Source organism: Cebidichthys violaceus, unplaced genomic scaffold (genome assembly GCF_023349555.1).
Source record: "Cebidichthys violaceus isolate CVI_PGR_0920_01 unplaced genomic scaffold, fCebVio1.0.p SCAF_15, whole genome shotgun sequence".
In the NCBI taxonomy this organism is placed as follows: Eukaryota; Metazoa; Chordata; class Actinopteri; order Perciformes; family Stichaeidae; genus Cebidichthys; species Cebidichthys violaceus.
The window spans coordinates 13,135,950-13,280,128 of NW_027176318.1; the positions used below are offsets into that span (position 1 = coordinate 13,135,950).

Genomic DNA, 144,179 nt, shown 5'->3' on the forward strand with positions numbered 1-144,179 from the left:
CAAAAGCAGTGGTACAACAGAAATATAATATGAATAAGATTCAATGTGAATAAAACAACAGCAAGGCCCAGACTGCATAATCCAGTAGTCCCAGAAGCTGCTCAGGGTTGAATGAGGTAAAAAAAAAATCTGCATAGAGTTGTTAAATCAATTAGTCAGAGCCTGGTCTAATAATTGCAATACAACCAGATAATTTCCATCTCAAAGAGCTCTCTCGGCCCTTTCTCCATATTCCTCTTTTGCTCGGTCATACCTGCAGGTATTTGAAAGGGGCTGACTCTCAAAGGGAGAGGGAGAGAGCGTGAGAGGACGAGGCAGACATGTCATTGGTGGTGGAACATCAGGGCCAGTCTGTTAGGGCTGTCTCTCTCCGTCACAGTCTCAGCCACTTCTCTGTTATCTGTACTGAACACATGTCCACCCGTGCTATTACACACTGACTGCTAATGGAGCATAAGACTGAGGTGGACCTCCCATTCACTGCTGGCTCCACCACTGCCTCCATCGAATGCCATTCTTGGCTACACAGAGACAGAGAGAGAGACAGAGAGAGACACAAACATGCATGCAAACAAGTTCTGGAAAGGCGCACATTTTCTATGAATTAGAAATGCACTCCAGGTATTTTTTTCTTTTCAAATCTATGAGAAAGCGCCCTTATTTTACCGGTGGAAGAAAAAAAAAAAGATTATTTCCACGGAGACAGACCATGGGCCGCATTGCTGGAGGCAAAATAGCTGTAATAGAAATGGTAATGTCCTCCCTCTATCTGATCACGTTCAGTCTGAGATGCATTCTCTGAGTGGCAATTTGAGTTATAGGGCTTTCCTATTTCCTTCCTCTCTGTCTTTCTGGATGATTTTAATAACAGTGGAATGCTAAGAGAGAGGACTGTTTAGAGCCTGACAGAAAAGCAACTCAATGAATTTCATGTCACTTTTTGATCTTTTAAACCTTGCTCGGATATTTATGCACACACACACATACATTCCCACATTACCAACAGAGGACTATCACTCTACCCCAACCATATGTGGACGTCTGTTTCTGGTCATATTGAAAAACCAAAGCTAGAATAGAAAATGTATTTATTTTTTAAAGAAATTGCCTTGAGTGATGCCCACGTATCAAGGAGGGGACTTCCATGATACTGCGGTGGAACTTGCTGTAGCCATTCTTTCACCTGGTTTGTTTACCAGAAATATTGAATCTTTCTTTAACTTGAATGTTATCAATACCTAAACATTTCTCTGTGGTATAAATACTACACAAATGACCATGGCCACTTTATTTGAAAAAAAAAAAAATGTACTTTCGTCTTTTTGACTATAATTTATTGTTTAATTTAATTAAGATTGATTATAATAGTGCACGGTTTTAATTTTCTCTACAGGGAAATCATATGTCTTCTGTGTTACTGTTGGTCATTTTTATGACCTGTGTGGAATGGTGACTGACACACACACACACACACACACACACACACACACACACACACACACAGACACACCGGAGAGCACATTTATTTCCTCTAATCCTTTTCATGGTTTTGTGGGGCTGGAGTCTGTCCCAGTATGTACTGGGCAGAAGTCAGGGAAATGCCCTAGACAGGTTGTGAAGAGGGCTAACAGAGATAAACAGACACATTCTTATGGGCAAGTCTTTCTCTGCTGCGCCCTCTGTTAATTTTTGTTCGTACGTATTAATTCAAACCAACAGATTACTGTAACGTGGGGAGAAGGTGGCTGACTCCACATAACCTTCTTTTCACAACTGTATATCATGTGGAAGAAAACCAGTGTTTTAACAAGTCACACCACTTCATTCCTGTCGTTCGCTCTGAAAGCGATGCAATAGACAAGGAACGTCTAAATTGTTAAGTTAACAAGAAACGTAAATATGGCGGCATCTTACTGTTGGCTATATTGTATTGTTTTTCCAGTAAGTATCACAATATATAAAGTGCGTTTTATGTATACAAAGTACAAATGTAGGAAGATAGCAAGTACTCACTCTTCTTATAAGTGGTTTCTTTGAGAGCCTAAATGAAAGCATAAAAACGTGCTTTCTTTGTTATGAATGGATATTGTGGAGAAAACAAATCAAAAACAATACATTGCCAGATGTATGTTTTGCAGATATAATCAGGATATTTTGCTACTTTACAGATATGTTAGTTTGAAATGCTACCTCTTCAGCCCTATCAGCACTGGACTAATATCTGGGGACTTCTAGTCAATTGTAATAAACATTACATTACATTACATTACAGTCATTTAGCGGATGCTTTTATCCAAAGCGACTTACAATAAGTGCATCAACATTGGTAATCAAAAGAACTACTAGTCACCAGAAGTCATAAGTACATTTCCTTTTCCAAACAAGCATCTAAGAGCATGAAGCAGAGCATAACTCAGAGCCAAAGTACAGTGCAAACGCGGAGTTCTGTGATTTTATTGCTGTGCAAATCTGCCATGTCCGTAATTAGTCAAGTAAAAATTCCACAGTAAATTACCATATTTTGTTCAACACAGTGGTCATATTTCGTCTAAATACCTATTCAGATGCCCTCAGACTTTTCACCACACCCAACTAGTTGGCCGACGAGTTCATTGAAAACACCTTTCTCCTCTAACCAGCTGTCTTCTCGATTGGATGTTTGTCTGAAAGCCTGTTTATGTCTCTAGAGTCCAAAGAAAACAGTCAATTCCTTCAGGTGATTTAGTGTGAGGGAAATGACTAGAATTTACTTCTTTTTTTTAATTGGATCTTACAGGGAATTGATTCTCTCCACCACAAAGGAGCCAAAGCGTGTTGCCTTCTACTCATCCTCAATCTCTAGATTGACATTCTCTTTAAGTTCTTGCTGATAATGGTCCCGCTCACTTTTTTACATTATGTATCTTTTATTTCATCTGAAGAGCCTTACAGTTTTTGCCAATGGCTGCTCCTCTTTTTTTCTATATGATTAAATGGGACGTCACCCAAGGACCAAACCCTCCTTGTTTTTGTAAAGCGGTTGCATTCTGGTTATTTTCTTGTCTGTAATCGACTGCAGTCTGCTAATCACGGCGAAATAAAAAGGATTTGAGGAAAAAACATCTCAGAAGATAATGGGGCATCACATTAATCACACAGTTTCAGTATTACTCTCTGTTACAGAGGCTGGCTGCACTAACCAAAAGGCAGTACAGAAAAAGAAGACTTAGTGGATGACAGTGACCAATGAGCACCATTGCACCCTCGGGCTGAACCCTGAGGCCATTTAATCTGGTCTTCCCTACTTTTTTATCAACCCAAAGTGTATAGGCTCAGCATTCACTTTGAGATCTACTAAAGCAGATCAAAAAGCCCACGTCTTACACAAACCCTAACTTATATACTACAATAGTTGTTGGAAAAAGTGGGCGAGAGATGATTGTTAAAAGAAGACAAAGAATGCTAAATGCATTAACATGTTCGGTTAAAGCTCCCATTACCTGTTTTCACTCTGTCAAATGTGCGCTTCTCTACAAATTAAAATGCATGAACTGTCTGCGCTGATCAAACTTGACTACCGGAACACAAGCATGTTGTATTACACTGAAAAGTGGTTGTCTGAGGACATTACAGGAAGTTAAGATTCATTTTCATTCATACGTTCTGATCAAGACAATAGAAAAACAGGAAAATCGATTGGGAGCAGGCTCTGCGTTGGCCGTAAACGACAAACGGCAACCGTCATTGGAGACAGACTTGCCACAGCATAATGAAATGACGCCTGTCTCTTCCCATTCGTACTCTCTACCTGCGAGTGTACACAATTGACTGATTCTTGCGTATGACCCTGGCCCTGACAAAGCGCTCACAGATGAACACATTGCAGACACCCACAATAACGCCGTCATTCTGCTCGGGGATTTCAACACCTGTGGCTTCACTACATTACTCCCACAAGTGGAGCAGTACGTCACATCTCTCAGACTTTTGTAAGTATATCTGGCCTTATATGCTCTATGCATGCAGGCTTTCAACACTATAGAGTCTTCTTTCCCTACTTGCTTCATCCAGGACCCGATCAAATACTCTACCTTGTGCCAACACTACCGTGGATATTCTCTGTCACAGCTACTAGACGTAACCAAAGCGCCCCTAAAGCACTCTCAAGTTTTTAAATGACAGACCCCAACGTGTCAGAGTGAACGGTTTCAAATCCAGCAACACTGTTTTACAATACCGATGTCCAACAGGGCTATGTTTTGTCATACGTCCTTATCTGCATATACACAAGTCAAATCCCCTTCAATAGCAATGGACTGTAGCCTTTTAAACATGCTGGTGACATTGCCTTGGTGGCCCACTGGACCGACGTGCACTTCCCGTTCACATCCGGGCAGTATTTGGACACCGTGGTCCTCTGGTTCCAGTAGAGCTCTCAAAAAAGGGTCGAGTTGAAGGGAGCGCGGGGCACCTGGCGCCCCATTCCTTCTCTATGGACCTCTGGGGGGGGGGGGGGAGGGCAGCAACATGCGGACAGGGTCTACAAAAAGGCCCAATGTTTATCCTGAAGGGGCTCAAAGGTTTTAATGCCAGACAGGACATTTGAACAGCAGTATAGTGTTCACTCATCGCATCAGTCCTCACATACAAAATTGCATCCTGTGTACAACTTCCTCACAGGGAAAAACCAGAAAAAACTAGAATCATCAAGCATGCAACTAAAATAACTGGCACCCCTCAAACCTAACTCTCAGACCTTGACAGTCATGTCGTATAAAGAAAGGCCGACTTCATCACAAAGGACCCTTTTCACACCCCCTCCACCACTCTTTTCAGCTACTCCCATCAGGAAGCTGCTTCAGAGCACTCCTGGTCAAAAAGAGAAGTAAAAAAAAAAACCTCTTTCATTCCACTGCAATATGCATTTTAAACAAGACCACATAGACTGCCACTCCTTTTTAATACAGCTTTGTTTTGCACATCTGCTCTTATATATTTATGGAATGGTTTGTTTTTTAATGTAATTTTATGCGAGTCTTTTATGGCTGTATGTTTTTATGTAGTTTGAGTCCCAAACCTAAGACAATTTCCTATCACTATGTGATAGACAATTACGTTTTTTGGATTGAATTGAGTTAGGTGCTCACTGCTGAATTGAATGCTAGCAGGGTGCAGGCTGTTTAAAAGCAAAAGGTCAGGGAGAGTTTGAGAAGGAGGGATGATTGCATTCCTAACAGCTTGAAATTTTATCAGAGAAAAATGCAAAAAACAAATGTATTAACTGACGGCTCAATAGAAAGAAGGGGAGGGTTTTGTAGTGTGGATGATAATATAGAAGAGGCAACTGCAGTCATGTTTATGTTAAGCTATAAGATCCGCAAATGAATTAACTTCCAAGTTAAAATCTCTCATGAGATTCTTTGAAGATGAACAGAGAGTTTTGCAGTCTCTCGTGAATCGTGAAGCCATGGGCCGAGTCGGCATCTCTGGCTTTTTTAGTCTAAAAGGAACAATATTGTCTGAAATATTCAGTCATTCGGACTTAGAAGAATTTCAAATAGCCAAGGTGTTCAATTAGGAGCAGAGCTGGAGGCCAGAAGAGGCCAGGGCTTGGCAAAATGTACCTGCTGAGGATGAATTGGAAAAAAAGAAGGGGCGAGTGACTTGTGGATTAAAGCACATGGTACTGGAAAATTAGATATTAAACTTAAGTTCATGTTCAGAAAGCCCAACTTCTCGGCAAAGCACGTTATCCAGTAAACAACCAGAAGATAAACCCTAGTCCAGAATGCACCTAGCTTCAGTTGCAGCCCGCACTATATTAAAATAATCTATCACTCTTTAAAACTCTAAAGCTAGGGGATTCTCAGGGTAGCATACATGTTTACAAAATGACAGAGTAAGAGTTGCAAGGGTAGAGACCACCACTATGAATACTTTCAGCTGCTGTGGCCTCTAATCAGTAGACTCTGCCACAGGAATGTGGGAAGAATTCAAGGAATTGGGGGTCAAAGAAGGCCTTACCCTTTTGAACAATGAATGCGCTGACAAAAATCCATAGTGAGGCTGTTATTTCTCAATACCACAACAACATTACTTTATCTTCAGGCTAAACAACACAGCTCATACAATATGTATATTGATGTATACTACAACGTTTTGGGAGAGGGATTTGAGCTCCAGGTTGCTTTTTACTATGCTGGTGTTAAGGCTGCAGCAGAACAAAGCACAACTGTTGGTTTTCCATAGATGACCCTGAAGAATGTTGAATTTTATAAATTATATTCAGGTCCCACAAGAAGGTCATACAATATATTAATACTCTAGTGCCAGACCTCTGAAACCTTCATTCACATCTAAGGTTTTTTTCATCAGTTTAAATATATCTGGCGTTCTGCTCATTGACTGCTTATTACCCAGTTGGAAAATGAACTAAACTAGTCTCATAAGCATGCAGATGTTATCTTCCTGTGCCAGGATTGGAATATAGGAACAGAAAAATGGCCATGAAAGTGAGGAGAAACGGGGGTTCTGCTGGGATGCAGCTATACAGGTGGAACTGAACTAAATGCACAGAAATAAAAACTCCTAAAATTGGTGAATTTCTTCCAAAAGATCTGACAGACAATAAACTTGCAGTAATCAGTAAGTTTGCGTTCTATAGCTAACCCGGACGCTTGAGTTGTTATTGGCTAATCAATCACCTTCTTCTAATCGTCACAGCATAAAACATGTAAATGAATCATTGTGACATATTAGTAGAAAAAATAAGACCCGATGTCATTAGAGAAGGGTAAGGATATGCAACATAAGGTTAACAAAATAACTGCAAAGGGTGTTCTGTTCTTTTCTGTTACCTGTCACTATAAATGCAACTTCATGGGAACAATTTTACCATGAACCAGTGACTCAGAAAAAATCCTCCAGAGACAGTAGAAGAATAATTACCACTTCTATTCCTGGGTGAACGGTAAAGAGGTTGTTCAGGAATCCTCAAGTGGCCCGCCGGCGCTGAGAGCCAACATGCTCCAGCTTTAAATGTGATAAGGCAGCAATTGATTTGCATGATCCACTTATGAAACGCACTATGTTCTGAAGCTCAAGTCACTTTGGAACTGAAATGAATGAATTTCTTTTTTTACGGCGGAGAAATCAATCAACCCTTAAAAGAATATGATGTTTCATTAAATCAGATACCCGTCATGGTAACAAGTACTTTATGACATGTATCTGAAGACTACACACAACCCTAACCCTGTATATAAGAGCCATACATTTAAGATTGTTTTTTTTTGCTATCGTCTTCCAGAGGCTTGGTTCCAATAATAGAAAATCACACTGATTAGGAGGATGGATATTAGTTCCGAGGCAGTCTTTGTGGTGATTGTCCCAGACAGTTGTCCTGTTGGAATACATTAATTAGATCAAAGTTTCATCACTGGCAATGGGAACAGCGCATGCATCAGCCGCAGATTTGCTTTCTCCTTGGGGAAGGAAAGTGGCCATTAGTCAAGAATATGATTTGATCACTTCTGTCAATGGCAGCGTTGTGAACAAGCCCATTGCATCACTGAGGGGGGCATTAGCCACGATCACATTCCCTTTCTAGGGAGCTTTTGAGTTTACTTTGTAGCCCAAGAATAGCTGCTCTTGAAGCGATGCCTTATTGCCTGATGTTTTTCATCTGTTACTTTCTGTTCTTTGCATCTCAGTGTAATGCTGTATGAAAACTGACTTAAAAGGCCCTGCAGGACATGAGCACAGGCTTGTATTCCATTTAGGCCTTCACCGTAAAAGCAACCTTGTAAGATTTTCAGTGTAATTCAGCCAGCAGTCTAAATAAATGGTGGATTGAGAAACCTCTAATCTGTGTGTCCTCTGTTTGGTTTGTTGTTCTGACACCCTGTATGTTTTTTTTTATTTTTCCAGGTTGGACGCTTCATTCTGGTTTCTAAAGCCTGTCTGGAAATGAAAACTCGGAGTGCAGCACAGAGTGAGCTGTTGAAAAATTCAGAGCCCTTTCAGAGGCGGATGGTTTGAAAAGTCGGTGTCATTTTAAAAATGCATCGTTGTTGGTCAAAGAAGTTGTGGATGAATGGAATACTTGCCGTATGTGCATCTTTGGTCTTTGACCTCTTCCAGCATAAGCATCAGTTTTATCTGCAGTTTACTGCCTGCTGTTCTGTCGCCTGGTGCTCTATAATGAAAAACAGTTGTTTTTTGTTGCAGGCAAACATTATTTTACCAATTTTTTTTTTCTTGGTCTGACGGGATGCCAATACCATTAGCTATTGATGCTATATAAGGTTTACAGTGAGGATTAGTCAAGATTTTTGTATCTTTGCATGGTCATCAAATTATAAAAGAGCCAATAATGTATGCGACCATTGTCTTGAAAAATGATTGAATAGTTTCCTGTGAGTATCAGTATTTTTTGCTAGAAATGTCCATAGTTTAAAGTTAAACTTAGTTACACTTATTCACATTCTTGTCGAAAACTAGATGAGTTGTGTTGATGAATTTGAACATTAATAAGCTAGAGACGGCGGTCTGTACGCTTACCTTAAACACTGGGAACCGAGGGGAAAAGCTAGTCTGGCTCTGTTAAAAGGGAACAAAATCCACCTACCAGCACTTCACTAATTAACATATAATATATTGTTGGTTAAAGGTCCTCTATACGGAACTCAGAGCACGTCTACTGCCTCTCAACATGGCGGCAGCTGAGTCGGCAGCTAGCAGCTAACAGTGCATACGGCACAAACGGTGCAAACAACGGCAACAGTGCTGACGGAGCGAACGGTGTTTACCTCGAGGGTGGCCGCTACGCTTCCGTGACGATGCCGTCGGTTCGGGATGGCGTGCTCAGCGGTAACCGCCATGTGAGCGCAGGGAAGAGCGGCGGCGTTAGCTTGCAAGTGGAGCACAACAGAGAGACCGGCCCGGCTACATAAACAAACGCACACAGAAGCGACTTCATTCTCTGCTCAGGTAGACTTTACTCCGCTAAATCGTTGTTTGTTGCTGTATTAATGCTCTGAATCCTGTAAAGAATCTTTAAAAAACTAAAGGAAAAACCAGCTAGCTCTTTCCCCATGCTTCCAGTCTTAACGCTAAGCTAACGGCCTCCTGGCTGTAGCTTCATATTTATCAGATATACCGTATATATGACAGTGGTATTGATTTTGTCATCTAACTCAGGAAAGAAAGTGAAAACTAATTATTATGAAAAATGTCAAATTTCTTTTCAAGGTACTTTTCAATCACATCCATAAGAAAAGAAATGAGAAGTCATGTCGTGTCTATCGTGTAAGAAAAATGACCCCGGTTTCCCCTGTGGTGTAGCACAGAGACCACGAATTCACTCGTGAATTCCCTGCATGTGTGCAAGCTGCCGTCATTCACATGTCACGTCGCTGCTCAGGATGCAGAGGTTGACCTTCTCATCAGGACAGGGTTGCACAATGAAGGACGAGAAATTGGCGTGCCATTAACACGGCCCGGGCTGTACTGGCTCCATATCAATGGAGGCGATATGATTTTATGATAGAGCCCCAGATGATTTACTGTTGCCATTAATGTGCTTTCGGTGATATTGCAGAGCTCATAGGAATTTAAGAGCAGCATATATTCCAAATGAATTGTCTATCAAAAAAAATCACTTGACCCTGTGAGGGTTTGAACTGTGATAAAGACGGGGCCGGTGTGAGTAGGTGATGAGAGGCATCCATCAAAGCATCCATAAAGCTCTGCTATAGAGAGGACATTTGTTAGATAATGCATACTGTACCTTGTTGGACTGAAACAACGTCTCTATCATTAATTATTTGGGTATTATTTCAAACATAATACAATTGATATATTTCTTTCTCGCTCTTTCTCTCATACGTAGAACTGTGACAGCAACAGAAAATCAATGTTGTAAAAGGCTGTAATAACTAATGATGTATGCCATTAAATATGGGAATACAGATGAACTATTTGCACCTTATGCCACTAAACTTGATTGCCTAATCCTCATACTCACTGCAGCTTTGTAGCCCCAAAAGTTTATGAAGTGCGGTGCGATGCAGTCTGATCTCGGTGAACTCGTGGCAGTTGGCCATCAAAGCGTTGCGCCATACTCTTCTCCCTCTTTCATCTCTCACCTGTCTCTCCTGCAGCCCAGTCAGAGATTATCACCACATGCAAGGAGCACCGCAACATAAACCAGCACAGCAGGAAAATGGAGGTTGAGCACAGGAGTGGATGCTGATAATCTACTGCTACCTGATACATTTATATTACCGTTGCAGATGCATTAACGGGAAATGATATTAAGAGTCAAGACAGCTTCTCTGGTCCTGAGGAGTCTCCTTCCTCCTCCTCTCCTCCTATCTGTGGCACGGCATGCAACCAGCCTCCCGCTGCAGGACCTGCACACATTGAGAAAAGGAGATTCGGGGCGGTCGGGATCCGGTGTTTTCTGCCCCAACGAGAACATGACTAAGAATAATAGCGCTCAGTGATGCGCTGCAGCTGTCTGCACTGTTGTGCACAACAACATTGATTAGATTACTTCCCTGACTAATGGCTACTTCCCCTCCCTTAGAGGAGAAAGTGAATCTCTATCTGATAGTCACTCTTCCATTCAACCCTGGCTCTTTCCACCACTTCTTTATCTACAGTGCGTCCACCTCAGCCGGCTCAGAAATGCAGGAATCATTCAAACTTTATTGGATAGCTTCATTTTTTTTTGATCACAAAATCAGCAAAATATGGGAAACAAATAGAAACTGTCCGTGTACCTGAAGATGTACAGGAGTAACCCTCCACGTTATCTATAGCGCTGAAAACTAGGTGTTGAAATTGTGTTATACTGCCTTCCCATAATGGTTTTAAATGCTCACATGAGCTCAGTATTCCCTGCAGAGTCTCGATCTCCTTGCACTCTAACCTTTATTCTTCATTCTCGAGTTTCTCTTTACCACGCCGTGACCCTAGGCATAATCCCACGAGCAGCTTCCAACAACTCCAGCCTTACTCAAATACCACAACTACTTAAAAATAACAGCATGTACGGCGCACACAAACCTTGAAAACATGAAGTAACAAACGGAATGGGAATAGATGAGATAAAAGAGGTTGAAGATTGAATTCTAATGCTTAACTCCAATTAAAACGATGATTGAGGACGGATGGAAATCTAAAATCTATCCTTGAATTCAACAGCACTAAGAGTCTACAGCCATGCTAGCAGATCTGTGTATTTTGGCACAGTGGTGCCTTGAATTAGATGCTAGCATCAACATGTTCAGATACAAGGATAACATGGACTTTGCTCATGGACTGGATGCATTGAAATTCAAAGTGGTCCAGTTACTAAAATTGAACTGGACCACTTTGAATTTCAATGCATCCAGTAGGTGTCAAGGTTTTTCACTAAATGTCAAATTCATGGTGACCTCATTTGATCAAAGTCAGTGGGACCCATCCTCTGGGGGCCATAGGCAGTCCAACGTTGCATAGCAATACATAGAAATAGAAATATCTCAGTCTGGATCAAACTGGTGTACCGACTGCCCGTTTGTCACCGTCATCCCAAAAGCCGAGCCACCAGCTAGTTCACAAAAAAAAATAAAAATCTTTGAATCCATGTAATTTGTGGGAGTCAACAACATTTGGTAATTTCAAGGGGTTGTGAATCCTTATTTTTACACGCATAAAGCATACGTGTTCACATTCAGGACATTTGGCCCCCTGGCAGGAATTTGTTTCACCCCCTTGACAGATTACTTCCTATTTGTCTATTCTGTTCTGTAATCCCAGTCGTCGCTCTCTCTCTCTCTCTCTCTCTCTCTCTCTCTCTCTCTCTCTCGGCTCACATGGACAAATAAGCATTACAGCGTGCATCGCAACAGATGGATGCTTCTCCGCAAAGTGACGCGGTTTTAATCAGGAAACAGGTTGACGTGATCAATGAGGTGTGATGGCAGGATGTTTTCCAAAATCTGGGAATCATTGATCAAAATTTGATCAGTTGTTGCCAATCCGCTGATAGGTTTACGGTCTGGTTTGGATTTGAAACACTCGCCCCAGCAATCATTGCTCGTTATGGTCGTCTAGGGTTCTAATTTTCACCCCATTATGAATGAGCTGGTTGTTTGATGAGAGGCATCTGTCTCTGTTCCAATGTATTATCACCAGCAGCCGGTCGGTAGAGTGGACAGACAGTGCCGGTTTGGCAGGAGATACACAGGAAAATCGCCCTTCGAAAAAGGAACCCATATACATGTATGGGAGTCTATCTGACCACCATCTGCCATAGCCTAGAATAGCTGGTTGTGTGTGTGTGTGTGTGTGTGTGTGTGTGTGTGTGTGTGTGTGTACATTTCTGTGTAAATGTTTGGTGTCTCCATCTGATGTTTGCTCAGTTAATCAATAGCGGCGATGCTGTACTCAGATGACATATAGTCCAGGCATCCCTATCGCCTCATCCTAATCAGATTAGCACAGAATACCGTCTATGTACACAGCAGCCTCCTGGCCAGGATTTGGAGCTCTGAGATGCTGCCAGCCGCACCACAGAAGAAGAAGCAAGAAAGAACACTCTCTGAAAATTGCAAGTCCTATTGGCAGCTTTGTCAAAAATAACAACAGATTTTGGTGATAAGAAAGCAATTACACTGCCTTTTTATACATTCAATTCAAGTCTCCAGCATACAGGTGCATGATATCTCGCAGGAATGTAATCTTGACTCAAGAAAAGCATAAATGAGCAGCAGAGATTATATTCGAACTAGCCAACAGCTGAATGCAAACATTAGCTTCAATCATGAAAACTATTTCTTGGATGATTTCTATCGGCGAGAGCCAATTCCGCACAAGGTAGTAGCATCAGCATGGAGCATTATTTCCAATGGGTAAGAGAAAACACTTGCGCTCCCCTACATTTGGAATTGTTTCACATTTCTATTCCTGCTTCCTCATCCATGTAATACCATTCTCTCATAATCAGTTGGGGATTTAATTTCACAGAAAGGATCCAAAACAAATGGATCCGACAGCCGTTTTGCCATTCACCATATTCATGCATCTCCTTCTTATTGAAAATCAGTCTGCGAGGCCTCCCTGCTCTCCGTAAATCCATTTAATTTACTGAACTAGTTCCTCAGTGCTCCCCCCCCCCCCCCCCCCCCTACCTTGTATTCCTGACAGTTAGTCTCTGCAACCAAGCGTTCCTTCTGAGAGGAAACAATATCGAATCAATCAAAGTTCGGCTGGCCTCAGCCTCTTCACCTCGCTGTGATTTTAGCCGTCGTCGTTTCTCTGATTGGCTGGGATCTCCTCAAACGCCCGTGGAGTGGAGACGGATCCCGTTGACAGGGAGGCGAGGTTTAAAACCGGCTAGTGTTGAATCAAATGCAAAAGGTGGGGAGTCGCACACAATCACCAAGTCATTACAATGCCGGTCATCGCTCGAAGAAGTGGAAACATAGTCTGTTTTTCTTTTGTCAAGGGCTCTCAGAAATCCCATTGACCCTCGCCTCTGTGTGTGAGATGATTTTTATGTCTTTAGACTAGCGTATGGACTTACTGTTGCACTGCAAGTTAATCGCTATGCAGGTGATTTACAGCCACAGTATGAATGCATGTACTATTGAAATGTAATAAACTGGACTCATAATTAAAAAAAATGTATGTGGAATCGTATAAAATGTATGTATCTGAAAAGACTTTCCTCGTATTCACCTCTGCCACCAAATGAAAATAAAAGAGGCGCTGAATTACATGACTGAGCTTCGTTTTCTCAGAAAGTTAATTTATCTGCAGATAACTGCCCCATTCTCACTTCTAATCACACATCAAGAGTTGGCAATGACTTTTCTCGCTCTTTCACATTAATTACGGATTCTCTGGTAATTTTCATTAATTACTGAAATGCCTGCAGTTAATCATAATTATTCTCTTTGGGTATCTGGGTTATTTTCTGCATTCAAAGGTCGAGGAACTTGTGCATGTTGATAAGAAATCGTCACAGGGATGGCTCCAACACTGAGCTTGCATAGAAAACAGCTTTTGAAGAAGAAAAAAGGAGAACCCGTTGGTAATACCCATACTAATAGATGACTATTAATTTGACCTCTGCATTAATGTCTGTCTGAAGAAGTGTGTGTGTGTGTGTGTGTGTGTGTGTGTGTGTGAGCTGATTCATAAGAGTGTATGCTTAAAGCATTTTGCACAAATTAAATGTGTTTCCACAGATTTATGCTTTTTTTTAAATACTGTAACTTCTATACCTTGAGGTTTTCTGGGCTCTTACTTATCAAGTGTCTTAGCATCAGGAATCGCTGACTAAAAGCACGCATGCTGCAGTTTGCAGTATTAAACAATAAAAATGCAGAAAAAACGAAATGTTTTCTTTATAAAGAGATAATATTTAAACCTTTTTATTAAGGTGGTCTAGTTGAAATCGAGATTTCTTCTTCTTCTTCGAGAGCTGAGCACAAGAGACACCAATATGCAGACGACCACACGACCAGCAACCAAGTATCAAATACACTTAATAAAAACAATTACAAGAAATTACCATCAGATGTTCAGGCTACAAAATCCCCAAGGTGGAATACAAGAATCTAGCTTGAGGGCAGTTTAAAGTTCCATTTTCTACAATGAGTATAGCGCCTGAAACCAGGGCTGCCATTGGTAACTAAGCTGTCTGGGTTATTATGCAAATAATTATGCCAATTAATAAATAAATAGCTTGAATCTCATAATGATGTTTGTCCCTATACACGATCAATACAATTTTAAACAGCTTTAGATCGTTGACTCAGCTGCATGACCCCAGTCAGCTCGATCCAATCCAATTATTATAATGCCTTTAAAAAGGGCCCCGCATACATAATGTGCAAACCTGCGACATAATCATAATGGGGAATACCCCGTAACAATATAAAGATTTAAAACAATGAATTGATTAATTAACAAACAAACACACAATAATAGTGATAGCACCATGAATTGTGCATCTCAAGTTCCAATCATAAAAGAATTGCACTAAAGATTTTACAGGCAAACGATCCTTCTTGTGCACAGATCTTGCCTAAAATGACTATTTTGTGGTTACGCTCGTTAATGTGATGATTTAATATGATGAGGAACGCTTCTGTTATTAGCCCTACTGAAGAGACTAATAACCTTAACTGCATGTGGCTATTAGCGCTGATCTTTGTAAATTGGACTGTTTTCCCAATGAGGGTCTTTTGCAGGAAAAGATTGTATATTAGGTAGTTTAAATATGTGCAAATACCACAGGAGTACCCTGGCGCTAGTTGCTCGGCAGCGTCGTTGATCGCTGCCAAACTGTCAGTTATGAAAAACCAAAATCGTCACCATCAGCAGACACAGCAGTTATTCTCTAAGTAAAGAAAAATAGATGTTTCATCCTTAGACCTTTTAAGGAGGAACAGGAAGCCAGTTAGGACCGATAAACAAAGCCCTGTTTTTCTTCTGATGTAAATCACACTGACCTTCTATAGGAACATGGGTAAAAAAAAAAAATACAACGAATTCAAATACAGGTGTAAATATTGTGTTTCAGGACTCTAGTTTTCAGATGCGAACATTTGCATAAAGAACAAAAATGGCTCCCGTCAATAAGCAGCAATCATACAATGGCACACTCTGGCATCTCACACCCTATTGTTCTCCTGCACTAATCTGGGGCTCGGTCTACGGCAGCGGATTAATTCCACTTTTCTTCTAATTAGCATATTTGATTATGCAAAGGAATTCTCTTGACTTTGCCCGGCTTCCTGAGAGCCTTTATTAATTTCCACTGACGAGGAATACTCCGATCTCAATTAAATGATAAATGGTTAAGTGCTGCCTATGGAAATCACAGACCGTCTTGTTTAGATGCAAGTTGTTGTTTTTTTGTTTTTTTTCCCAATAATGAATGGCTCTGAATTAGTATGAAAGGGCACATCCACCACGGTCGAGGATTTGGCACTCTCCAATGCATGGTGATTGCTGCTTTACATAAATCATGTAGTCCTTCAAACTAAGTTGAGACGGAACAATATTCTCCTCTAAATGATTTCCCCTGTAAACAAACTTTTGCGCGCAATTTGTGGATCTGCACCCCGAGCATTTGTTTGTGTGTCAGTCTAATTCAGGGCTGATTAGAGCCTTTTAAAAAGCCTAATGTCTCTGTACTTCTGCATCTTATGTCGTGAAGTCTTCTTTTCATGGTTCACATGGCGGAGGAGTTGATGTAAGGTGAGGAAGCAGTGAAATTAACTTTGTTTTTGATAAATTAAAGTAAACATGAGCTCAAAAATCCGCGTAATGAAATCAATCTGTTTAAGATCCTCCTGCGGTCTCTTGAGGCCGTTGATGTGTTTTAATGTTCACTCGGAGGTTAATGGCGTCCAGAGAACCTGAGGCAGATTGAAGGAGAAGATACGTCTCTGCTTGGATGTTGGGAAATTTTTTTTAAAAAAAATCCATTAAAGACAGAATTTTCTCTGACTTAAAAATAGCTGGCTTTTTGGTGGAAGAGAGAGCGGGTACCACCGCGAGAATGCCCTCAAAAAATGCCCTCAATTGAAAGAAATACCGAAATACTAACTGCTCTTAAAACGGCTAAATTCTTGGTTAGAGAATGGATACGCATCAGTGAGCTTCACTGTTATAAGCTGCAACACTGCTCAAAGCTCTCCAATCTCTATCTTTTTTTTTCACATTTAGGATTGAAATAATAAAAAGACTATAATCATGTCATCTACAGTGTGGCGGAGACCAGCGCAACATGGATTTAGTCTTTTATAAAACAACACGATTTCAATTGCATCTGTTTGTGTGGTTCAGCCAGAGGTTTCAGTAATCCCCCGGTAGGCCGGAGACTCTGATCTTCCATTACGCATTGTATTGAACAGCCTGTGGGGAGGAAATACAGTCGCTCGTTCTTTCCCCCCTCTGACAGCCCTTTGTGCTTTGAACACGTCTTTGTGGTTTATTGGGAAAAGAGCACAATGCAGAACTGTCTCACGTTGTGTAAGAAATGTTCTCCGTTGTTTCATTCATCAGAAGCTTGTAATCTCTTATTCAAAGACCGGCGAGTTACAAATGAGAGGACAGCTGTAGGCAATAGCAAAAGAAAACACAAGATGCAAAGATACGAGCCTGCAGGTGAACAGCAGCTATAGTCTTCAGAGGTGGAGGATGCGATTCTGGAGAAAAACTGTGGATATTTGAACTCAACACCCAAACAAATACAGTCAGTCTGTGTGGTTAAACTCCTCCTTCAGGACTTTAACCACGGAGCCGTTATGTAGCTGCAATGATCGCAACTGAGAAAAAACCACCTCGCCACCAGAGACGTTACATATTGTTCTGGACTAATGTATTAGTTTGTTAAAATGATGATTATTGTAATGTGCAGTACACATTTAAAATGACATATAGACATGCTGTCTCAGCTATTGCTGTGGAGAACCGCCACTAGGACAATGCTTAAGCTTACAGATTCAATGTAGCTTATTTTTTTACTTTTAAACTAAATGAAACTTCCATTTAAACGTCAGGGTTATTGGTTGTTCCCTAGTTCTGGAGCGTTCAGTCTTATCACATGATCTTCATCGAATGTGAACTTTAAGTTGCGTACGGCTCCAAATGTGAGAAGGTTGATTTAAAACTTGTAATTCTTAAGAATTCAGTCCCGGTTAACAACTGTGTTTACCGTGATCAACAGCAAGCAGCGGGCAAATACCCTACTATCAGAAATACAATAGAAGCTGGTGTGTCTGTTTACAGCACAGCCAAACTAACACCTGTGTTCTGGTCAGTTTAACTCTTTTAAGAATGATGTCCACGCAGCTTCTACTGCCAACTTCCAGAAGCACCTGTGCTCCAAACTGAACCCCAAAAACTCTCCAGTTTGGCTAAAGCAAGAGAACACAAACACACACAATTACACCCTTTTTGTATCGGTCCACTATTTAAATGCCTAACCATATATTCTGTTCCTGTTGCTAAGCCGTACCATAAAAAAAAAATCACATTTACTAAGTGTTTTAAGTTCAACATATCAACAACATACACAGTAGGAACACAAGTATCTAGACATGTTGAAACAGTACAGTAGCTCAGCCCTGCAACAACTTTGAAATCACATCCCGTGAAATCCTAAAACGGTCTCAGAGAGGCTTGTTCAGCATCATGTAGAACGGGTTTGCATAATTGATTAGCTTACCCTTACATTTCACCTTGGCTTTGTGAGTCTAAAGAACAATCTCATTATGACTCCCTACCTGAGGGCCTGTTTTGCTAATAGATGTCAACCGTTATCTATTGGGCTCTATTAGTGCTTCGCCTCAGCAACAATACAGTCACAATATCAATAGAATGAATTTTGTATAACATTAAAGGAATAATCAATATGTTCAGTACTTGCATTTTATTATCGGTATTACATTAAAAGTAGGGAATACGATGAGAGGAACTTGGCCGATTGAGCAAAGCTAAATCGAGCAAAGCTTTGAAATGTGAAATGTTGAATACAAAGACAAAACCAGAAATGAGTTTGGGGACATGAGACCACCCAGCACGGAAACAAACATTCAATTGTACAGCATATAGATAATAAGCATTCCTCAATAACATAACTGTCTTCAGTGAAGCTTCACTCAACTATGAAATTAAGACTAATCAGTCTAATGAAGGACTTTGTTTCCTAATTTAGATTATATACCACAGTGTCCTTTCTTGTCTTTAAGCTTTAGCCTTCATTCATCAACATCAACCGTAGCTTCAGAAAACCAGGTTTAATTTAATTGAACGAACAGTTAATTATCCATCTGTTGTTATTTGTCCAGTTAGCATCATGTGCACATGCTAGCTTGTGTGCTAATCCAGCCTGCCGTACTGTATGAAGGACAAGACAGTCATCATTTAGCGTGCATCAACAACGCCAGTCTTGCTTTTGCGTGTAGTCTGTAAACCGATACGCATCCCGCAGCAAGTGATGTAGTATAAAAAGAGACTATGGTGAGAATGCATGGGAGTTGATGGGTCAAACAAACACAGGACTTTCAACCAGGAGGCCAGTGTTCGTGTCCCAAAGCGTTATTTTGAAGTTACGTTGGGGATGTTTGTCAGTTTGTCACGTGTTTACGGTACGTATGTTATGTTGCATTGTTTGTGTTTAACTTAGTTTACAGAATATTTTAAGCCCAACAATGATGTTTTTCCGTAACCTCACATTTTGTTGCCGGAACCTAATCGTGGCTGTTTTACGGTTAGATGTGGCGTAAAATGTCTAAAGCAGGGGTCACTAATAGGCAGACCCATTGATATCACTTCACACCTGAATGAACTGAATTTAAAGCTGCAGGGCAATTCAGTGACATTAATTTTTCTGAAATGAATTACTTCATTTTAACCTGAGGTGAAATGATTTTGTAACCATTTCCTCCAAAATCCCATTTGAAATTAGACATTTTGAAGGGCTTTAATTTTGAAATGCTACATCAGAATGTCCTGGTTCTCTCTGAGTGACACCTTGGGGTGTTCTGCTATTAACCTGAGGTGAAATGATTTTGTAACTATGCACCATCTCCTCTAAAATCCCATCTGAAATTAGACATTTTGAAGGGCTTTCATTTTGAAATGCTACATCAGAATGTCCTGGTTCAGCACCTTGAGGTGGTCTGCTATTAAGATGCTCATTTTTCAAGAGCTTTCAGTTATGTCAGTTATTCTTTAATCCAGCCCTTATTTTACTTGTAATGAGAAGAACATGTATTTATGTATTTCTATGTATTATTTATAATCCATCCACTTAAATTTGAAAACTGAGAATAATAATTGATGTGTACTTTCTTTATTTGATTTGACAGTTGTTGGCTACACAGAGACGTTGTTACTACTGCTTCTTGAATATATATATCACTATATAGCGCAAGTTAGATACATTTGTAGATACATTTGTAATGTTCCAGACCTTTGCCCGAGGAGATTTTCTCAATTTGGACCTTTTGGAATGTTAATTGAATACTCCTGGTCTAAAGCCTAAAATGTCTTATGATGACGGGAAATGTCCCTAAAATTCCGTGCTATTTATACGCCTTCCCGTGAAATCAGTTTGGCTAATAAGATGACATGTCATATTAGATTTGTTGTTAGAAATAAAATACACAAAAAGTTGTACAGTATACTTTTTACAGGAGCCCTGTGGCTAAAGCAGCCAGCGCACTTTCACACTGAAATGGTGGACAGGCATTTATATTTGCCTCTTAACTCTGACTACTGGGGGACAATTCCTAACTCCTGCTTTTTCAGCCAAGTTCATTTTTCATTTTCAGCAACACAGAGGCATCAGAGGTAGCAAATCAGAGGTGACGAATACTTATGCAGAGGTCTTTAATATATCAAAATCAAACACACACTCGCCACAGTTGCAGGCAGACATAGGAATGAGAAACATACAGGTCTTGAATACCAAATCATTCTGCGTGCATTTCATAAATGGCCTTGAAAATCCTGAGGACAAGTTGACAATTTCAGGTGATTATTTTTATTTTTTTTCTCCCACTGCTGACAAATAATGTCACTAGCCATTACATAATCTCACCTTGTGCGGTGTGTTCAGTCGTAGCTAGCAGCTTCTTTACTGTTGTGGGCACTCAGAGAAGAGCAAAGAAGGAGAGGAGGCAGCGATCATGTCCATCAATATATATATATATATATATATATACACACACATTTTTTACCATATTTTCTCATCTAAACGTATTTATATGACTGAAGTGAATTATTCACACTTTTCATCAAAGTAGCGTGTGTTTTTGTCATATTTATTTATGTCCAGATATCTTTAAATGTGGTTTGAAATCTTTATGTCTCTATCATTAAATATTCATGACTAAATTAGTTCTCTTGTGAAATAAAAAAAAAAAAACTTCTAGAACTTTGGCTGAAAATCTTATATTCATGCAGGACCCCGTTTCTCATAATATGAAGCTGGCCTTTAAGAACGTTAGCATTCTGAGTATCAAGTCTGGGGAAATTTGAGAAGCAACCATGCACAAAGACATATGCTACAAGTAAAGAGATTTTTGAGTAACACATTAAAAAACAGTTAACTGATATAGTCTTTGGCCACACGCAATTTAGTCCCAACAGTCACAGTTGGACCAATTTCATGCTCCCGTGATCGAACAAAGTACTTAAATGGCTCAGCATCTGTGGGAAAAGTCCAGTGATATGTCCAACATCAGAAATCCAAAGCAATCCTGTGTCTCCTTCCACACATATGCTCCTAATGTGCGATGCAGAAGAGAGAGACAATGTGGCAGAAGAACGGGAACGCTGCATGCAAACAAATGAACTGTCATGTTCTTAATTAATCCGGAGGGCTCAGTGCAGCACAATCAGCCAGTCTCAGTCCCACGATGCTCCTGTGGTCGTGCAGCGGCCAGGAGAGTCCCGCTACTTTGTGGCGTAAAGGTCATCGTGCCTCAGCCTGTGTGTGGGGGGGGGCCGGTGGCAGTCTCACGGAAATGGGAATGCCCCCGTGTGATGTGACAATTAATCCGACTGCTGTTAACAAGGTAAGGACATCAGATGTTTGTGCGTCTGTTGAGCGGGGACCTTTCTTCTCCTTCGGCTTCCTCCCTTTATTTATTTTGTGTTTCAGTTGAAATGGCGCCATTACACTGTTTACCTCCCTTTTTCAAAGCCAATTATTTTGTTCATCAGAATGTAACGATGTGAGCTCCTTGTCACCGACGGAGCACAATTAATTCAATGCAGAGGCGAAACGTTTTTTTGCTCAAGACTCCTCTTTCTCTAAACTTAATTGGAAGAGTAAACGCTTTGTAAGATGAGGCGCGCTGTCAGGAAAAAAAAGTTGCGCGCGTCCGCACGCGTCATGGCTCGCCGGCTATTTGACTGTCTGAGTGTGTCTGAACCTTTTGACTTGTGAATTCATACTTTTGTTTACCTCTTGACAAGACATCAAAATGAGCATTACTTGGATGGTAGGGAAAACAGCATGAGTGAATACAGAACGCCTTGTAATTGGGTCTTATTTCACAGCCAGACGACTCAGCGGAGAGCAGCCTCGGTTTGCATGAGAATTACAACAACTGTTGACTGTTGTTTTGACGAGAACGACTTTGACTATTCAACTCCACTACATAAATAGCGAGCGAGCAAATGAGCAAACAAACAAACAATCGAATGCGGTCCACAGGGGCACAGGTAGGAGAAAAAAAAGGATCCGGGCCTCTCAAAAGGAATATTAATCTGGGATGTCTGTGGTCCATCATTTACATCTGGTGGTGGAACTGTGACAATTCATTAAATGTAAAGATAAATAAACGGAGACATTCTTCAGCCTGACTCTTATTCACATAATTGTCAGAATTGTGCGTGATCTGACTAATAGGGAATAATCATTTTTGCACTTTCCACGTCAATTGTACAGATTAGAGAGACGGATGAGAGAAAGTGAGAGGGCAATAGAATAATCACTTCCATCAGTTTATCCTGTGCTCATTAAGAGTCCACCAGATATTTAAGCAGCGCGGTCCTGAAACCTTGTCAGACTCCCAATGAACAGTTATGAAAAGAACAAGAACAAAAGCAAAGGATCAAAATCAATGTCGTCTTTATTCCACACATTGTTCTTCCCTGTCAAAACCCGGCGCCTGCGTTTCCCATCTCCACTGGTGACCGTCCGGAAGGAGATGCTAGTAGCGGTTAGCGTAGCCTCCAGCCGCTGGCCTCGAGCAGGAACGAGGAAGTCTGGTGGACTCCCATCTTTTAACTCCACGCCATCAGAATTCATGCCGCTCCCTCTGGAGCCACTAAAGGCTCCTTAAAACCTTTTTTTTTTTTTTTTTTATCAGATATGCAATCATACTTACAAAGACACTAAACAGACTTTGATGTGTAAAATTGATGAGAAACACTTAAAAACAGAGCAGTTTAGAAGATGACATATGTTTAAAAAAAAAATAAATAAAAGAAAATGTCATTACAATTATGTCCCCTCTTGCAAATATCAAGCCAAAGATTCCTAACTAAGCAAAGTCAAAGTCATTCATCCACAGTGGGAACATTGAACGTAGGACGGAATCAGAGACGAAGTGTGACTTTCTGAATGTCAGGTTCGTTTTTACATAAATATATGATATATGTATGTATAGTACACATCTCAAACTGAAAATACATCCCCTGAGATTTGACTAATCAGCATGATATAACATTACCACCGCCAAGTTACACATAGAAGGCTTTACTCTATTTACCTGACTTGAGGAAAAGATCGTGGATTAATGGAGTTAAGAGCTTATGTTTCCCATCTCCGAATGCTGATGCATCTATCTCAGTTTGTGACTTTGGTGACGCTCTCTCCTCCACTTTCATTTGTGCATCAGAAAGGCAGTTTATCTCATTTACACCGTGCACTGGCTCCAACGTCTACTTTATAACTGCGTAGATCCATTTTCCACGTGTAAGTGAAGCTTCAGATGCACAGAGCTGCAGCACAACCACAGTGTCGTGTTATAATGAGACTGTATAAGTCTGGATCTCGCTTAAGGTTGGACAGAGGATCAGAGATAGTGGAACATGCTGACACGGGAAGAATCATTTAGCTCTCACGTTTCACTCTGATGGAGTACACAAAGCCCTCCGTAGTATCCGCATACTAATGACAATCCCAGACAACAATCCAAAGCGTGTGTTCGCTCTGAAAGGGGAGAAAAAGTCGACCGGTAGTTCATTAGCTGAGGAATTGCGATCGACGTACCGCTTCACAATAAAAGCCACCCGTTGTTTCACCAGCCGAACGCTTTGATTGTGAAGCAGCCGCAGTAGGAAACGTTCGGTTTGCGTTATCGGTAATTAAGTGCAGCTCTGAAAGAGTGTAAAGAGAGTGAACAGTAACTAGTGAGGCTGATGACAATGAGATGAATTAAAAACAGTTGGTGCTGGATTACGTGCACAGGTTGTTTCCTGTGACTGCGCTGTGTGTGTGTGTGTGTGTGTGTGTGTGTGTGTGTGTGTGAGAGAGGGCAATTTGAATCCTGATTGGGAATGGCGGGCACCGTCATTGACAATGAAGACTATAGAGAGGTAATACGTGTATAAATAGAATGGCAGAAAATATGGAAACCACAAGAAAACGTTTAAAATGTTTGATTTTGGTATGATTTTGTATTTAAGGATTACAGATTTTAAAGGGTGAGTTTTTAGGATTCGGCGTCTTCCAGCGATGTTATAACAGATTGAAAGCAACAAAAAGTCCTGTGGGCTGACGCAGACACACACTGTGTGAAGAGGAGTCTATATGTAGATATAAATAGAATATTAACGATTGTTGTTCTAGATTAAACACTACAGAAAACATACTTATTCATATTTTATTCCATTTCTGCCGATAGATCCCCCTAAAAGCTACACACTGGCCCTTTAAGACAAATGAAACCAACCATTTATCTCCAAATTAACTTTAAACCCAAAGTGTTAGATGCTACCACAGGCTATTGTTTTATTTGTGCTTTTTTTTCAGACCTCTCAGGGTCAACCGTGAAGGTTTTCTGCAGGACGACCGGTGTCCATGTCAGTACGTCTGCCTTCTGTCCCGACAGGCTGCTGCGGGTCAGTCAGCTCGGACAGAGAGCAGCCGTTGACATCAGGGACGAAAGACAGGAATGAAAATGAAGATGCCACACAAAGACGCGGGAAATCCATTCAATTGAGCCTTTCAACATTGAGCCATCCAACATGTTGCTACCTGACCCAGCCCACTCAAGCACATGTCCAAACCTTTCAAATGTGCACGATTAAATAAAAGACTTCCCTGCAATGATTTTTACTAAACCTGTATTTTTTTTTTCCAGTAATGATATTAGCAAACACAGGCATTGCAACAAAAAAAAAAGGCGTTCAAGTATATTTTCATTTTGAACTATTTGATATAATCCTTCCACCTCCAGCTTTAGATTTGTAAATGTAACCCATTTATTGTAATGAGCATTAAATCCCCTTACAGTTATGTGTGCAGTGCACACTCCATTTATTTTTGATTAAAATATCCCACACCATTTCTGCAGGCTCCTTGACAAAATGGTAATTAAAGAATACAAATCCTCTCATTGCTTTAATAAAGGAAAATTAATTCAGTCCACAGTTTTTTTTTTTCTTTGTATTGTCACCGGATCCTGTGCACTACCGCCACACACTGAAGTGGGCTTTCAATCCTACTATACATTATATAGAAAGCTCCTCCAATTCAACACAAAATAGCACACTGATAACAGCAGTGATTATATCCCCTTCACAGTGGGGGTATCATGTATCACTGAGAGGGATCCTTGGTCCTTCATGTATCACCTCAGCATCACAAGACACAGAACTGAACATCGCTGCTCTCTGAAGTTTCTTTCTTTTCTGCATTGCTGCATGTTGCACTTGATTCCAGTGGATAAAAAAAAAAAAAAAAAATGTACTGACAAATATTGATTAATGCGCCTCGAGAGGAAACATTTTTTGGATGTGTGGAAAAACCCAAAGGCCCGCATGTTGTGAGCTCTGCCTCTGATTGGCTCTTTATGGCCAAAGGCAATGAGTGGTGATTGCAACAGTGCTACACTAACGGGAATACAAGGCAATGAATTATGATTCTGCTAAGCTGCCGTATATAATTTGTTTAAACTATTCGGGGGTTAGCACAGAAGTAGAAGAAATAAAAGTGTGTTTTGGGGCTGCTGATGCACACAACGAGCCCCAGCATGTCAGAAGGTTGATATGATTGATATCTCTTATTTCAGATATTCATAAAGGCAATGCCTTTTAACCTTGGGAGCCTCTTCCTGACGCACCAGGATGGCTGATAAAAAAAGCACAGACCTGTACTGCAGCCCGACCTGACAGCATCTCTCCCGTGTTTACGGTCACACATGTATAAATCATGTGGGCTGGGAACATGAATTCTTTATTCACCTGTATATCTCCCACGGCATCCGTTAAAGAAAGGTTGATTCTTCTCTCTCTTTTTTTTTTTTGTCAGCCAAACGACTGTTTGTCAATAACGATTGTCATGCGTTAGTCATAGTTTATTATAGAGTGTGGGATTGGATTAGGAGGAATTAAGCTGGCTGTGGTCTCATTGCATTTTGGTTGTAACCTCTGCTCTGCCAATGTGTTGGCGCCGATCTCGATCTCTTTAGCCGCTATCCAAGTCTTGTTAAGTTAGACCTCTGCAGCTTTCCGAATCCCCTCGCTGACAGTGAGTTAGGTCATAAACACCCCCAGGCTTTCGATAATTATGGCCCGACACGTCCCGCACGGCAACACGCTGACCGTCAACTTCAGTTTATAGGCAAGGAGACCAATGAGCGATGACACTGTTGACTTATAACCCTAAATGAGATCAGGAAAAAAAACAACAACAACAACAACCTGTACAGTATGTTGCCAAAGCGACTCAACAGGCTCTGGTGATATAAATGAAAGAAGAGGTAAACACAAAAAGTTCTTGGACACCCAATGCATTCTTTAGAGCCAGGGAAGCATTTCACGACGTGCCTCCCGAAGGCTTGGATGTGATCTGAAAAGTAAATTAAATTAGACAGTGCTTAAGGTGGAAACAGAGCACCGACCACGGTTATGATGAATGAATGGTGACAGTTGTCTCCAGCACCGTGTGTTGCGTGGAACGTATACTGAATTCTGTCTGACAACTGCAGTCAGACGCTAATGCATCAATAACACATTATTACTCTCCTGTCTGGCACCATCAGCAATAACCTACATTTTCCAGGTATATTTATCTGACGCATGAGAAAAAAGAGAGTTGGTTTTTTTTTGTGTTTTTTTGTTGTTGCAGGAATCAAGAATCAAAACGCCATTTAAACCCTTCCATTGAGAGTCACCTGGTTGGGTTCTGTGCCATACATACATGCATAAATGCTCTGACTCTCTATGTTTCAGGCTTGAAGGATCACTGAGTTAAGGCGAGAGCCGCTCAGATTCAGCACCACGGACAGAGCTGGACAACTTTGAGGGGATTACCCTGTCGTTCTTTAGTTCTATATAATGCTACCCATGCTTTACCGTTTCAGCACCACGGACAGGTCTAATACTGTTAGTCCTGAATGCACTAGGTTCTCCTAATGTAAGCACCATGGACATGGCAGGCTGATTTCAAACCACTGTGATACTGATAAATGCACTACACTCCCTCAGTGGGTTGATGTTAAGAATACGATTCTATTGTTTGTGTGTTCTGGATCAGGCACCAAACCCCCCTATGTTTGAACCATGGATATTTGATATACAGTTGCAATGTCCGGATGTCTAATAAAACGTGTGGTATGTGCGCTATACAGCTCACTCGCAGTGTATCATAATGCAGCGTCAAAGTAATGTACAGCCAGTGTTCACAGACCTTGAGGCCGCTAGCATTATGCATAATGCAGACCGGAAAAAAAAAATAAAAATCTACATTTAATCAACTGTCAGATGATACAAATGACCTGAGTAGCTTCCAAACTCTTTTATTTTGCCATTGAACACATTATGAAGTCCTCTGCATAGCGTTCTCTATGCAGTGAATAGTGAATACATTTCAGGCACCGACTGCTGTTTGTGCTAATGGAGGTGTTGTTAGGAATATGTCTGTGTCAGAATACAGTCACTATTCACTAATCAATCTCAATCCATAGGGTGCTCACCACTTTGCAGAAGTGAGGATTAAACATACCCGACATAGCAGACATAGTGATGTACGCTATTGCTGGTATTCCATTCCATTTATTAACTCAACTTACGCTAAGAGAGAGCAAAGTGATTTTCCCAGAGATGTGATAGTTATTGAGGTGATTTCTGGATTGTTTTACAAAACAGTTTCACCACCGCAACAACAAAAAAAAGTCCAGCCACGAGCCTCTCCTCCATGTTCTTGACGCGATGCATCAAGTGAAGCTAGTGTTCACCAACCGCCCGATTTATAAATCAAACGGTTCTAAATTTGCATTCTGACTTTTTGAGTATACTTGATTCATATTAATCTGAAAAACCTGATTGGAATATGTTAGGAGTATGTAATATGTAATTGGAACTCTATTGATTCTGTTTCTAAAATGAACTACACCCCCCCTGCTTTGGCACCATGGACAGAGTCAATGATATTACTAGTGTAATACTTTGTGTTTGCTTGTACTCAATGCATTACCTTCAGTTTCAGACACATCTCCATAATGTCCTTAGTATGATACTTGTGTTTGCTTGAATTCAGCACCATGGACAGGGGCTGGGCTGATTCTAATTACGTCGCTTCTTCGTCATATTCGCCCTGCGCTTACTACCATGAGCTGCGCTGTTTTAGCAGTATTGCTACGACACCGATGCGTGTTTTTTTGTCCTGAATGTGCTGCACACGTTCACTTGTAATAACGCGCATCGCCTGTCCCTGCATTCCCCCCCCCCCCCCCCCCCCCCCCCCGTCGGAGAGCAGAGACATGCGGCGCGTAACAGCCCGAGCTTCTACACTGGATGGAGCGAAAGCATGTCCGGATCTTCGCCGCGGCGCTGACACCGAGTGAGCTCTGCATCTTTAAAACAGAAAAAAAAAAAAAAAAAAAAAAAGAAGAAGAAGAAGGGAGGAAAAAAAAAAAAAAAAGCCAAAGAAAAACACACAACCAGCTCAGTCATAACTGTGGGATGATAAGGACTACCTCTTTTTACTTTTGGAGAGAGCCAAGCCGTTAGGAGAGCATTCAGCATCAGCTGTTCAACACTGGTCTCTCATTGCTGGAAGTCGGGGCTGAATGAGTCACATGACAGAACTGGAGGCAGAGATCTAGAGAAAAGGCACAGCATTACGGCTTGCACCGCCATACTGTATTTTGAGCCATATCACATTTTTATTGCAACATTTTACTCCCGCTCGGTGAGTACATTTTCAATGGCTTTTTTGTAAGCATTTTTTGTCTTTTTAATTGCCCCCTTTTTTTTGTTTTTCCTCCTTTTGCTGGTGTTTGAATTTGAGCATTGACATGGTGGTTTTGAGCGTTTTTCGCGTCCAGGCTTCAAGTTTTTAGCATGCAGTTATTCTGATCGAGAGTGCCAAGAGGGTAATCGGTGCGGTGTCGGTCTTGAGAAAAGCCTTTACTTGCTTGCAGTTTTGTTTCGAGGGTCGAAACCAAGCAGCTTTTGTCGGTATTGAGATTTTTCAAACAATCTATTGGTGGTTTTGAAACATTTTTATTTTTTTGTTTCTGTCGACTTTTGCTGTTGCTATGCTTTGGTTTGCATTTTGCAGTGTTGTTTGTTGCCTACGAGTTTTGTGATTTTGATGTGTCGGTGAATCTCACCGATCCAACCCTTTGCTTTTACTTTTCTTTATAAAAAAAGGAGTCATTTTTAAAGCCCGATGGCGTTTTAACGTGATACTTTTCTTGCAGCTGAGCTCTCAGGTTTGTTGTTTTTGTGTTTCTTTCTTTTTTTCGATTTCATTATACTTTTGCTGGTGGCAGTGTCAAGTATTTTTTTGGATGTTATCGTTTTTTGACTAGATGATTCTGGGTGGACGAGGGGAGTTTTGATTCTTGGGGGAGTTCAATGCGTTTTTGTTTTCTGTACCAGCGAGGATGAACAGACATTCCCCCTCTGCAGGTATATATAATATGAGTGGATAAGTGACACGTTTCTGTATTTACAATAAAGAATAAGGTGACAGACATATGCACCTGTGGCTGACGTGTTATTTTGTAAGGCTGGCCAAGTAGCTCATTAGAGAAGGCATTCTTTATCAATGTTATCTGAAGGTTACCTGATCTGTCCGTAATGCTTCTTAAAAAAAAAAAAAAAAAAAAAAAAAAAAAAAAAAAACGTGATGCAATCAACAATTCAAGAACAAGGATTGGAAATCACACACGCAGGTCGTTTGACCACAACGTGTGCTTTGTGTTGAGTTCAACAATCTTCAAGCCGTCGCAGCTGAGGAGTGAATGTAAGTAGAGACATGCAGGTCCCTGGGAAGGATGCACTGTAACCACTGTAACAGCCTACCACCGACAAAGTGTCTCAACTCCATCCATATGGAGACTTGGAGGGGCAGAAATAACAATTCCCCTTTGCTGCAGCGGCCTTTAATTAAACTGCTATGGGCTGTGCGACCACAAACAATAAGGATAACCACAGTTTACATTGCAGGATGTCAACGTACAACGCTACTCTTAAGTGCCCTCCTTATTGCTGGGCAAACTCAAATCGGCTTTTGTAGGCCTAGATTGATAAATAACTGCTGGATTTGTCAAATCTGATTTTGCAGGAAATGAATAGGGCCACTGACGGGACTAAAAGAGGACTTAGGGTGAATTAATCCTCCAAGAAGCAGGTTTAATTTCAGATTATTGCTGCGCTGCTGGAAACACAAACATGAGTAAACAGTTGTCGTGCCATGGGTTGCATTGTGTTTCTGTGTTCTGAGGGCTGCTGTGTGTGTGTTCTTATTTTATCAGTTTGGTCTTTGAGGAGATCACAGTCATAAAGCGCTGCTCCACAAACCTCATCTGACTTCTTCTGGACTATCCCAGGACTTGTCCAAATCTCTGTTATTTTAAGCGTCGGCTTCAGTGCTGACATCTCGTGAATTTGCTTCGTTCTGATCCATATGTGTTCTCTTTAACAGACCACAGGTTTCGTCAGTGCAATATTGTAGGTCTATAAAATATATGAGCGTGGGCCATTAAGTCTGGGTAAAGACCGTTAAGTCCCAGAGTCATTAAACAAGCTGACATTTCAGATCAGAATCAGTACAGTTTAATGTGGGGAAATGATGAATATTGAATGCACAACTAGGTGGGTAAACTTTTAATAAGGCAAAGTGAGCGGAGCAATTAAGAGAATACATTTCATCATGTATTGAAAAGCTGTTATCACGTATTGATTTTCCTGTCACCTGTCCCAATCTGTGCAGCTCATAAAGCGGAGGAAGATAAAGAGCCAGTGGGAGGTTTTAATGGTTTTTAGGTTGCGAGACAATTCAGAAACAGTATGCATAGTGCGGGTCACTGCAGTCAGTGTTTGCTTGTATCATAGAGCTGTCATTAAACAGGCTCAAGGTGTGGATTTATCAGCGTTGGCTTCTGAGAGGAGGAAGGGGGGGGGGGAACAAATCAATCCAATAGTTTGAATCTGCTGCAGTGATTCAGTGCAGGCATTCATTTGCCCCACCAAAAAAAAAAAAAAGCTCTTCAAATCTTAAAACCGATTCAGTCGTCGATAATTAAACACATTCAAGTCTTAGACTACAGTAACTGAAGGAATGACTTTTATTATCCTCAGAATACAGCCTCTCATTGCGTCTGAGTACTATTGTCAACACACTTTCCTCTTGTTTATCTCTGCAGAAGGAAGCACAAACATCTGCTGAACACATTTTTCGTATCTGTCTAAATAGCAGCATTTTATTCAAATCCATTCAAACATTTCACATGTTGCCTTTTTTTTTTTTTTTTTTTTAAAAAGCTTGAACTGTTGCATCACGACCCGTCGACATTTCTTCACGTCCCTATTTGAGAGGTGTTTCTGCCACTCCGCCACAGTGTGAGCTCCCGGACGCGTCTCCTGCAAAGCATTATGATAGCTGCTATTACGTCCTGCGGTGTTGTGTCTCCCCTCCAGGCAGGTTTCCTTGTTATCTAGGCCAAGCCAGACCTGCACAGGAGACTTACAGAGACATAAGATAGCTCGTGAATGGATACATTTCCGCCGCCATGAATAAAACATCACGCAAGAGCAAATTGTAAACACTAAGCATGTCCTTAACTATCGGATCGCATGAGCGTCTGCGTGTTTGTTGGTCTGGATGTCGGTGAAACGACGGCATAAGTTTCAGCGTGACAGAATTGGACAAATGGAGACGTCGTTTATATGCTGTGCAATGCATCGTTCGTGGTGTAACTATTACGGGATGTTGGATCGAGAAGCACATTATAATCCGCATAGACAAATGTTATAACAGAAGATGCATCTGGGCTCATATTTGCAACAAGCTTTGCCTCAGCCAGTGTGTACTTAACAATCAACATGTGGACTATAGGGGCTGAAGAATACGTAGAAAAGTATTCAACTTTGAAGGGTACATTTTCACCAACGCCCAATCAGTGCTGATGGTAAATGTAGTCCACGAGAGAAATAATTTCCCCAGTGCGTCCTTGATTGACGGTATGCATTTTTGCGTGAGCAGCCAGTTGGCTTCGTCTGAAAAGTGAACAAATTCTTCAAGTTCCTCTCTTTCACCGAACTAAAAACGGGCTCCATTGTCTTGTTAACTTATTGTAAAAACACACTTCGTTCAAGCTGGACAGAAGCTAAATATGACTCACCAAAATCATCTCGGTTAGTCTTTTCACTGTTCCAACAATCATTCAACTCTGTTCTGGGATAAATCCTTAATTCATTCTCCAAAGTCTACACTGTAAAAATCCTCGTCCATAACATAGTTTTGGGATGCCAGAGCATTGCTAAACAGCTGCTGAAGCTGAAGCAGCACTCTGTAGTTCTTCCTTTCCTCCAACGACGTCAGAGTACGTCACTGGAGGCATTTTCCATACTGTATTCCGAACTCAGATGTGAATTTCCCCCTTTAAGATATTTTTACAGATAATCTGTGAGATGTTTGGAGGGGAGTCTGAAAGCAGTTATGTAAGAAGCAGCAGTGAAGCTGTAGTGGGTTTATTGGCCTTCTTGTTTCATATGGACACAAAGGTAGTTCAAAGTTTCATTATGAATGCTCTTTTATGGCCGAACATCAATCGAATGACTGGTAGCTGCAAACTCACTCTTCATTCTTCATTTCACTGTTCTGACTTGACAGTGAAGGTCTCATTCAGCTTCAGTGAACACACAGATTTCTCAATCCATTTCTCATATTTAACTCATAAGTAGGAGAGTTGTTTTGGTATCAGACGGGAGGAGGAAGAGTTTCTTCAATCAAAAACAAAAGAAAATGAGAAGAAACAAAGAAACAATGCTATTTTCTGGGGGCATTTCAAACATTTAAATCATTCTAGAATAGAATTTCTTTCACTAATAATAGTACAACATGAAAATGAATAATCAAATAATCAAATTGCTGCATTATTACAGCTACATAACTCGCATTAAGCCTCCTTGATGCTGAGGCCGACTGCTAAATTTTTTTTTTTTGAAAATTTCACGAGAAAGTCAAATCACATTTATTCACGGAGCAGATTCAAATACAACAAACGTTGACCAACGTGCTCTACAAAGAGCAAAAAAATGAAATGAAACACAGGAATGATCAAATAAAAACAAAGACATGAATAAGAGAAAGGAGGTAAATTAATAAAAGCATTCCTAAAAGCTTCTTGGAGAAAAGAGATGGGTCCGTAGGCGGGGTTTAGAAGTATGTAATCGGTAGTGGCTCCTTATTAATTACAAAGATTCAATGTTACATTTTCAGTTTTTCTTTTACTAAAAACATTCAGAGGAGACAGAAGGGTCAAAAATCGGTGGCGAAAGAAATAACAAAAGAGTCACTACTTCTGCAAAAATTCCTCAAATTAGCGATTCACCATTTCTATCAACTCTGAGCTTCTTTCACTCTACGCATATCTACATGACCTGGAGAGTCAGACCAAAGCCGTCATGTACGTCATGTTTCACTCGCTCCTCTCACCGCTCACCTCTGGCGTGACTCACTCTCCGGAAACAAGCGCTAAGTACTCTACTGTCCTTTTCTGAGCTGTTAATTTGATAAGTGGGGGGATCTTACACTCATATTGTGGCTAATTAAACCCACATCTGAAGAAAAGGGTCAGGCTGAATGACTTTCCAGTGTCTATTATGGGAGCCGTTTTGAGTTATGGTGCGTCTCTTAAATGAACCTTCTGCACCGACACGATGAGAGCCGATTGTAAAGTTTGGTTTTAGTTTTGGTCCATATATTCGGCCCCGAGTGCGTCATTCTTGATAAGACGTGAAAGAAGACGACGTCAGAAGACGGACTAACTCCTTCGACCTTTGATTAGAATTTAGAAAACACAAGTGAGAGTTGGTGTGTGTGTGTGTGTGTGTGTGTGTGTGTGTGTGTGTGTGTGTGAGAAACGAGTAATTGACAGCAGTTTAAATGCAGTTTAAAAATGGCTGATTAAGCAGCAATCACGTCCATTTTTCCTCATCAAGAGCTCAGAGGAATTACTTTTCTCTAATTTTAGGCTTCCTTCAGTCTGATAAGGAGTATAACCTAAACTCACACAGATGCATGGATCTCTTCAGTAAAGGAAGCAGTGTTAATGCTGTTTTACTAGTGTGCAGATATCGATCCACCCAACCTGTTTCAGGCCTTCTTATCATATTCAATATGATTTCCTAATCACACTGTTCATCATTCAGCGGCAGCATCACATGGGATCAAAACATCCAGAATTAGTTTTCAGATTACATATAGATTCAGCGTTGCTGCCCCTGGTACAGATTTTTGTATTGTTTTTCTTCTTAGACAGGAATAAATCTAAATTCACATCATGACTTTTCCTGCAGCAGCATCTTCTCGCTCTTATTAAACCGTGATTTTAGAAAGTGGTGAGTCTCGCTGTTTGTACACAGGTTTGTTTCATCACACCCTGCTTTTTTTTTTTGGCATATTAATGTGTGTTCCTCACATTCCGTCAGTGGAGCATCATCATTAAAGTTTAACCCTCAGGCAGGAAGATGAGCGCACTGAAGATGACTCGCCAATTTTCTGCTCGTGTTTGTCTTTTCTGAAAATAATAGAAAGTCTCAGCTCGGATATATATAGAAATATGGAAATGTGGCTGAAATGTTCTTGCAGAACGCAACGATGATGCTTCGCGGAGCATCACGAATATAAAACATACACAAACTCACACATATATACATGCAAATTGTCAGATGAGCAACGGGGGGAACAAATAGAAGCAAATCAACCTTCAAAAGCATGATTGAATAGTACTACTTGTTTTCTTTTCAGTGCTTTATTTGAATCCCTGTGAAAAGAAAACATCCCCGTAGTTGCCTGATGCCTGTTAGCATCAGAGTGGTTTACTAAGATGTGTTTAAGGTCTCCAGGACATAACGAGAACTTAAAATATCTTCTTCAAAACTCCTAATAACGTGTTCCCTCCTTATAATTGCTCCCCACCAGGGTAAAAAAAACAAAACCTTACTGAAACAAAAAAAAAAAGCACCAAAAATGGAACATAGCAAAGCAAACAATAGTAAAAGAGCACCATCAAACAAAGGGCGCCATTAAAATGCTAAGAGCAGCATTCAAAAGACAATTAAGTACATCAAAAGAACACAGAGCAGGTCTTACAGGTCAGTTTATAGAGTTTAAAACTCTTATTGCACTTGGATTAAAAGACTTAATTAATTTAACACTGACATGCAGAGGCGAGTAGCACAGGCAATTTAGAAATGACCCGGGCATGAATATAATAAGTGTAGAAACATCATGCATGGGGAACATTTAATTAGGGGAATCATTTTTGTTTGCTGCTAGATAAATAGTGGAGTGTAGCATCTTTGTGTGAATCATTTAATGGCTTTAAAGAGGAGCAGGCGGTAAACCTCCGGGTCAGAAGAGTGAAAACAAAACCTGCATTCCTTCTAATGTCCAGCAGGTTTAAGACACTCTCTTGATTTATTCCCTCAGTAAACATTGTAAACATGAGTTTATGGTCTCAATTTCTAGTTTCAAGTCTTCTTCAACACAGCATGATGTTCATTTAGTACATTATGCTCCAGTTAGCGTCAAACAGACCATAAAGCAGGGGATGCTTTAGGGCGGGGCTACACAGTGATTGACAGGTCGCTATCTGAGAGTTGTCCGTGTTTTCAGTTTTATAACTTTAACTCTTTTACATTGTGCTTTCAGTTCATGAAAGTAATTTGAAACATGTTGGTTGCCCTTAAAATGTCTTATTCAGCGTTCGGTTGTATTTAGCTTCACCCTCTCATGTCACTTCTGGTTGCAAAAAAACAAGATGGCGACGGCCAAAATGCAGAGCTCGAGGCCTCGAAACAGCAGTCCACAAACCAACGGGTGACGTCGCGGGGACGACGTCCACTCCTTGTATACGGTCAATGGTGAGGAGACAAAGAAAAACAGACGGCAATGAGATCAAGACTCCTCATGTGTCTAAGTGGATGCGTGCTGTTTGCTGAGTCATGGACAGAAGAGTAAACAAACAAACCTGAAATACAAAGAGGCCGAGGAGAGGCGTGAGGCCTTCCAGAGCAGGTGGCAGATCCCTCCAGATGCTGCAGAGAAGCAGCGAAGCAGATAATGTCCCGCATAGATTACCTCAGGGACCCCGATTACAGTGGAGCGTCCTCATCTGGGTCAGCCCCAGGCTGGTTCTGCGGGGATCAGCTGTTCTCGCCGTCCCCCTGCTGGTCTCAGCTGTCTCTCACCTGCTTGTGACCGGTTGCGTCGCAACCACAACCACAGTCTCAACAGACGCGATGTACTGTGCTGTACCTCGCGTGTATTGACGGCTTTGTTTGCCAGCTTATTGACGGTGTGGATATCGTGTTGACTACGTCTGCATAAAGAGACTTTTCATGAGCGAGGATGGACTACTGAACAGAGCAACAGGCCCCCCTGACCCCTTAGACCCCCCCTGACCCCTTAGACCCCCCTGACCCCTAAGACCCCTGGACCAGAGCCCTGTTTGAAGTGACTGTTAACGTTTCGTGTTGGAAAGTCAATCAAAAGAGATGTGAAAGAACAGCAAAGACATTCAAAATGACTTCAAAGAGACACAGGCTGATTACAAAAAGACACAAAACCACCAGAAATAAACACAAATTAATCACAGAGACTTAAGAAGACTGTATAAAATACACACTGACTACAAAGAGACGCAAAACAACCACAAAGAGACACTAAATGATCACAAAGGGACACAAGACAACTACAAAGAGACACAAGGCGATGGTATAAAGACACAAACTGAATACAGACGCAAAATGAACATAAACAGATGCAGAACAACCACAAACACATGCAAAACGAGTGTAAAGACACTAAATGACCATAAAGAGACAAAACTGCCAAAAAGACACACAAACTGATGGCAAAGAAATGCAAAAAGACACAAAATAACGACATTAAGACACAAATCCAAGCTGTTTGTAATGCATGTTTCTCTGGCTCTGTAGCATTTGTATTGCGTCTCTTTTGTTTTTCGCTCCTATGGAGGAGGGGTGGGAGGTCTTTTTCATGTCTGCTGGCCAGAGGCCCATTGCTCATTATCTGAACGTGCCATAAGGCAGTTTGAAACAGGAGTCAGAGGTTTAAAAAGGTTGAAGTTTAAACGCGTTAATAGAGTCACATCACGTCTGCACACAAACGAAGGTTCAGCAGCCTGGACAGTCTGCGGTCGCTTTACACAAAATGCTGCCGAAGGCTTGAGAAAAGTAAGATATGTGATGTTGATTTCCTGTGTCTGCACACAGAGGGCCCTGTTTGTTACTACCGATGTTAAAGAGACAGTTTGGATTTCAATGCTAAGTTTCAATTAGTCTTTTTCTGGAAGGAGGGCCGCACCTGACGCCAAACATTTACATACTTACAAGTGAGGAGGGAGACGCTTCTCTTTAATGCAGCGCGGTGTTTTTAAGGTGATTTAAGCCGGTAATCAAGTGTTTTTACACTAAACTAAAAGGAAATTACAGAGACTTTGAAACATATTCAGATCCTATCCCCCTTCACACAGTTTATTGTGTTATATATTTAATATAAAATGCATTAAATACATATTTTTTGCCAAACAATTCCACACAGAATAATCAATCATGAGAAAAACACCGTTTTAGACTTTTTTTATTTAAATATTTGTAATAATTGCAAAACTATGACTTCTCTCATTTGCATAGGCGTACAGACTCGTTGCCATAGTGAACGCAGGTGCACCCTGTTTGTAATAACTTCATCATTGTAAAATACTCTGACGATATAGATATTAATAGAGATATATCATTTGCAGCATTGAATCTACATCATACAGAAGATGTTGACAAAGAAACAGACCCGTAAGATAACTGTGAATTGTGCAAAAAGAGCTGCAAATTAGGAAAATACATCTTTTATGTTGTGTACACAGTAACAGGGAGAAAGTCTATATATTTAGAAATATCCACAGTAGATATTTCAAACAGATGTTCCCAGAAAACAGAGGAGAAAAAAACAGAAGAAAGATATTTCAACAGAGAGGCATCTTGACTCACATACTCATGAGGATCATGACCTCAATTTTCAGTGTCTGCCACTAGGAAAACACAGGTGCACTCAAGGAGAGACGGCTAGCTAGCTTGCTAGCTATTGAGTTTGTGTACCCCTGAGAGCAAAAAACATGTCCGCCGAGCAAACCTTTTATGTTTCTCTCAACAAACGGATCACTCAGGGGTAGCGAGGGACTGCTGGTGATGGAGAGAATGTATTCCACTCCACATTCAAACTCTGATTGAGCCTGACAGGGAAGCCTTAACTGACCACGGCATATGGACGGACTTGGGGTTTAAATGCGTTCTGCATTTGTGGAGCTGCTTTGTCCTGCAGACGTTGTACTGACTAGGAGAAGGTACGACTCCAGTGTCCTCAGCTCCTGGTTCATCCGTTTGGGACGCAGAAGTGAACCCAACCCTCATGTGATGATCCCGATTGTGTGTTTCGTGTGCGCGCACACGTCCCTGCAAATTCTGCATCCCAAACAGGATCGCACGCTGGCCGGATTGAGATTAAAAATGGCAAATGTCTGTCTGATTACACTCTAAAGGGCCACAAAGGCCCTCTGAGCTAAATCTGAGCTTAAAAAAAAAAAAAAAAAAGCACAAAACATCTGTCTTGCTAAAATGTAGCCCTACTCACCCGTGTGTTTGTGTGTAAAAATAGAACTCCCATCATTTAATTCCCCACTTAGCCTCAAAAAGCAATCTTCTCCTGAAACATTAATAGCCTGTTGACATCTTGCAGTGAGCCACAGTCAATCAGGTGTAGTGTGTAAATAAGGCTTCATTCTTCATATTGATTTTTCCTCCAGGTTTTGACATCAGAGGAAATCATGGAGCTCGTTTCCGAGTGTTCTCGCAGATACCGGCGGCTATTACAGCCGTTACTTCTGTTTCCATCTACTTTCTCTGATAAACATCATGAGCCTGAACTCAACACTGTGCAGAGACATGGTTTGTATTTTTTTTTTTTTCCTCATTTAATGGGGAAAAAGAAACATTCCATTTATTACACAGCACCCGAATCATTCAAGTAGCCTGGTCCGGCTATATCAGAGGACATCGATTTTACTTACTCATGAATTCCCCTGCCTCTTAATAGTAGTGTGTTTCTCCAAATTATGTTTTTTACTGCCCAGTTAGTGTTCACGCTACATTGCAGCTTCCAGACATGTGAATTTACAGAGTAGCACATTATTTTAAATAAACACTCAAGAGTTTTCAGCTTCTCAACCTTTGTGACAGCTTTCCTATCGCTCATCTCACAACATCAGAGTTATTTCTTGTGACCAATTTGGCGGATCTAAATCCAGAGGTTTGAAACAACTCCATTAATAAACACAGACAAGAAAAGTTCCCCTTTATTAAGTATTCATCCGGAGGGAAAACGCACGATGCTTTAATTAACTCTAATGTAATAGTTTTATGTTTTTTGTAAATTGTGTCTTGTTGTATAGTTGCTAATAAATGCACAGTCATTTTTAGAAGTCAAGGATGCTTAAATACGTAGCTAGAGTCAGCAGCTGGTTAGCTTAGCTTAGCACAAAGACTGGAAACAGCTCGCCTCTTTCCAAAGGTCAAAAAAGAAAGAAAAAATCCAATTATCACAACCCGTTCTTACTCTCAACTCATCAAATACTGACGGTTGGTCGGCGTCTGGTACCGCTGCACCCGGGTTTCAACTAACTCCAATGTAAACCCACCTGTGTCATTATTAAACAGGACTTTCATCCAGGAGACTGCTGTTCATGTCCCGGACAAATCTAAAAGCAAGCATTGACATTTTGTCAGGTGAGTCTTTAGTGTTGTTAGTCACTCCGTAGTGAGTCGTCGGTCAGTCAAGTGAACATAAACTATGCTGTTTCACGAAAACTAACTTAGTGGTTTAGTTGCCTAAACCTAACATCCTGTGAAGATGAAAGTTTACTTTTAAAAGACACTGTGTATGTAACGAGAGGAATCTGACTCGTCCTAAACTAGAGGGGAACCTCTAACTCAAACCTCTTAGTTTGAACCAAGTTATCTGACGAGTTGGGAGGGAGAATGTGAGAATCTAAAGCTCATTAATTAAAACACGGGAGGTCTAATTGTTTCCTCGGACGAAATCTGATTTGGGTTTTTTTTGGAGGTTATGTGCAGGACTTGGCAGATGCAGTGACTTTATGCTAAGCTAACTGGCTGCTGGATAAAGCCGTATCTTTAATAACTTGATATGAGAGCGGTATCAAACTTGTTCCCTGTGAAACAAGTGAAACTGCACTGCAGCAGACATCCACTTGAGCTGTACAATGCTAGTTGCAAAACCAAAACACCTGCCAGCTCAGATTTTTCACGACAACAGTCCAGATTTGTGACCAGATAAACAAAACAGAAGAGAGATTTGTTCTTTATATTATTTCTTCTTTTTTTTTTAAGCCATGGGAGAACCAACTGCAAGGAAAATCCATTTCTGTCAGTTTCTGACGAGTCAGTGGTTGACAGTGAATATATTTGTCAGGGGAAGACGTAAAGCTGTTGCGAGCCACAGGAGCTCCACATCTCTGTAATGCAGGTAGAGCCGCAGTGTGTGTTTGCCCTGCAACCTTCGTACGACATGAATGAGCCAAGACATCTGCTGAAGTCGCCTCTTATTTCGCTATTCTCTAAAAGACACCTGTCAGCGACATCAGCAGGGAGCACAAACATAATTAAGTAATCAAGTCGACACATTACATATGTAAATGGCATTAATTGCAGACATGGGTTTGAAATATTCATTCAAATTAGTCACATCATTTAAGCAGGGATCTCTTCCCAGCGAGTGTAATCATTGAACTAATTAGGTCAGTCAATGCAAGTTGAAACAATTTGAGAAGCAATTTCAGTTTCCAATTAATTCTTGATAAGGGAATGAAAGTGATATAGGATGTAAATGTGTGAAGCAACAGTCAGACGATCAACACGGACCGACGGAAACGTACCGAAGGGCCGAGAGAGAAATTTCAACTTGAACCTCGGCAGTTATTATTTTTCAAGATGTTGGGGTCAGAATGCGTGTTTGTGCCAAGGTGATGGTCTGTATGGATTTTGGAAGTATCTCAGTGACACTGTTCAGTGCTGTATAGTGTCAGGTCAAAGACAAGTACTCTTTCACATTCCTGACACAAAACAAACCACTCAGGAGAACTCAAAACCACCAAGTCCAAGTGTTCAGAAACATGCAAAACAAACTCTGCTCTGCTAACACTTGATACTGGATCAGTTTGATAAACACTTTTGGCTAAATCTGAAGTGAGAAGGTGAAATTATGATTTTGTAATCCAAAGAAAAACATACATTACACTGTCAAACAAACAGTAGGCACAACGCTTTGGGTTTGTGAAAGCTAAATTCATATTTTTTGATAATTAATATCCTCTGTATCACCAACCGGATTTCAAAATAGCATACGGACAGCATGCACTGAGGATGTAAACAAATATGAAAACATGATTTGTACATGAGCAGATAATGCACAGGTGTGAAAATCGGCCAGATGTCTTTTGTCGTATAGAGTGACGTTGCAGTCAAATTGAAACACATCTGGATATTTGTTGTCCATCAAGGATAAATGTCCATCAATATGTTTAGAAGGTATAGAAGGAAAGGTGCTCCTCAAAACGTCACAACTTGGCTCATAGTCACTAGAATGAGACCATTTATTTTGCTCAGTATTAAAAGTAATCCAGCTGATTTTTGACTGCACTGTATTGGTGCTTTTAATCAAAACTATATAGCTTTTTATGATGATGATGATGATGATGAATTGGCTATAGGCTAAAAACCAGTACACAACTCCTCCAATATAGCAGAAATGCATCCTGTTCTGTTTTTACTATTCATTTCCAATTAACATTATCATGAACAGTTAAACATCTTTTTTTCAGATTCAGTTTGGACTAATCTTTTAGGATACAAACGCAAATCATATTTTAATATTTGATTAATTGAGGTAAATGATTAAAAATATTGTTAGTTTGTATATTTTGTTGGCAGATGAATGTATACATATGAGGAGTGTGAATGTCAGTATGAAACAATTTAACACAGAAAATGATGTAATGCAGACAACGTCCAAGTCCAGGCCCCTCACACTGAGGCTATACGTCTTAATACAGTTATGCTTTTGTGATATATCGTCACATTTTGCCCTAGTGAGACCGCGTTATGAAACATTCCCTCAGTGCTCTTTTGCTCTTGGTTCCGTCATCTTTTCCCACACATTACCTCCATTCTCACTTCCCACCGTCCCACAGCGCTGCCCATCTCTCCATCCCCAGAGATCCCACCAGAGGCCCACAGAATGGCAGGTGCTTCGTCCATTCATTCAGTAATTACATTCCACTGACAGATCTTTGCAGGCTGATTATTTATCTGTCTCTCTCTCTCTCTCTCTCTCTCTCTCTCTCTCTCTCTCTCTCTCTCTCTCTCTCTCTCTCTATTTATCTGTTGGCCAGCCACTTCCTCCGTGTTAGCTCTGATTCGGGCACATTCACAGATAAGACTCACATCCAGTAGCACCGTCCTGGCTGCGTTAAACAAAGAAGAGAGATGAAAGGGATTGACCTGCCAGCTTTAAGTTCATTTTAGCTTCAATTCATGCAGTGAAAAAAAATAATAATTGCTTTATCATAACTGAAATCCAAAGTGTTTAACTGCATTCGACACAATGAATTTATTAGAGCCATACAATATGAGAAGATGGAAACAGTAACATATGGAGGATACTTGTTGGCGAGCTGAAGCAATTAATCAATTCATGTAGCCCGTAAAATCACAATACAGCATGTTTACTGTGAAAACAAAAAGTTAGTTCCTACAGAAATGGGAACAAATGCCTTGAGGCTTTATTTCTCGCCTTTGTTTTGTGTTTAAATCACAGCATCGCCAGCTGGTATTGCAGATGGGCAAAGCAGCAATTTAACTCAATTCAATGCAAGCACAGAAGAAACTGCCGTGTCTTTTGTCGCTGCCCGTTTCGCTCACTCTCTGGCTTCAGCTGTCTCATCTATTTCCCTCTCTTCTCTGTGGAGAAGCCGGTCTCGTCGGCCACTCTTTGATTTTGACACACAGATTTGCCGACATCGGCCTTCAAGTGAGATTGTTAGCCTCCGGTGGCGAAGAGGAGAACGGTGAGGTTGCTACAGGAGGTGTTGGAGAATTCAGAAATGGCTCGAGATGCTATTAAAGCAAAGTGTAGCGACAGGAGTTAAAGGCAGGTAGGGAGGGATTGTTGAGATCGATGCTGCTCACAGTAATAGTCAGAGAACACATGGGGTAGGAAGCGAGAGTCTTTTGTGCTTCAAAAATATTTTTAGACTCTTTTATGTATATTCTAGCGTTGTGTTTGTCTGTATACCGTACGGTTGCAGAAAAAAAAGATGTAGACGGATACGTTTTTGTAAAAATGAGGATTATTAGTAGGATTATCTTTTTTTTTTTTTTTAAATAAAGCACAATTTATTTTCACTGGTGAAAATTGCCATTATTTAGTATGTAAAGCAGAAAAAGGAAACAACCACAAAGCAGCCAGGGCGGTGTGTGTACTTTCCACTTTACCAAGATTATTGTTTTTTCCTGAGATGCATCCCAGCGTGAAAAGACACGTTTTTTTTAGGAAACGAGCGAACCGCTTCAAATGTCTGGTCCAGGAGAGGCAGGTGAATCTGCATGTAGGTTACGTTTATTTAATTCCTGTGGGTGCTGCTGCTGCTCAGAGTTAAACTACAGTAGGCTAACACAAACGTGCCAAATGATTTGGGTCCTTCGAAGACGCTTTACAAATAATATAATGGCAAAACTTCAGCATTTTTCTTTTCTCTATTTCTCTATTTACATATGTAGTTATCCAAAAGTAACGGGGAGTAACTAAATTACATTACCTTAATATTGTGATACTTGTAACAGGTTACTATATATATATATATATATATATGTGTGTGTGTGTGTGTTGCCATATGTGTTGCCATAGTTTTATTGCTTTCCTTCTGCTGCTATTTCTTGACATCTAATGAGTTCTGGCTCACACGTGTCCCTGTCCAGCCACTTAGACTAAAGTGCATGAGTGGGAGGTAGGGGAGGTCACTTTGATAATACTTGTACTGACAAAAGCCTGTTAGTGCAGCAGCAACAAAAAAAGCTTCAAACACAACGACACTGACTGAGTTGTTTTAATCAATTTCAATTCAGAGGCACAACAGGACATCTCCACGCTGGCAGCTGATGGAAAGCTGTTGCGTGTGCTTGGAAAAAGGAGCAGCAAGTGTGACCCTGAGGACTGCATTAGTGCAGGCTGCAGTACAGTATAGTGCCTCTTAAAGTGTCTTCTTCAGAGTTCAATCTAAAAGGAAACTTGATTGAAATCTATATGTGATAAATGTGTGCCTGGTCCTGTAAAAGCTGCTGAGATACGTCATACGTCCAGATGAATGTCACACTTCAAGTAGCTGAAGTAAACTGTTATCATTACTGCACTGCAACTTGGTCCACTCCTATAGCTTTACAATAAAGGATGTATTGGCAAATACATTGTTCTTGCTGAGTTAGGTGAGAAGATGCCACTCTCATGTTACTCAATGTGAAGCTGATGTAGCGCTGCATGGTTAGCATCGCACTGGTTCCCTTGACAAAAAGACAATTGGGATTCTTTTATTGGAATTTGGATTATTGCAGAAAATAAACTCTGTTGCAAACTAACTTTCATGATACTAACACATTTTATTCAGCAAGATAATCTTTAAAAAGCCAACATCAGGCTATAAATGAACCACACCATGGTTGCATGAGCGCGAGTATAAACACAAGGAGGCTGCGAAGGCGGACTAGTCAGCGTGATGACATTTTGTAGTCTCTTTTAGCCCCTTGTTAGCAACCGCTAACAAGACACTTAAAAGCTTCAATATTCAAAAGAGGGGTATTTACTGACGTATTTTTCATTGTAGAACAAAACGTTAAAATCTCTGAAGCTGGTGTTAACAACAGACCTTATTTCAGGCATCTAACAAAATAAACATTCAAAAAAGACAATTGACTGTGAGATGAGGGACCCAATCGTAAAAATGCTAACTCATTTCCGGGTTTTAGTACTCAGTCCTGCAGCACTCTATGCTAGCAGACAGTTAGCTTAGCTGACAGCTTAGCTTACTGCTAGCCTTTCTCTCGCCAAAATGTATAAAAGGCAGTAGACGAAAAGTAGTTTGATTTTTATACTTTTGGACGGAGCCAAACTAGCTGTATCCCCTTGTTTCCACCATTTGTGCTAAGCTAAGCTAACTGTTCCTGGTGAAGAAGTTTCCAAAGTATCAAACTGTTCATTTAACTATGCAGAGGGTGATGATGAGGAAGGTTTGACACACAATTTACTTTATATTAGTTAAAAAAAAATGAATCATAATGTCCTCACATGTTAGGAAAAGTATTGAACAAGTTTATTTTGGCTGTGAAAAGCAGTGAAGGGAAACAACAGTAATTCAAATGAGACAGTTGGGATTCTTTTCAGATTTTTCTTTTGTGACCAATTCTTCTAAGATGTGGTCATAAAAAAATTAGCTGAAAAGCCTTTAAACATAGAGGGTTTTAAGGCTGGGGTGCACTCTGATGGAATAATTCAGATCAACTGGAGGGTCATTACGTTTTTTGAGTGGTGTGTGGAAACTAAATAGACGATTTAGTCATTTTACCCAGGGCAGTGTTATACAGCCAAGAGCAGGTCCAAAATGTGCCGGAGGGGTTGCTGGGAATGGCCCTGCCCTCCTGATGTTTAGAGCTAAACTTCTCAGTCTCACATATTAAAATATAATATACAAATAAAATACTTGTACTATATTAAATATTTGGACTTCATGTTGGAGTATTTTCTTTTTCCTTAATATTTTCTTCACTGTTATTTATTCATGTTTTATTCAACCACCTTAAAATAGAAAGTTAAAGGGGTATTGTATATTAATATTTTGGGTTATATTTAATATTTTTAGATATTGTTGTGTGTGTTCATGTCTTGTAGACAAATGTACCAGCCACCAACCTCAACACCACCACCTTCAGAAAAAGTGGTATCCGGTTTGCCGTCTATAACTGCTTTAGTGATGGAGCAAAAGGTCATTGACAAACATATCTATTCATCATTTTTGTTAACGAAATTAACGCTGGCTTGTATCCAATTCACCCCATGAAACATTGATGTTCATTTGATTAAAATATGAGTCAAATATTAGGACAAAGTGTGGGACAATGTGTAGCTGGCACACAACACAGGGCAGAGTACTACTTCTGCTTAATTGATTCATGATATACGGTCCACAAACTGATCCAGACTCAACTGCAGCAGCTTGCAACAAGACACTGAATGTCAGTATAAACATTACTATATAGATGTCCCATTGAGAGAGGATGACCGTGAGTAAAGTCTTAACTTAACTTAACACTTTCATTGAATAAAAGCACTAGAAAGGATTTTATAAACAGGGCCTTCTTGCCAATACAGTTTAAAATATAACCTCATTTCAGGTTAGGACATTATCGGGATATAGAGATGTAATAGGGAATTATGTTCTCCATATCTTTCACTGGCCCACGGTGGGACAAATAAATGGAAAAAGTTGCACACTCAACATCTGTGACCGCAACCCATAATCTACAACCAGACCAGCAAACCACGTTTGTGCTCTACACAAAAAAGCTTTACTCTGTTTTATGACGTTATTGTGATGTCATTGCACATGCAGCGCTGCATACTTTACAGTTCTGGTCAGTTCTGCAGCCCACACAAACAAAGCAGTTCCTCGTTTCCCACACAAACTGTTTCCAAGGCGAGGTAGAAATGCAAAAACATTTTTCAAGCGCCGCTGAATCATGCTGTCTCAAATGGGAAGTCAACGCATTAGAAGCAACAGAAACACTCCATGTAAACTCTCAAGATGCTTTTCCATGGCCTTGCTGTGCTTTCAAGTCTCTTCTCCCGCTTCGGATCTCCGCCAGCGTCATAGTAGTGTGTCAGGATGTGTCATCGTCTCAAGCAGGCGACACTTTTCGGGCGGAATATGTAAAGGGCTCCGTGTTTGTGCAGGATTGTCACACACAGCATCGTGAGAATATTTATCTTTAAGACGAACCCAGCGCTGATTGTATTTTGAGTGATTTTAATAAGTGTCAAAAAAAAAAAATGTGGAGAAACTTTGCCGGGTTTGGGACATCACCCTGGAAAGGTCAGCAGAAATTAGCAGAGTAGGAGTGAAACGTAACCTTTCCCTGGGTTGACTGACAGAAAGACAGAAGTGGTTTGATTGCAGCCATTGTGTACTCTTGTGTTTGATGATAATTACACATCATGTTGTTTGGCCCGGCTTCATAAATAATGCATGAGCTCCTATCATGGATTTAGAAACGTGAGATTTTTACTATTGCAGAAAATAATATGTCGGAGACTGGGTGTTGCTGTGGTTCTTTTACAATGACTTCTTCTCGGGTCTTTCTGCCCTCACTCTTCCCCGTCTGGGAAAAAAACTCTGTAGCTGTTGTTGCAATGTTCTTTGTTGAACATGGAGCCTCTTCAAAGATTCTGCTCAACCACTCTTTATAAGAACTATCGCTAATGTCCCCAGATATACTAGAATGTTAGTTGGTAAAGGAATAGTTGGGGAATAAAATAATGACAACAAAAAAGTTTGCTTTCTTGTCAAGAGTTCAGATAATCAACAACACTCTTTAGTCTGTGTGTTAACTATTGAGCTGGAAGATGATTAGCTTAGCTTAGCATGAAGACTGGAAGCAGGGGAAAACATAATTCAATCCAATTTAGAAAATACACCGACCGACCAGCACCTCTAAAGCTCACTAATCCATTCTTTGCTATTCTCTCCCTGAGATGCCCTCAGACTTTTCCACTTTCCCTCATTTGCACTGCGGTAACTTATCTCCCTCCAGTCCCTCTCAGCTGACCCAGCTTTCCCTGTGCACCTCCTCACCTGTTCCCACTTGCCCTCATCAGCCCCCCACGCACCTGACCTTCTCCGCCCACCTCCTCACCTGCTTCTGTTGCCCTGATCAGACATATACCACTTCATTTCCACTGGTACTCTGCCAGACAGTCCGAGTTGATAACTTTGTGAGAGGGAGCTATGTAACATCTGGTTGTAAATTCTGTCTCGGAGGACAATAAAAAATATTTAAATTTTGGACGGGGACCCCACTTTTATCGTTGCCAGTATTCTCCAGTAGTCTCACCTACTTTTACCAACCTGCTCTCATCCACTATGATATCCGGTTTTCCGTCTATACAGTTGACCTGAATCCATGTGAATATAGCTTTAGTCATGGAAGAAAAGGGCATTGACGAACATATTCAGTCATAACTTTAATGAAACCAACACCGGCTTACACCTAGTTCACCCCATGAAACCGATCATTTCATTAGAATGAGTCAGCTTGCAGCACAACTGTGCATATATATATATATATATATATATATATATATATATATATATATATATATATGCTAGCCTCTGTCTTCTGAAACCTGAAATCTGTTACCTGCCTGTCTTTTAAATGTCTGGAGGCCCTCTTTGAATGTGTTTGTTTGCCTGTCTGGACTGCTTTTCCCAGCTTAGACCCTTGCCTGGCTCTTGTTTCTATAAACTTTGTGTCTTGATCTGGTCAATAAATCCCAGTGCCTTTCCAGTCTGCCTGCTCTGCCAGCATTTGGGTCCTAACCAATGGCTAGCAACCTCACTGTGACAACAAGTCACAGCAAGTAACATAAAACTACAACATGTTGCTTTTACATTCTGGTAACAACTACAGGTAAAAAAAAATGAGTCACAACTTTTTAATTAGTGGTGCGAGAAGACATTTTGATCTTTAGACAGATCCATGTTAGCAGTTTCCCCCTGCTTCCAGTTTTAATGCTACGCTAAGCTAATCGACTCCTGACAGCCCCATGGTTAATGCACAGACATGACAGTGGTGTCTATCCTTTATGAGTGAATAAGCATGTTATTTTACCCCCAAAATGTCAGAGTATTCTTTTAAAACCAAACAACTCCTTTTAATTCGGTTCAGTTAATTTTAACTTCCAAAGACAACTCCGAAGTAAAACGTGACGGCACTTTTGTTCTAGCTTGTTCTGACTTGACATCATAGAATAAAACTTTTATGTGCCTGAGTGCAACAGTTATTAAACAAGCCTGGGCCGCAATGTTTCGGAGACAAATATATGTTTTTATAATCAAGTTGTGGAAAATGACAACAACTGAGTGAAATCCACATTGCATCCACAGAAAACCATTGAAAATGATTGCAGTTCAATTTTACTTTCTGTGTTGTCAACATAACGGTTTTTCTACTTCCATAGCATTATGATGTGTGTGTGTGTGTGTGTGTGTGTGTGTGTGTGTGTGTGTGTGTGTGTGTCGCTCTAACATTACCATGTAGTGGACAATCGCAGTGCTTACCAAAACATTGAAATTCAGAATGACAGCAGCATTACTTTCTGTTTGCTCTGTATTGTTTGAAGAGAGTTCTTTACACCAGACAACTAGAGGTTTGTCTCTACTATATACACTGCATAATAAACACGACCCAGCGGCGCAAACCAGCAGACTTCAGCACTCATATTGATTACCGGCAGAGAGATAAAGAATGTAGCATCTGGAGACACAGTTGGGTTTTGATGAACATACCCCCTTTGGACACTCGGTTGTAAATTCAGCTGAACATTAAGATTCCCTCATTTTTTTTTCTGATACACTGTACAGCATAATAGTGCCGTCTTCACAAAACATCCCCAGGCAGGTGCTCATCCATTTTCAATTAAAACCATTAACACTGCTTTTGAAATAGCTAAAATGTTCAGTTCCAGCAACCTTGTTTCTCACTGGAGAAAGCCTGGAACAGTGCCAATTTAAAAGACCTTTGAGTTTAAGTGTTCAACCATTTTTTTTCCTATCCATTTCATGTCCTTGTAAAGGGGAGTAAAGTACTTTAATTTCCAGATTCCAGATTGTTTTTCATTATTCTCAGAAACTGCCCACCTCTCAAACTCAGGACCAAATGACATAGTCCAATAATAAGCCATGACCACAGCCTAAGAACTGCTGCCACAAGCCACGTCACGTACTGTTACTTTGAATACTCAAACAAAACATTTTGTATGCTGGTTTTCACACAATGTAACTTCACATTTCCAACATTTACTGACTACATCTGAGCTACATATTCAGTGTTGGTGTATGAAACTACATTTGGTCTGAGAATTTGCTCATTGTACTTCTATGATACAGCTTTTAAATGTGTGTATTCCTGGTTTTAACATACACATGGTGTGATGTTTACATGGAATACAGAGTAACCTGGTTCTTCATCTGCCTGTGTTCATCATCATGTTCTCAGACTTGACCATCACGTCTACTTAAACAAGATTTTGCAACACTTTAAGATGAATAAATATTGGTTTGAAGAGAAGAGGAATCTTGACAATGACGTATTTAGAAAGCTCTCTCTCTCTCTCACACACACACACACACACACACACACACACACACACACACACACACACACACACAAAGCTGTGTTCCAGTACATAGTATGTCAGATGCCAAAAATACCAGGATGTCCCACTACAGCCATTTTGCGGAAATGTTTTTCTAGCTATTCTGAACCACAATCCTCTGATGAAGAGGGTCAAAGTTAAAGGTGCAATGTTGTGAAAAACTAGTATGTCCCAATTGAACACATGCTGCAATGCAACAGTACATTATTTCTAAGGGCAGCTGCAGTATGTACTAAAACTAAAAATACCGCGGAGCCTGTTTTGAGCCTTTTTGTTCATCCTGTTTGAGAGCAAACTGGGTGTAATCCAAACCTTCCACTATGAGATACCGTTAACAACAACAGCTAAAAACCAAGAACAGAAGCACTGGAAGAGTTCAAAGCAGCGAACAGCCTGGGTGACAAACAAGGTCGACATAAAAAACAACAGACCTAAAATACATCTGAATGTATCACAAAAGCAAAATCACACTGACAATGAAGGCTGCTTAACTTAACAATAGCGAAGCAACATTCTCCATCATGCATATTTAAACAATGCCTTCACTGCATCAAGTGAAATCTACCAGAACCAGACTCAGTGGTCCCATTTTAAATGACAACAAACACACTTTTAAGGGTTCCAAGGAAGACGTTTGAGAGAAAAGAAGTGCTAAAGAAGCCATATACTGTACCGTATGTCAGGCTGAAGGCTAATTGGGTGCTGCAACAATAGCCCGCTACTTACAACTCTAACAACTGCCATGAAATCAATACCATGGCATTTTTCCAACTCGCCCACTCTCCTAGTGCGAGGAATTGGGACACGTACTGGAAACATGACATCACATGCTGAAGGGTCCCGCATGTGAGCAGACGTCCTCCACCGTGTCCTCATCCGGCAGGAGTCACGGCTTATTAATACACGGGATTTCCCAGCTGACGTCAGATGAAGCCATTTACAAGAACAATGTTTTCTACTCCACGGATGCTTCGGTTTCTTCTGATGTCTTACTACCTGGATGGCCGAGATGACTCCACACAAGCTTATTGGACTATAAGCCTCTCCTGTAGTGATGAATAATAGGCTGTTTGACGGTCTAGTTTCTCCAAATCAAAAGCCCTCCCTGGTTTTCTTTTTGTCTGCACTTTAATTCACCTATTGGGAATAAAACATACTGTAACTTTGTCTTTAAAGTGTAGTTACCTTAAACCCATGTATGTGTGAGCCTTGAAGATGTCGTTGTGGAGAAATGTGCTTGTTTGATGTCCTTCATCAGCAAATATGTGGTTCAATTTCCATTCGTAGGGAATGCTGTAGGTCTTTGTATAAAACTGAAATTTCTTTTAGAAGATGGTGGTATCTGAATTTGACCCAGATTGACCAAAAGATAACCTTTAAAGTACTTGAGTATTTATGTTGTGAAATATACAGTTTCTTACTCATGTTCAAAAACTGTATTTGTATTTTTAGCCATGCTAGCAGCTAACGGATGTCAATGGCAGTCAGTCAGTTGGAATCAATGACTTTTTTAATTTGTTCCATAGATTTGACTAAATCCCTGCTAACCTACTCACATGTCCATCAGCCTCAGCTGTGCTCTGTGTTAAGTTCTAATGAGACAATGTTAGCATGCTAACACAATAATCTAAGATTGTGAACACTTTAGCGTGCTTAACACTAGCATGCTAGCATTGTCATTGTGAGCATATTTGCATGTTAACGTTAGACTTTGAAGGCCTTGCATCACTTGCGCTAATTGACAGCTGGACCATTTGTGCAGTTTATTTGCACCAAACAGCCAATGTAACAACTGTACAGACGTTAGCTGTAAGCTAGCTGTGTGTGTGTGTGTGTGTGTGTGTGTGGGATTGTTTCTGTGCAGCCTGGTCTCCAAAAAATTACAATCCCATACAACCCAACCGCAACAGTTGACTTATTTTAATTTCAAAATATTTTACGGAAAACCATGATGTTTTATTAAACATGACCTGGTGCTTTCATTGCATTTTAGTTTTGTATCAATTTTACAATGTTTACCACGTGTTTAAAACTGCAACCATGTTCTGGGAGAACAATAGGCTTCCCACAAAACATACCGATCATTGAGAGAACAGTTAAGATAAACGGGCTCGTACTTTTTAGGGGACAAGGATGTTCTGTTTGTGTGAGGTCATATTCAGTTAAAACATGTTTTACTTGCATGGACATGTCTTGGCGTTGCATGTTTCCATTGACTTTTGTGTGCAAGTGCATGCCTCCAAAATTTGCCTCGCCTTTCTGTCTGAACATGGTGTTACTACTAACCCATGCTGTTCAGCAACACACAGGCCTTTATTTTAAACTGCAGTGGAGATCCCACAGTTTCCAAAGAGTGTGAAGTTTAAAAAAATGACGCACTTAACCATTAGATGTGAGTTGTGCAACCATAAAAACTGCATCTTGGGTATAAAGTCGTCACTCAGTGTAAATATCATATAGTTCCAACGGAGAGCTGGAACAAGCAGATAAAGAATGTATAGGATACTGTCAGACCGTGTGGAATGAGATGATTTAAGGGGAAACCATTTCTGGACATTCGACTGCTTTATCTTCCTCTCATTGACGTGATTTGGGTACAGAATGATTGTCATCGTGAATGTTCAAGCTATTAACTGTGAACGTATTTAGCAAATGGAAAGCTAAGGCCCCGAGTATCATCGCTGGTAAATGGTGTTGATGTGGGCACCATATCAAGATCTCTTCAGCGCGAGGAAAAATTACACAGGCATACACATGTCTCAACCAAAGTGGGTAAACTAAACTATTCATTTGAAAATAAAATACTTTTCTGTTATGATGTTCATGTTGTTCCAAAAGTGACATTCAATTTCAGTTTCCATCATATTCTCTTTCATCTCCCGTCTATTACACACAAATACACTTTCATCAATAAGCTCCCGGGTGAGTCATTAGAAGGAGGAGAAAGTCATTACATGTCTTCTGCATACTGAATAATGGAGCTGGTGCTGGTCGCATTTGTCATTAAAATGTTCTTAACCAAGCTGCACCGTTACCAAATGGATTCAGCAGGATGCTCAGTGAAAACACTCCACTCGTTGCTGGATTCTGTTGTTTCATACCAAAAACGAAGTCGTTTCAATTGATGGAAATGATATTAGCTTAGAGTTTTGCAGATTCCCGTGCCAAAATTGTTGCTTTTTTTTTTTTTGGGATGACTGTTAGCGATGTCAAAAAGTCCCATAAACAACAATATACACTTGTTTTTGTACCTTTCCTTACGTGTTTTGGACGATCTTAGTATGTGCTTTCAAGTTTTTAACTGCAATTTCCCCAAGAACCAATCAAGAACCAATTATACTCTCTCCATTTCTGTTGTCCTCACAAAAAGTTGCCACTCTGTCTGGTAAGCAGGAATGAAATCTCCTCATAGTCACTTGTGACACAGTCAGACTTGATGTATGCATTTGGTATACATCAGAATTTGACAGTGTGTGGTCCACACTTCTCTCCTCTTCTTTTTCTTAGCACTTCGTACGCATCGTATTTTTGTCACAGGAGACGGAAAATCTCTCTGCTTCTGTTTGTGTGTGCCGTCACTGTCTTTTAGAAATAACCACCGTGCCGCTGTCGTGAGTGATAGACTTGAAAATGTATGTCATGTAGCCAAGGACTTCTGATGACTAACTTGGAAGACAGACAACAAGCAAAACACTTCACCAAAGCCAGGGCGCGAGGGGAAATGTGCTGCAGTGTTATAACATTATTTACTAGCTATTATATATTTATTTGTCTGCTCGGAGGGTTGGTGGTTTGATATTATATAACACTGCTTCTGTGGAGCCTATGGAAGGAACAAGTAACCCAATCATCATCGCCATTTTTACAATACTAAAAATATGAAAGACATACTAGCTAAAATACATTCCACAGATTGCTGTGTCTCTTGAGAGTATTGCAGATTTCCTCGAACATCATCACTTCATAATCATGTTTGGAAGCAAGTCAAGGCAAGTGTATTAGTACAGCACATTTCAACAACAAGGTAATTGAAAGTGCTTCACATAAAACCATTAAAAGCATCAAAACAAAAGAAAAGGAGATTTAAAAACAATTAAGGACATTCATTGAAACATTAAGTCACATAGAATTAGGAAAAGTTATGACATATCAAACTGATGAAACCATGTTGGTATCACTTTTTTATGATGCCCATGTCTGTAATGTATTATAAACGCGTGTTCATAATGATTTGTGCGTAGATTTAACACAATTTGTGTCCCTTTACTTAAAGCAAACAATGACCACATATAGTGACTCTTAACCAGCTCGTAATGCATTATATCTGCCTATAGAATAATGCATTTTAACAGTGACTGTAATATGTATGAATATAGAATTAATACAAAGTATTACAACAATTATAATGCACTATAACCCCAGCAACAAATGTCAGCAATTAAGAAGTATTACGATACTTGACCTATGTCATTATAAAATGTGTTCTAATTATTGTTATATATAAAGCATTATGAATATTATATATGAGTGTTTGTGACTGTAATTATACAGCGCTATACGCAGATTATAATGGATTATAAATATATTTATGCTACTTCAGAGACATGGACAACATCGAGAGGGCCAAAGAGGGCGCAGAGTTTCCAGGAACATTTCCATATAAAGTTTATATTGTCAACAAAATGAATGATAAAGTGTCACCAGTGTATCCGGACTTTATTTCTTTTCAACGGATTAAGAAACATCACATGCTCATTTATGGGCTGAGAAAATGCAAAATAGCTGAAAACACGGCTGTTTTTCTTAGCTCACGTAAAAGTTGACATTTTGGAGATGGCGCAACAACAATAAGCTTGTAATGCAGCAGTCTTGCCGCTGAACACGCTCTTCACTGGGGACCACAATGTGTGCGTCAGAGAAGGCACTGTGCACTGTATCTTGATTACACGCTATATGAGACGAATGAGCTGCTGGTATGGTAGCTACACCGGTGCGGAAGGCTGACGGGGGGACGCAGTGCAGTAAAAGGTATCAGTAGTGATATTAAGAGTGAGAAGAAGCAGAGGTGATGGAGAGGAAAAACATCCGGCGCGTCTATACGCGGCGCGTCCGAGCTCCTCGGAGATGTGAGGCAGTAAACATTAAGCCGCCTGCAGCTCTGTCATACATATTATTGGGTTAGCTATGAAGGGAACCCAGGCTTAATCCTCTTCAACTCTGCAAGGCAAAGCAGGGAATCAGTGCGCACTGATTATCACATGACAGTGTTTGTAGTTTTGGTTTTTTTTGGTTTTTATTAAAGTAAATCCACAACTTTTGCAAGCAGGCAAAATAAACAGCAATGTGATAAGCGGGGAATTTGAGGTGATTCATTTTGCGGTGATTACAGGATTGTTAAACGCTGAGAAAAAAAAAAAAAGAGGAGAGAGAATCCACACGGGAAGCTTATTATTGTGTAATACTCGCTATTACTTCACCAGCACAACAAATTAACAGGATTCACTCTTCCATGAAAAAAGCTGTTTATCTATGTATTTAAAACTCCCTGGGGTTTGTGTGGCGAGGCTAAAGAACGCCCCGTCTGTCGTCTTTCTCCTCACATTGCTTTGATCATTGTGTGACCTCTCCTCCACCCTCCTCCTCCTCCACCTCCACCACGGCGGTTTATTCACATGACGATTCATCCGGCACTCTATCGGCATTAATAATGCAATCTGACAGATATTGTATAAGGCTGAGTATGAGGTGTCACTCACAGCAACAAACAAGTGAGGAAATGGATGATGTGATAAGGCTTGAGAGGAGGACAGGGAGGGGAGGATCAAAGGTTTTAGCAGTTCACTTCACCTCAAGTTATTTTAGTATTTGACAGATATAGAGCCCCTAATCCTCGTGGATAAGATTTGTTTTATTATTTAGGGGAAGAGTCATTTTAGGTACTCTTCATTCAGAGCGTGGGACATGGAGATGGATTTCATTTTTTTGGGAATGAGAAATAGTTGTGACGCCGACAGATTGCGGTTGTCTGGAAAAACAGCCCCAATGGTTTGTAGCATTTAAAAAGGTGCCCACGTCACCCTCAAGGCAACGTTCCCCTCGAAAGAACTTTTGCCATTTGAATGTTTTGACTTTGCTCTCAGTTTCTCTCTGTGAGCGTTCATCCATAGCTGGTACGTCCTCACGTGTTCCGGCTTCAAGACTTACATGTCGTCCAGGATATGAACGCTTTCAGTCATTTTAAGCTTCAAATCTCTTTTTTATTATTTTGTTTTTACCTCTAAAAGTCTTTGCTCTGATAAAAATACATTCTCAAATATATTTAAAAGCTCTTTTAGTAACCTCTGAGCCTCATTTTTCGTGACAGAAATCATTCAAAGAGAGCATGGTGTCATGTGTTTTTTTTTCCAAAATGATTGATGTCTTATTTTGAAAAGGAACCCTTCAAATGCATATGATAATGGCGCTTTCTGAACCCCGCCACCGAGCTGCTGCTCCTCTAATGTCTATTTTTATATCGCGTTTTGTTTTGTCTCATGCAAGTGAAGTTTCTCGAGCTTGTTATGCATAAAACCATATGGTGCGTGCGTTTTATTACTCCGAGAGGAGAGGAAGAGTCGAGGGCAGCAGACAGACTCCATGAGCCTCTTCTGCTACACAAAAGACGGCGAGTGCTGTCAAACTGTCAAAACTTATACTTCAAGCATCGTGATCGGTCCTCCGTGTGAGGTCCTCCATCGCTTTGTTTTGTCCGCGGTGTTTCTGTACAAGAGCCTTTGCGTCGGCTTGTGTTCGTGGTTCGACACCTGTGTGTGTGTGTGTGTGTGTGTGTGTGTGTGTGTGTGTGTGTGTGTGTGTGTGTGCGCGCGCACGTGTCCTTGTCACCAGTGCGTCCACGTTTGGAGCGTGTTCGCATGTTTGTGCGCGCGCATTCAATAGGTCTGCTTGTTTTTGACAAATATTAACACTCTGATCCGTTTTACTGAACTCTGCAGCTCTCACTTTGCACGTCAGTAGACCTGATAAATGGAAATATGCCAGGGCAAGCAGCAGCAGCAGCACTAGCAGAAGAAGAAGAAGAAGAAGAAGAAGAAGAAATACTGCTACACCTCATGAAGCACGATGACGGCTTCATTGCCCACGGGGGCCCTTAAGGGTTCCCTTGGGCTCCAGCTACCAAACGCTTTAAAAATCTGCAACTGTGCCTCGCAATTACTGCTGCGAGTAAGTGAGCTGTGGTTTGTCTAGTTTAGAAAAGGTAGAATTCAGTTGTGTTTGCAGGCACAGAAAGAAAGTGAGATATCAGCCCCGTCATCGTGCGTCTCCTATTGTCTCTGCAGTTCCTCTTGTTTCTGAATTATTTAGACAAGTGAACTCTTTAAAGACTGTGGCTGTCAGCAAATATTGAGATGGGTTTAATTGCACTTTACTGTTAAACTACAAACGCTGTGCAATTAAAAGGGAAATGAAATGAGGGGGCGTGATGAAGTGTCTATAGACAGACAGAGAGGTTGGGAGCCATTTTTAATGGAGAACACACATGCAGCCGAGCAATTAAATAAAGCTGTTGAAACATTCAATTTCCCTCTGTAAAAGTTGTTTATTTCTTCCCGCCTCCATGTTCTCCTGCGTGACAATCCCAGTAGTTGCTTTGGATTTAAATTCGCACCATGCGTTGGTGAGGAGTGTCATATTCTCGCAGTAGCAAGTGTTGCGGCTCCACTGGGACTCGTGGGTTATTGAGATTCAGAACCTCAAAATGCAGGGCCTGCTAAGTCTCCTTTGAGTTTTGGAAACCATGCCCTTCGCTACACGAGGCCTCTTTGATATGCACATTTTTAAATGGAGAGAAATCAATTAAATTGAATGTTGAACCCGAGCAAGCTCTGCTTTTGTCTTGAATTCCTTCGTGCTTGCAAGAAAGTAATTGATTTTGGACACACCTGTATATTTCTCAGATCTATAAAGCTAACAAGTGCATTCGTTATTCTTACTAAATAGTTATTCAACCGTGCACACACAATGAACTGTGTTTGACCTTCTGGACTTATTATCAACATGTAGTGGCTCATATGTGTTACCTCTGTCTGCCTGTGTGTGGGTATGATTGTATGCATGCTGTTCTTACACTGTTCGCCTCTTCAAAAAGTGCACTGAAATTTGTAAATATCCCACAAAATCAACTGATATGTAAAACATGTAGTCATGGACCAAAAGTTTAAAGAGCGTCAAAGTCCACGTAACGAGGAGGTCGGGGTGGATGGTGAGAAGACACGGGCGGCAGGGGAGTCCGCCGTTCGTGTCCGATCCAAAACCAAAAGTAAATGTTAATTTATTTGTCACATAACCTCCTCAAGTAGCGTCACTTCTTTAGTAATTTCAAATCAAACTACAATATGCTTCTTAAAGTTAACTAACCAGTTTTGTTGACTAAACCTAACCGAGTTGTTTCTTGTAAAGCCGGAAGGTAGTTTTGAAAATGGACACGTGTTGCTGGACATTCGTAGGAGAACGCACGAATGATGAGGAATGACTTTTTTGGATATCATACAAACGATGATGATATTGTTGTATAATGTATAACCCTAAACATCAACCCTTGATATTCTTTTACATGAAGCCCCTTTTTGATAATATATATACAGTGTATATACATTTTTTTAGCAATCAGCATTAAATGTATTTGCATTGAGTAATGACCTTCTCTATACAGTGGTTTACATTGTGACTAGTGGAGTCTGTCGCTAATGAATGGGATTCAGGAAACTACATGCAGGCACTGGAAGACAAAAGTTGCAACAAGCGCACAATCCACACAATGTAGAAGACAACACCAGTTGTTATTTAGTTGTTCAGGAGATTTTGTCACGTTCACCATTTTTCTTGTATTTTGAATTTTCTATCGATCAAAATTCACGAGCGGTGCAGGTCTTTCACAAGAAGTCCTGCACAGAAAGTCCTCCTCTCTCCACACCCGAAAAACACATTTGTATGTGAATTAAAGGGCCAGTGTGTAACATTAAGGGGGTGTATATTAATAAGTATGCTTTCTTAAGTGTGTAATCACCTGAAAATAATAATCGTTGTGTTTTCGATACCTTAGAATGAGTCTACTATAGGGAGCAGGACCTCTTCATGGAGTGCGCTATGTTACTACAGTAGCCCTGGATGGACAAACCAGACACTGGCTCTAGACAGGGCCATTCACGTTTCCTCCACGGGTGAAGTTTGAGTTGGTTGCACTCTGCAACCTCATCATTTCACCAGATTCTACACACTAGATCTTCAGGCGCTTGAATATCTTAACCTGAATGAATTTGGAAAAACTGTTTATCAAAATCAAATCAAACGTTACAGAATCAAACTATTCTGTTTGACAGCTTTCTTTACTTATTTCTTGGTGAAATTGCCCACAGCTGAAATTTAAAGGAGCATATCTTTACAGTATTTGCATCAACCAGTAACTCACCATTGATTTACCACTCACCATAAACACAGACAGTCACACAGGAGATTTTATTTGCTGTACCACTCAAGCTGGGACAAAAGCGCCCCGCCGTTAAAAGTCCTAATAACCGCTGAAGTCGTTTAGTGGTGAGTTATTTCACCGTCTCGCGGTCAAAGGATGCGTCCATTGACTGAACAGTTGCAGAAAGAGAAGTTATTACATTTGTAGCAAGTATTCCTCTCAAGGCATAACACCTTTCTCTTGAGATTACTGCGAGAAAGAGGGAGAGATAGATCTACAGAAAACTGACTGGAATAAACCTCCCGGATCACCATTGATTCCCCAATTTACTTTAATGCGTGGCTGCAACCTCTATTGCCGTACTCATTTGACTGATTGGTTCTCTGGCAGTTGTAATTACCAAATGTCTTCAGCCAGGGGGCTTTGTGTTTCACACAGGCGAGGGACAGACTTTGTCTCAATTAGCTTTCGGTTTTATCTCCTCTCCCTTTCTCTACACCTCACACCTCAGTGGCGCTGACAGGGATGTTTGTACCTGCTATACACAGCAGCACTATCGGCTCAATCCTTGGCGTGACTTTGAAGATTAGTCACCGAACCATGAAGAAGCTTTTGAAGTGTTGGGGATTCTTTGAAGTTTTTGCGATGCATGTGTTTTTTTTTTTGTTTTTTTTCTCGTCAATGCGTTACACAAAGTTTGTGCTACCTTTTGAACATTTAGTCTGGCAATAAGAGGAGGGCGCAGTCACAGGCATCAACATAACATGATGGAGATTTGTATCATCAAAGTCCATCTGAGGGGTGTTTCAAACCGATGTCTCCGGCATACGTAGGTCCCTTCACGCTCCACTGTCAAAGCCGTATTTCTGTGATAAGCATCTTCCTCTTCGGGAGTTCACAGGAAAGCAAACTTATGTGGATACTTTCCCATGTTATATTTACATATTTTAGGTTGCCCTGTTTGACCAACAAGGGGATTGAAAAACTCTAATTGTGTGAAATGACTTGACCCACGGCCCTGAATGCCAATACTTCTGAGATGTTTATTCCTGGCATTGAATGACTAGAATAAACTCTGCATTCATTTTGCACTTGGCAGGCAAAATGATTATGAAACAAAACTGACATTCGAAACAGCAAAGCAGGAAAAACCTGGCCATTGAAGCCCGATGGCCACGTGAAGAACAGCCATAGCCAAAATTTCTTGGCCAACTCTGCACGTATCGGCTGACTCTCTCTGGCTGTTTTCCTCAATACCAAATTAATGAATTTCCGGTGGCTTGATTGATGGTGTTGCTGGAGGTGTGAGCGCGTGATCGGGGCAGCTGCACTTCACCACCAGCAGAAATACTATGCCCACAAACCCGAGGAGGGAGATGGCCGAGCGTCTTCTCGTGAAAACCGTTTTCAAACGACAGGCGGTGCTACAGGCAAGGGCAGCTGCCGCTGGGCGAGGCCTCTGCTGACACACGGGTCATGGCAAGGCTCCAGATGGCCGACCAGCCCCTCTGTGCAACACCACCAGAGTAGAGGCAATGCCAAGTCTATCGTCCCTATAACCTCACGGAATCAAAAACAGAACACACACACCATTCATACGCATAGTCCACAATAGGAGCAAAGTGCACAGACTTTGAAAAATGTGCTTATTTCGATGACACCGTACGGATAATATTCCCACTCTCCTGCATAATAACTCCATAAACGAAAGCTGTGGATTTTAAGGTCATTTAAATTCCACTGAGCTGTTGCCAAGCCTTTGAAGCCAAAAAAATTGCCTGTCATCCTCTTACAATACAGCCTATTGAGCACAGCCCGTCGCACAGGGGCGCCCATAAATAAGAGATATCCTTCTGCAAACTGTTAATTGTGTGAGCGGAGAACAAGATTAAATGCAATGTCCCCTACTCGTGACAAAACACGCTGTTTGGCTGCATGACAGTTTTAGAAACTGAAGCCAGGGCTGCGGTTTGTGTATTTCAGCACACGTTTTAAAGTGTAGATTGATACTCGTAATGAAGAGTTGGGGCTTTGTTTTACTTCTCCTGCAGAGTAGATGTTAATAAATGCTAATTTGCCCCCATTAAAAATTTGTCCCAGCTGCAGCTGCAACTTGGAGCGCTAATGATGACACATCCGGATTTAATGAGGAGAGCAGAACGGTCAACGGACAAGTACATTAGACCCACCAAATCAAAGCATACCTCTGCTACGTTTTAGCACATTTCAACACATCGGCGTCAAGTTATGCCATTTTTACATTTGTCGTTAGTTCCTGATTAGTTGTGGATTTCAATGCAGTTTGCGGGTCGTTATTAGTTATAAGGTAATTGCAGCAGATACGATATCCATTGGTAGAATAGTCGCAGTAAGCAAGAGGCAAGAGTCAGGACAGCAGTGTCCCATATGTCTAGTTGTTTTGTCCTGTTGACATTTAATGAAATGCTCGGGTGGTGTTTCTACTGTATGCAAGATAGTATGTTCTGTTGTGTTCAATAATCTTCGATTTGAAGTGAATATAATCAACAGATCACATGACTGCTTGTATGTGGAGGAAGAGGTCTCCCGTAGTAATAAACCCAAAGAGAACAATCGCAGGTTATCAATGGGCGAACACAGACCAGTCTAGCTGGTATACAGTCAGTTTGCACTATCTAGTTTTATATACAGTGAATATTACATGTGTCATAACAACATGCAAAGTTTGCAAGTGTCTTACAGTTACGGTTAGTGCAGTCATAGTTACAGTTACTCTTATATAATATATAACAAGTTACTCTTATAATGATACTGCTGGTATCAGTGTGTATATCATCGTGATACAGTAGATGAACATAATCATATATCAGCCTGCAGCCCATCATGAAAGAATTAACTGCCGTAAAGCCAAGTATTAGTTTTAAAAATGGAGCGTTACAGCGAATGCAATAGGCATGAAAGTTGGAAGAAAATTGAGTTTGAGAGCGAATGGAGTCAGCATGGAAACGTGTGAGTGCAGAGCTGGAAAGTTTTAAGGTTCATTTTCTGTTTATTCCCAGGAGAGCGAGCTTTCCTTTTCCCATTTCTATTTTGCGATCCTTCATTTACACTCCACCATACCTCAGAGATAATCAGTTGCATTCAGAGCGTCTGATATAGTGCATTAAACATGAGGCATCGCTATAGTAGCCAACAGTAGACTGGTTCGACACAGTACCACCTGACCTTGAGTGCGTTTCATTTGTTGTGTCTTGTACTAAGTCGAAGGATTGAAACGCTCCTCCACCACTGCTTTAGTGTTGCTTGTAAGACTGATGTGCTCATAAACACCCTGATTATGTTTGATGAATCAAAAACAGATGCTATTTGTCTGATTGCTCATTTTGTGAAGATGGGGATATTTCACCGCACAGAGTAGAGAAAGCCTTTAAATATCCCGCGGTGTTACGCTCCATAGCGGAGAGCAAACTTTAAAAACAATGTGTCATAAAACGCCCCGCTGCCATACTAACCCATCAAATTGGATTAAGAGAGATTGATCTATTCCGCGCTCAACAGCTCGTTGTGTTTGACCCGATTAGTTTCAACTCTGTGCAGCTGTATACTGCCATTGGAAGAAATGAAATCTTGTCATTGCACTTGAAGTGTTCCCCTGTCCATCACAAACAGCCGACTCCCCCCGGACAAAAAACAAATTCCTCTCGTATATCATGCCATGTCCGCCGTGCCCCGGCGCACACGAGTTTCCTCCCACCTCATTTTACCCATTTCCCCACTGCAGGTGAACGAGGGCCAACTGGCTCCATTTGCATCGTACCTAATTGTCTCTTTGCTCCGGGCTTTCTGATAGTTAATTTATTTTCTGAAACAGAGTTTGGAAAGAAGAAAAAAAAAAAAAAAAAAAAGGTTGTGGCCGCAAAGCGCACAGCCACTATTTGTAGTGAAATGAGGTTTGCTGCAGGTGTAAGAGGAGGCGGAAGGTACATACAGTGTTTCTCTCTAGACCACATTAAACCACTCAAGTTAAAGAGTATTCTCAAGAATATGAAAAACACCTTTTCTGTTTATAAATGTAGTATATTAAGTTATTAAAAAGGTAGTGTCACTAGTAGTATTGCCTAAGAAACCAGGAGAACACGTCCCTCACTTCTTATTCCCTTAACGAACGCTCAATTAAAGAGCCATTGCGCAGAAGTGTATTAGCAGAAATTGAATATAATTTTCATAACGATGTTTTCCTAAGTGTATAATCACATCAACGTGAGTCATGGAGGGGTATTCAGCTGGCTGCAATATGCAACCACACTACTAGATGTCACTTACTGGCCCTTTATCAAAGTACAGCACCATTAAAGGCAAGCTGAGTGACTAAAGCTTGTGATTCGTGAGAACAAGAAGGCATCAAACATTCATATTTTTAACCTTTTGGAATATGCTCCCACCAGTTTACAAAAAATATTAGAGCTTGCTAATTAAAAATGAGTCCATGATACATACTGAGGCCTACTAGACAAACAGTGTCACGACATCAGCAAAAGTGTTCGTGCTAGTTAGCACTGATGCTACCAAGCTCTTGGCCTTAAATATGATATGACTTGCATTGCCGTATTATATATGACATGCTGTAAAAACAACTCTGACATACTATCACTCAACAAAGTCGATGTGTCAGCAAACAATGACCAACTTTCATGGTTAGCAGAAACGGAGAAATGCTAGCATTTTGTTTGCCGTTGTTTCTGACCACCTGGCTAATGTTAGCTCAATATTCACTCTCCTTTTAGCTCTTATTTGGTCTCCACCATCTCATGAGATAAATATCTCTTTCGCTGTAGTTTCTTCAAATGCTCCAATATGTTACTTAGCTTGTCGGTAGCTTTGTCAGTCTGCCATTTGGTACTGGGCGGGTAGCATACAGTGAGATTTTCTGTGCTATTATGCTGAAAAGAACTGCCTGCTGCCGCTGGAAATGATTCACTTCAAGCTCCTCTGTTAACACAAATTTAACTTCATTATCCAAAAGAGAAACGGATAAAAGGTACCAATACAAAAAAAGAAGGCGAAACAATAAAGACAATCAATACGAGGAATGATAAAAGCTGTCCGCTGCTGTCTCACTGTGTTGTACTCACTGTATATTCTTCTAAAACGAGCATGGAAGAGGATTATTCAAAACGCTTCAGCTTGGGTTCTAAGGTTGATGGTAGTATACAAAAGCACACAACCCTTGATGTCACCTCACATTATTATAGGCTTGGAAAAATAAAAACCCTTAACCCGAGAGATTTTTCTGTTTTTTTTTTCTGTGTTGCTCTGAAAAATAGAATCCCTCAGCTTGTGATAGTCGTAAATAGTGGTGCTGTGTAAATATCCCAATCAGTGTAAGTCATTTATGCTTTTACAGCGCTTCAAGCACTCTTGGCAGGCAGAATTACAGTTGTTTCGCTTCCTTTTATAGACCCTCTTTGCTGTAGCTGTCTACTTACTGAGTTGAATTCCAGCCCAACACTTTATACCTTGACTCATAAAGCCAAAGGGCAGCTGATTGAAAATGTGAAGGAAAATTAGATTTATCTTGAAGACCAAACTCGTTTTTCAAGGTGCAGGTAGAATCGTGGATATGGCATTTAATTGTCCACTATCCGGTTCATATTAAATCAAATTTCTTTTCCCTTCAAATCAGACAAAAAGCTGTGACTGCAGTTTGTCTTTGGGGGCAGAACAGCTTCGCCCTCTTTCACAAAAAAAAGTGCTGGTAAAATTTATGGCTGGTTGCACCACAGAAATGCTCTGCAGCCTACAATACAAATAGCAGCATTGATTTACAAATTGAGGGAATTTATTTTCTCGGTTGTTGCCATTGCTTTCACCGGCAGAGAGACACGCTTTAAGACAAGATATAAATGGAAGGAGTCCATGAAGCAATTATTCCACCTCTGCAGTACATGGCAGCAGCACCATTGGAAAAGGTGTATCAGGCTACCTTTCTCTGTTCTGTCTCATTGAACAGCTTCTCCAGCCTCTCCTCAGTCCGTCGAGCTGCCTTGGCAACAATCAGAGCAGAGTGGCTGAGGCATGGCGAAGAGAAATATACAGTGGTGGAGTGGTAGGAAATTACAGAAGGAATCAATTGGATGAGATTCTTCCCTCCATGAAAAAAATGTCTATAAATCAGGCAGGTGGCCGGAACCAAACAACAACCTTTCAAGAGCCTGTCTACCGAGGCGCACTGCGTTACCGAGCAAAATACAAATCCATAACATGGCTTCTTCTCTACTAAATCCTGTCTTTCATTCAACCACTTTCCCAACACAGCAGTGCTGTCAACGCCCTGACCTTGGTGCTTTTTCTGCTCCGAATGCTGCGCATTTTTTCAATATTCATACCGTATTAAAGCCAAGGCATGCCAGGATTTTCTGAAAATGCAACAAGAGCAAAGTGTTTCATTCCAAAAGGAAACGTCCACCTTTTGAAAAATGTGACACCTATTCTGACAGGACCACATTGGCATGAAAGCGAAAATGAAGACTTAACTGTCTCCTGCTCTTTACTGACAAAAAGGCAGCGCTGTAGAAGCTGTAATCATTTTTAAAGAGCGGGGCTTTGAACACCAGGTCATAATTATTCCTCTAAAAGCCGTTTGTAGACGGCATTTCCAAGCTCTTTGTCTTTTTTTTCGAACAAACTTTAAGTCTTCGGGACAATTATTTTGCCACTTACACACCTCTCGCTCTCTCACTTCCTGTGTAGCTTCCCCATGTTTCTTCTCATGACGCTATCACCTCATAGGATGAGAAGCTTAATGGAGGTTGTAAATAAACTAAACGGCAAGGTCAGCAGGAAAACCACTGATGGAATAAATTAGTGTCCTGCTCTAAAGAAAACAACAGAGAAGACAACATGAAATACAACAGTAAGGAGTGGTAAAAGGGCTCCGTGACCGCTACCCACTCCTGATTTATCTGAGGAGAGAGGCAATCTAACGCCTCTCCACTGATTTGTCATGTTCCCTGACCTGTCCACGGACATCAATATGGGATGGGTGTCAGACTGTGGGCTTAAACTACCGTTAGGTGGCCATTGTGGAGCTCATTTGAGTTAACACATGTATGTATGTGTGTGTGCCAGCACCAGATTAATTTCCAGTGTCCGCCGCTGATAAATGTCAAGGCCACTTGAGAGATGGCGAGCAGCAGTTTTATTCCCACACACACACCCACGTGCAGAAACAAACACACGCCAATGCAGCACTGTAAACAGCGGAGTGTCACACACTCGTAGAGGATGTGGGTTAGTCAGGCGTAGAAACATATACTGTACGTGATGTAATGCTAAAAACATGTGCAGCCAAATGAAATAATGATGTGTTTATCCATGAATGGGCAGCCGGATGTCTAGCATGATCTTAGTCTCAGGTGTAATGGATTCCTGACAGAAAAATCTCTCTCTGCGAATCACATGGTTCCTCTCGCATTTCCTGGATGACTGGTCAGTTTCCTCATCATCTACTGTCGGAACAAAGAGAGCGACCTTGCGGTGGAATGTAGCCAGTTTCACTCCAGTTTGAGAATCGCATAATTTTCAACATAATCCCTGCTATAATTAGCTGAATAAACCCATTATAGTGTAGCACTTCACAATAAAACTACATTGTGTAATCGTGAAGATAAGAGGCCACACAGTGTCAAGGCAGAGAGGCTCAGCTCTGAGGTTCTACAGCCTCTTGCGACGGAAAATTGAGTTGGATAAATGGAAAAGAAAAGACTGCCTGTGACAAAACGTGTGCAGTGTGTGTGTGTGTGTGTGTGTGTCCATGCAATATTCCAACAACATCAGTGTTACCTTGGTAACTAATCCCATTTACTGAGGATTGGATCCATTATTCAGGTTCTTCCTCTCAAAGCTGAATAGTTGTTATCACGGTGTGTCAGGGATAGAGACTCAGAGGAGGCAAATATTGAATATTCAGTGTTTTCTTCACAATATTTCACATCATTCAATGCACAAAGTGTAATCCATTTGGTAATATAAACTGTTGTGAAACCCCGGATTTCTACTGCTATAAAAACTACATTATGTGTGTGCATAAAAAAAGAAAATCAATAGGAAATATGTAGGATCTATTCACATATCCGTCTTCTTTATGCTGGCATTAAATACAGAATATATATATATTGTTCAACAGTGCATCCTTTCCTTGGGATTTATAATTTCTCTGTTTCAATCATCCAATCATCTTTCATAAAAACTAACATTCAGGTGAAGAAAAAGGTCACTTCGAAATAATTGCAAGGGAGGCCTACAAAAGCCGACGGTAATGTGCGCCGATAACTTGACAGCACAAAAAAAGTCTGAATAAAACTGTAACATGAATTACAGCCTCCGCATTCTGTGATCAGTGAAACGGCACACAAAGCATTAGGGATGCAACAATATGGGTATTGAGATAGCAAAGCTTTCCCACTGACAGCTACTGTATTTGGTTTGTCACAAAGCAGAGGAAGCTGCTGCGGCATTCACATATTGTTGTTCATTCTAGTTCCCCCACTCAGCCATCCAGTGGTAGCATTTCAACCATGAAAAAAATGTCGCTTAGGTAAGCAGATGACTGGCCGATGACCTTGTTCATAAATGAGATAAGGTAACCCTTCATTAACAAAAGCCTTCATCAACAAAAAAAAAGTGTCTGTTTAAAAGAAACAGATTTAGATTCCAACTAATTTAAGTACTGACCTTGTGTTTTATGAAGCCCCAAAGTGTTCAGTTTTAAATACATGAATAAGACATTGTGAAGTAAATAATAATCTGAATGGATAGACTAAAATGAAAGATATAAATATGCAGTAAATTCTGAATTAATAGAAAAAAATACATATAAAGACTGTATGTCTTTGCTCAAGTGAAGTCAAGTGATTTCTCAGTGAAAAATCGTTGAAATCATAACGTTGCTGAAGTATCTCTGAATTACCAAGTTTACCCAGGCTCCTAAACCAGCTTAGCTAGTTAGCTAGCTCAGTAGCCTAGGTAGCTTGAGAAGCCTTGTAAAGTTAATACAAAATATTTGTTTATGTGTATTGTGTTTATTTACTGCAGAAGCTAGTTGGCTCAGCACTTTGACATCACTGGTGCTCTAGCTAACAGGAGCTAACATGCTAACATGTGGTAAAGTGGTAGTTGTTGCTTTCTGCACCAGCTACCTACAGTAACTCCCTGGCTAACTAGCTAATTAGCTTAAGGTGAGTTCAAAGTGAAGAGACAATGTTAATGGCAGCAGTTAGGTAGTTAGTTCTTGGTAATGCACACAACTAGGATGAGAAAAAACATACACTGTTTCTCTGTGGTTTCTCTAACCAGCAGGAGTTAGCTAGTTAGCTAGTAAGTTAGCGGGTGGTTGGTGGGCCTAGTGGGAGGCTGGGGGCATGAAAATGAGAATGATAAAATTACACGTTTTAGGGTTCCTTAAATAATTTTAAACAGTTTAGTAGTTCATTCATATATCTTACAATATAATTATTTATTTCATAATGTCTTATTGAATGATAATAAACCATGGGGTTTTATAGTGTTTAGCAGTATTAGCTGGAGTTAGCCTGCCCCAAACCTCTAAAGCTATGTCCTCCCCTCCCCCCCTCTGTCTTGTGTCCCAGGAGGGCAACTGGAGGAGAATGACTGGTAAACTCCAGACCAGCAACGTGACCAACAAGAATGACCCGCGCTCCCTAAACTCCAGAGTCTTTATTGGCAACCTCAACACAACCATCGTCAAGAAGACCGACATAGAGGTCATCTTCGCCAAGTACGGCAAGATAGTGGGTTGCTCTGTGCACAAAGGTTACGCCTTCGTACAGTATTTGCAAGAGAGGAACGCCCGAGCCGCTGTGGCCGGAGAAAATGCCCGTATCATCGCTGGACAGCCTCTTGGTGAGTCTTTTCTCTTTTTCACTCTTTAGTGAGAGTTTTCTGCATTTACTTGCATTGCAGATGAACTCATGAAGGGCCAGCAAGATACAGTCTCTACATCACTTTATGAACAACTTTCCCCTTGAATTACAGAATGTTTCGTTAAAGCCTGTTCTTTGCTAGAGGAATGGATTGTATCTCTTGGGAACACAAAATGCCTCGGGCATCGCTCAGACTTTTAGTTTAGAGTCTCCCTGGGCTCCTAAATGCTGAAATGTCTGTGTTTGTTGTCACGCTGTTCTGGAGAAAATCCCTGCTGAATTCGTTAAATGATCCACTAGTGAATGTAAGCACAGTTTTGATTTTTAACATTTACCAGGCAGCAGCTTGCAAAAAGTACGTCAAAGTTCTTGAGACACACATCTTAGAGCAGCAGTTGTTAAGTGGTAAGGGATGCAACATTCTGTGCAAGCCTCGATTTGTCTATTGTCCACACACTTTGTAATGGGTTGTAGGTTGTGGAATGTATTTTTATTCACATTAGTTGTGCTCAATCAGTATTAGGTTTGTCTATGAGGAGCGTTGTCTTGAGCATTATCTTGTTAAACCCGTCTTTGTGAAGCCTGGGGATAAATTGCGATGATACATCTCATTCCTAGACACCACTGCTTTACATGATTTTAAAATAACCACGACTGGATAAGACTGCAGGCAACAGACCTTTTGATTTAAGTATTTGAAACGTGTTTGGTGTTTCAACTAAGGAACCTGAGGTTCAGAGTGCAAAAAGTGCATCACTGGCTGTCAGTATAACACAGTTAAAAATATCAGCAACAGAAGATCAAAGGGAGCAGTGCATGATGGAAGTAAAGAGTGTAACTGCAATGGATTATTATGTGAATGTGGAATATGAACAGAGTTGGTAGTTGGCATTTAGGCTTTGACTTTTTAAATCTACACAGAGGTACACCAAGCTCACCCAGCAGACTGACGATACAAACGAAGGGACTTTAGATCCGGAGCCTACAGGGGCACCCTCGGGTGGAGGTGTGGCACGTTTCAACCGGGGACGTGGGTGACGAGTAACCCCTCGTTTCCACATAGCTCTGTGTACATATAATTAATAATAGTTGATTGATGAATGCAAAACTGGCTACACACCTGACAGTCCAACCTTCTACCTATTTGTCTCCATGCAATAATGGTCTCGTTTTGGTCTCCATATATACAATCCATAAGACTGGACGACAACAATCCAAACAAAATGAACTAATCTTCCATTTCTGTGTTGGCTTTTCTTTCCATCCATAACCATATACTGTAAAACAACTGTGATTGCTTCCTGAACAGACTTCAACAAATTGATTTTACTAGTAATTTAGCTTTTGAAATAATGCACAAATCACCTTTTCAAGGAGTTTAGGTCCAGTTGTTGGACCGGACCAGGGTTCGATTGACAGACTATCCGCCGAAACGCTCCAGGGTTCGGTTACACCATATTTGGCATCTATCATCTTGACAGAACTAGCTTGCGCGTTACTTAATTAATGCTGTCAGTTCGATCTTAGGGAGGCTAGAGTGTTGCTTCAGCTGTGGTTTGGGCATGAAGATAAAGTCCTGGTGTCCACTGGCTTGAAGATGATCATTCTAACCACTCATACATTCTGCCTCTCCACCATTAAACTGTGTCCTCAGGGTGGATTTGTGGGGTTAGGATTGCAAGTTAAAGAAGAAACTTTTCTGCAAGATAATGAACACAACCGAGGTAACCAGTTGAATGGCAATATTCCCCAGTCTGCTTACTCCTGTGTTAATGAATGTTGGCTCTAACTAATGTGCGGGATAAAAAAATTCCTGCACGTTTTCCTTTCAAACCTCATTTGAAGGTTGTTGTGTCTCCTCTGCATCAACAGGACAGGTTATCGGTCTACCTTTTCTTTCTAGACTGCATTTATCAACCTAAACATCAGAACAATAATCTGACTCGATGGTCCCAGCCTCTTCTAAAAATCCATCTGGCTGCTGAGAGACCTATCCTTCATTTGCTGTCCTATTGTAAAGATGATGGCTGTTGTTATGAAGGCCTGCCTGTTTGGACAGGTATGAAATGTAACCTTTCCACACCTAACAAATGCGATGCTGAGACGTGATTTTCTGATCTGATAGCACCGCAACAATGGATGAACGATGGAAAAGACAACAGTCAACAGCAGGAAACAAAGAGCTCTGTTTGCCTGATTAATGGTTAACGTGTTTTTGCTTCTTTCATTAGTTTCATATTTAAACGTTGCAACCAGGACCATCGGCAATCAGAGCCGAAGCCATCACGGAGCACTCTACCGTATCCATATTGACGGTGTCACTGAGTTATTTCTTATTTTTCCACAAATCATTTGACTCCCTTCACGGGTGATTGCTCGCTTTTTGGTTGAGAAAGCAGACATAATCGAAAGCACCGTCGTTCCAACTGACCTCGCAGCAATCCAACCCCATGCCATCGTTGTTATCACTCGATCCACGAGTCACGCGGCGGGAGTATGACTGCGAGATACATCCTTAATTGACAATTAAGGACACCCTCGGTCTCAACCTCTGGAGCCGATGCTTTTTATATTAGCATGGCGGAGGGATGAATCGGCCACATAATGATTTGGAGTGGAGGGATGACCTCCGCAAAGGATCTGTCTTCCTGTTTCACTGAAGGGTTGTTGGCTGCAAGATCAAACTCAGGGATCGCATCTGTAGGTGAGCAAATATTGTTAGTGGAGGAACTAACATTCAGACGTGCTTGGTGTGTGTTACAACCACCATTGGCTGCTGAGCTCACCCACGGAACCACATCGAGAGAAGCAGAGCATGTTGCTGTGGAGGCGGAGGTGCGTTTTTTGAAAAGCTTTGGTTTTCTGCTGGCAGTGGTCACCGCAGAAGAGGTCAGTGGAATAATCACATCACGCTACGACTGCACGGATTCCACCTCGGCCGCTGCGACGCACCGGCGATGACTAATCTCTGCACTCACTGACACAAACGTCAAGGGTCATAGCCTGCCGCTCGCCACAGAAGATAAGACTGCCACTCTGTGTGTGTGTGTGTGTGTGTGTGTGTGTGTGTGTGTGTGTGTGTGAGAGTATGGATGAAAAACAGCTGATGAACAAATGCAAAAATTCTATTATAGCACAGCTGGCAGCGTGTGTCGCCCCCCCACCCCTCCCCCCACCACCCCTCCGCTCAGTGAAAAAGAGTGGATGCTCCATTACCCTATCTATGGATAGCGGTTCACATCGAGGATTGTGAGCACAGCAATCATTACTAAATAGCAGTGCTATTCTGGATGTCTCTACGCAAGTCAGAGTTACGAGCATGAAGACATTCCTCTGAAAGCACTCCACATGAACACCTCCATCTTCCTGCATGGTGCTGAAACACTCAGACGCTGTCGCAATTAATAAGATTAAGTAGACAAATCTTTGGAAAACGGGTAGCTGGAATCAAGCAATCTGATTGTTCCACCGCTTTGACGACTAATTCCTTTGCACTCTCAGTGTCACTACCCATCTGAAGAGAAGGACTAATGTGTTGTCTTGGTTGCTTATTAACAGGGTCGATGGGGGAGCACTTCCGCCAACATTTGACCGGTAACGGAAATGGAAAGATGTATGGTTAACTTCCATGGAGGAGTGGATTGAGCAGGGGAAAAAAACTCAAGTTTAACTACATGTAGAGCAACGTGAAGAGGAGGTTCAACCATGGTTATACAGAATATACAAGCAAGCAGCAATACACTGACCACTGTCAATTAGGATAGATTAGGTTACATTAGATTACATGTGAAACCTCTCTCCAGAGCTATTGGCTATGAAATCGATATCAATTCTAGTCTTTAATTTAGTTTTCAGGGATTTTCCTGGAGATGTGTCGCCATTATTTAATATTAGTTCACACATAGGTGTTGTCAGTGATTCTGACTGATTAGACCTCATGTTGGTGAAGCTCACATTGAGTATCACAGCCGTGTGAGGTCAGCTGCTCTGTTGATAACGGCCCTTCTAGTCTCGAAGCGCTTTACACTACATGTAAGCGTTCACACACACACACACACACATTCATACACTGAAGGCTGCCATACGAGATCCCAACCTGTCCATCGGCGTCTTATCTAAGTGTTAGTTCACACACACACACACACACACACACACACACACACACACACTCTCATACAGATGGCACAGCCTTTGGGTGCAATTCGGGGTTCAGTATCTTGCCCAACGACACTTTGACAAGCTGACTGGATGAGCCGGGGATTGAACCGCCGGTCCTCCGATCAGTGGATGACCTACCGAGCCACACCCCCCCCCCCACCCCCTCGCTGCAAACATCTCTACCTCTCACGCGTTGTTGTTGTTGTTGTTGTTGTTGTGTGTTCTCTTCCCTCCGGCTAAAAGCTGACCGGGGGAACACGGTGACATGATGATTGCTGGCATCCATGAAAACTCAAATGCATCCGAGCAGTTTCCCTCCTTCACCCACTGAGATCTGTCTGCTGTATCTCCATGGCCCCGCTCTCCGATGGGCTCAGTGGGCTGCCACAGAGTCAAAGAGTGACAGATTGTTTTTGCCCCGAGCTGTCCCAGCATGCACTAGACCTGACCACTGCGCTGCTGAGTCTCCAGATCTACATGTATACGACACAGTATACGACACATACGCTATGCAGCTGAATGGAATCTAACTCGGGCGTTTGAAAGTTGTCTGAGATTCTATAAAGAATTGTGAGCATTGTTGGCATCAAATACTTTGCCATGCATATCACTCTTGCCCTTTATGTGGCGAGATGAAGATCTCTCTATTCTTGATTTTCTCATCTACGGAGGTGTTTGTGCCGCCGCGCGCTCGTGTGTGTCGTCTGCCTGTAGGCAGCAGATGCGTGTGATTGGCAGGCGGCTGATTGAAGCCCTGATGGGAAAGGACAATGAAAGAGTGACAATTTTGTAAGACAGGCCATGTATGAAGAAACAAGCTTCTGTGGAGAAAAGGGGGGAAGAGGTTAATAGCAGAGCGAGGGCCAAGTAACAACATCTCTTGAGAGTCTGTCTGAAAGCAAGCGCACCAGATAATCTTCCCTCTGTTGACTCCTGTTCTGAGCAGCCTGACCCCCAAGAGATCGGCTTTCCCTTCCACCTGGAAGTGTCATGCTGAAGGTCCATCCCATTACAATACTAATGTCCACAGTGAAGGATAATGTGTGATGGATCACCAATCATACCGCCTCCAAAGGGCATTGGCATGAGTTAGGCACATAAATAATAAAGTGATTTAGATGCAAAATCCATCCTAAGCGGATTACAAAGGCAGTGGCACTGCCATCAATCGTCGTTTTGGGCCAACATGATGCATAGCAAGGAGCGCAGAACACAGACGCTGAAGCATATTGGGAAGAAGGGGAACAGTGAGCAGAGACAGGTGCGTAGTATGTAGAGGTAGTGTTTGTGCTCTTAAAATGTAGCATATGTTGCATGATTGTTGATAACTGGCCAAATACAGTTGGTGCGTAATTTGGGAATATTCCCAGGCACTCCTACAATGGACTTGGATGGCATAAATGTTTCTTATTCTCTTAAATACCTTTTGTTTTTCATTTTCCATCCACACCGAAAACCGATTTCCCCTCCGAATAATTAAGTTAATCAATCAAATCAACACACCAGATTATGGCTTGTTTTTGTTTTCTCATTTTTCCGTTCATTTTGTGTTTCTGTGACTCACCAGGCGATCTCCACGTGATCTGAAACGCCTCATAATTGATCAAATGCAGTCAAACAGATTGTTCCACAAGACTTTGATGGACAATACGATATCACTCTTCTCTTCTCGGCAAGAAATTGTTTAACCGCGTTCCCCCAAAATGTCCGACTATTGCTCTGAGTGACAGTTTGTTGTCGGCCGCCAAGAATTAAAAGTGCAGAGGATTTGTTGTCTCCATAAGTCACTTAAACACGAGAAAAAAGGATCAAAGTTGCAAAAAAAAAAAAAACGAAGGTACCCTTTAAGTAAATTGCAACACTTTCTCACAAAATACATCCTTCAATGCTGCTATGAATATCAGAGGCTTAACGTTATAAGTGAATACCCGAGGGGGATTTTTTTTCTTTAATGTCTATCCAAACCAATCCTCTTGCATTTTCTCCACCTGGCTGCTGTGACTCTCTCTCTCTCTCTCTCTCTCTCTCTCTCTCTCTCTCTCTCATTCACCATTAGTATTCACAGGCTCGCGTTCACTTTGAAATTTGCATAGATAATTCCAACTATGTCTACAATAACTGCACAGCTCAGTAACTTTATTTAGAGAGCCAGGTTTAGAGGCATGAACAGTCATGAGTGAGAGGCCTTATGGGTATTGCAGTATGCAACTGGATGGGCCAATTCTCCCTGATCCATCGGACTGAGCCTTGCCAAAGCTAACCCCATAAGGCCCCCTCTGTGTCTTTCATGTCCCCGTGTTTGCTGCTGAGGCTGAGAGAGTATTCAGAGTATTCAGTCTGAGCATGTGTGTGTGTGTGTGTGTGTGTGCTCGTATGTGCGGGGTCTATGTGTGCTTGCAGATGGGGAAATGCTCAAGAATTCAGGTTTGTGCAGAAGGATTTCAAACCCCCCCGACGCGCCACACAAACTGTATCAACGTACGATCTGTCTCCTTGCTCTCTTACTGCCTTTCTCCCCTCCTTTTCATATCTCTCCTTGTCCTTGATGGTGATTAGAATGCACCCTGGTTGTCCGTCTCCTCCCTCATTAATCACGCTCTGAGAGACCGGGCCGGACGTGGAATGCACAGTTGGCCTGACCCAGCACTCCACAAAAGCATCCATAACAGCAGGCGCAGGAGCAGTGTGCAGGCTCACAGTCGTACAATAACGCCGACGGTGCGGCACACGGCCGGGGATTTATCTGAGCCGTAATGTATCGGATATAAGAACGTGTTTTCTTTTTGTGGAAACAATACTGGAGAAATTTAAAGAGTGTCATTGTGCAACTAATAGGCTTTAATAAAGCCACCCAGGAAACCAGGGAAGCACATTTCCCCGACCAGGATCTCTTATTGTCTCTCTCTCTCTCTCTCTCTCTCTCTCTCTCTCTCTTCCTCTCTCTATCCCCCGCTCTCTTTCAAGCATATACTGACAAATGCTTTAGTGGGTCATGAGCCACAGTGTGGACAAAGTGAGATGGATTACCGTGTGGATTTTGGCAGGGGAAGCTGAAGCTAATTCTCTGATTAGAAACCTGGGTTCAGAAGGCAGAGAAGCACTGAGCTGTGAATCAGAGTCGGAGCAGTGCGGAAACCTGAGCATGTGGAGCGGGCATGGCACCGTGTGAAAATGTCATGTCACGATTATCTTGGCCAAAACAATTTGCTATTCACAATATTATCCTGAAAATCATTAAAACTCTAAAAATGGAGCTAAAACGCACCGGAATCAGTGGAAAATAAACAATCTGAAGTAATGAATTGGTAAAATAAGGTAATCATAGATCATAAGGAACGATGTTCTCTGTGATTCACGTACGCACATGACATGGCAGCTCGTGTAACTGCGTCGATTTTAATTAGATTTGTGTATTTCAATTGAGATGGTGCTTTCCTTTTTGCACGAATTAAACAGAAACAGGAAATCTTTTGTGATCTGGCACAGATGAAAGGCCGCTAATGAGGAAGACAATCAGAGTCGTCTTGGAGCAAACAACACTGTTGGGTGTTCTTTGAAAGCAAAGCGACAGAGTCTCGCATCACGTTAAAAAAACTGCAGACGAGCCCTTTTTGAAAAGGGTAACTCTACTTAAACCCTAATGTGGTTAATGGAGATCCCCGGGCCGAATTTCAATGCTTTATGGTGCAAGCCCAGTGTGTGAGAGAGTGGTTATTACTTCATTACTTTTCTACATATTGGGTTTTTATAAGGTCAGAAGAAACCAAAAAAAATTCAGCTAAGTTAAATCCAATATACAAAACACATTCATTTAAGGGAAACACTACAACCCAATGAATTAGTTTTTAAGGTAAAGTGAAGTGATTACTTTCCTTACCTCTCTACCAGTGACAGGACCTGGAATATGACACTCATGCCGACATGAGTCAGGAAGTAAAGGGCACATCCATCTCCATCCCCGTCTTCATCTCTTCCGTCTGACCGACCGGCCACCTCGGACTCCGAGGCTTCACGACTTTCCTTTTGTCGGGCCGAGGAGGATCCCTGAAGCTGCTGTCCCTTCTTCTCAGTCACTAAATAAACTGATGGAGGCCCAGTCTGAGGTGAACAGTGGTGGGGCGTTCGGGAAATAGGATTATCTTGAAGCCTAACAAGCATCCTGGCTGAGATCTGTTCATTAATATTACATCCGTCTGCGGAGGAAGAGAGCGAGAGGCCCAGGCGGCAAGGGGAAGTGGCTTTGGCCCACTGAAGAAGAACGGAGTGGGATAATTGTGTCCCGCGCATAATCAGATAGGCCTGTTTACTACGGAGAGCTTAGGTTCACATTCAGGGCATGCTGATGCAGGACGCGGACGGCTTTGAATGAACGGATCATTGTTTACTAGATACGCATGTTTATGATACGACAACATATTTGGAATAAGCTCAAAGAGGCTGCACACGTCCCAGTAGCGGCGTAGCAGTCTGTAGTTGATCCGATCGGCGGAGCCCCTCGGCGTCTGTAACAGACGCACGCGGATTTCAAGTAACTACAATTTAAAACCATCAGCTTTATTAGACGCTCAGAGAAAATGCTCCGGGAGCATGAAGACCGAAGCGTCGGAATGTGACGAGTTGGAATGAAGTGGTGATCCGGGATCCGTGGGCTGTGGGTGAAATGAGAAACGAAAAATCACTTCAATCAGCCAGAAGTCATTGTAGACCAACAAAAATTCTTAATGTTGTGAAAAGAATTAGTCTGGAGCCTTGTACACCAGCAGCTATAACAACACAAAACATTAAAAACAATATTTGAGGCTCATCGACGATCGGCAATCAGTATTGGCGGCAGAGAAAAACATGATTGGGGCATCTCACAAAGATGTATTTGATCAATTTTTCTATCTCGTGATCCGATCTGTGACTTAAAACAACGATACGATCCAAACAGTTATTATCAGTAGCACCCCCCCCACATCCCAGCGATGTGTATCAAGAGTAATGAGGCTTTTGTGTCGGATTAGTGTTCCTACAGATGCTCTACTTGTGCATGCTGGGAGATAATACTTCAGTAAGAAAGCCCTGTGTGTGTGTGTGTGTGTGTGTGTGTGTGTGTGTGTGTGTGTGTGTGTGTGTGTGTCAGGTGTGTAGTCTTGCTATGACAGAGACCACTGCAGTGCGACCTTTCCACGGAGCTCCAGCTAAACAGACAAGACGTTCTTAACACAGACCCCAAGAATGGAAAACCTGCCCTTTTTAACACCACCACAACAATTGATCCAGTCAGTCATGTCTGTTTCTTAATTCACCCCGTAATTGTCGATCCCGCTGCTCGGGCGGAATGACAAAAGAGGAATCGGAGGCGATAAAAGGTGACGTATTGTGTGAGAAATGCTGTGTGACTTGTGATTACACATGCGGTGATAATTACTGCCGCCCCGGAGGGTTTCCGAGGACCCCTGCTCACAGGGCTGTGCAGCGTAGACCCTTTGACTCTAAACCCCCCCCCCCCACACACACACACACACACACACACACACACCCTACGCTTAGTGTGCGAATTAGGAATCACTGTGACAGACTCACAGGGGAGTACTCCCCACTCGAATGAAGATGGACAGTATAAACAAAATAACATTAAAAACAGCCCATAACCTCGCCCGGAGCGATCTCATGCTCTCTCAAGTGTTTACTTTTCTCTCACATTTTCCTTATTCGACTCCGCATTCATGCTCCCTCCGTCTCCTCGCTCCTTCTCACGCTACTTTGCCTCCGCCCTTCCTCGTTGCGTCGTTCCTCTTACTCACGACGGCCTGTTTGCCAATTACGGCACAAATCTGAGGAGGCCTAGTGAATCATCGCATCCCCCCCCCTCCCTCCCTCCCCCGCCGTCGTCAGCCGTGGAGAGCTGTCTCACGGCTGGAGGACCGGACCCAGCCCTCGGGCTCCGCTGACCGGTAAAAAGGTCACGCTGAGCATTATGGCGGTTAACTACCTCCAAGTTTATTGCAGTCAACACTTTGCATTAGCTGCAGCCGGGAGTAACCTCTCTGACACCATCCAGACACGGTTTACAGTCGGGCCATAACCATCCCGAGCTACTCGGAGCGCTGTTTAGATCGCCGGTGCATGACAAAACTGGCCACTTGGCCTTCTTAGACCTCCAGCTACTGTGCTATTTCGGGGAGGGGAGGAGCCGCGACGGGGATTATTCCGCCACTGAGAGGACGCAGACAAGAGACCCACATGCAAACATAAGTCTAATTGAATATACAGCGATTAAACTAAACATCTGGTACGTTGTCCTGATATTTTTTTTTACAGCCCAACCTCACTTATCTCAAACTCAGCTTCTCCTCCTTTTATCTGTCTCCTCCTTTGTGAACCGTTATGGATTTAATTAAGGAAATCAGTACGGCATAATGACTTCTACCTGAATTGACCTCTTTATGCAAAATCCTCAAGACACTTTTTCTTTTTTTTTTGCATATTCTGTGAGGATTTGATTAAAACACTGAACTGTCTGCTCGCTCGGTGAAATTCCCTTTTGGATGTAAGAGTTAGCCAGATAGACGGCGGGTAGCTGGAAAGACGCACGCTGCACCGAGCCGTCAGGACGACCAAACGTCTACTGCAGCCGCTGAAGGGAGAGGAAGCATAACGTGCAGCTGTCTGCTCCGTGTCTCCAAGGAATAATTGACAAGCGGCAGCTTTAAGCGCACGGGGAGGGGTTGTCTTCAATAGATAGCAGCTGGCTTGAAGTGCATGCCCGACCTTGACGACTCCTCGTGGCTCGTTCACACATCCCTATTAGCCTGTAGCCGCGGCGAAGACGACTAATCGTTATATAAAAGGTGGAACATTTGGTGGTAATATGACCAAAAAAGTTTAAATGTAATGTATGAGAGATGGAGGAAGAAAAGCAGGATCCTTGTGGACCATACGGTAGCATCTTCAGGGTGCACCATGTGAACATACCTCAGGGGTCCTTCTGGGACTCGGAGTGCTCGAGCTTTAAAAGTGTGTCACCTTTTTTTTCCTCCCCCCCCCCCCCCCCGTATGCCTACCTGTGTGACAGAATTATTAATGAGCTGTGTCTGTATTTATGCACCTCATCTAACAGGGGAAGATGGGCTGCCTTCATTACTTTGAGTTGTGGGAGCCGTCCTGTCAGATGGAATTTGAGCCTTCGGCAGAGACGAGCGCTTGTTAAAACAAAAGGGGGAATTCATCAAGTGTTCATTTGGTCTGAGATGATGGGTCACGACAGTGTCAGTCTCGTCTCCCCATGCTTGCAGTAAATGAAGATCATGGAGTCAGGAGTGTGTGTGTGTGTGTGTGTGTGTGTGTGTGTGTGTGTGTGTGTGTGTGTGTGTGTGTGTGTGAGAAACAGCTCTTTTTCACTGTATGGTCGCTGAGCACCACACTGTGGTTCACAGCCGTTATTACCACTTGTGACCATCACAACACATACAGTAAGTTGCAGTCATGCCTCCCAGATGTATGTACACTGACGCAGCTTCTCCCTTAAATACAATTCTTTTTTAAAAAATGAATTCCTGTCTAACTGTTCTAAGTTTGTTAAATTGCCTTTTTTGCTGTTGAGAGGAAATGTGTGTTTTTATGCATGTGTCTGAGATGAAGAAATGATTTTGTTTGCAAAGTGCTGCAGTCATATCCTATTCTGTGTGTGTGTGTGTGTGTGTGTGTGTGTGTGTGTGTGTGTGTGTGTGTGTGTGTGTGTACAGGCCTTTATTCTTTGTGAGGACCGTGTTTTAGTGAGGACTTCTGAGAAATGGTAATAACGTTGCGGCACTTTGAGGCTGTTTGAGGCTTTAGACTTTTTATTGTTTCATGTCAGGATTAGGCATTTTTCAAAGTGAGACTGTTTCTCTTACAAATAAAATGTATGAATAAGAAATACAATTCACCATTAATAATTCAAAGCTCTCAATGTTTGTTTAATATGTGTTGATATCCAGTAATTGTCAGTTGTGGCAACAGTTACTAGGTTGACAGTGCAGGCAAAAATGCCCCAAATCCACATTATCATCTGCACACAAATGTTCTGGCTTACACTGCACTTCAACTGATGAATTAAACCATAAAAGCCCATAAAACCAAACCCTATGTCTTTGGTATTGTCTTTGGAGAAAATGTGGGTCAGTTCTGTGTGTTTTTCACCAGATTAATTTCCACTTTACAAATGTTTGCATAATATATTTTAAAAACGGATAGATAAACAGAGGAGCAGATTTGTTTTTATCTCAACTGGTGACCTACATGTCGCCTCATTATAATCTATCACATCTGTACAACAGTGACCCCTTCAGGAGACAAGAGGAGATGCTTGTACATAACATACAGTAGGTGTGATGCTGATGTGGCCAAAAGAGTTAATAATGTAGACTATAACTTACGTTTCAGTTTGTTATATTACAGTGTTGGAATCCTTGTTTCTATTACTTTATAGAAGTTATTGCTGTATACTTCATGGTTCTGTGATGGTAAACTCTGTTTGTATTTGCAGAAGTGTAGATGTGTTAATAGAAAAATTGTGGTGTTTTAGTAGACTGGTATGCTTTTGATGCATCTATTATGGATATGAAAACAAACTGTACTTCCATCTGTGTTTTGTGTTATGCAGACACACACACACACATCCTTGTACTTCTATCTTTGTGAGGACCCTCAAATAACGCAGTCCCTATCCACTACCCTAACCTCAACCATTACAACTTAATGACTAACCCTAATCCTAGCCTGGACCGAATATTAAACTGAAACTTAAAACCACTTCGTAACCCTCAAGCGGGCCTTTTGAAGAAGTGAGGAAAAATGTCCTCACTTTCCAAAAATGTCCTCACTCTGTGGTTCTTGGTTTGGACCTCACTTTGTAGCAAGTACAATCATCCTCACACACAGATGGTGCCTAAGTATGTATCTATATCAGTGAAATGTAAAGTTTGAGGTGGGAACAAGTGAGACAAAGTAAAAAAAAAAAAAGTCTGTGGCTTCCGTTTCCTCGTACGGATTTGACTCTTTGTAGCCAAGACAATTTGAAAACACTGACAACATTTAGTCTGATGTGCACTTTGTGTCATAAAGTGCTTCATCTAAAACCAAAACTACCATTTGTCATTCTTGGAGCATAATTCTTTACGACTTAAAGGAGAAAAATCACAGCCTTGTTGATCTCAGATGTAGAATCAAAAGTGAAGTAAACATTCAGTCCTGTGTGACTCCATTACTTCCAGGAGACATTATTGTGTATGAATCAGGTTTCTCCACATCACCGAGGCACTGAGCTGCATTAGATTTGGCAGCCTTTAATGCCTGTATGAATAGCAATTGAGACAAGTTCAACATTTGAATACTTCTAAATGTGATTGTTTGCACTCCGCTGACCCTGACAGATGGATGGAGAAAGAGACAAAACAGAGCGAGGGAGTGGAGGAGAGAGGGAAAATGAAGGAAAGGAAGTAAGAAGAAGGAGGAGGGAGGGAGGGAGGGAGGGATAATGCAGATTAGGGCCTAAATACAAACTAAATGAGGTCTTACTCAAGAGGAGGTTGGCTGGAACAATAGGGATGAAAATAGTATTTATATCTGCCCAGCCTTAGGAAATGATCCCTCAAATTAGTGAAAAAAGTCAAAGTTAGCATGTTTTTCCTGTGTACTTTTTCTTCTGTCAGTTTCTCCAGTTTGTCTCTTAAACTACAGGTGTGAATGTGTTTGTTTGTTTGTTTGTTATTATCTCTGCAAGGAGATCATGTATTATGTCATGTGTGGGTGCATCTATGTCCGTCCACGGCTTATCTCTCATGCTTCTGGACCCACCAGCCTAATATTTCTCATGCTCATTTAAGCTTGTTACGGATTACGTAACAAGCATTATTTAGTCTTGATTTTGCACGCCGGGTTAAGACGATTGCATGTATGTATTTTATGCTTCTTCTCATGTTGGCAGGAGGAGAGCTAGTTAGCTGTCAACAGCCGGTGGGCAGCAGAGTCCTGCGGTGGGTTTGGCTAACAGAGCTAACAGCTAACAGAACTAAACACACAGTCGGCCTGACGGATTCTGTGCAGAGTGTTAAACAGCCAACATGAAGGGTTACGCAAAGCGAACTGCAGTTTGGCTGCATGGAGACAGCTGCATGGATTACAATGAGGGCTTATCTGTTACATGAGAGTGAAAAATGTGTCTCATGCGCCCGCGGTTGATACTTGGTGCAAACCTGGTTTATATTTGTTCAACCAAGCGTTACATCAGTGGCTGTTGCAGATACACCTGGCAAAGATCTGCGCTCTGCTGAGAGCACTTCTCCACTCCTCTGTCTGTATTTTATGCTCTGTAACAGACTGGCTGCCAGGTGGTTCTCAGTCTTTTGCCCAAGGCATGCTGGGGTAGATGTCAGCTCCCATGTGATCCTCAATAGGAATCAAGCGGATGAATGATCAGCATTTTACAGTCCAATAACGAAAGCCGGGCAATTTTGGAATAAAGCTAAATCCACCCTGAAACTAATTGTTCTGTTCCTGTGTATTCAGACAATGCATTCATAATGTGCAAACACAGAAAAGTGTCCTTTTATACTACGAATAAGAGCAAAACATTAGGTGATAGACTTCTTTAGGTTGCCCACTGAATTTAAAATCACAGTATCAGAGGGAGTTTTATTTACATATAGGGGTTTAGTCAGCCATGAATATAAAATCACCAGGGCTGCTGTCACACTTCATCCCTACATCCGTCTCTCTGGTGTTCAGCTTTTAAAGAAAATCCACAAACTGATCTGTCAGTATAGAAATAACAATTATATTTTTATGTGTAGACGTTCCCCTTTAATCTCTCCATTGGAAGCTGTCGTGCTGATGGTTCTCCACTAGAGTGTGCAATTTTTCCTTCCCGATTTTGGAATTCAATCAACGCCTGAACCGCAGGGAAGCTTCTGTTGAAAACCTGTTGAGAGGTTTCACGCAGCTTTTGCTTTCAGGGCGATGTGCTCATCAACTGCAGCAATGTGTGTGTGTGTGTGTGTGTGTGTGTGTGTGTGTGTGTGTGTGTGTGTGTGTGTGTGGAATATGGACGCCTGTTATTTCTTAACACAATGCCCCTTTGAGTAGCATGAACTTGGAGAAAGAAAGTGATTAAGTCATGAAACAATTACGAACAATGTGGCGCTGGTTTATAGCGCGCGTCAGACATTATGTGGGTGAGTGGGTGCGAGCTTTCATTGTAAATGCAGAGAATTTTAAATGAACAGAATGTGCAGTTTCACTCTAGATAACAAGCCTTGGAGACTGACGGATTGTTTGAGTTTGTCTGTGTATTTTTCCTGACACCTTGACACAGGTCGGTCACATTGGACCGAATCCAAACAAAGGCTCCGTGAGCTCAGCATCCGCAAAGAGAGGCGCTTTGCTGTCACAGACTGCTGAGCAGTCGCAGCAGTGGATACGTTTGCAATTGCTCAGCGCCAAAAGCAGTGCCTGTCTAATTAGCTAAGAGAGGCCGTAAGTCATTGGCCAACGAGATGTGATGGCTTGAGCAGATTTACATCCATCATGTCAAAAATCTTGCCCCCCCCCCCCGGGACATCCGCAGCGTCCCTCCAGTGAGGGTCATTCGTTAACGGGGAGTGTGTTTCAAAAGATGGTCTGAGCACTTAAGATCAGGTTGATGGATGTAGTTCTTGTGGGAAGCTCTTCAAATCTTCCAAAGGTAATGATGTGCTTCGTGCTTTAAAGACTCTTTGAGGTTACAAACAGGAAATCACCGTGTCCACGTAAACACTAGTTCTTCATTTCTTCCCGATACTATGGGAAAATTCTGCACCCGGGTTGTTCAGTAAAATCTTTCTAAATGGATTGAACTGCCCCGGTGGTGCAGAATAGCGAGAAAAAGTGCAACGGCTGCTTAGGAGAGGTGTTATTATGTTCCGAGCAGTGATGGAGAGTCGCTGTGGGGAAATGACAGCACTGAGGCCCTTAGGGAAGATGTGCATATTACAGTGTTCCCCCCTCTCTCCCACATAATAGTGGAGATTTAGATGATTCAATACATGGAACCAGAGTGAGGGTCTAAAGGTGGGGAATGAGGAAGAGCCTTGAACCTTCATTCTTTCTAATGGCCATCAGAAGTCTGATTGTATAGAAGTCTATGAGAAAATGCTGACAGAAAAAGTAAACAGACTTCTAATGAGCAGTCTAGTTTTCTGTTTGATGCTCATAAAAAATGGATATAGATATAACTAAATATTATATAATAGTATATAAATGATAATAATCAGATAGTATCAGTCATCCCTTCTGTCCTCCTGTCCCGCTAGGCATAAATGGCTTTTTCTAAGCTAATTAAAACATAACGATTCTTAGTTTCAGGTCATTTATACAATAATGAAAACATAGTTTTGCATATTACATTCCATTTCTGCCAATTAATCCCCCCCACATGTTACACACTGTTCCTTTAAGTCAGGTGGGAGTATTGAGCACAGATGGCCTTGAGTGAAGTCATTAATTCACGATGATTCACGTTCAGAGTTTTAATTATGAAGGATTCAAATGTCCTTGTTTTCTACCAGGTTGGCTTCATGCTTGCTGTTGCATTCTTGAGGCTGTCTGTTGCATTAATCCATCCTGGACACCAGATGTCCCTGTATTCCTTTAAATAAAGATGTTTCTGTCATTGCTGGTTGCCGATGATTGTTCACATCTTCTTTTTTTTGTTTCCTCATCCAAAGAAATATATTTTAAATGAGAAGAAAAACTTCCCACAACGAACGACTTTCACCTACAGCCCAGTGCGTGAATCAGCAATCAAGTTGATTTTCACTAAATTCACAGGATTTCAGTTTTTGTGTGTCAAAATAAAAGCACAAAGAAGAGCGTTTGTCATTGTGGAGCATGTGAGAGCAGCAGCAGTTTCAGAGGAGAGCATTGATTGAATCCCGACTACTTCCATGCAGTTGGCTTTCAGAGTTGTTTGTTTCCACAGCACAATTCATCTCAGGCCCAAAAAAAAGTGTTGGTATTCAACCCACACAACAATAATGTAATATCGAGAAATGGATCGCACAAAATCAACACCCAGGCCGCTTCCTTATCCCCGTCTCCGTAGCAACACAATCCCCCTTTGCAAGTAAGATGAGGTGCACCTTTCTCTCAAGTGTGACCGGAGGTGGTGGATTATTATTTCTATGTCAGTGTCGGTGTGTGCACATGTGGGGTAAGTTCATAATCAGACGGCGGAGTGGCCTCCTTCTATCACGGCTTCACAGAATGAACCAGAATGAACACTTTGGTCCGTTTTTAAATAGATAGATTTAAATAAAATGTGAAGTAAAGTGTTGGCACTGTGAGTGGGCGTGAGGTCAGAATACATTTGAAGCTCTTTTGAAGAATACTAAGTACCAGAAATGCACTTGGATGACAAAGTGCCAACCCCTTTTGCATTTTTGTCCACGCTAGAAATATGGATGGTGACGTCGGTCAGCCAAACTACTATTGGATGGATTGAGATGAAATTCAGTTCAGACCTTCATGATGAATTATAATAACTTCGACTTCATACAGCGCCGCCATCGGGTCAAATACTTATGAGATTCCCATCAGCCTCAGGTTTTGTGCCATAAGTGCTAATTAGCAAACGTTAGCATGCTAACACGTTAAACTGAGACTTATACCATTGTCATTGTATATGCCATGTATGTTGCTATACATAGCATTTAGCTCAAAGCTAACATCTTTGATCTCTGATTTATTAACCTATACTATATATATATATATATATATATATATATATATATATATATATATATATATATATATATATATATATATGTTAGTGTATTTCTTTAAAGATATAATTTAACAAGCTTGTTTGTACAGTCATGAATATATAATATCGGGGTATATACAGTATATATATAACAGGTATAAGTATACGTGTGTATCAGAGAAATATATACAAATGTATGAGACAAATAGATAGAAATACAACCCTTATGAAGCTTATGATTTAAGAACATTTACATTGGTACATTTAACTACAGCTGTAACATTTAGTTTGACTCGGAAAAAGTTTGATTCATGACTAAATGTGGTCTAAATAACAAATCCATTCATCCTTAGAAGAATAACTCCTGACATATTTGGTGAACTCAAAACCGATTTTAATCTAAATGAATGCACACTACAGAAGAACGTGTGTGTGCGTGTGTGTGTGTGTGTGTGTGTGTGTGTGTGTGTGTGTTTGAGATGCACTGTAGTCTCGCCCCCTCTGCCGTCTCTGAGCAATGGTACGGTCCTCCCACAAGCAGCGCCTCTTCTGAAGGGCTAATTTATTTCTGGTCAGAAAGTATCGCAGCACGCAGGAGTCCCGACTTCGTGTGTGTGTCAGTGAACGTAGCACCTGCAAGAAGACCCGAACGAGCGCAAAGCTGGACCCGTATTACACCATGACCATGTACAAGGGGAAGCGTCGCAACCACCGATGTAAGTTTACGCACCGTCGTTACGCGACATAATACGCGCGAGGGGGGTTTTCATTTTGTGTTTGTTTGTGCTGACGTCGCGCGATGCAAGTTGCACATATTGAGCCGTGAGTCATGTATTTCAAGATGCACCCGTGTCCCCTTTAAAGTGGCTGCGGGCCATTTAAGTTGCGCTGAGACGCAGACGCAGAATTCAGTTAAAGTTCACATTAAAAGCGCCGCTGTCTCTCGTGGACGTCGTAGTCTTAGCATGTCATATTATAATATATATAGATATATATAGAAATGGTTACCAACAGGAAGGGAAGTGACCTGCTGGCTGATGTAGTGTTTCCATCGAGCTTTTAGTTTGGGAAGCCATCCTCGCAGCTGCTCTGTTGTAATATATTCATGCTGCTCAAGTTGGCATTCATTATCATGAGATGTGTCGACTCATCAAGGTTGTAAGGTCGCTATTAGTAATTCAAAACATAATTAAAAAACTGTCATTTTAGGTTTACTAAAGTCATATTTAAAAAAAAGAAAATGCAAATTATGCTCCAAAAAAAAGAAAATGTAAATTATGCTCCAAAGTGCTGTTTTATGTGAAACTTGTCCTGCTGGTGCTTAAGACACGCACACACACACACACACACACACACACACACACACACACACACACACACACATGTTCTTCTGTAGTGGATTCATGGTTTGGTCTCCATTAATGAAGTCTGAACCCGTGGAGCAGTGATGGAGCACTGATGGTCCTGAAGGCATCACGAGTGGGTGAAGGATCAGTCGCTAAATGAATAGTTAATAAAAGATTTATTGGCAAATTGTTTGTTTGATTTAGTTCTTTTTGATGTCATCATCTGTTTGTGTCGTGTGACTGTAAACGGACCGAGGTTATGGATTATGGATTATGAGTCAGACAAAACAAACAATTTTAGGATGTCACCTTGGTCTTAAGGCTGTGAAAGAATTTTTTTTTTCTCAATATCTTCTGATGTTTTTATGGATGAAATGCTGATGTGATTCATCAACGAACTGAGAAAACAATCAGGAGATGAATTGATAATGAAAGTAGTTATAACATGTGTAATAGGGATGGCATCACACAGCCTGTTGTGCATGCTCTGATATTTAAAGCTGGGTATTGTAGTCCACTAATTACCAGTTAGTTAAATGGCTGTAGACACACACACACACACACACACACACACACACACACACACACACACACACACACTACACAGTCAGGTGAACCAGGCTGCAGAGTGTGATCCAGGTTTCGGGGAGCTGGTTTGTGGATCTGCGCCTGGATCTGCACCGTGCGCTGCAAAGGCTACAAACAGGCCGCGCTGCAGGGCTGTGTGGACGTACAGCTGGTGTTACGGACGAGGTGGGAGGAAATGAGACCGTGGACGCAGAACACAGAAGAGTCGGTGCCGATGAACGTGTGTGAGGGACACATAACTGCATGCAGTCGTAACGTTTGCTCTCATATTGAAACAGCTCTTGAGACGTCGTTTTAGAAAGTGATGATCTAATTAAGATGAGTTGATATAAATGTCCTGCGTAAATCACTGCTTTGTTCTAACTCTGAGCCTCTGAGCAGCTTTATGATGTTGCCTATTGTGATGAATATCATTTGGAGATGTGAAAACCTCTGGGCCCCTTCTCTCGTGGGCATGAGCTCCAGCGTTTGAATTGAAGTCCATCAATATTTAAGATTTTTGCAGCTCAGGAATCTTTGGAGATCGGATGCGGTTCCAGCCGTCTGCACCACCGGGGATTTCTTCTCCGTGCACGTATGTGTGTGTGTGTGTGTGTGTGTGTGTGTGTGTGTGTGTACAGTTCATCGTCAAGCACAGGAACACCGTGAAGCCTGATGAAAAACCGATCGCACAACTTCCCCTTTTGGACTCGCGCTCTTTAGCCGTGCGGCTCGTCGTTCTCTTTCATCTGGGGCCTTCTCTCTCTCTCGTCTCGTCTCGGTTCGCAATTTGCGTCGCGACGGAAAAGCTGCGGCGCGTGACAAATGAATGTGTGTGTCTCTCTCTGTGCTGCAGATGTTCGTTTGTGGCTTTATTTGTGTGCTGCTGATGGTGGAAGGAGGGGGGGGGGGGGCCACAAGGGGCAGGCTGTTACGTCTTCTGTCAGATGTCCTCCATGTATCTTAAGCCATGTGTCAAGGGCAGTCGTGGTTGTATGTGTGAGTGTGTCTCTCTGCCTCGCAGGCTACACTTCTTCTCAGCTTAGCTCCATTTCTGTCCCCCAAAATTTCCGTTTGCGTGTCCATGGGAAGGAATACAAATCATGTCGCCACCCGAAGATGCAGTTGCTACGCTTTCAAAAATGCACCAGCTGTGCTTCCATGCCTTTTTTTTTTTTTTTTTTTTTTGACCCTGACAAGCAACCACATCACACTCCGCTCTGTCCTGGAAAATGTGATTTTTATCTGTCAGAGAGGACCTAATGAGACTCCTCGATCGATGCTACATGATGAAATTATGTGACAGAGTTGTCACAAGATGTCGCTCCCCGGAGTCCTCGCCTCTCCCCACCACCAGCAGCTCCACTGTTTGGACTGTTGCCAGGAGAAGCGCCGATCAGTGTGACATAAAGACGAGCATTCAGTGAAACACACACACACACACACACACACACACACACACACACACACACACACACACACACACACACACACACACACGTACAAGCGCTAATACACAGAGAAAAACACCGGCACTCAGAAGCAAATTACACTTTATTATCCGTATTCCTCTGTGCAATAAGCTTTTGGGAGGGGAACAATGTGGCAAAATGGCAGATTTTTTTTGTGGGGTTTTTGTCTTATGGTGAAGAAGCAGAATATTTTGAGCAACAGGCTTGGGTGAATGGCGTGTATGAATATTGGATCTAGTGCTCGTTGGACAGATACGACTGCAGCGGTGTGAGGATGGTGAAGTGAAGGTCCGTCGAGTGTCACGGCAAGCACGCTGAAATAATTGGAGGACTTGTAACCTCTCACTCTGTCTCCCTGTCTCACGCTCCCCGGTGCGGCGAGGACGTGACATCTGAGAGGCGAGCAGCGAGAGCGCATCGCATATTCATGCATGTGGGCCAGCAACCCGCCCGTCAGATTTCTCTCGGGCTGTAATTCTCTTCTTGGGCCGTAGTAAGGAAAGGTCGATGGCGATGGCCTGATAGTTAGGGGCTGTAAATCGATTCTTTGGACGACGATACGATATATGCTGACGTCACAAAATCTGCCTGCGATACGATTTTGGATTCGATACGAGACGATATCGTACGCCCATCTGACACGATCCGGTCCATTTACATCAACTCACAAGTACGGCCGGGAGGTATTTCAATGTGATCATCTATCGTCTTTCAATGGAATCGTATCGTGATGAAATCATATATATCGCGATACGTTGTCTAAACCGATAATAACAAGCGCATGCTAACTCAAATCTGATTATTTTGCACCGAAGTTCTTAATTGAATGAGAAAGTATTTAATTCACACGGGAGTATTCATGGTGACACAGACGTACTATGGAATTCCATATAAGGGCGTATTTTAAAGATGACGATATGCACGATATTTTGACTTTGCATCGTTTCACATCGAGGTGTGTGTCAGTGGGATTTGTTTTCTCAGAGGAAACACTCGTTCTCAGTGTGACGCCGTCTGACTGCCAAGTGTCGGGTTGTTTGTTTTTTTTCCGCGCCTCGCTCTCCACCGCTGAGCTTCCCAACGTGTTCAGACACCCGAATCGTCCGCTTCCTGAAGTGCATCATTGTTGACTCGCGCGAGGCAGCTCACTGGGGATGTTACAGTCCACACAGAGGGATGTGATCTCAAACCGATGCCGTGCCTTTATCTGTTCCGCCGGTGCCTGAAGGGCCCGCGGATTACGAGCTGATCCCCTCGGACTTTGGTGCCGTGAAGCCTCGGGAGAGCCGGCGCTGCAGACGGAACGTCGCACTCCAGTGTTTGCGGCGAGAGATGCTCCAGTTTCATTATGGGATGTTCGCTGAGATGTGTGGATGGGATTTTTTTTTAAAAAGGCACTGGTTATCCGTGTCAAGCCAGGGAAGAGGAGGAGTCTGGGAAATTCTTACATTATCTAAGTAGAAATGAAACAATTGATCGGCTACTATTTGGATTATCGATTTATGTCTTTATCTTCAGCAAAATTGCCCCCAAAAAAGCCTTTAAAATGGGAACATTTTCTATGATATTTACCTAAATATAGGACCTCGAGGTATTGGTTTGAGAAAAACAGCAATTTGAGACGTCAACTTTGGGGTTAATTATCTCTTTTCTGACATTTTATGAACCAAACGTGTAATTAGTAAATAATGGACTGATATCATACGTTGAAGCCCTACGCAGATGTGCCATTAAAGCCACAAAGAAAGACAATTTCTAAGGTTTCTTGATTTTTACGTTTGATAACCATTTGTAAATTAATAATTCAGTAAAATCAATAATCATGATTTAAGTCATTTGGTCATTTACCTAGCCATACATTTCAAACTATGGCTGGTCCAGAGTTCCACAATATGAGCCTCTTCTATGTTTAAAACGGTTGTAAATGAAGCATCACTTTGGGCTTTGGGAACCTGTGATTGACACTTTGCTTTCATAGATTACATATTTGAATGTATTGTCTGTCTGAGAGTAAAGTGAACACATTGTGAAGATCCACTGTGAATGGCATGTTTGACTTTAATTCACTCTGAGACTTCGGGGAAATCCGTGGCTGTAGTTGCACCTGCAGCACGGCCTCCATCAGTCCTCAGAACTACATCAGAGGAGCAGAGATAAAAGGCCTATCTGCAGTTCTACGCTGCCCACACCAGACAGGCCTTTTCATGAGGCACAACTCCTTCATCTCAGACCGCCTGCCTCTCTCACGGAGCGGTCCGGCTTCTCAACACAGCGAGGAGTTCGTGTCAAAGACGTCCAAAGTGACGCTAGAGCTGAGACGCGTTTGCCACACCTGTCCCTCCTGCACGTCCATCACCTGCTTGATTCCGCTCCCTTCATGTCTCTTTGCTTTTGTCTCTCTCCCGCCGAGGAGCAATTTGCATGATTTGTTGCTTTGTTCCGTTAATTAAGACGTTGGGGAGATTGGCGCCATGACGAGATGATGGGCAGCTCCCTCTGCGTCCCGCTTTCTTATTCTTATTCAATTCATCCTTTATTTCACCAGAAACGTCCCCATTGAGATACGATACTCCTTCTTTTAGGGAGTCCTGGTGAAGATGGGCGGCCTTTAATGTTTATCTCAACAAATAGACAGTTGGTGCGTGTAAGGAGAAAAGAACGGAGTGAAAGAACGGGCTCGGTTTTATAATACTTACTCATCTCTGGACTGACGGTCGGACAGCAAACTATTTCCAAACTTCACCTTTGAGAACTGCTGATGGACATTTGTCAGACCTCTGTTGTTTGCTGTCTTTTATAAATGTAATATTAAACTGAGTCATATTTTCTTTTTACGGATTCAATAAAGAAAATAACCAGTTTACATCATTTAGTGCCGTAAATCCAGCTGTGTGTCCTCTGCATGTAGCTCAGCTGTCCACCGTTATATATTTGAACACTATCCATTGTTTTCTGCTCATAATAAAATGCAGCTGCTGAGACAAAGCTTTGTTTTGAAGGCGGATATTTGGAGCTAAAAAAAACCTGAAGCTCGTGTCACCTTGAAAGTTGGAACGAACGGCTGGGAATCTTAACTGCGTACTTATTCTTGCGCTACATTACTAAGTGTGACTCATGATGCACAAAATGAACAGACAGCGATTGTAATGATTGTTCATGTCACTGTGCCTTTAATAACACGTTAGAGCAGTGGTGGATGATAGTGGGTCGGGCTTCCTCTTTCAGTCGGTTAGTCAACTAATCAGCTGTTTTGGTCTCAATCAACTAAGATTCATTTTAATTGATGAGTGATTTATTTATTTTTCTTGCTCAATTACTTTTTTTTTTACAAGCCACCTATGAACACGAGATTTAAAGTGGAGAAACAAATCGATTAGTCGACAAAATCCTCACATCACAGTATATGTAATGTAGAGCTGCATCTACCAATCATTGTAATCATCTTTTGGCTATTGTCTCAATTAATCAAGTCATCTTTTTGGCTATGAAATATAGAGAACAATGTCCAGTGGGACATCCTCACGTGGCTCATTTTTAAGTTCCAATGTAATTTTGTATCAAAACATGTATGTATATTGTGATAGAATTATTAACGAAGACAAGAATTTCAGTTTTAGGGAAATCCAGCAAATGAAACATCTGTCAAATGAAAGCACTTTATCACATAGACCCTAAAAATCACATTACAATCCAATATCTCCAGAAAGCAGTTCATAGTTGCTCGTTGATTTGCAACATTGCTCACTTAAAAAAAAAACATAATCAACCAGAGATATTAAAGCAATATACTGTGTCTCGCGGTGCAAATCAGCATAATCTACTCTATTCAATTAAATGAAATGGCTCATGTAATGAACTCCAAAATTGTTCTGACGTTCTTCCAAAAACTTACCAAAGAGTTCGATGTGTGAACTGCCTGAATTCCACGTGCCTTCACCTGGAGGTTCTCCTGAGGAGCCGCGTTAGATGTTGGATCAAGGAGAGCGGCTTTGATATGCAGATGGCCTCTCCGTCTCCTCGCCACGCTGTCTTTCCATATATTAGACATCGGCCGTCCACGGCGGTGGCCTCCTGTTGTTGAGACGTGTCAGTAAACAAGCCGCCTCTCTGTTGAGAGAATAGAAAGAAAAAAAAAGAGTAATTGGCTGTTTCGGTTTGGAGGGACCGCGGTGCTCCTGACCTCGATTTTTAAGCTCGGCGGACACAGGAAAGCCAGAACGTTTTGTCTCCGAGTGAAGGTGTGATTCAGCCTGAAGAGCCGCTGTAAATGGCGTAATCGATTGTAATTCACTCTGGGATTTCAATTAAGCTGTCAGTTAATGCCTGCAATAATTGGTTTCATCAAAAGCAGAAGGTGTATCTCCACCAGCCGGGGCCGCTCCTGGAGGTCACGATGAAGAGACGGATCTGCACGTCCATCACCTGCTCCATTCAGCTCCTCCTTGTGTCTTTGCTCTCCTCTCTGAGGAGCAATTTGCATGATTAGTCACTTTGTTCAATTCATCGGGGAGTTTGCCGCCCGAGTTTTCTGGTTCCACGAGGAGATGATCGGCAGCTCCCTCTGCGTCCCGCTTTCTTTCTTTCTCTTTCTCTACCCTTTAATGTTTATCTCATCAAGCGTTCGGTCGGCGCTTGTATGTTCTTTCCTTTCATTCTCGCCTCCTCGAAAAGGGAAAAGAAAAGCGACAAATGTGTTTGCCGAGGCCGTCGGCTGTGGTCCGTGGGGAATTTCCCGCTGTTCTTGGAAAAGAAAGGAAGCCATTTGTCATTCGCTGGAGGTCCCCGCTGATGCGTCTGAAGGGGAGTTCGTTGCACTCGATCACCTGGTCGCCGTGTTGCCGCATGTCTGCCGTACGACGGCGGAGCTTCTTAGGCGATCAGCTCTTTTGGTCTTTGATGGCGGCAGGGTGATTTAGGGAGCAAATCACCTATGAATTAAATATTAAAGTTCATTATTTCATCCCTTTGACATAGCTGCATGAGTGAGCTGACATTTCTGTTCCAAAATAATGAAATCCTCAATGCTTTGGTCAAAGAAACGTTGGGCTTCTGGACAATCTAATGATGCCATTGGTTTACAGTATTATATTTAATCATTTGGCTCTGAGAATGCATACTTTTCCCATCAGTTTGTCGTAGTACTGGGTGATAGGGACCAAGATAAGAATCCTGGATCGCCAAAATATCTTCCAACTCAATTTCACATTGATTCAGCAGTATAAATGTTCTCGTGAGTAAAAGCACCGATTGTCATTTAAAAATATTGATTTACTATCGAGGCATTCACTCAAACATGTCTGATATATTCTCCAAAAAAAAAAAATCTACCAACCAACTGCACAACAGCTAGTAAAAGGCACGTTTGCGCCTGTTTATTTCCAGGCTCTGTGTGACGGCCCAGGCCTATTTAAGGTGATAATGGACTCCCATGAATTGTTGTTTTTTTGCCAATTATAGCTTCTGTGCTGCACCGCAGCAGGTGTGCTGACAGGTCATTTGCGGCAGCAGAAACCAATAAAAATCAGCTGTGTTTTGGTTGCTGGGTTTTCTGTAACTGCTGAGAAAATCGGACATCAAAGCAACGGAGTTTGACGTGCAAATGACTGCTTCTGGTGCGTTTTCAGCCGTGTAGTCTGTGTAATTTGCTGTAAGACTGGAGTTTCCTCTCCCGATGAAAATGGTGTTGCGTCGGTGTTTACTCATGAGTAATGCAGTTTTGAACGTTTTAATCTTGATTACTTTGGTGGATGTGGCTTTCCGCGTGTTTAGACAACAGTCTTTTATCGCCACATTTAAAAGAAAAGCCTGTGCAAACGAGCTAAAAGGCCGAGTGATTGAACTGTCTTTATTCCAGTAGCATTGAGTTCTAGCTGATGAGAACAGCGTCTCGCTGGAGACATAGATTTCCGTGAATCTCTCCGTCCTCCCAACACTCTGCCCGCACCGATACAAAGAGGTTCTCCGGCTGACGTGGTGCGATCTATCCGTCTCTTCGTCTCTGAGACCTTGCGGTGACCCGCGCTTGTTAGCTTCCCTCTGAAGCCTTGGGCTATTAGCCGGTTCTTTCTCTTTCTTTGTGTCAGAGGAAGACAAAAAGGGTAGGTCGCAGAAACGCAGAACAAGACAGATTACAGTCAGATTTGTTGCGTCTTCGGCGGGAGCAGCAGCTTTTTTGCGGCTGCTCCAGTGCTTCATTCGTATTCCTGCTCCCCGCGTTCTCACGAGACTCACCCTCTCCTTATGTTTTTGGGTCTTGTTGATTTTCACAGGAGTGCTTTCTCATCCCAGTGATTCCCCTGCAATATGTCGCCATATGGCTGAGTTTACAGCCTTGATTTATTCAAAGCCTCGCCTTCCACTAGCTCGGGCTGTTATTCATCCCTCGCTAATGAAAGGAGGGGAGAAATAAGACTTGCAAAGCTTTCGTTGTCGACACAGGTGTCGGAATAGAGAAAGGCCCCACAGGTGATGCTCGGCGCTGAAATGTCTCATAATGAGCTTCCTCGGTGCACACGGAGGAGTGAAGGACTTGAGAGGGAAAGAGAGAGAGAGAGAGAGTGACGGATGGAGAGGAGTTTGGATGCGGGAGAGGGAGGAATGAAGACGGAAGAAAGAGACGTTGAAGGATCGGGTTGAGGCCGGGGGCAGAACAGGAAGCACGAGCCGGGAGTATTCTGAGGCAGACAGAGATGTGAGGCAACAAATGAGACCAATAAAACACATGGGCAGGTTGCTTCGGGGAGTCACGGATCCTTGTTTTCTCGACAGAGGAACACAGGTCTGTCCTCAGTGATTACTTACGCTCGGTGTCTTTCCACTGCAATTTACCTCCACAACCTTCCCTTCCCCGGTTCCCGGTAACAGCGTTACCTTGAAATATTTAATCTGGGTTGTGTTTGTTTCAGTGTCTATAAACAGACAGACCCCCCCCTCCCCTCCCTCCCTCCCTCCCTCCCTCTCTCTGAGAGATAGAAAAGTCAAGATAGGCGTCGAGCGCAAACAAATCTATAAATAATTTCACGCCTGCAAAATTCAAATTGCATCATGTGTAGGCTCACGCAGCGGCAAGGTCAGGCCCTTTTGTTTCATTCGCTGCCCAGACAGCAGCGCAACAGACCTTAAACCCCCCCCCCCCCCCCCCCCTTCGTTCAGCACCACGGACAGCTCCGCCTCACCGCCGTCTGACCGAGCAAGCAGACAAACTAATGGCACAAACCAATGGGAAGGAGAACGAGAGAACGGCTCGTACCGAAGCTGCTGGTAGCCATTATTATGTGCAACGATGCCAAAGTATTCAGTGTTTCTGTACGCTTTGATCTGAGAAGAGAAGTAGTGCTGAAACAAGGAATACCAGCAGTTTGGATTCTTCTTTTTTTTTTTTATTAATTTATCTTTTTAATAGATGTATTTTGTTTTTGTGAGACAAACATGATTGTGTTAGCAGCTGTTGTCTCGAGCACACACTGCAGGGGTTTCCACTTCCAACGAATTTCCATCACAATTTCCCGAAGGCGACATACTGAAACGTCTCGCCTACAGTCCAAAACCCAAAGATAATGAGTTTACAATGTTGTAAAACAGACTAAACAACAATTCATATTTATGAACTGTCTGACTTTTAACGATTAATCAAATATCAAGAGAGTTCAGAGTAATTTTCTGTCGCTCGAACACCAATCAAAAATACTAATGCTGGGCGATATATCGATATTAGATCAAGATACGAGACTAGATATCATCTTAGATTTTTGATATTGAAAATATCGCATAAGGCTTTAAAGACTGCCTTACAGTAAAGGGATGTCATTATCTGAACTTTAAGTCATTATATCCACATTACTGATGATTATTCTAACCAAGATATCATTGTGTGAATGTCTTGTGAGAACAACCAATAGTCAACCCTACAGCGCTGCTGCAATGTGGAGGTATTTGCTCAACGAAAACACGGTGATATTTGATTTTCTCCGTATCAGCCGGCCCTGAAAACATAAAATGCTGGAAATGTGGTATCGATTGCTCCGTTGGACTGAACTCTTGAACCAAACTCGTCCTGACAGTCTCAATCCAAGTGGGCTGAAGCGCTCCTCTGGTATCTGCAGCGTCTGTCAGCTTTAGGACAGAATATAGCGAGGATCCGGCTCAACTGAGAGCTGCTCATGAAGCCATATAGTAACACTTTCTGTCACCAGCCAAGAAGATCTGGGATCAGGGGTTTTTTAGATTGCTGGAGGTTTTTTTGGATGCCAATTATATTTAGCTGGATTGATGTGGGCTAATTAAAGGGTCGGTCTTACACTCTAAGTAAACCTTCAGGTTAATAAGCAAAATCATAATTATCTCCTAAATCGGCATCACAGTCAATCCCATCATTCACACACACACACACACACACATTCCTACACACACTCATACACTCATTCGGTCATGCAGCTCTGCGTAAAAAGTCTGCGCTTTAGCATGTCTAAGTAGGCAGTGTACAAACAGACCAGGGTTTAATCCTATTTCTCGTGAGAGCAGCCACTGGGAGGAGGAGGCAGGAGTTTGCCTGGAGCTTATGTTCACCCCACTGCAGCTCTACTCCCAGGGTCTGGTTTGGTATTTGGAGGGGGGGGGGGGGGGGGGTGAAGGGCAGGGCGGATGGCATAAATTACTTAAGCAAATGTGTATTGCTGAAAGCTACAAAATGATAGTGAGAACTTGGCTGCATGCAGAAAATGCCGAATGTGTCAGAAAGTGCCTTTTCCAGTGATCTATGTGCCGATGGCACTTAGCCGAGGCTGGGTTTGGGTTTGGTCTCTCAAGGGGCGCCTTGTTTACTGGTATATTGTTCTAAGACTATGAAATGATTACCTCACTGCATGCGGATGCTTGCAAAAAGTTGTGTAACATCAAAGACACTATAGAAATACAAACGGGCGTCAGCCTCCGGTTCTAAAGCTGCATTCTCTCTAATGTCCACCAGGGGGCGACTCCTCTGGTTGTATAGAAGTCTAGTCTAAAATGACTCTACTTCTCTCGTGATTTATTCCCTCAGTAAACATTGTAAACATGAGTTTATGGTCTCAATCTCTAGTTTACAGTCTTCTTCAACACAGCATGATGTTCATTCAGTACATTATGGTTAATTTAGAGTCAAACATACCATAACGCTAACGCTACCGGAACCATAAAGCGTCTTTTTCTCACTTCAAGCGGTCCATGTTCTTCAGAACACCATGCGTTGTCTTTTTTTTGTATATAGCTCTCACCTCGGGTAAGAATGCTGCTTTTAAGACTCAAAGGTGTTGTTCTTCTGCACCATTCTCTACCTGACTTCGTGGATACGGCCTCGTCTGCTCATCCATACATTGTTTTTTCTCTTCTTTGCCTTTTGAGTGTTGTACTTTGGACCAGGTGCTTGCTTTTGAAGCCACTGGCTCGTCTCCCAGAAGCCACTCAGATAGTCCACGAAGCACAAGGACCTTGCAGCACCCTTGGTAATGCACGGATAGCGATTTGAGAAATGCAGCATCGCTGCCTGGCCTGGTCATAAAACTGTTCACCTGATGCTGTATATTTTTTGTGAACAGCCAGCTATAAATCAAAGGCTCCCCCAAACATCCATCTTTTGTTGGACTTTTTGTTTATTCTTTTTCATTGTTTTTACGTGTTCAAGGATCCTCTCCTGCCTCGCAACAGGACTTTCGTTTTGTAATCTTCCCAGTGACGGCAGCAAGGTCTCCAGCCTTGCCTCTGAAAATTGTCTCTCTCGGTGCACCTTGACATGAGTGAATGTGTCCCGCGGTGCTGCAGCTTTTACATTTTAAATGTCTCGGGACAAGTGCACTTCCACAATAGAAACGGGACGGAGTTTCCGCAGAGCTCAAATAGATATTTGACTCTCTTTTATTATGTAGTAGTACTTTTATGTTCCCTTTGTGCTCAGTCAAGGCTTTGAGCTGTGTGTCAGTACCATCAATATCATGAAGAAAGGAAGCTGCTCCTCTTTCACTGACACAGCTCTCGGCTTTTTAGATTCGATTTCACTGCAGCGAAGAAAACATTGGATTTTGTTAATCATTGAATACCTGCTGATAATACCTCTCATACTGTACTATGTTCAGTATGAGATATTCATGAATTCATATGATTATACTTTACTTCAACCTCCCTACTTAGCATTATTAGTAAATAAAGATTTTTACAACACAGTATAATCTGGTTGTAAGCGGATATAAGGGTCTGTTTAAGTATATATCAACACTTCTTTCTATGAATCATCTTTAACTGTTATACTTCATAGTAATCTGTACACCAGAGCTGTACTTATGTACTTAAACACTTTAACAAATCCTTAACAGTGTTTTTATAAAACGTACTTACTGCTTATCAGTGTGTTCAGCGCTCATAAGGACGTGAGTTAATTTGAACTTTAAGGTTCATTCTTGACTTCCAAAATTGCACTTGGGCAAAATAATTCTTAACTTAATGTCCCCTTACTAGATTTATGTTGTGGCTTTCAGCCGCACCTCATGGCCTTCATCAGCACATGGAGGTTGCGCGGTTGTCATGCAGAATACATGGGATGTATTTGATCGTTAATGTATGGTAAAAATTAGAACTACTTAATTAGTAGATAGAAAAACAAGGTATGAAAATATGAAGACAACGGAATATGTTAATAGCTGTGTAATATGAGATCGTATGGAAGAAAAGCTGGAAGGATATTAATCTTATTAGCCACTGAATACCTAAGTGGGAACTTTAACCACAACTGAATCAGTTTTTTACTTGGTGTTACTGAATTTATGTAACATGAATTCCTCTAAATATATATATATATATATATATATACATATATATACATATATATACATATATATACATATATATATATATATATATATATATATATATATATATATAAAGTATTCAAATTTCACATTTTTGGTTTGTTTTTTTGTTGTGGTTTTGTATTTTGTGTCCGATATTCAAAAGCTTATTCATTTCCTAATCTAAAAATACAAAAGTCAAGTCAATGAAATCTAGTTGCTTCACGTGAGTAGTTATGAATAAACACTAATACATGTTTATGTTCTTACACGTACAATATAATGTGCTACAAACCGTTAAATGAATATGTACATTAAATGTATATTTACTGCTTGTAAATGTTAAATGAAGTGTTATCAGTAAGTCTTTATTCATGTAAAGTCCGCTGTAATGCAGGAATGACTGACAAGTGGTTCGTCCGTGTGTTTTGTGTTTTCTGCAGACATAAACATGGCCGGCGAGCCGAAGCCGTACAGGCCCAAAGCCGGCTCCAAGCGGCCGCTCTCAGCCGTTTACAGGTAAGACCCCCCCCAACATATTCCTTCACATGCAGAAGGTGCAGCCTTTCTTCTTTTGAACCTTGACTTTCTAATTGGGTTCGTAATGCTCTCAGCGTTTGTCAGCCATGACTGGAGTTTGGCTTGCGGAGCTCAAAGGAGATGCTGTTGTATGAGCTTCATTAAGCGTGACCCTGCACACGTCTCCTGGTCACAAACACATCAAAGCAGTGCTGCTTTACTGCAGTCTAATGTGACGGTGGGGCCAACATGATTATTTTTCATTTCTTCTATTCACTGGGACCCTTTTGTGTTTGTCAAACAGCAACGTATATATTTGCACTAATTTACTTCCTTCTGAGATGTCCGTTTGTTGCATTGCATGTCTAATTTCACTAATGTATTACTTTATGCTTTGTGTTAGCATTAACCCTCATTTGCATTGTATAGCTGTGGCTGAAAGCAGCCAGGATGTGATATGGTAATTGTGGAGCAGGAACAGCAAGAGGAACGCTACACCACTCTAAATTGAAATAGAAATGCAATAACCTTAATTAGAATTCCTGCGAAAATATCAGCAATTTAAAACAGCTTCTTCTTTTCTCCTCTTGTATTTATTTTGTCTCTCTGCCTAAATTATAAATGAGTTGTCATACTGAGCCTACTTAACATTGATTTTCCTCTCCAAGGTCTAAGAAACAATTTGACTTTCATTCTGCGACTGTATTTCCTCCTCTGAAACTTCTCCGTTGCTGTGTGGTCTTTGCGTGCCAGCGTGGCTTCGGCTTGCTTTTAACCCGCGGTGACTTTTAAGCAATAACTACAGCGTGTCCCTTCGAGTCAAAACGGCTTGAGTTTGATCTGCTTACTTTTGACAGATCCAAAATGGCCGCTCTTAATACAAACCCATCTCTTTCTTTATATGTTCCTCCCTGTCTCTCTGTGTCCCCCTTTGTCTCTCCCATAGCGGTTATGAATTTGACTACGAGTACTACAGGGATGATTTCTACAGCAGGTATGTATCCTTGTCTCATATGAGATTAAACCAGGAAACAACTGATTGCTAGCCCCTGTAATCCCTCGCTACTGGTGCTACGTCAAGCTTACAATAGGTTCTTGATTTTAGACAGAGATAAAGGAAAGCAGACTTCGCATATCTAACCAGTAACTAACTTTCACTTGCAGATTTTATTAACTATTGCTAGCAATAGTTAATAAAATCTGCAAGTGAAAGTGAGAACACTGTCCCTTGCTGACTTTTATATATTTCCAGCTGACTTGATTTAAAATGTTCCAGGCCAAAAGTTGGTAATCCGTGTTGAAAACACAGAAATAAAGAAACGACATTGCTCTTATTTTCCAGCGTGGAACTAGTCCCATTATTATAAGTAAGATAATAAAAGAAACGTAAGGTTAGACTGTCAAGTCGTTCTGCCATAACCTTGTTTGCCTCCTTAGCTTACATAGTTAGCATTTTAAATTTTTGATAATTTTTCCTAAATGGTTTCGCTTTTGACGTTACAAGAAACAATTAACTGATGTTTTTGGCATAACAAACTGCTATCTCAGGGAACCTTTAGCCGGAGTTGCTGAAGTTTAAATCCAATAAAAACAGGACAGAGCTGCTAACCTTAAGCTAAACTCACAAGCTTCACAGTGGATATGCTAGTTGTGAATGGCCATAGTACTTTCTACTGTAGTGAGCTAGTTAGCCAGACATGCTAACGATTGCTGGTTAAGTCGAGGCAGATGAACACACTGCTAAATCCATTTTTTATCTACTTTTTTCGAGGTTTTGTTTTTGACATGCAGAATGTTGCTTTTACGAGGCCTATGTATCATGTGGAGAAATCCAAAGCTTGACAAACCTGGCGTGCCTGGTTGTCGTTGCTAAGCTGTGATTGGACAATGACCGTTTAGGGGAGGGGCTTAGCTAACAGTCAATAGGTCGTCCCTCTATATTCTTGACTCTTGCTTTATTAAATGTCTCCCTTGTCAGCTGTAATGCACTAAACCTTCCCACAGAGACTGCTTCAAATAGTCAACTTCAAGATGGCCGAATAGATCAAGCATGCAAATTGAATGAAGGAACACTTTCTCTGTCATGTATCCGCCAGTGATCTGACTGCTTATCTGTGGAGACATTTTCTAAATGTCAAACTTGTTGAGAGTCGTGACAAACGGCAATACTGTGGCCGAGCACAAGTCCAAGCTGACGCCTTCATTTGACATTTAGCACCGTCTTCCCTTCGTCCTCTTCACTTCCAGAAGAAATGGCGATGGGGTTATTTGCATGCAGCCGCACCGAAAGAGGGATAGCGGTAGATTTCAACTGTAACGTCTGCCTTTTGTTTAATGTGTGCGCGTTTGAGGGAAAGAACCCAAGAGAAATACATAATAAAAAAATCTACCGTGAAATACCAAACAGATGATAAGCTTTAGAAAGAGGTGCTTGTGAAATAAACCGAAAAAGCATTAAGCTCGAGATGGACTCTTTCTGAATGCTTCAGGGCCTCTTGTGAAAGACAGTCAAATAAAAGTGTGAGAAGTGAAGTGTAATATTGTATATTTTTTTTTTATTTTCTTGAGGCTTTTCGACTACCACGGCAGAGTGGCCCCCCCACCGAGAGCCGTGATCCCCGTCAAACGCTCCAGGGTGCTCGCTCCCTCCTCCCGCCGCGGGAAGACCTCCTTCCCCATCAAAACAACCTCCTCTTCCTCCTCTTCATCCTCCAGACCTCCCACATCAACCTCCTCCGGGCTCAAACGTACGTACGAATAAGGTGCTTCTTTACTTGTCTTGTGTTTACACTCTACTATTCACGTTTTACATGAATTCATTTTTCAAAAGAGCACCGCCTAATTACGCTAATGGGATTCTGTCCCTGTCAAAAATAACAAAAAAAAAAAGACACTGAAGGCTTCAATGCAGATCTCAAATCCATGTCTCGGTGGCATGATTCTGCCGCGCTACTTACGCCACGCCACTGTAAAAAGCTGTTTAATTCACTCCAGCAGCTCGCAACAAGCCACGCCGCAATGTAGAGCAAAACGCTAAATCGCAAACACGAATATAATCCAAGCTTTTGCGAGCGGCACCCGTACAGCCGACAGTGCTATTCCTTTCACCCGGGATCCATCTGGATCTCACCCGCCCCCTTTTGATTAACTGTCGACGCATTATAGCGTCCCAAATGTAATTAGCGTGAGATTGGGGCCATCTCTGTGGAGCTGTGGTCAGCTGTGTTTACCTAAAACGTTAGACTCCATCCGCAGCTCGGTGTAATTGGCTACAGTGTTTATTCCATTGTTGGCCGTCTAGGCCGGTGTTATCAGCGCGAGCAGCTTGGTAGCGTCTGTGAGGAGGACCCAGTTGCGGTTGGTATTATAGAGCCGGGGACGGGGAGAACGAAAAAAAAAAAAAATAAGCCCATCTCTTTTTGGACGGAGTCAATGAATTCTCCGCTCTGTCTCAGCAGTGCTGCTGGATGTTTGGGAGACTAATTTTCCCCTGCCAGTACTGTGAGAAATCACAGTTTGTATTGACTTTGGCCTAGATAGAGTGGGCAGGTTGGTGCCACTTGGGCAGTACAAGGAATAATTCACTGTAGGGGGGGGGGGGGGGGGGGGCGTCCGTCACAAGGATGGATAGACTTGCGTTCGCCACATTAAACCCTCTTTGATGCTCAGTGGGGATCGTCAGGTTAGGAAGGCTTGATTTGACTTATTTGTGTCTATTAAGGAAAGACTTTTTACCTTTAGGAATGGAACACAAATGTATTCAATTCTGAATTGCTTAAGATCTTTTTGAATTAGGTCACAATTAAGTTCCGCTCTGAAAGGCAACTTTTCAGAGTTTCAGAGTGGTCTTAAGTGATACTGAATCAGAGCTCCAACAATAACCAATTAGCTGATAAACAGACAAAAATAAATGATGCTTAATTAACTATGTTTGGGTTTTGGACATTTGAAAGCATCACCAAGAGCACTAGGGACCTCTTTTGGACATTTTTTCACAATATGGTGACCTCTTTCTCCCCGTTTCTTCTGTTTTTTATGAAATCTTGTTTCAAAATAAGCACGTTTTGCTGCAGTGATATGAGGATCGTAAAGTGGTTTACACTGATAGAAACATGAGGCGTCACTGTCCTTTCAGACGATTTAAAGTTTTTCAAAGTACCATCCTAAATCATGTAACAACCCCTCTACTCTTAGTCAAATATTGATATGAAACACAAATACATACTGCACAGATCTCTTTATAACCGGCCTCACAGAATCCTCCTCATCTGTCCAAACTGGACGGACTATTTAGAGTCTGTGTTGTATCAGCACCACCAGCCCCAAAACTCTTTGTCCGGATTAATTATCCCAGACCAGTGATTCAAGAGATCCTCACTATCCCTAAGATAAAAAAATGTCCTAAAATTAGATCTATTACTCATTCCCTAAATCTTATCTAATAATGCTTATTGAAGAGCAGTGACATTTCCTCCCCCTTTTCCCTTTTTAACACAAGCGATTTAAAGATGGCGTGTTGATGAGATGCCGCTGGATTAGGATGTGTACGTTGTCTCTCTGCAGCTTATGTGACTGATGGCACAAAAGGAAAAAGGTCTGGAGGCGGCGATAAATTAAAAACCGTTCCACACTTTCTTATCGTCAAAGTAAGCTGCCCTGAGCGAGCTCGGAGGACGTTGGAATAAAGAAGTGGGGGTACATGTGCGTGCATTCGTGGACGTTGCGATACTGAGAAGGCGGTAGAGACACCACCGAGATATCATCGTGTATCAACTGTTTTCTCCTCTCTCTTTTTTTTTTTTTTTGCGCTTCCAGAAAGCTTGGTTTTCTGTTCGCGTGCAGCTTTGGGGTCGACGGCTGCTTTACAGAACAACACGAGACTCATTCTTGTGATTCCCACGCACACATGCTACCTATGTGTTGCCTTCGGCGGGGCATTATATGCCTCCCTTTCCTCTCTCTCTCTCTCTCTCTCTCTCTCTCTCTCTCTCTCTCTCTCTCTCTCTCTCACATATTAATCATCCTGCTGCGTTTTAAAGATGTATTGTATCGGCAAATAACCATGCAGGATGCATGCATTGGGTCGTGTTGTTTCCCAGCATGAATTCTCTTGAAAGCTCGATTAGAGCGAGCTAATATGTCCGATCGTTTGCTTTTTTTTTTTAAATCTTAAATTGACATCCTCTCAAACCGTTTATGTTTGATGCGTTGGTTCAGCTCACACGTACGGACATGGGAGGGAATCTGCATTGTTGATGTGGTGTGGGTGTAAATATACATCAAAGAAAGCCAACTTAAAGAGCCGCATGTAGACATGATAGCAGACAAGCGACGTTTTGATTCCGAGCGTGCCTCCTGTCTCCTGATTATCCGGCTGCAGCTTTACAGGAACTCGTGGGTTTGTTTACCAAGCGCTCATCCGTCCTCTTTCCAGCCCCGACAGCATCTGATAGGTGTCAAAGAGAATTTTATGTTTTCCCCTCAACTTCTGGTGTTTTTCCCCCCGTCCGCTCCAAAAAAAACGACACGTTTCAGCTGCCGAGGGGTTTACGAGTGAGATTATCTTACTACTTTCACCGTCTAAATTCTTTAATCTGCTCGGTTCAAGCTGCTGAGGAGCACACCCTCGTTTCAGCAGCCGTGAGACGGGGCCCGATTGAATTAATGGTGACGTCCTACAGATACATTTTTATTTTCGTTATTCTACATTTGCATATGACACATAAAAGGTTAAAACTCAAACTCTTGGCATGATACAGTTACGCCTCATTTAGCCAAAGCTCAGATATGTATTGTAGCGCTCGCGCACGGAGTGTGAGACCCAAAGCAAAGCAGGAAGAGGAGAGGAATTATTCATAAGGCAGTAAACAGAAGCAGTGGGAGGGCAGATTGTGCCCCCTGTTCCTCATGCAGCACCGTTAGTGAGCCAATGATCAGTTATTGTTGCAGTGAGTGTATGAATTTTAAAAAATGCAATTAAAACACATGATATATGATTGTTTTTAATCCAGTTTAGTGTCCTAAACACAAGTGTTGAGCATCAAAACTAGATTTAGTCTAAGAAAGGTTTGCATAATGTTACAATACACGCTTGTTTCTACAGAAAAAACACCTCGTTGCAAGGCAAAACTAAAATATGTGTGTATTTCAAATAGTCAATGAGATGCTTTTCCTCTCAATTCAATCGTTTTAGGATTCCTCCGTCAAATGTTCAGTTTCAGTCTGTTTGACTGAACAAGTGTTGCATTTTACTTTGCTGTTTGGATTCCAGTCATGAAGAGTCAGTTTGGTAATGGTTTATTTTATGGCTTCTCATAATGGTTCACTAATGTCTTGGAAAGAAGTGTGTGATTTGGTACGACAGAGATCATATTCTGTATATTTCCAATACTCAAAAGTACTATAATCTTAGAAGGCTGGAAGCAACTGCCACTTTTTTAAACCTTAATGTAGGTTGACGAATATGTTTATATTCGTATATACTTGAAAATCATATTTTCTGGGGTTTTTTTATTGTATGCTTGCTTGACTGGAGAACATTTGTACCACTTCATATATGCTCATCTGACCTGAAGGTGAGATTATGCAACCGATTGATTAGATTTACTTAAGGACCGATTCAAACGCTCTCTCAATTATCCTGTAAGTAGTGACAAAAGACAAAGTCCTCTCTGGGAACCTTCCTGGAATTTACAGTCGTATAGCAGCTAATTTCTACTGGGACCAATAAAGTGATGACATAAGTAATGAACTCAGAAAAGCATCATATCAGTCATGCTAAATATGAACGCTAATTTAGCAGATCTCAGTTGTGGTCGACGTAGCAAAACCCGTGGGTTTACTGGTCAGTCCCTGAGATGCTACTTGGTCAGAAAGACCAGAAGAAGAACTGGTACTAACAGTACATTCCTGTGACTGCTTCAAAATAAAAGCCCCCCCCCCCCCCACCAGTAAACAGTGAGGCTGAGATCAATGAGATTAAATTGGACTACATACTGTCATCATTTCCTGTGAATCCCTCCTTCGAGTGAAGGAAAACCTCTATATATAGAGAAGTAATAACACAATGTAAATGCATTGAGTGGCTTTTGCTGAAAAAAAATGGAGACTATACTATCAAATAAATAAATCAAATGAATTTTAACTTAAAGATGAAAGACATTTAACATAAGCACTAATAAAGCAGATGCTATCCTAAAGTGTAAACAATCTCCACGCTTTTGTAATCGCCTAACGCCGACTGAAAGATAGCTTACAGTTTGTTCAGATATTGGCATCACTGAGCGAAACTTGAGCGGCGCTGCACAGCATGGTGGGCGTAAGCTGTGCACTAATCTTCAAATTGAAAGCAGCAGGTCCACATTTTCAGCAGCATAACTTCGCAGTTGGCCAGACTGAGACGTTCTTCCCCGAGGAAAGTGGGAATCAGAGTGATGAGACGATATCCAACGCTAAGAGCATTAACTGATGACAGCATGCGGTCTGTGATCACACTGTGTGACGCGGCGTCATTAGGGTGATGAAATTAGGACAAACTCAAAAGTAGCTCTGAATCCGTTTCTGTGTTTCCGTCCCTCAGCGGTGAAGACGGACCAGCTGCAGACCATCAAACGGGAGCTCACTCAGATCAAGCTGAAGATCGACTCTTTGCTGGGACGCCTGGAGAAGATCGAGAAGCAGCAGAGGGCCGAGTCCGGTAAGAAGCCCGACCAACGAATCAGAGCGGAAGGGGAAAAAGGACACCCGTCGCTGAGGCAGGGAAATTAAGAGCGCACGCCGGCCATAAGTCTTTGTGACATTGTGGGAGATAAGAGCAACAGAGCTCTCCATCATAACAGCCGACAGGCGTCAGCTTCACGCTGACTCTGTTTATATGGGAGGGCTTTGTAGATGACCTGCACCACGGGACCGTCTGAGAGCAGCTCGCTGTGAAGGTCACTTAGACTTCATGTTGTGCGTGTTACAACGTTTCAGCAGGTTGCTCTGGTTTATTCAAACCAATCCAAGGTTTTGTGGTTGGAAGGAGATTGTTGTTTGTATCGGACAACTAGCGGCGAGAGGTACGCGTATTTAAAACATCAGCTGATCCTTTTAGCAATTATTGTCACGGTTATTTACCGTAAAAAAATTTGTTGTAAAAAATGGTCTTTACACTTCGGTTCCCGAAAAGTATTGAATGTGCTGTAAACAGGAGAGAAAAAGATTTCATGTGTTTTACAGCCATGCGTAGCTTATAGCGCTAACTTCTGGCCAAACTACGCTGCGGCCGAGTCTATTGGCCTAATTTGCATTTTTTTTTTTTTGAAATGTTCGCTTTAAATTCACTTGACAAACTAATGAAGACACGGCTAGTGAAGCCTCAGCTTTTGAAGGCTTCTGCATATAAAGTCAGTGGAAGGATTGAAAATGTGCCTGTGGCAGCTCAAAATGGCACAAATTCACACAGAGAAGCAGCTGTGCATAAATGTTTCAATTTCAAAAGAAATCAGGAAAGAATATGTGTAAGAAACGTTCAGGAAAAAAAAGAAAGAACATGAGTTTCTGCTGAGCTCTGAACTCACAGAAACACGCACCATGTGTCAGTTGCTAGCTAGCTTACAGCTAACATACAGTTGGTGCATTGGCTGTTTGGAGCAAATTAATACAAACTGTCAATACAAAATAAAAATGTTCTTTGCTTTCTGTCTGAACACAGATTTAACAGAAATCCCTCTAAATGCACTTTTATCTCCCCAAATTGTCAGCATTTTGATCTCGCTTAGCACACAGCGCTAACACCAAAAATCAGCACATCAGCAGCAGCAACTACAGTTTTCAGTTTGCCTCCACCGTCTCCTCGCTTCTCCGGCTTGTGACCCCGGAAAGGAGGCTTCTCCGGTTACACCATGTATCATTCGCTGAATTTTTTTTTCTGCAGCCGTGACGTAAACAGCTGGAGCAGCTGTGCCCCACGTCATATTTAATTGATGTTACTTTAAAAATGACTGCTCCGAGGCAAGGATGTCTTTTTCGGTTAAAAACCTGTTCCCTCGACAGCTCTCTCCTTGTGTCTCGTCCTCGCCTCCTTCTCCTGTGGGCGGGACTAAGACGTGAAGAAAGAAATCAAAGTCGTACAAAATGAGAAAGGCCCTCTGTCTACACTTTATCCAATCATGTATTTATTTGGGTTAATAAATAGATGCTTTGGCTTGCAGTTATGCTCGTCTGTTCTTTTACATGAAGAACTAGAATGAGTTAGTCGTGTCATTTGGTCACTCGTTGAGGTGAAACCACGCCTCTCCAGCTGAACGTATGGAGCAGCACAGCCTCTGCGGGTCGCTAGTGGGGACAACACTTTGCTTTGTTTCTGCACAGATTTCGAAAACAGAAAAAAGGCAGCCAACCGAACGTTTCTACTGCAGTGTGAAGCAAGAAAACCAATTCTCTGTGCCCTTCTCCCTCACTCAGAAGCTCAGAGAAAGTACGAGGACAACTGCGACTCCCTGCACGAGGAGTCCGTGTCAGAGACGGCGGAAAACTCTGGGGAGGAGGTGGGCGACGGGGCGCTGGACGTGGAGGCGGGAGAGATGACCGATGGGGGCGAGGACGACTACGACGAGGAGGGAAACCACCATCTGGTAAGAGAAAAAAAAAAAACGGCCTGACGGGCCTGACAGGGAGGGAGAGAGCAATGCACTTTGGGAGATCTCAAGTGGGCAGACACTCTTCTCCTCTGAAAGTTAATTTTCGAGAATTATTCATGGCCACAGATCTGAGAGAGCGGAGAGCTTCACATGAGTGAATGGTGAGAGCGCCCGGACTGACAGTTTCTCCCTGTCGACCCCGGCTCAAACAGTGGAAGCAAGGCGCTTCACGGGCCCACACACACACACACACACACACACACACACACACACACACACGCATATACGTACAGGCTATAATTAAAGCAGAGGGCTCAAGATGCAAAGACAAGCGTTTTAAGACCAGACCTTCATGGACTGCTGTGAATCGGAGCGTGAAGTGGTGGTAAAGGTTTCCCTTCACAAGGACACCGAGAAAAGTACCGTCCGTACAGAAAAGAGAACTCGAGCTAATCTGTTGAGAAGATTCAGTTATTCTATATTATAAATAGAGAATGAGCTAACCTACAAAATATCATTAAATACGATGGAACCAGCAGATGTGACGAATACTGTAGTCTGTTCTTCTTAATCTGATCTATTATTTGACACCATGCTGGATGTGACGACACTGAAATTATTCATACTGTTCTGGATTGCTGTTGTATTTTGCCCAATATTTGTGGCTTAAAAAAAAGAAAATCACCTTAAAATAAACGTTACAATTTATTCTGATATGATAGTCAGTTGAATTCATCCATATTTCACTTAAAAAGGATGTCTTTGTCACTCATGGATTACACAGTGTTGACCAATATGTCATCCAAGGCTGCAATTAACTTTGATGCAGCCAAAAAAACATTGAAGAAGAATGTCACTGAAGCATCTAAACCAAAAGAGCTAATTACTGTCTTCTTCAGATGTTTATTACATGTTTTAGCTCAATAATAAAAAAGGTATCTGCACGCTGATGGCTCCGTATTATACAGCAGTTAAAACATAATTTCTACACGTTTTCTTCAAAAGTAAACCTTGCGGCCGCTCTGTTTCATTTCACACCGCACACAGCTTTTCAAGTTCAAGCGGCGAGATCAAAGCAATCGTCCTCGGTCTCATCTGGGCTCCGTTGTGCGCCGCGGCCATGCTTTAGGACATGCTTTCTCTATTACGCCGTCTGGATTTGTTAGCGGTTAAACAGGCGAGCGGTGCCTGTGCGTTCCTCCGATGAAAGCTCGGTGCCCCTCCGCTAATGGAAGACATTATTTTCCGCACACGTGGCGGAGGTGATTTATTTGTTTTCCCGGAAAGGTCACATCGATCACAGGTCGCGATATAACGCACCGCAAAGACGGCTGTGGCTCGGCCGCTCCTGTTGAGCGTATATGTCGGCGATGACCTTTGGAAAAGATTAAATACAACCTGTGTGCTCAATATTAAAAAACGCTGAATCCTACCCATCTCTCTCTCTCCTTTCCAGATAGAGAACCATGTATCGGATATCGACAACTGAGATCAGGTAAGGGTGAACCCATTCCAGCACGTGTGGGGTAATTGTAAAAAGACTGCTAAAGGTCCTGGAGGCTCTGGAGGCTCGTCTCTATTTAAGGCCTCACATCCAGTCCTCATTAAACGCCTTATCCGCCCAACTGTGTCTTGAGCATCTCCAAACATCCGTTAGTCATCTCCTAAATCACAAGCTCTATGACATTTAGAGGACCAGCTCCACTGAAGGGCGTCTAATGCCGAATCCAACAGAAGGAGCGGTGATGGCATTCCAATGGGCCAGAACTGCCCATAAACAATATTCATCTAATTGAATTGTGTGGAAGGGGGCATGAATGTGGAGGCCTAAGGTAAAGAGTTTCCTCCCAGAGAGCGGGGTAATGATGCGGTCGCGTCCTCGGTCGGCCTCGGCGCTCAGCTGTGTTTATGAGTCGAGTTAAGATGTCTTCTTTTGCTTCTGGGCGAGCGAAGGACAATCCAGAAAGTGGCAGTGATCATTTTGCCACCATTTTGATTTGAGTCTTTTGACCAAAAAATTGATATCATTATTAATATTATGCCATTATTCTCTTAGACCTGTTTCATGCTTATTGGCATTAGTATTTGTGTAAAAAATAAAGAGTTTTCGTGTCGTATTAGCGAGTTTGACCACGGGATCGAACAACGTTTCATCAACCATGGCAGAAAATATCCACTGTTGCTGCTCTGTAAATGCGGAAGTCCCAGATACGTTGAAAACGCTGTGTGAGTTCACAACATCGTCCAGAGGTCTGTCTTCACTGTAGCTATCAAGCCACACGCCTGCTGTTCTATTACAGCGGTATGAACCCAACATAAACAAGATATTGCTGTTAATAAAAGTCTGAATTCATGCTTTGTTTGGTCTGACAGCAAGACGACGGGCGTTTAAAATGCTTTCCTTCAGATCAGATCAATCAGTGCTAGGCTATGCTAACGTTGTAGCGGCTCCATCGACACTCAAAGTAACGGCATCTACGCAAAAGTACGACAGCGACATTATTGTTAGCAACATAGACGGTCTATAGTTTATACTCATACATTTATACACAGTTTACCTGACCACAGGTGGCTGCACTAGATTTTCCCGCCATTTCTGTTTCAACTTCAGGACGTCAGGAGTAGAATCTAAACGCTGATGAGCTTTCGCGACAAGCGAAATTTTGTCACGTCTATCGCGTCGCGTCATTTGCCATGCCCGGCACAAATTTCCATCTTTGCATTGACTTTGAATGTAATCGTAAAAAGTTTGCCCACACCACTGAACACACCATTAAAGCTTTGATTTTATTTGGAGCCACAAGATGAAACTATGTCTTGTCTCTGACAGAAAGCCAATAAGTGTATTTCCCAAAAACGTCGAACTGATGAAATGCTATAATACTGCAGTGAACTAAAAGAAGCTGTAGATGCTTGACGGCACCATCAATGACCTGTAAACACCAAAGAGAGCCAGCTGAAGGTATTGTCAACGTTACATCTCCAGCCCCTGAGCTTTAGCTGACTTGGATCTTTTCATGTCCAAACTGTTGAGTCGCTGCTTCTTTTTCATTTCTAGTGGGATTATTATGGATGAATTTATTCCATAAATCTTTTTTTTTTTCTTTTTACCTTCAAACATCTGTCAGCTGCTCTAAAGTTTTGTTTTTTTTGTGTATATATGCAAAAATGTCCACGGCTTCCTTTTTCCCCATCTGCCTGTCCAAACGTTTGGTGTCCCAGTTCTATCCACACCTTAAAAAAAAAAAACACGTCACACTTCAGTTTTCCATTTCCTCTCCACATGTCTGCCTCTCTCTTTTTTTACATTTTATCCTTACAGCACATACATTGAACAACCTGAAAATCCCACTCGGAGAATATGCAAACGTTTTGCTCGCGGGCCCATAGCGAGCATGGAAAATCACAGTGAGAAGAACCTCAATAAGTCATGTCCAGAGGGATTAGAGAGGCAGCTTCTGGGCGACCACAACATATTTCCGCACTTCCCAAGATATTTCTGAGGCCATTCAAACCGGACAAGCTTTAAAACTCTGCCTAATCCTCATCAGATTTACAGCATTATATATAGCCGCCGATGTTTGAGGAGCAGACGGCCCTGTAATGTGTTTTCAATCAGTTTTCTCCTTCATCACTTCAGGAGGAGGCAGCAGACACCCCTCCCCCCCCTTCACCCCCGGTCAGTGGTATTAGAATTCATCGTCACCTTCAAGAGACAGAAAAGGATCTCTGAAGGATCGGGACTCTCATTCGGGACTGTGAGTTGTTTTCGAGAGAGGCTGAATCACATTTAGATGCCTCAACTGTGCAGCACAAATCGAACGTGATGTGCTCTCTAAAGAAAATGTATTCAAGACCCATTTTAATGCGTCGGCCTCATGGATATTCTGTGCAACTTCTATTTCATTGCAAGAGGCTGACAGTATCATGTGCTAATCCTGTTTGTGAAAAAAATAAATAAAACAGAAGGGAATGAAATAAAGGCATTTATTCTGATGTATGAATTAAATTACGTGGGAAGAGGGGAACACGACATTGATCAACCGTTGCTGCTTTGATGAAATGTGTTTGCAGTGTATTTTCTCAAACTGTTATTTTCCTATGAATTTTATGTTAAAAAAAATCTAATGAATAAAAGGAACAGCCAGAACAATCTGCGACCGCAGAATGATACTCACAACAAAAAAAAACGAATGAGACATCGCTGTCGCCTGGTTTTTCCGATTTTGACTCACGCATAAGCCAATATCTGCGAGCATAACTTTTATCCAGCTTTATCCATTTGTCACACAAATGCCCCGCGGGGCTGTTCCATCATATATTCCAACTCCTGCCAAGTTCCAGAAGCAGAAAGGGCTTCCTGTGGTCCAGAGCCAACACTGGCACAGGCCTCCCGCCGGGGAGCAGGGCCCTGACGTCTCAATGCGTCCTCAGCCTGTGCGTCCTCAGCCTGTGCGTCCCACCGCTGCTGCAACGCCCTCTCCTCCCCCCCACCGCTACCTCCCTCTGCATTCTGCATCGACTCTGTCTCACGTAGGCTAGAGAGTGAGACGCCTCGATATTATCGACGTGACGTATGCGATCTGTGATTCAGATTAAGATGGAATAATCGAACATGACACAACGGCTTGTGCAGCCTCAAAACAACCATAAATAAGTGGTGAGACAATAAAATAAAAAATAAAACGTTCTCTTCTAATGGAAAGCCCCTAAATGTAAATAATAAAGTAAGGTACAGACTGTGGAAAGATGAATCTGAGCTGGTCAGAGTTGGATGATTCGTCCACTCATTTTGGTGCGTTTTACTAACATGATGATGATGATGTACATGATTTCTACTGGTTCATAATGTGTTACATTGTGCAAACATTTCAAACGCGGCTTCAGCTGAGCGATTTCAATTAACCCGACTACAAATATATAGCTGCAAAGTGAATCACGTGCCCAAATTTTTTCCCAAATATGTCAAATTGAATAAATAGATTTCCTCCGAACAATGACAGAGGCCTGTCTTGGAGGCGGGTGGTTGGATGTACAGCTAACGTGGGCCAGGTGTGCCAGCTGATGGTCAGCAGCAACAATTAAGGCGCTGATGCGTATCAGCTGGCACACCTGGTATATATTAGCTGGAGATGAGCTCGTCAGCATAAACCGCGGGATCTAGAGATGCTGGTGGGCCAACGGCATTCATCACGGCCGTCAGCGGAGCCGCTTCTTATCCAACACTGAGCTGTCACTGACCGCCGGCTTTAACCGCTGGCTTTGTCCTTGCACTCACTGCAGCCCGATAGTGTCTCTCCTCCTCTGCTTTCAATTTGTGCTCAGAAGCGTGTTTTTAGAGACGGAACGCAGACAGGCCTCTGGTCATTGGACAAAATACGTCCTGATCATCGGTAGAAGACCTGATTTGATGTTAAAGTTGAATCACGTCGTTCAGGGCTGCTTATTACTTCAATGAGCTGTTTCACCCAAAATGCCAACTAAAATAAAAACAAAGGCTATTGGTGTCTAGTTGAACAATTGTATATGTACATGTTTTGAGGTGTGGGCCGGTCTAATAGATCTGATTTGTGGTGCTTGAAGCATTAAAAAATGGCATTTGACGAATTCAACCGCAGCGTTTCTTTTCGGACACAATTCAGTCCAGACAGAAAAAATGTTGGCATTGGACACAACTGAAAACGAGGGATACTGTGAATGTGGCCTTTTTTTGCAGTAGACAGATCAAGTGTTCGTGAAGGTTTCGTGGTATAATAACGAGTATTAAGAGCGAGAAAGTCCACAGAAGGCGGGTCGGAGTGGTGGAAACAAACAGGACTGTCATGAGTTAACGTTTGTTACGTAATGTTACAGAAGTTCTGTTGCCTAAACCATTCCAATCATTCAACAACTTGTCATTGTTGCTTTTCTGGAAGCGTGGTAACGGCTGATAGGAAACTTGTTTTTGGTTCAGAAATGTCTGATGAATCGTACAATGCCAACAGGTTTCCTCTGGTTCTTGGGTTCCTTAATTACTCTGGGAGACGCTCACATGCTCTGTACACATTTAAATAGAAAATGGTTCCCATTCAAAATGTGGAATAATAATAACCTGAATAATGGTGTTTGGTTTATATGTAATTGTTGAACAATAAACAGAAGTCTAGTCACGCTTATTAGCACAAAACCTGGGCAAATGAAAGCGAAGCAGCAGGGTTACATAAGGAAATATTGTTTTGTGATTTGGTTGAAATGACCCTTTAAACCGAGAATTAATTAAATGTCAAGGAACGGTCGCCTTGCACAATTTCATGAACACAACAATCAAACCCGGCAGTTCTGCCTGGGGAAAAAAAATAAATAATAAAAAGTCTGTCCAGCAGCTCCTTCAAAATAAGTGTCTGGTGAATGATGATAATGTGTAATATTTAGCACTATTTTTGTATACAAAAACATGTTTAAGGGAAATGGCTCTGCTACATGTTTATCTTTTTTGCTGGTAGCCTGTTATTTAATAAGCAGTATGGTGATGTGTCAAATATTTTGCAAAAGTACAACTTTAAAAAAAAAAACAACCCTCATTGCTTTTAACTGTTGTATTTTACCTGGGTCACTTTAAAACATGTCTGGCTCAACATTCACTTTTCCTTTCGCCCTGTAAATAGTCCTCCTCATGTTTATTTCAAACACTAATCGACTGAAAGAGACGTTTAAAACAAAGCGGGAAAAAAAGTATACTGACAGTTTGTTGGGGTCGTTGCAGGTTTTAACCACAATTGTAGTGTAACTGACAACTGTTGTATAGAAATGTACATTTTTTTTGTAAAGATATTTTTATCAAAAGGCATGTTTACTGTAACTTTGTATTTTCAGTTCATGTATAAAAAAAAAAAGAAAAAAACACCCGGTATATTGTTGTAAGGCTAGAAAACTCATCGTCATTGTAGATAAATACTTGTGTTCTTATCAGTCAATAAAATGTTCGTGTCACATGTTTAACTAGTCAAATGTTTCAATGATCAACACTTTATTTTACAAATAAATATGAACTGAAGGACAAAGAAACCTTTTGGCTTCATTGTGAAGTGCTGAACACAAACAGCCGACGGGGTAATCGCTCGCAGATTGTTGACAGACGTATATGTAAATGTTTGGTGCATCATTAAGGCGTGCCTCTTAAAAATCCATTCTCTCCTTTTCATTACCGTGCGTCTTCTGTCAACGCGGACTGCTGATTTAATTATGATTTATGTAGTTTAGCATGCAAGCGCACGCGGCGCACTTGCCGTCGAGATGACACGTTAACGAGTTACACGGCAGAGTGTTTGAAAGCGCGTCAAATTAACGTCAGTCAAGCGGGGGAAGCGGACACCAGAACGGCGGCTTGTCATCTTGTTTTTCCAGTCTCACCGGCTGCCGCTTGACATCGCTGTGTACTTTTAACTGTGAGTCTGGTTCTAATACGATGTGACCGCGGCAGCATGGCCCGGCTGTGGCGGGTCATTCTGCACCCGACTGACTGGATTACAGGAATACATCAACCCACTCAAATCAATCAGCGTCTATCAACTTGTCCTTCTTGGCCAAATCTTGCACATTGATTTTTGTTCGTTGAATTTCACGTTAACCAGAACAAATGTTTTTTTTGCAATGCTCTTCAACGAGCCTATAAGGGAAATGTGTCCCAGTATTTACATGTGTGATAAACTACAGTGGTAGAAGGATTTATGAAATAAAACTAAAAGAAAAACACTACCAGCTATCTTCTCGTTGTTGCTAAACCATCATCAGTTCATGTATTTTTGAAATGCCCTGACATTTAGCTTCTTACTGCCGGTGATGGGATCCCACATGAACCAAACACTGTTCTCGTATGTTCGTAGCTATACCCATGAATAGCAATGCACTGCAATTTGTATACAACTCACAAAATCATTGTGTATGTCATGCACATAATTGTTAAGCAGGAAGAATAAAGAGCGACAAACTCCACGGAGGGAGAAGGTCGAGGTGGATCCAAGAACACCGGACTATCACCCAGCAGACCGTTGTTTGTGTCCCGTGTGCAACCAGAAATCAGTGATCATGTATTTGTCACGTAGCTTCCGTACTTAATGTGAAATCCCCTCCCGTCATAATTTAAACCCAAAATATGATCTGTTCCAAAACCACACCAAGTACTTTGTTGCCTGATCTCAAAGCTATACTACAAAGAACTTACATTTTTGGCGGTCCCTATGGACAAAAGCGGTAGTGTTTCGTAAATAAATAATCTTTTTTTTACTTAGTCGTTAACGATTACTATTATAACAAAGATTTCAAACCAAGTTTTCAGGGCCTTTCACAGGACAGCAATTGTCAAACCCTTCACTACGATTTGTTTGTGTCTTTCTCTTTCTCAGTACAGTCGAAAAATAAATGATCGCGGTGTAAATATGTAAATGAAAAAAGATATATGAAACCACAAATTGATCGTTCCTTGACATACAGGCCTCATGAAAGTGTTTTTGACAGTTAAACCAACATGCACAGAAATACAGTTTTTGGTTGCCGCCTTTAAAAGAAGATCAGAGTCAAAGTGCTGGAGAACCACTGCCGCGCTTTAGGACACTTATGCAGGACATACGGGACTCGTCCTCTGGCGGAGCAGCCGTCTCCAAACTCATCACACTTGCCCTCGGTCCGATTAACGAACAGTCCAGTTCCTGTGCTTCACTTGGGAACACACGACGTGATCTAGAGGCTGATTGTGACCCTGATTCGGCCTTTTCTCTAAAGAGAGAGTGTGCGCTTAGACTGTGCAGAAGTCTGCAGAGCGGCGTGGACAATCAGCCGACTTTCTCCAGAGCTGTGAATGCGACAGCTGGGACCATCGTTGTTCTGGTGAATAGCAACAACATGAAATCTCTGTCGATGTGTGACGCACAAGCCTTTTCACAGTTGGGTGGATTTTTTTTTTTTTTGTGGTCCACGTGGACTCTTCTGTTTTGATTGCGTCTTCTCCTGAAAATCAGTTCTTCACCATTTTAGACAACGCCTAAAAAAACAAAACAAAAAAAAAAACAGAATAAAATCAACAGCTGCTGCAATAAAAGCAAGAACCATAAGAAGACAGGAAGCCAGAAGCAACAATAAAGCTCCCGACGTTAAAGCAAATCCGTTGATAAACGAGGGTTTATAGTGACTCTAAAGAAGCAGTCTGAGCTCTGCAGGGTTGTGTGTGTGTGTGTGTGTGTGTGTGTGTGTGTGTGTGTGTGTGTGTGTGTGTGTGTGTGTGTGTGTGTGTGCGCGCGTGTGCGTGTGTTCATTATAGAGACTACAGCATCAATGTCCTTGAAAGGTTTCAGTGTGTCACTTCCACTCTGTTAGCGAGTCTGTAAAGGTAGCTGGGCGGCGACAGACGGCAGCTTTAAAGCCCCGGTAAAAGGTAGCGCAGTAAGGTTAATGAGGGCCAACTACAATGCCACACACAATTAGCCCGGCGTATCAAAGTCCGCGGCACCGGTGGCTGGCATGATTGCACACAGCTGTTTCCGTTTGACCCACATATGAGAACACGTTTCACCCCTTTTCTGCTTAATGCGCTGCAGTTTATTCATATATACAGAAATGACTGAAGCTGCCGAAGAGGAGATATTGAGCCGCGATAGTGAGCCCGAGGATGAAAGCGACCACGCGGTTTTACTTCACACCGGAGACGTTAAGCCTCTGCAATATTGAATTTTTTTACTTTCACAGCTGTGGAAATAAAAAAAAATTGATTAAAGTGATTGCTGCTGCTGCTGCTGCTGCTGCTGCTGCTGCTGCTGGCCAGTTGGTCAGCTCAGTAAATGTGAACATATAAATGTTTAATTTTTTTTTAATTTAAAGAAATTTAAACTCAATCTGGCCCACAGCCATCAGCCCGCATGTGTTTATAGCAGCTGACAGATTCAATTCACTCATTTCTGCTTGTTTCTCTCCACTAGGGAAATAATCGATTAGTCAGTTAGCGCTCACATATAGATTTGTATCTTTGAATCCTCATATGGATTACTGTGATGGAAAATAAACCAAATTTAAAGCAGAAGCAGCATTTGGGTAATAACTTTGGCTCCATCTTTGGCTCCATCTTAACCAATCTTATAATTTGTACCTCTATGTATCCTGAGTTAAAGTTGAACATAAATATACGTACAGTATTAAACCCTTTTACTGTATACCATTTCACAAGCTGGAGAGCATTAGCTTTATTGGAAATATTCAAATCCGCAGCTCGCTGCACAAATCTTAATTAACATTTATATTATGTTAGCTCAGGGGCGCAAGATGAGCGTATTTTCCACGTCTGATTTGAAAAATATTTAAATGAATCTACACGTGTTGCCAATAACCCGAGTGTCGAGTTGCGAAACAAGACTGAAGAGTCTCGATTTCCATCTCTGCAGAGGCTCTAATGGAATCAGCAGAGAAGTTATGGCTGCCGGTGAAGGATGAGGTGTTGCAAAGTCGTTAAGTTCGGTTAGAGGCCAGAAGGCTAATGTTAGCCTTTTTAGCTCTTCATGGTGGATAATAACAGCCTTTTTGGATGCTGTGAAATATGCAGTCGGATTATTAATTTCATGTGGTGATTACACACTCGAATGGTCATAGCTACTCTGCTCACCTAACCTAAACAGATATGTGCATGCAGTATGTAAATGCAGCTGCCTGCTGAGAGCATTGCAATGCTGCAGCTTCACAAATATTATCAATTTGCAACATTGCCAGTGTAAGTGTATGCCTATTGGATGATAATACGTTGATTCAGGAGCGGGGGAGGAACAATCACTCCTCCCGTCCCCGCGCTGCGAAAGACTTTCGGGTTGTTTTTTTTTTACGATGACATCCATCTCGTGGGTAATTTGAGATTGAAAACAAGTCACGGTGATGTACAGGAAGGTGGAGCGGAGAGAGCAGCGCGATTGTCAAGGTTAATCCTGTTAAATCTAAAGCTGAAATAGACAGCCCGACTGCGTGTGCGGTGCGGATTTTGCAGTTTCAGCACAAATTAAATGTCACGAGACTGAAAAGCTGGAAGTTTGGAGGAGTGGCAGTAGCAGGACCTGGAAGCTTCAAGAACATAGAATAGAATCACACCTATAGAATATCAACTTCAATCAGTATTCAAACTAAAACGAACGTCGCATTGAATCAATTTCTTCCAGCAAATGGAAAAAAAAACATTCAGCAAATTAGTGTTTACTGCAGGGCTCCTGTATTTTATAGATATTTCTGTATGCATGTATTTTCTGCAAATTCTTTTGTAAGACACTAGAAGGGGAACTTCAGAGTCGAGCAATAATTCCCTCATCATCACCAGCGACAGCTTTCACGTTACATCTAGTCATTCTATCAAACATAGAGAATATGTTACTGTGTTTGCAGTACTAGTAGTAAACAGAAAGTTAAAAACTAAAGAAGCCAGGATGAGAACTAAAGAGGATGAAACGCATCGACCTCATGCAGCGGAAGGCCTGACTGCTGGAAAGGAGAAGGGAGCGTTCCTCATCACCCTCTGCAGCCGTGTGGGCCGAGTTATCCCTTCACTTCTGCTCCGAATCAACGAAACTGTTTAGTCCAAAAGTAAAAGTCACTGTGCGACAGAGGCGACACATTTATCTCTGCTTTCCAGAGCAACACATTAGGAATCGCTGACTTGAGAGAGGGTGAGACGGGCGGGCAAGACAGGAAGAGATAAAGGGAGAGGATACATTTTGAGTGATCTCTTTTGAAGCAGCGTGTTCTGTTTTTTTTTTTTTTTTGCTACATGCCTTCAAGGTGTCACTTCATAATTGAATCCCCTCTCCTTTGTGCTGCCGCAGCCTGAGGAACACCTCCATGGCCCGCAGACCACGGTCCCCCCCCCCCCCCCCCCCCCCCCCCCCCCCCCCCCCCCACCACCACCACCACCACCACCCCCCCGCTGATAACACTGCGAGCAGTATCGCCCCCCCTGATAACTCTCCATGGAGACAGACTCCTAATGGAAAAAAATAGTTATTATGCATCTCAATGGGGAAATGATAGCATAGTACAGAGAATTGTCACATTATAATTATGAGCGGTGAATGGGTAGAAAAGGAACCCTTCAGGCTTCGTGACTGAATCCGCTCCGGCTCCAATTACGCTCCGGAGAGGCCGCCGTCCATTCATGCAAAGCCACAAATTATTGTCATTTTGGTCCCAACTGTCATAATTATCACTCGCATTGTGTCAAAACGTTAACCCTGTGCTGCAGAGATTATGCTTTTTCATCAAACAAAACTATTTCATCCGGGTTTTTTTTATGATAGCGATGACAGTTTCTGAACATTTATTCATCGGCAGTGAGGTTAAAGGGGCTCATTGGCATCCACCTGTGCAGCGTACAGATTTGACTGCTCTACAATAACGTCGAGGATGTCTCTTGACGAGAACTTCTCGAAGAAATGGAGCGGGGGACGTGATCAGACATCAGGTTGCAGGAGTGAAGGTGTTATTACTCCGGGAGTATTTTTATGCATCTCACACCTAGATTCTGATATCTTTCCTCGGAGGTTGCTTCCCTCGATCTCCCCCGTCTTCGCAAATAGAATGACCCTGCGGCCGTTCCTCGCGAAAGACTTGGCTAACGCCGCCGGATTGCTTGTTGCACAGAGACATTTGAGAAGCCGTCCTTGGAAACGGTTTGGGAAAAAGTGCAGACAAAAAAAAAATACACGACAGGTGACCGGATGAACCTTCTGTCTATCAAACTCAGGAGAGCGAAAACATGTTTCACATCGAGGAAAGCCTTCAGTGTCGTTCTTTGCTCTTTTCTTTCGTTGAGAAACACTCACCAGTTTGGATATAACTGATCTACGCTAAACTCTTCAGGAGCCGCCATTGTTGTTTTGGATCAAACAGTCGCCTCTCAAAGCCTAAGTAGCTCCTCAAAGGACGCTGATTGGTCCGTGATAAGAGGGGTTTTCATGTGATGTGGGATCCCACATGATCGGGTGATATTACAAGTCCTGAAGCGGATAAAGAGAAACCTTTAGTTCTCAAACCTATATGTGCTTCTTCAGAGCTTCATAGACGTGTACATAGTCTTCATTGTAAACGTTACATCTACAGCCAGGTGGACGTGTATGGAGGTGAAAGCCTAAGCAGGGCTCCTACCAGAACTGCAGTTCACACAAAAAAAGCAATCTTACAGTCGTAGCTGCTCTGCCATGAACTGCTGATGAATGATTCACTTCTTTATTGTACCAGTCAGGAGAGTTCATCATACTTTTCCTGACTTCTCCAGGCAAAGATGAATTTTCCTTGGTCCATTCCAGCCTCATTCCAAGCCCCAAATTGGCTATTGATCTCCGTTTCTTTGTCTATTAAGGGAGAGTCTTGCATGCCAAAAATCGGTCACCGCCGAGACGGCTGCCCATATCTCAACGCTGATTGATTCTGTGCAGGCTGCGGTCGGCCGGGCCAAGCCAAGGTTGATGGGAGAGGGGATGAGGGTGATTGTCTGAGGTTTGCGGTGGAGGCCCGGCAGTCGATGCACATGATCAGTAGAGCAGGAATCCTAAATGGGCCGATCCTTTTGCCTCGGTCCTTTTGGCTCGACGCTGCCCGCACCCTCTGTGTGTCTGCCGTCAGCTGAAAAAGGAAATGGACACAGAGAGGAAGGTTATTCCATTCATCCGTTTTTGGAGAGCCTTGATGCAATCAATACTGGAAGAGTAGAATGATGGAGCGGCGGCTTTGGCAGACTTAGACTGTGGTATTGTATAAGGAAACAGAAGAAAAGAAACCCACACACACACACACACACACACACACACACTGTGAGCCAGTGAGAGAACAACAGTCCCGTTCCTCTCAGTTTTCAGCTGTGCCTTGTGGCTTTCACTGGTTTCAATGAGAGTTGATTGATTTTCAAAAAAAACCTTCCGAACTTAAAGCTATTTTTTTTTTCTTCTTCCTTTTCAAATCCAGCTAGTTTGGACACATGACGATTTTCCCAAAATATTTTTAGGTTATTTTACACAACACAAGAAGCTTAAGGCTCCTGGTAATTTCAGGTGAAGCTACAGTCTCAGCAGAACTCCTCCAGCGTTCGCGCTCAACAACAACAACAACCTGATTAATGGTAATGAGAAGAAATCTCATCTCATTCACATTCGTGGTTGGTATTTTATTAATTTCCCGGATACAGAGCCGTGAAAAGGAATATCAGCTTCAGTGTTTATTTGATGCACCAGACGATATTGTATAATAAAATCAACCTTCAATTTCACTTTGCCATTAAAATGTGATGTGTTTTTATCTGGCTGGTTAATGCAATATTGAATTAAAAAGTCCTGTGAGGAAAGTGTTTGGTTATTTGCACCTTACTTCTAACATTTTAAGAAACGTCATACTTCTACTGCACTAACTTCACCAGGAAATACTGTACTTTTGACTCCACTACAACAGTAAAATGCTACTAACACACTGATGTTTCAAAAAGAATACTATACTGTATTACTTATAATGTAATACACCACCGACAGATGCCGTCTTCAGCATCATACTGTTAATGCTTTAAGAACATTTAAGTGTATTTAGTCGATAATAGTAAAATCTGCATTAATCAATTAAACATTGACATATTCACATCTTTTATGTTGTATGAGGAACTTTTAACAGAACCCGATTTCCACATCCAGCAGACACTTAGCAACAGCATTAGCATCCATTAGCTTTCATTTGGAGTTTCTGACCATCTGGTTAATTCAAGTCCAATATTCACTCTTCGTTAGCTCCGTTTTGGTCTCCACCAACTCCTGAGGGAGATGTCTGGCTGTAGTTGGTCTGCTGTTGAGTGTTGGTTAGGTAGAGTACAGTGGATCCATCAGGCATCGGGGAAAACAACGCTCACGATAGCCATGAGCCTTAAAACCAAAACAATGAGCTCAAAGGCGTCACAACGCCATTGTCAATTCCGAATGAATAATGGATTTTAAGTCATAGCTATTGTGTCACGTTTTCCTGAAGCTCTCGAGGATTTGTTTGTGTTTCATATTCTCTGTTGAGCTATTGTGACGGAACATTTATTTATTTTTTGTTTTAGAAGATGTTTTCTTCCCAGGTTGTTCATAAGCTGCCGTAAAAAACTATCAATTGAAACAGTGCAATTAAAAAGCTGTCATTGCAACGTAGCCTTGCTCACAAAACACTCAGCAGGGATGAAGGACGGTTACAAAGTGAAGATTGCGGAGGAAAAAAAACAAACATGTTTTGCTACTTTGAAATTCATATTTTTTTCAATTACTACATCTAGTAAATTCTTGAACTGCAACATTTCATCATTAACGAACATGAATCACCAAAAAAATAAATTAAAAGAGCACCCTGCTTTGAGAGGCACGTCAAAGAAAGAGCTTATTTCATTCAGTGATGGCGCTCGCTTGTCGAAGCAAATGGGCCGTTTTTGAAATGTCAAGTGAAACGGTGCAACCTTTCAAAAGGTTAGGCATAACAAGGGAAGTCCTACTATACAAACCCCCGCTGCCTGACAAGCAGTGTGGCCCCCAACACAAGATTAACCTCCCCGCAAACTGACCGAAAGATAATAAAGACGTCACAACGGGAGCCGATCATAAATTGAGTCAGGCCGAGTCTTAATCGTAACGACAATATTAATGTCTGCTCCAAAGTATCAATAAATCATGAGTTACACTGAGGGTGGCTGCCGAATTTAAATTTTATCCCCATGCATAATTAGATTTTCCCAAACAGCTGCTCAGGGTAATGTGGAGGAGTTTATGGGAAGGTGATGGAGTGAGCTACACAGACATCCAACGAGGGAGGAGGGATCCGAGACGAGGGCCGATGAGAGCGTCTGGAATACCGACCGGTCTGATTTAATGACTTTTTTAAATTAAAGGATGTGGTGCGATCGATTCCAGGCCCACCGCGTGTGAAGCGGCGGCTGCTGTTTTGAAATGAGGTGGGATTAAACCGCTGTAGTCGGGATAACTGAATACTGCAGGTCAAACACTCACATTACCCCCTCCGATTTCAAAACAAACACAGCTGCGATCATTTTGCGGTGTCACGGTGCGGATAATGAGGTTTGTTTTCATCGTTTCCAACGCTGTGCTGCCGCATTTGCAGAGCACCTAGTGGAGAAATCAATTGATGAGTTTGGCTCTAAAATGAGATGTTCACGACTTCCCTCTCTTAAAAAGAGAGAGCAGGCTCAAACTTAGCAAATGGCTCATTCTACAAAAAACGCTGGAAGTGCTGTCATGTACTTATGCAGCAACTAAAATACTTTAAGTTAACATGTTCAATAATCAAAGATTGTCCTTGCAATGATAAAGTAGAGTTGTTTTCATCTAATGTTCAATGTTTAATTTTGCTATTTAAAATCCCAGGTTCGGGGAATTGTCTTGATCATTTACTTATGTTTTCATGAATTAAATCTCATACACATTTACATTCAACACTACATATATCCAATAGAAGATTGAAATGGTTACAATATTGTTTTAATAGTTAATTATTCATAAGAATATCTAATAACTATGAGTCAAAAAGAATTACGTCATTGGTGTTGATGCCACACGAAACGCTTTTATTTTGAAATACTACACTGGCTCTTTGAAGTTCTTCCTGGATCAAGAAGTCCTTGGAGGACGTGCAGTGGACAAAGGCATGTAGTCACATGTCTTACTTCGTTTGTTTAAAAGTGAAGCTTTTAAGTCCGTCATTTGTGTTACTCATTTTTAACGGCCTCAGGGGTTACAAATTAAACACTACATTTAAAAAAAAAAAGTTATATTTTGTGCTGTGCTTTTGTCAGGCATGTCTAAATGAAGTGCTGCTGGAAAGCAACGATTACCCAGGCAGTGGAGAGATGCAGACCCGACACGTCATGCCTTGTTTGCAGCTTCAGCAGACAGCTGTTTTTGGCATCAACCCTCTCTCAGGGGAACCTACTGTACTCTATCTGCATCAAACAGCAATGTGCTAACTCTGTTTGTCTGCTAACTGGAGAGCAAAGTTAGTGCGAAAAGGGAATATTCAATTCACTGTGACCAGAAGCACTGTATTGCTGCTGCTGGATGTCTGAATAGGCAACTGTTTGCCAACATGTTCACCTCAACAGCTTTACAAGGTGACAGTGTTGTGTTTACAGTTTGTGCCCCCAAGATGGAGGCTTCTGCCAATGACTTTTTGAAGCCTTGAGTTCAGCGATTTCGCCGTCGCCATCTTGGATTATGGCCGTCGCCATGTTGTTGTTGTTGTTGTTTTTTTGCAACCAGTGAACAGAAGTTGCCATATCTGAGTGACGTAAAGACGCCGTATACAGCTCTGGTAGCGACAGCGACCCGTCAATCAAAGTAAGTACATTCAGTGAGAACTTAAATATTTGATTGTTTTCCAAATAGTTCATTGTGTTGGATAACGGCTTCTTAATGCCCTGTTTACAAAGATATTCCACCACAGTCAACTGTATTCAAAATCCAATCTTGAGAGTCAATATGTTGTGTGAAAAGATGCCACATTGCGGATCTCACCGCATACAAATGAGTCTACGAGATCATTAACAGCAGAGATGTTGCCAAATTGAAAATGGAACACAGATGGGTTTTCGCACAGTTCATTACATAGATTTCCTTCTGAGAACACGATTGTGTTGGGACATATACAGTGTGTGTGTGTGTGTGTGTGTGTGTGCATTGATGAGTCATGCGCTGTATGGCCAACAAACTGTCTGCTGTGAAGCAGAGAGACAGCGCTGCTGCAATGAGCGCTCCTTCTCTTATTGTTGCGCGTTCACGACACAGAATTACACGTGAATAATGAATTATCTGTGCTGTGAAGACAGGAGGATATTTGCGATAGTTAGATCAATGATTCATGGTCGTACAGAAACACTTTTATCCTTCTAGATTACAGACAATCCTCCCAGAAACGTCACCTCTTTGTGTGGAATGGTTAAATAATTGCCTCATCAATTCTTGCTTTGTCATAACTTACAATCAAGAAAATGTTGGCAACTTTTCATTAATCTAATGACTTAAAGTTGATGTGCTTTTCTGTACGTCATGTCTAAAACCTCTTTCTAGATGTCTGCAGCGTCCTTTATACAACCACCAACATGTTGTTTATTTATGTATTCCTTCATGAAAACAATCATAAAAAGATGAAACATCAAATGTATTATTACATCAATATTTCAGTTACAATAGTGAACTGAAAATATAAAATGCAGTTACTTCATTTTATGAGCAACGTTTTGCCGTATAACCAGATAATGTTGAACAATATTGTTGTGCATTATTGTCAGCAATCACTTCAAATGTGTATTTTACGAGGTATTAAAAATTTATTTTGCAAGGTCACATTTTAAAATGGAACACAGCAGGAAGAAAAATGTGTTTTAGACGGCTATGTCACGTTTCATTTTAGCCTTATGCTTGTATTGTTTGAATTAATTTCCCCTCTCATCCATCTTCACTCAATGCCACATAATGAGAGAGAGAAAGAATCAAATGTATTAAAAGGAAAATGAACTTACTATTCAGTTCAGGTGCCTCCTGTGTCTCCTGATCATCTTTGTTTTGTCTACACCTTGACAAGAGTCCACCTGTTCATTTCAATTCACTCACATTGATTGGCTGTGCTTTGGAAAGGCAACACACTCGTCTATAGAAGTGTGACACGAGAGATGGGAAAACATGTATTTAAACAAGTCTGGCACAAGGCTGCGGCGTAACAAACTGATGAAGAGAAGAGAACACTTTCAATGCTCCGTATCGTTTACCTTTTTAGAACATTCCACAAAAAACTGACCCCATTCTGAATGAATGTCAGCTTCAATTTAGAGAAGACGCATAAATTCCCCGTGAAACGGTCTGCTGCAGGTTAAAGATCGACGTTGACTAACAGTTTAAACTCATCCAGCGTCGCGTTGAAAGGTAATAATGAAGAAGACAGAAGGTCGTTCTGATATGCGCAGCAAAGTAAATATCTAAAAGCATGTTTGGTAATGAAATCACAAAGTAGACCGCTTATTTTCATGTAATTCTTTTAATGTCATTTTAAGAAGCCACCTAGCTGTCGAAATCTAAGGCAAGTGTGGGGGGGGGAGGGGGGGGGGGGGCACGTAAATGTAAGCTTAATCCTCCTTTACTCTTCTTTTTGTCCCTCAACGATTCTCCCTTCATCTAAACGCGTATTGTAGAGCATTGTGTTTAGCTACGTCGGCTGTCAGTCAGTGGGCAAATCGAAGGGATGAAAGCAATATTCAGGAGGGAATGAGCCGTCGTCTCTCTGCGTCGCCCCTCTCTGCAGCTGTTCGTTGTTTGGCTAATCGAACCTCTCACTCTGGAAGCTGCAGGCTTAGTAGCGTCGATTGACGAAGACGCTCCACCCACTCGAACCTGACAGTTACAGAACCTGAAAGTCTCGATTCAATCAGCTCCCACATGTCTCAAGTACTGTCCTTCAGCTCATGAAAGCACAATGTTTCTAGTTTCAATACAGCGCTGGTAGGAAAGGAGTGCAACAGGTGACATTCATCCAACTTCGAGCTGTCAGACACCTCCTTTGACTTTACACTAAATGTACTAATGGGGATTATTCAAATCTGCAAAAATTGAAATTGAAACTGAAAAAATGTAATCAGCAAGTCGTTTATTCTTTAAAATCGTCGGGATGCTTATGATGATAATGTCGGGGGTTCTGGGCAAAAATTTACCAGGAGTTCCATATTGCTAAATTTGACTGCAGAGTATGATTTGATTAGATCGTCCACTGCAGACGTAATAATACAAATCTTGCAAAAAGAAGCGACGTGGTTCCTTGACAAAACAACATCTGTGACTTAAATCTCAAAGAATTTTTCTTGCAAATTCATGACTTTACAATCTGGGAAAATCTGGAATTTTCTTTTCTCCGTAAATTATAATTTTTTAAATTTGTTAATCTACAACGGCCATGATGTAAAGACCGGAGTCTAAATGTGTGTGTGTGCTGTCTGTGTTGGTGTTTCTCGTCTTCTTTTTCTGAATCGTCCTCCTGTCCTCATCAGCTCCATTTTGTCTTTGTCGTCAACCCGTGTGCACCTTCCGCTCTCCATTTTAGTCGTCTCGGTGCACAGCGGCGCTGCTGAAAGCCATTTCTTCACAGCACCTCTGGGCTCCTGGGGTGAGGCGAGCTCGGCTGTCATCACCCTCTCTCTGCATGTCTGAAGGTTGAACGTTTCCCTTCTCTTATCTGCCGAGTCTGAAGAGGCCTAAACACCGAGTCAGAAAGGCAGGATCTTTAAATCTCGCTCGTCGAGGCAAACATCCTCCAGCAGAGCCTGGCACTTCTATAAAACAGTGACAGCAACACACACTCAGTGACATTTCAGTTATTAGCCATAAACCCTTAAAAAAAAAAAAAAAAAAGGAAATTCCTATTTTTAGTGGAGAGGTTGAAAAGCAGCAATCGCTTCTCAAGTATCGCCTGTCAATCAAACGACGTGTGCAATATTGTGCAATCTCCCCTCGGTTTTTCTGCCGGCGGATAGCTGCTCGCGCTCCTCTTCTATTTATTCCACACAAACAGTGCTGCTGCTCCTGGTAACATAAGAGGAAACACTTCCTGTGATCCACCCAACAGCAAGTATACAGCTACTCAAACAGAAAGCCTGACATGTATTAACAGGAAGTGGTTTGATCTCTTGTTGTATTTGTGGACAGTGTGATGGTTTCTTTAATTAAAGACATTAATTCCATCCCAAAAACTGACCCACAGCATGAATTATTGGGCGACTCGTTAAAGGGAAACTACGGTTTAATGCAAAATTAAATTTTCAAAGCTCATGTCAATGGTTCTTTCAGTTATGGTAATGTTGTACCAAAGTAATTGTTGACATCTCCTAACACCATGACGTCACCAGAAGATATAGGTCCAATGCCTTACTGTTGGGATCAGCTCACTAATGTGATGGTTCTTCCTTGGCCCATGCTTCCACCAATGACATGACCTCCTTGGTAATTAACCGTAACTATATAGGTCGTAAACGGATGTTCCCAACACACACTTTTATTAAGCTGAGGATTTGTTTTCCATCACTGTGACTGTCCCCGTCTGAGAATATATAATAATTCATGTTCATGCATAATGTGTGATTACTATTATTTGTTGGGGGGGGGATGATTTTTGGAGTAGGCTTATCGGCGGTTTGAAGAAAGATACAATGCCAACATTTTATAATCATAATGGATAAAAAGTGAAGAAAATAAAACCCCATATGTAAATCTAAATCCTTAAATGCCTTAGCATTAAATAGATTAAGCATTAGCATTAAATCCTTGTAAACACTGCCAGACAAAAGAGTTATTCTTTCATATTCGTGTTGCAAGTCTTACATCTTTCAGGATATTGGAACGTGATCAAAAAATGCTACAAAACTACAAAAAGTACAACTCGTGGTTCTTCCTTGGAATGGTAAATGTACGTACAACATTTTATTTTGTCCAAATCTGTCGTAGGCGACACCTTAAATCATCTCTGAACTACTGGTTGTTTGTCATTTGTATTTATTTACATTTGTACACTCCTTGTTCTCCACCGCCTGCCATTGCAAACCTCCAACAACTGGGACTCGCTGTGCTGGAGGGAAGCTTCCACAGCAGCTGTTTCAGAAAAGGAATGCTGCAAACAACAGTCTGTTGGCGCCAGGTTGTTCTGGGGAATCTTCACCGCAGTGACCTCGAGCCCATCGTTGCTCAGCGGTGTGGAGAAAGTCATCGAACCCGGACCAAACCGCAAACATCGGGTAAAAACAAGGTGACTGGCAGATGAATGAGATTTGAAATGAAAGTTGAACGATGAAACTACTTTTCATAAAAGTTGTGAGAGAAAACAAACACCAAACAAGTTAACATTTCATACGTCTTGTCAACACAGTGGAGCCATGTGTTTAGTCTTAAGATCTTGTTTTTCACATTTAAAAAAAACAATCTGCCAGCGAGGGAAAATGCTTCCATGTTTATACTTTCAAGTGTCTACAGCTTGAACATCCAAATGCTTTAAAGCCATTAAAAACTTGGTTTTAAACATTTCTCTGTAGCATCAAACATTCATGACTAAAGATCGACAATTAAAGTTAAATTTTAGGGAAAAACACCCTCAGTTATTATTTATGAACGACTTTCTACAGTCGTTTATTTTCGCCCTTTCTGCCTCTCTGTCCAAACACATTCCCACTCCCCCATCCCCCAAATCTTCATCGCAGTCCTTCTCCACCTGTCCACCAGATGGCGTCGCACTTTCCTCACCCCCAGGTCACCTGACTCGCATCCTCCTGCTCAGCTGTGCACATAAACCAGCCCCAGTTTCCCCCAGTCGGTTGCCGGTTTGTCCGTGTTGCTTTGTGCCTTGCTCTCCAGCCAGTTGAACCTGAAACTTCTTCAATAAATCACTGCCTCACAACCCCCCCCCCCCCCCGCCTGACACTCAGTTAATGTGCTTCATCAGGGCCGTGTGTCTGCTGTTTGATCGCGTTTGACTGACAGCGGCGGCAACACGAGTAGACAAGCCCACAGCCGTCAACCGGGCTTCGGTTCAAGTGAAGTAGAAAGTGTCACAGCTTCCATTTCCAACCAGGACAAAAACACACACACACACACACACACACACACACACACACACACACACACACACAAAATCTCTCCTTTTGAAATGAAACGAATAAAAACTGTCCTTAGTTTGTCAGAAAGCTGTGTGTTCATGTCCATCACTGATGGTAAAGAGTGAGAGAATAGAGGTAGAGACGTTTTTGAGTATTACCAAAAGCAAGGCACGTATAAAAACACTGCATGTCACACCCACAGCAAGAAAAAAAGTTATTTTTACAGAATATTACTGTGTATTTTATGTACACATTATTGTATTTCTATGCAACTCAACTACTAAACCTCTCAGTATATACAATGTATGCAATTCCCACCACACAGTGTTAGATTTGCTCATCTGCAAACCAATGTGTCAGCCAATCTGTGAAATGTATTCTCACAAAGACCTACATGTGTGTTTAATATTTCCATGCCATATATGAGGTAGTGATTAAAAATGAATAATCTCTGGATAACCTTGGATGTGATACATTATGCACGCTTGTGTCAATATAAAACCACGAGGTTTTTCTGGCGCCTGCACGGATTCCATGGTGCCGTCAACAGAGTTGCACTGCGGTTTCACCACGTTCTCCTTGTCGGCGTACGTATGAGTGCACGCGTTTGTGCTCATTTGCGTGTGAAAAACAAAGAGACAGTGACACGGAGGCAGGCAGAAATAAGTGGGCTGTGTTTTGTAGACGGTGACATCCGATCGGGCAGGAGGGGATGAACAGATGTACTTTGTTCATGTCTCTGACAGGTGGACCAGAACGCCCTCTCTCTCTCTCTCTCTCTCTCTCTCTCCGCTCTCCACTTTCTCTGACAAGCCGGCCTGCACTCTCCTCCAGATCTCCACCCTCTCCTGTCCCTCAGCCACAAACCGGACCCGGACCTCACCGGCGACCCGAGCAACGAGCCCGGGATCCCAATTTTTTTTTAAAAAGGCAACTCGGTGTGTGCTGTGTTCTCTCATGTGTGAAGCCTATTTCATTCCCTGCAAGCCCAACAGCTTGCAGTGGCTTGACGCTCGGGTGGTTTGTTGCAGATGGAGAAAGAAAAGAGCTGCGGAGGCTTGGGTTTGTTTGTTTGTTCTGGCGTCTGGTTGGGATCCAGATTTGGTTTGTGGTGGACATGACGGGGTTCTTGACTCAGAGGAGAATCGTGGCAACAAGCCACTAAAGCTTTGCCCTGACATGTCCTAAATCCTAAAGATTGAGATTCTTGTACGTTAAGAACAAATAGTGAACAAGAGCTTAAAATGCTTTTTGAAAAAGGAAAAACCTTTTTAATAAATCATGATAGTTTAGGAACAACTTATTAACTTTATTTTAGGATCTGATAAATGCTGTAATATCATTGAAAGGCTTTAAAAACAATGATAGCTGTAACCTAGGAGACTATACTCTCCAGACAAACTACAGCATCAGTTTGTCAAGCAGCAACAAGTGATTATTTTCATTACCAATTAATCTGTTAATTATCTTTTGATAATCAATTAATTTCCAAGGTTACATCCTCAAATGTCTTGTTTTAGAGAAGCTAACACCTTTTGTTTTTGTTTTTTTTGGAAATAAAGTTTATTCAATACATACAAACATAATGGCTCACAAAACCAGTTGCTATAGTAGGTCTATGAAAAATACATAACAAAAACCCCCAAAAATATTAAGTAACAGGCACTGTGTATCAATGTAGGGATGCTGGGATCGGTTCGGGGATCGGTTCTGGGTCCAGCGCACACATCGGGGAACAGGTTTGGACGCTTTGCTCGGTGCAGTGAAAAGCTGTCGGGGCGCCACGATGCAAGCTTTTGGAAATACTGGATTTCAGAGCGCAGCGGCGACGTTGCCATGTCCTGAGGGAGAGGCCCATTAGGTAACAAACAACACTAGTGAGGTTTAAAAGAGCGTGGCTGATGTGAGCTTCACTGACGAACGACTCACAAGAGTCACGTGACTGACTCACAATGCCAACGACTGATGGGACAACATGTCAACTTCACTTTTAGTTTGGCGCCCGCCCTGCAGTTCCCCCTCAGGTAAAGCACTGTTAGCTCTGTCAGCACTGTTGCATAGGTTAGCACTGTTAGCTCTGTCAGCACTGTTGCATAGGTTAGCACTGTTAGCACTGTTAGCACTGTTAGCTCTGTCAGCACTGTTGCATAGGTTAGCACTGTTAGCACTGTTAGCTTTGTCAGCACTGTTGCATAGGTTAGCACTGTTAGCACTGTTAGCTCTGTCAGCAGTGTTGCATAGGTTTGCACTGTTAGCACTGTTAGCTTTTTCAGCACTGTTAGCTGTGAGCCGTCACCAGTTTGAGAGCTGTGGAGAGGCAAAAAGACAAACTCCCAATGTCGTATTGGGCACCTTTTTTTAAAATTCAATAAATGATGAGCTGTTGGGAGTTTCTCAAAGTGACCTCGACATGAACCCAGACATCTGACGTCTTCTCACCTCTGAAACAAACTCAAATTTAGTATCGCCAGTTGGCAGACTGCCAAATCCCCTGTGTTTCTAAGGATAAAGGAGACGGCGGGGGGGGAAAGAACAGCAAATCAGCGTTCCCTGCCGGCATTAAGATAATTCAGACTATTCAAATTGTGGCTGGCACTTAAATACTTTAACTCAGTGAGGAGCCCTCTTAATCAAGACGTCTTCACCTTTACCCCAGGTGTTAAGAGCCGCACTATAACAAGCTTAATCACAACTGTTGCAAAAACACTTGAGAAATGAGAATAAAAGATTTATTCTATAATATTTCTCTGACTGGAGTTCCAAGATGGTAAAGGGATTGAGGATCAGGAACCAGGTAACCTTTTCAGATTTAACATGAATAACATCACAATGCTAACTCCAGAAGTCAGTCAGGGATGCTTTAGGTGTGTCTGTGGAAAAAATACCACATGGGTTTGATCTGACCTTCGGAGGGACAGACTATCCATCGAACAGCAGATCACACTGAGGGCTCAGTAGCAGCAAAAAAAAAAAACCCTCACTTCAAAACTGAAGATTGAAGCCGAATATACAGATTCACATGAGATAGGTCTGCAGGCGAGAGAGAGAGAGAGAGAGAGAGAGAGAGAGAGAGAGAGAGAGAGAGCGTGAGGGGAATTTTTAAACATTGCTCAACTGGACTCTGGTCTGAGGAGCAAACTTTAATCATAATTTGAATCTTGGCTGTCTAACTTGTTGGCTAAAGGCCTTGAAAGACATTAAAGGGAGCTCACTGGAGGAGAAGGCATCCATTTTTTACAGTCAGATTACAATATGTTTAAATAAAGAAAGTGTATATCCTATTCAGGCAGATTCATCAGATGTTCATCCTTTGCTGTGACACATTAGAGTTGTTTAATGGCCATGTCAGGATGACTATTCACATTTCATCTTGACTAATACTTTAGTTTTGACCTTTTTAAAAACGATAATTGCATTTTGCTCATTTTTTTCCAAAATCAAGGCAGCTTTGCTTTGAATGTTCTCTTTTGACGAGACCGAGCCTTCAGAGAAGCATCAACTATTCAAAAGCACGTTTCATTAAGGCTTTAGAGGTGACCATGCACATCCTTGCCACCTACGGCATTCATATTTGTTTAAAAAGTGAAATAGAAAGAAGTTCAGAGACGATTATAGTCACTATAGTAAGGCTTTAAAACACGCTGACGTCTGGGTTGTCACAACTGCTGCGATCCGAAATGGCTGTGAAAAGCAAATTTGCATCGGGAAACACAAGCAGACAACACACACACACACACACGCACAGTGTTTGTCTCTCTTGCACAGACAAACACAGCGATTCTTATTTCTGTCACAGGGAGAGAAGTGCAGGTGGTGTAACCTTTTGCTGCTAGTCCTGTCAGAGTGAAAAAACCCAGCTGTGTGGTGGGAATGACATACTGCAAATAGGCCTTCAGCTTCTTATTGGCATTCATGGAGCCTAACACACACACACACACACACACAATCACACACACACACACACACACAATCACACACACACACACACACACACACACACACACACACACACACACACACACACAAACAGCTACACTTCCCCGCTTGTCACCCTGCATATTGATAAGCCCATCCAGAGCACCATCTTGTGGACATTTCCAACTCTGGCGGTTGTCTAAAATGTCACTTTTGATTACATCCAATTAAGCAACCGCCTAATAAAGTCTAATCAAAAGAGCCTGGGAGGAGGGTTTTTTCTCACAAGACACAATTTTAACTATGAATCTAATTTCTGAAAATCAATTTTCTGTCAGAAAATATAGCATCATTAGCGTCTCTCCTTGGCATTTCTTATATAATCGATGCTTCTTAAGCTTGAAGTTGGATCAAAAGAAAATAGCAGAACTACGTAGCGCTTCTTTGCATGACTAACATGACTAATTTCTGGCTGACGAACACACAAACACAGCCTCACCCCCTCGCCCAGATCCCACCCCCCCCCCACCCCCCCTTTTGCTCAATGTGTGGATGATGCCTGTCTCCCCGGGGGGGGGGTAGCGATGCAGCCCCGCAGCCTGCGCTGCGGTGCAGCCATCTGCAGCGCAGTGGGGAGCAGCGGACACCTCAATAATGCATCTGCTACACTTTCCTCGCCAATCGTTTCCAACTGAAAACCCTCCCCTCCCTATTAGAAATGAATGGCTCTGCCCTAAAGGCGTGGATCTAATGCATTGCAGGCCACATCTTTTCATATTTTTTTTTTATTTTCTTTGATTCTTCGTTTTTTATTGACGCCAAAAAGGGCTTTGCTTTCAGCATCCTGCTTCGAACAGTTGACATCTTTGAAGCTGCTCTAATCAATATTTGCGTATTAACAGATGATCAAAGCTTTACGTAGCGTTTTAGCATCTTTCAGCTCATAGTTTTGGTTTGATGGATCACAGCTTTACTGTATTGTTTCACTGTCGTCAGCATTGATTTCATGCACAACAGGCAGCTGATTTCAGCATCAAATGGCAGAACGAGTTAGCGACTAGCTGGTGAACATAGTGCAGAATCTAGCAGCTAAAGAGTCAGATATTTCCCTCAGGAGCTGGTGGAGACTGAAAACAGAGTCAGGTGAACACAAACATGACTCCAAAGAAGTGATACTGATGCTCCCTGACTGCTGGGTGTAGAAACACACAACTGTTTGCCAACGAGTTCATCGTATCGTCTTAAAAATCTACCTCCACTGGACACTATAAGATTATTTCAGTCATCCGCACCTTGAGAATCTCCTCCTTATCTTATTTATGTCATGGTTTGTTTACAAGCCTCACTCCTGCTCCAAACGTATTGACCGGCTAACTCAAAGGTCGCCATGAAGACAAGCAATCGGCTGGGCTCCGGTACACGCAATGGCCTCTGATGCCGATACCGGCCCGCTTTCTCGCAGGTGGAGCCAAAAAAAACAACCTATACCTCATCTTCAGGTGCAGTCCTAATAGAAATGACAGTGTGAAGCCCTGCGATCGATGGCTTGGATAGCAGGATCACCTGGCAGTGTGAGTCAGTCCAGCTCCACAAAGACTACAACCACAAAATGAGTTCAGTCAACAAACACAGCATTGAAGATTTCACTTTTTAATTATGTTCGTGAAATTCTGGTTTTGTAAACTTCTACATAGTGTTTGAATGATTTCCATAAGGACAAGGCTCTTTGAAGCAGACACTTTCATCACTACAAACAGCAGTCACAATGATCTCCTTTGTGACTTCGTTTACAGTAAATCCAGAGAATGAAAAGCAGGGAAATAAAAAAAAGGTGCGAAGCCTTGAATTGCTTTGCAAAAAAAGAAAAAACGAGTAAAAACACTCAAAGAGGAGACGATGACGTCCACATGGTTATATAATAATTCTTTTGAAAATGTTCGCATTTAATTGCATTTCACATTCAAGAGGATGAAACACAAGGCTGCCAAATCAACACTTAAGAAAGGAAAGTAGAGATCAATCAACAGGAAATGAATTAGCAGCTATTTTGTTTATTGAATAATAAGTTCTGCCATTTTCCAAGCAAAAAAAAAGCAAAATATCTGATTCCATTTTCTCAAATGTGGAGTTTTGATGATGTTTTTTTATTATATATGATAGTGAACAGAATATTGTTTTGGACCTTTAATAATCATTAGTTTCAGCCCAGAGAAAGCAAACATGTCTACACAAAACAATATGAATTAATAGCAATAAAAACATTGAAACATCACAATTGACACCAAACACAAGTCTGAATATACAGAATGCTTAAATTACACACTCAAGGTTTTCTGACTATGCAATGACCGTAACATCTATTCATTTTCATCTGCAGTGGACGTCGGCTGACTTTATGTCAGAGGTCCAACACAGAGAGACGTACAGACAGCTGGGCAGCGTGTTTGTCCTCAGACTTCATGACAGTTTCATCCATTACAGCTGAGAGAAGAGTTGAGCAGCACTGTCGACGTTTACAGATTCCTTCGGTGGCTCTTTGACGACCTAAAGACAACAATCAGCATTACTTACATCAAGAGGAGTACGACGCTGGATGATTAATACGTTTTATTTCTTCTTTACTCCCTACCTTTGTCTGTTTCTTTGGTTCGGGAGCTACAGACTTGGAGATGCTCTTCACATCCCTCTGGACTTCTGTAAAGACTTGATTGAGGTTCTCCACTTTCTCATTCTTCACCGCATTGATCTGTGAATCCACAAATTACAGTTTGCAGCAAACGCCACACACTAATGAGAATATAAACGACAGCAGAAAAGAGAGATCTTACGTGTTTGAGCGTCGTCTTAACAGGTTTCGCTTTGTTCTTGTGCTTCAAGTGCTTCTTTTCCACTCGAAAGACGTTCTTCTGCTTCTTCCCCTTTTGTTTATTCTTCCCCATGTTACCTGAGGAGAGAACACCAATTAGCTCGGATCGGCTCACGGGAGGGATTTCATTTCTAGACCGCAGCCTCGCTTTAATCCTGACTGCTGTGTTATGCCTGCTCTTAAGTGGAGGTTTACACATTGATCTTACAGGCTCACTACTCTGCTAAAGAAAAAGAGACAGATGTGGAGATTGTTCCACATTCTCCACATGCCCCGTACAGCCAGCAGCCAGCTGATTATCTACGCCTCCGTTCACGCCAAAAGCTGGCTCGTAAAACTTGAACAAGGTCAAGAGGTTCGGACGAATAAGCCTTATTTATGATTCTGAAATGCTGCATGAATTGAGGCCAAGCGCACCGATTCGGGCCAAGAGTTGAAGCAAGAACAAAACAAACCTTCACCATAAGTAAAAGATATAAGTCGCCTTTGAGAAAAGCACCTTCCACGTGAATCTAATGCAGCAGAAGCAGAAGTGATAATAAACCGTTTATGTAAATTACATTATATATGCTTCAGATGGAAGGACATTGGCTTACCAACATATACAAAAAACTAAATGGAGAGAAATAGTATTAATAACCTGCCAAAATACAGTCAAGTGGTAGGAGAGGATCGTAACAAAGTACTCAAGTACAATATTATAGTACTTGAATATTTGCAACTATATATGTAATGCAACTTTATACTTGTACTCCATTATATTCATTCGACGGTGTTAGTTAATTTTTCGTGTTAGGTTATTAATACAAAATATAAACTAACAAATGCATTATGATACATTAGTATATCATGGATTAAGCTATTCTAATTTTGTATTCTATTTCTTCAAATTAAATTGCTCTGTTATTTTATTGTACTGTATATATTGTGCATTTCCATACGTAATATTTTATATTTTTATATTTTATTTACTCTGTAAATTGCTGCTGCGGATGAATACAGTTTATATCTATCTATAGATCTAAATCAACTAAAATTAGCTCCATTTTTACCAGCTTCCACGTTAAAGCAATGAACACATGAATGCATTAATAATTGGAATTAATTAATATAATACTAATTCTGGAAAGGGTCGCAGTATGAGTGCTCTTACGTTTAGTACTTAAGCATATTTTGATGCTCATACTCAGACTTTTACTCGAGTATTTTTTTCACACCGTGGTATAAAAGATCTGAGTAACTTCATGGGGGCGACATATGAGTCCTGTTAATATCTAGAGGTAAACAGATGAAGCTCGTAGTCTGTCTGCTGGAGAAACATTAAACTGTATACATAACCCACTGGATATGCAGTTAGTCAAATATAGGTTAACGGAGATGTTGTTGTCAACACTGTACATGTGTCGCAAGAGATATTTTTGTCATTTTTTGCATGATGTTGATTAAATTTAACAAACGGGATAAAACACGGTGTTCACAGCTTAACGATTCCACCGTAAATACTTAAAAACAAACCGTATTTCAGGAGCTGTTGATATCCTCACGTGTTAGCTGCTGCGAAACGTTCCTTCCTTGTTACGTCATCTGCGTGCGACGGCTGTTGTTGTCAAAGATGAAGAAGAAGAAGAGCCGAGAAGAACACGACCGGGGCTAAGGGAGTTTTTTTAATGTCGTTGTCGTGTTAAAGCAGTTGATGGAAGACACGGTGAGAAGACGCCAACAATGGCGACTCGAAAACTGAAGCGAGCCGGCGTTTCAGACGACGTGTGTGAGCAACTCAAGCGACATCAGATAGAAAGTTGTAAGGACCTGTTGTCGCTGAGTCCCGTCGAGGTGATGAACGCCGCGGAGCTGAGCTACCAGAGAGCCTCGGAGCTGCTGCGGTCGGTGAGCAGAGCCGTCGCACCGCCTGTCACCACGGCCCTGGAGCTGTGGAAGCAACACTCCTGCTTCTCCACGTCGTTGCCCGCTCTGGACAGACTGCTGGGGGGCGGTCTGCACCGTGGGACCCTCACAGAGGTGACGGGCCCCTCTGGCTGTGGGAAGACTCAGATGTGTTTGATGCTGAGCGTCTTGGCCACTCTGCCAAAGAGCCAGGGCGGCCTGGACAGCGGCGTGGTCTACATAGACACCGAGTCCTCTTTCTCTGCTAAGAGGCTGGTGGAGATCGCGCAGAGCCGGTTCCCAGACCACTTCGGCTGCAGGGAGAGAGCCCAGCAGATGGCCGGGCGGGTGCACGTCTTCAGGGAGCTCACCTGTCAGAATGTCCTCGACAGACTGGACAG

The 144,179-nt window shown here is 41.9% G+C and overlaps 3 protein-coding genes across 10 annotated transcripts in view; 2 read left to right on the forward strand and 1 right to left on the reverse strand.

The window, feature by feature from the left end:
* The first annotated feature begins 28,476 nt into the window (after window positions 1–28,476).
* LOC137871982 (RNA-binding Raly-like protein) lies at window positions 28,477–120,178 on the forward strand. Of its 8 annotated transcripts, XM_068710132.1 has the most exons (10): window positions 28,480–29,453; window positions 29,553–29,652; window positions 69,917–70,190; window positions 102,776–102,851; window positions 103,798–103,845; window positions 105,420–105,598; window positions 110,431–110,547; window positions 112,299–112,468; window positions 113,931–113,969; window positions 116,115–120,178. In XM_068710132.1, exons 3-9 carry the CDS (start codon window positions 69,935–69,937, stop codon window positions 113,961–113,963), a joined length of 879 nt encoding a protein of 292 aa, XP_068566233.1. In that variant the 5' UTR covers window positions 28,480–29,453; window positions 29,553–29,652; window positions 69,917–69,934; the 3' UTR covers window positions 113,964–113,969; window positions 116,115–120,178. The 8 variants fall into 8 exon arrangements, with proteins under 8 accessions (XP_068566238.1, XP_068566236.1, XP_068566234.1 ...); XM_068710137.1 differs by having other exon boundaries at window positions 28,477–29,652; window positions 112,302–112,468; XM_068710135.1 differs by having other exon boundaries at window positions 28,479–29,652; window positions 116,094–120,178.
* Window positions 120,179–140,662: 20,484 nt separating this feature from the next.
* On the reverse strand, window positions 140,663–143,508 carry LOC137871985 (ribosomal biogenesis factor-like). The gene is made up of 4 exons (XM_068710141.1): window positions 143,410–143,508; window positions 141,857–141,972; window positions 141,658–141,774; window positions 140,663–141,572 (listed from the first exon to the last, which is right to left on the reverse strand). The coding sequence occupies exons 2-4, from the start codon at window positions 141,965–141,967 to the stop codon at window positions 141,504–141,506; spliced, it is 297 nt and encodes a 98-aa protein (XP_068566242.1). The 5' UTR covers window positions 141,968–141,972; window positions 143,410–143,508; the 3' UTR covers window positions 140,663–141,503.
* Window positions 143,509–143,609: 101 nt separating this feature from the next.
* Window positions 143,610–144,179, forward strand: part of rad51b (RAD51 paralog B) — a 1,221-nt gene continuing 651 nt past the window's right edge. Inside the window, exon 1 of the mRNA XM_068710139.1 lies at window positions 143,610–144,179. This exon is cut by the window's right edge and continues 651 nt beyond it. Within this exon, the coding sequence (XP_068566240.1) occupies window positions 143,617–144,179 (563 nt within the window). The 5' untranslated portion in view covers window positions 143,610–143,616.

Excerpts from the sequence above, each read along its gene's own strand:
- LOC137871982 (XM_068710135.1), top strand. The coding sequence starts at position 69,935 with ATGACTGGTAAACTCCAGACCAGCAACGTGACCAACAAGAATGACCCG. Across the intron at positions 103,846-105,419 it reads AGGGATGATTTCTACAGCAG|GCTTTTCGACTACCACGGCA; the intron begins GTATGTATCCTT and ends TATTTTCTTGAG. Across the intron at positions 110,548-112,298 it reads GCAGCAGAGGGCCGAGTCCG|AAGCTCAGAGAAAGTACGAG; the intron begins GTAAGAAGCCCG and ends TCCCTCACTCAG.
- LOC137871985 (XM_068710141.1), bottom strand. The coding sequence starts at position 141,967 with ATGGGGAAGAATAAACAAAAGGGGAAGAAGCAGAAGAACGTCTTTCGA. Across the intron at positions 141,775-141,856 it reads TTAAGACGACGCTCAAACAC|ATCAATGCGGTGAAGAATGA; the intron begins GTAAGATCTCTC and ends GTGGATTCACAG. Across the intron at positions 141,573-141,657 it reads AACCAAAGAAACAGACAAAG|GTCGTCAAAGAGCCACCGAA; the intron begins GTAGGGAGTAAA and ends TGTTGTCTTTAG.